Source organism: Triturus cristatus, chromosome 5_2, assembly GCF_964204655.1.
Source record: "Triturus cristatus chromosome 5_2, aTriCri1.1, whole genome shotgun sequence".
Taxonomy (NCBI): Eukaryota; Metazoa; Chordata; class Amphibia; order Caudata; family Salamandridae; genus Triturus; species Triturus cristatus.
In genome coordinates, this window is record NC_140588.1 from 58,436,383 (window position 1) to 58,580,561 (window position 144,179).

Sequence of the window (144,179 nt, forward strand, 5' to 3'; positions counted from 1 at the left end):
ACACACACACCGGGATATTCAAGGTCACATAGGTGATAAGTATCTCTGACACACTGTTCCGATACCCTCACATATCACCCCGCGTTACCTTCGGTAATTGAGCTTGTATCGCGGGCTCTACAATCACCCTGCATGAAACCGAGCGTGGTTTCTGCCAACAGGGTGAAGCTATGCAGCCCAAGCGCCTCTACGGGCACCTACGCTCCCCCGCACGAGACCGTGGTAGCTACCGGTCTCCACCAACAGGGGAGTCTGATGTCACCAGGAGTATCTCTCCGAGTGCCTGGAAATGGCAGTTCTCGAGTTGTGTCTATGACACGCTTACCACCTACGGGATATGCACCAAGAGGCGTCCTGCGGCTTCATGGATCTTGGACGAATAATCGTCCGCGAGGGCCGGCGTCCGGGGTTCTTGTTCCTGTTTCCGGCGCTGACGTTGCCTGACGCACTGCGCGTCCCGCGAAGCGTCCTGGGTAATGTAGTTCAACCCAGGGCCTCGCCGCTGCAGTGCACAGATAGCGTAATTGCCGGCACTCGAACCTGACAGAACATTCCCCTTTCCGGGAACGCTATCTGCCGTCAGGCTTTTCAGGGTGCAAACGGTGAAACCTGGCTACCAGCCTGGGAGCGTGGACCGCCTCCTTCGGCTCCCAGGAGTCCTCCTCTGGTCCATACCCCTTCCAGGACACCAAATACCACAACTTCCCCTGTATTTTCTTGGCATCCAGGATGCTCTGCACCACGTACTCTGGTTCTCCCTGTACCAATACGCACCCTGCCCTGCAGAGGCTTCAGGAGAGACACGTGAAACACAGGATGAATGCACAAATGGGAAGGGAGTTTCAGCCTAACTGCTACAGGGTTTATGTGCTTCACCACCGGATAAGGGCCTATGTCCTTGGGGCTGAACACGCTATACTTCTTAAAACGGATGTTTTTCGTGGATAGCCAAACCCAATCTCCACTCCCATACGTCTGACCTAGTCTACAGTGTTTATCGGCTTGTGTCTTGTATCTTGCTTTGGCTTGAATCAGGATAGTGCGAGCCGCCATAAGTGTTTTGCGCATAAGCTGCAGCCTTGTGTGTACATCAGGGATGCGGGTGTTGGTGCTAGGAAGGATCAAGGGAGTGAACCTAGGATGGAACCCATATGAACAATAGTAGGGAGTAAGCTGTGTGGACGAATGTTTGGCGCTATTGTAAGCGATTTCCGCTAACCACAACTAGTCCACCCATGTGTCCGTATTTGTTTTAACATAGCACCTCAGGAATTGTTTCAGGGTTTGGTTGAGCCTCTCTGTTTGGCCGTCTGTTTGCGGGTGGAAGCTTGTGGAGAGAGAGGTGGTGATCCACAGCTCCGAACACCAAGTTCTCCAAAACCCCGCTGTGAACTGGGCCCCTCGGTCCGATACGATATCCTGGGGAAGCCCGTGGAGTCTAACCACGTGGAATAATAACAGTTTGGCCATCTGATTGGAGGTGGGGGCTTACTTGCAGGCTATGAAGTGTCCCATCTTAGTCAAGAAATCCACTACAACTATGATAGCGGTGTTACCTTGATCCGCAGGTAAACCCACTATGAAGTCTACTGAAATCCATTCCCATGGTGATTGTGGTGTAGGCATGATCTGCAAAAGTCCTCGCGCCTGTTGGTGATCCGTTTTTGATTGGGCAGACGTCCTACACGCTCGTACCCAAGACAACACGTCCGGGCACACTGTGGGCCACCAGAATTGCCTCATCACCTTCTCCAAAGTCTTCGTGCCTCTGAGGTGCCCGGCGCATGGGAGATCGTGACACCAAGTAAACACAATCTTGCGTAGTGTTCGGGTAGGGAGGAGGACTTGTTGCCCTTTTATAGGGATACCGCCTCGCATTCTCCACTCTGGATGGGCCTTAAGCCACGTCTTCCAAGCGAAGCTCTGTATTCCCCTTCGGATTTTGCTTAGAAAGTCATCTGTTTGCATAGCACACAACACCCTACTGGGTTCGATGAGGGAGGCCTCGGCCTGACTACTGCTGAGAGGGGCCGCGTCTTGTCTTGTTAGGGCATCCGCTTTCCTGTTTTGGACTCCGGGCCGGTAGGTGACCACAAAGTGGTATTCCGCAAAGAAGAGCATCCACCGGAGTTGACGAGGAGTGAGAGGGTGCGCGGCCTTCATAAACTGGAGGTTGCGGTGATCGGAATACACCGTGACCTGGTGGGCAGCCCCATTAACCAATGCCTCCATTCCAGAAACGCGTCTCTGATGGCCAACAGCTCCTTCTCCGCTATTGTGTAGTTCTGTTCTGCTGTATTTAATTTCCTGGACATAAATGCGATGGGCTGCAAATGGCCCGTGGTTTCTTGTCGTTGTGAGAGCACTGCTCCGATTACTACTTCGGATGCGTCAACATCTACTACAAACGTCAGCGCTGGGTTGGCGCGTGTAAGAACCGGGGCGGTTGTGAAGGCGTGCTTGAGCTGGTTGAACGCTTTTTGGGTTTCGTCGGTCCATAGGAATGGTGTCTTTTCCCTAGTTAACCTGGTCAAAGGAACCACTATGTCTGAAAACTGCCGAATGAATCTGTGGTAAAAATTAGCGAATCCCAGGAGGCTCTGGACCTCCTTGATGTTATGAGGACAAGGCCATTCGGTGATGGCCTTCACCTTCCTGTCGGCCATGACTTGACCTGAGGGAGTTAGAATGACCCCCAGGAATTCCACGGTGGTTACGTGGAACTCACACTTCGTGATCTTACAGAATAGGTGATGTTCTCTAAGTGCTTGTAACACCAGACGGACGTGGCTGACGAGCTTTTCCTCAGTGGTGGAGTATATAAGGATGTCGTCTATATATACCACGACGAAAGGTCCAAATATGCTCTTAGCACTTCATTGAGAAAGAACTGGAACGCAGCGGGGGCGTTGCACAACCCGAAGGGCATCACAAGATATTCATAGAGTCCATATCTCGTCTTGAATGCGGTCTTCCATTCATCCCCTTCCTTTATCCGGACCAAGTGATAGGCACCCCTCAGGTCCAATTTGGTGTAAACACCTGCTGCACGCACTTGTTCCAATTATACCGGGATCAGCGGTAGTGGGTATCGATTTTTTTATAGTTATTGCGTTCAAGGCTCTGTAGTCGATACAACAGCGCAACTCTCCATTGGCTTTAGGGATGAGGAAAAGGGGAGAGGCTGCTGGTGAGCGAGATGGACGTATAAAACCCAACCCTAGAAGTTTATCCAGGTACTCACGGAGGTAGGTGGTTTCTGGCACCGTAAGAGCGTAGATCCTCCCGCACGGAACCACCGTTCCAGGGATCAGATCAATCCGATAGTCATATTTCCTGTGTGGTGGTAACACCTCTGCCTTGATGTTGCAAAAAACGTCAGCGTAGGACGCATAATAGGGAGGCAATGTTACATCTTTTTCGGCTGCTGTTGCAATATGATGTATAGTAGTTAGGCGACTTGACGGCCGGGGCGCCTCAGCTGTGCAATGGTTTCGGCAATATTCTGATTCAAAACTCAGCGTCTTGTGCGCCCACCGTATCTTAGGGTCATGTTTCTGGAGCCAGGGAAGACCAAGGATAACCCCGTACTGCGGGGTATGGATTATACTGAATGTCAATTTCTCCCTGTGATAGCCTCCATAGAGCAACTCGTACTCCCGGGTGTTGTGTGTGATTGGTCCAAATTCTAGTTCTTTCCCATCCACTGCATATACCTTCTCTGGAACAGCCCTGGTAACCAGATGCAGACCCAAGCGTTCTGCCTCTCTTTTGTCCATGAAGCACCCCATGGCTCCTGAGTCAATCATGGCTTGGATGTCCTTGGTTTCTTGACCGAGGTTGATGGAAAACCTAACAAACATATGATCAGCTTTCGTACCCACATAAGAATCCACCGAAGGGATAATTCGACCGCTTGAGGACTTCCCTTCCTGTTTCCTCAAGCTTTCTCGTTTCCCTCCTCTTTATTGGAGGTAAGGGCTGCCGTCTGCCCGGTTCTATTCTTACCAAATCTGGGTTTAACCGGACATTCACGAAGGAAATGCCCTTTCTTTCCGCAATAAAGACATAGTCCTTGTTTATGGCGGTGATCCCTTTCACTCAACGTGAGTGGTGCTCGTACCGTTCCTATCTCCATTGCCTCGGGTTGGGAGGTTGGTTTGTCAGACAAGGCAGTACGTTCACCGAACATGGTGTGTTTATCTCTCTTTTTGTTTTCTCCTCGACGTTCTCGAAGTCTGTGATCCAGCCGAAGCGTAAGATCGATAAGGGCTGTGCACGTGCATGGCAGAGGATCTGTCTGAGCTAAAACGTCTTTTAGCTCCTCCGAGAGTCCCTGATAAAAGATAGCCGATTGCTTCGCTTCAGGCCAATCCGTTTCTGCCACCAACCTCCTGAAACTATTCAAATAGCTGACTAAATCGGAGTTCCCTTGTCGTAGCTCCAACAGGTCTCGGTCTGCGGAGAAGGTCTCAGCCCGCCTATTGCATGTCTTTTCAAAACTTTCTTGGAATTCGTCCCAATCGTACAGTTTCTGGTCGTCCCTCCGCGCTATGGGAACCGCCCACTGTGCTGCCTCTCCACCCAGGTAGGAAATCAGGAAGGCTACCCTTGCTTGATTGGTGCTGAACATCTTGGGTTTGCAAGTGAAATGAAAGAGCACCTGAGTAAGGAACACCTGTACTTTCTTAATGTCGCCATAAAACCTCTCAGGGGGGGCTAACGGGATCTGTACAGGCATTTCTACCACTACTGCCCCCATATCAAAAGGGTTTCTCTGTAGCCTATCTACTTGTGAATGTAGTGCGGCTGTTTCCTGACGTGAGGCGGCCAGTTCCGCTTGTACAAGCGCTAAGGCCGCGACAACGTCCTCCAGGGTGGCCATACCGGAGCTCAACACACCCAGGAGGAGACTGATTCGTGGGCCGATTATTCTGTCCTGCTCTCTAGTCCTGTATCCTCGGGCCTGTGTCGAGTCCTGTATCCTCGGGCTGTGTCGATGCTCAATTGGGACCCACCTCTGAATTGGCCCAAGTCTGGCTCACTTGGAAACACATAGACTTTTGGGGCAATTAAGCGGGGGGAGGAAAGGGTAGCGACTGCGGGGAGGGAGACCTGTGAGGGAAACAATGAGATACCATCAGAGTCTGCTATACAATCCCTTCTTCTAGTGCTGTTGTCTAGCCACCCTGCACCCCCTCTTTTGTCCCCTTTCCTACCTGCAAAAGAAAAGAAAAGCAACCCAGCACACAGGAGGAGAACGATCAAGACGCCACTAGGCCAATGCTTTGACACACAGTCCTGAGCGATCCGGTTCAGGTCCAGCCTTTTCTATGCCTGTGCTTTCCGTTCTTGACACGCCCTCCTGTGTGCAGTAACAAAAGATGGAAAAGACAAACACAAGCAACAAGGCAAAAAACAGGGTACAGACAATCTTGCTGGAGGTTGCCTATTCCTTATGTCTTGTTAGGTATCAGCGAGAGAGGAATAAATAAGTGCCAAAAAGTTTCCTCTATGTTGGATATGGTTCCTGAACCCAGGATGAGGTGTGTTACACTCTTCACACACACACACACACACACTGCGGAATAGTCTGGTCACTGTCGCACTGGGTTATCTCCACACCTTTGAGTAGCCGGAGAGTACTTGTGGAATATGCTCAAGGATGCCTCTACTGCGGCTCACTCTAGGATCTAAATAATCAATGTCACGTAGGGGTCTTTCCCCTCTGAGTATCATGCATGGTACGTATCTCTGGCACGCTGTTCAGATCCCTTCGTACACACACACACACCGGGATATTCAAGGTCACATAGGTGATAAGTATCTCTGACACACTGTTCCGATACCGTCACATATCACACCGTGTTATCTTCGGTAATTGAGCTTGTATCGCGGGCTCTACAATCACCCTGCATGAAACCGAGCGTGGTTTCTGCCAACAGGGTGAAGCTATGCAGCCCAAGCGCCTCTACGGGCACCTACGCTCCCCCGCACGAGACCATGGTAGCTACCGGTCTCCACCAACAGGGGAGTCTGACGTCACCAGGAGTATCTCTCCGAGTGCCTAGAAATGGTGGTTCTCGAGTTGTGTCTATGACACGCTTACCGCCTACGGGATATGCAACAAGAGGCGTCCTGCGGCTTCATGGATCTTGGATGAATAATCGTCCGCGAGGGCCGGCGTCCGGGGTTCTTGTTCCTGTTTCCGGCGCTGACGTTGCTTGACACACTGCGCGTCCCGCGAAGCGTCCTGGGTAATGTAGTTCAACCCAGGGCCTCGCCTCTGCAGTGCACAGATAGCGTAATTGCCGGCACTCGAACCTGACACAGAGCTGCGTTGCAGAGAGATGTAAAAAGGGGCACGGCCTAGACCACCTCTCTGCAATGCAGCGCAATGGCGCTTACTGGAAGCACCTGGTGGGCTAGTTGGCCCCCAGGGTGCCTCAGGATTGAAGGGGAATTATTTCCCCAACTTAAAACGCGCCACAAGGCTTGTTTGCACACGTTAACTCAGGCCCCGTCCTCTCCCTTCACCACTGTGTAAACACGCCCTGTGGCCGTTTTTAGTTGGGAGATTAAGTTCATTTGAATCCTGAGGGTCCCTACGGTTCAACTAGCCCACTAGGTACCTCCAGTAAGCGCCACAGAGCTGCGTTGCAGAGAGGTGTAAAAAGTGGCATGGCCTGGACCACCTCTCTGCAACGCAGCTCAGTGGTGCTTACTGGAAGCACCTGGTGGGCTAGTTAGCCCCCAGGGGCCCTCAGGATTGAAGGGGAATTATTTCCCCAACTTAAAACGTGCCATAGGGCGTGTTTGCACACGTCACCTCAGGCCCCGTCCCCTCCCTTCCCCACTGTGTAAACACGCCCTATGGCCATTTTTTAAGTTGGGAGATTAAGTCCCCTTGAATCCTGAGGGTCCCTAGGGGCAAAATAGCCCACTAGGTACCTCCAGTAAGCGCCACAGAGCTGCGTTGCATAGAGGTGTAAAAAGGGGCGTGGCCTCAGAACACCTGTCTGCAACGCAGCTCCCTGGCGCATACTGGAGATACCTGTTGGGCTAGTTGGCCCTCAGGGACCCTCAGTATTGAAGGGGAATTAATTCCCCAACTTCAACTGGCCTGGGGGTGCGTTTGCAGAGTGCTGCAAGGAGGGGGTGTGGCCTCCGGCGCGATGCCGGTCTTTTATTTATTTTATTTTTTTAAGAAGGAGGGCTGTGTTTCTAATTTATTGGCCCTGGGGACCCCATCCCCCAGGGCCTGCACCCTAATTTTTTTTGTTGAAAAAAATAAATTTGGCCCTTCCAAGGCCATAATCGGCTCAGGGGACCCCAACTCCCAGGGCATGGCCTTTTTTATTTTTTTATTCTTTAGGAGGGGGGCTGCGTTGCCCCCCTCCTCAGGCCACTTATGGCCCCGGGGACCCCATCCCCCAGGGCCGGCCTTTGTTTTTTATTTTTATTTTTTAAATATATTTATAGAAACACCTAGGACATGCTGGACAAACCGTATGTACCTATCACCATGACGATTTGCGTGAAACTCATTAAAAGGCATACAATGAATCCACGTGGAATGTATTTACACCGCTAGTGAAGCTCTGATGTATCTGAAGCCCTACCGTGCCTAATCCCGGCGCCCATGCCGGTGGGTACTCTCCAAGTAGACACCCTTGTCATTTATTTATACAAACATGGGTAGCTATTGACGGCACATTTAATACACACGCACACCAAGCCATTCAAAGGGGATTCGACAAAAATTCGACCAAACTATGCAAGAAACCCTCCTCACGGTTAATAAAACACACATCCACCGCCGGATGTGTAATACTTTTTATTTTACTCTCTGGAAAGGAGACGAACCTCACTTGAGAGTCACAGCGTGCTCCTGGCTGAGCCCAATGCTGTGTTACACCCGCCAGTGCCCGCCGAGTGCCACATACCTCTGTGTTGTATTCCACCAGCTAGTGCGTATGCTATGACACTCTCTAGCCCATGTGCACTGTAACACCACCCCGTGAATATGTCATGCCACACTTGCCTTCGCACGGGTTATATTGCCCCATCTAACGTGCCTTCCTCGATGCCTATGTTATAACGCACAGCGCTATGCCATACATATTACAATCTGGGATCCATATCTTTGTCACAGTGCATATGCAACGTTACACTCCCCAGCACATATTTTATATTACAACTTTAGAGACTAGTTAGGTAACACAACACTGCCCTGTGAATATTACACTCCAAGGCGCATATCGCATAGCACGCGCTAGTGCCTGTGCTATCTCGCGCTCTCCAATGAATCTGTCATTGCGCACAATGTATTGCATATTATATTTCACAACCCGGTTCATCTTATATCACACTTTTTGGTGCATAGTTTATCCCATATACTATATCTAGTTTTCATTTTCAATCGTGCTCTCAGGACTATGGCCAAGTGAGCCCGGAGTCACAGTCACAAACGTCCCCTTCTTCCTGAATAAAAGTGAGATTATGCTGCATACTTGTTCATATTTTAAGTAGTTTGCACAGACACACATTTTAAAAACAATAAAGTTCCTAATACCCACCTTCTCTGAACAGTTAGCTTGCTGCCCCATCCACCTCCTCCCTATCCTCTGTTGTCTGAATCCATGGACTAGCCTCCTCCCTCCTGCCATGCATGGTCTGATGTGCTGCCACTGCCCTCCATTTAGCATGATGTACCAGTCCACTCCTCCTGCCCTCCATTGCCCAATTCTATGGCCCATCATTGACCTCCTGCTTAGCCTCTGTGCTTAGCTTGCTGCCCCTATTCTCCTCCCCCCTGCCCTCCGATGTCTTTGTGCATGCCCCTGCTCCATCCTTTTTGCCCACCATGTTCCATGGACCTGCCACTCCTATCTACTCTGAGTGTTCTATTGAGCTGCCACTCCCCTCCCACCTGCTTAGCATTGTCAGATGACTGTAACATGTCCCTGCCACCTCCACCCTGCCTGTCCACATGCCATGCCCCTATCCCCTTCCTCCTGTCCTCCATGGTCCATTTTACTGCCACACACTTCTGCCCTCCCTGGTCTGTTGTGCTGCAACTGCTCCTCTTGCCTACCCCGCGCGGTCTGTTGTGAGGCCCCTTCCCCTGAACTCTCTTGTCTGTACCCAGGTCCTGACCCTCCCTTCTATCCTCCATGGTCTTTTGTGCATGCCCCTGCACCCTCCTTCTTGCCCATCAAATCCATTGTGCTGCCACTAACCCTCCCGCTTGCCATGCATGGTCTTCTGTGCTGCCATGGCCCCTCCCACCTTCCCTGTGTGGTCAGCTAGCTGCCCCTGACCCCCTCCCACCTTCCCTCCATGGTCTGTGTGTATGCCATCATAGTCTCCTTGTTGCTCTCCATGGTGTGTCTTGTTTCTAGTGCCCATCCTGCCTAACCTCCATGGTCATCTTGCTGCTCCTGCCCTGCCCCTTTGCCCCCAGCCCTCGGTTTCCATGTGCAGACCCCTATTACCTCCCTCCTCGCTTGTCTGCTCCATTGTAATGAACCTGATCCGTCCCTCCTGCCCTTTATGGTCTGTTATGCTGCAGCTTTCTCTCCTGTCTGTCCATTATGGTCAGCTAGCTACCATTGCCTCTTTCCCCTCTGTTCCCTGTTGTCCATGTGCATGGTCCTGTCCCCTCCCTATTGCTTTCTATGGATTGTTGTGCTACACTCCCATCCCGCATACCCTGTGTTGTGTATTGTGCTGCTGCAAACCCTGATGCCGGCCCTGTAGGGTCAGTTTGGTGCACCTCTCCATGTCCCTCCTGTCCTCTGTTATCCGAGTCCATGTCCCTACCCCAATTCCTCCTGCCTACCATGATCCAATGTACCATACCTGCGAACATTTTAAACTTGGTAAGAGGGAGATTTTGAAAAAAAACTGCGGTATTGATTTTCCTCTTAGAGTTACATTGAAAAAGAGGAGATTGTAGACAGGAGAAAGATCAAATAAAGCCCATTTGAGCTTAAAAACATTGGACGTTTCCTGGCTGAAACGGGTCTGTTGGCATTTATGGTTGTACTACCACTGCCTCTTCCTTCTGCCCACAATGGTCTATTATATTGCCACAGCCTCTCTTGCCAGTCCTGTATTGTTGGTTTGTTGCCCCTGCCCCCCTTTCCACTGCCCTCCATAGTCTGTTGTGCTGCCACTGCCCTTCCTGCCTGCCCAGTGTGGTCAAATTGTTGCCTCTGCACTCTCCTACCTGCCTTCAATTTTCTGAGTCCGTGCCCCTGGCCTCTGCCTCTCAACAGTATCCCAATGAACAACTAGATTGCTAACATTCTATATTTATTACAAAAGTGTGGAACGCCTGACGTCATCTTTATGTAATCAAAACTGTAATACCTAGAGCATTTCCTTTAGAAATTACATATATGAGAGGGTCATAATTATGGTTAGTGCTCTAAAAAACTAAACTGAGGACATATTTTCCGAGTTTTCAAATCGCGACAAAGAACTTTTAAATTATTTGTAATCTTTATGGTTTTTTTTATCCAGTTGACCACTTGATTAAATGTTGCACCTAGGGGAGAGGGTGTGGTGTTACTTTCAGAGCTGCAGACTTTCCAACTGGGGAACCACGTTGGAGTTTCTGCTTCAGCTCAACATTCTGTGATTCTGATCAAATCACTTAATCTCCCCATGTCTACAACCAGAATGAATTTGATCGTGTGTGATGTAACCAATGCTCATGTAAAGCACTCCAGTACCTGACAAGTCTGCACTATATAAAACTGCAAATACACAAAAAATAAGTGCTTTGCACACTTCTGTCATGGGGCTACACATGGGCTATATCTGGGTGATATTGGTGCTGCATTTTGGCTTTTTTGTCTCTGGTGGCCATTTTAGGAGATTTATTTGTTATGAAGTTTCCTAATTTCCTCATTTACTGCAGTTTCCTCAGTAGGAAATGCTTTCAGTTTTTTACTTTGATTCCATCAAGAAGGTATTCAGATATGTCACACATTTGCCATAAATTCCGAATGTTAGCACTCTAGTTGCTCATTAGATCACTGTAGTAAAGCTACTGCTCACCACGGAAGTCTGCTGCTGGTATTAAAAGTGCATGTTTCAGTCTGCATATCAGAATTTTTTAATGAAATAGAAGAGGATTTGAGAAGTCACTCAAAATGTGCCCTAATTTTTCTTTCTTCAGCACTAATCCTAATTTCTATGGCAAAATTAACCCCCTCATTGTGTTCCTTTTTAAATTAAATGTTTTAAGTGTTACCAGTTTATTCCAATCAAGATGGCTTCAGGTTTGCCATACTTTTGTCATAAGTAAGACAGTAAGCGCTCTAGTTGTTCTTAAGAACACTCTGAGACATTCTGTCATTGGGCTATACTTGGGCTACATCTGGGTGATATTTGGGCTACATTTGGGCTCTTTTGTCTCTGGTGTCTATCTTGGGAGATTTATTTGTTATGAAGTTTCCTAATTTCCTCATTTACTGCAGTCTCCTCAGTAGGAAATACTTTCAGTTTTTTATTTTGGTTCCATCAAGAAGGCATTCAGATGTGTCACACATTTGCCATACATTCTGAATGTTAGCACTCTAGTTGCTCATTAGATCACTGTAGTAAAGCTACTGCTCACTATGGAAGTCTGCTCCTGGTATTCAAAGTGCATGTTTCTGTCTGCATGTCAGAATTGTTTTATGAAATAGAAGAGGATTTGAGAAGTCAAAATGTGCCCTAATTTTTCTTTCTGCAGCACTAATCATAATTTCTATGGCAAAATGAACCCCCTCATTTTGTTCCTTTGTAAATTAAATGTTTTAAGTGTTACCACTTTATTCCAATCAAGATGGCTTCAGGTGTGTCATACTTTTGTCATAAGTAAGACTGTTAGCGCTCTAGTTGTTCGTTAGAACACTCTGGGACATTTTGTCATTGGGCTATACTTGGGCTACATCTGGGTGATATTTGGGCTGCATTCGGGCTCTTTTGTCTTTGGTGGCCATTTTGAGAGACTTATTTGTTATGAAGTGTCCTAATTTCCTCATTTACTACAGTCTCCTCAGTAGGAAATACTTTCAGTTTTTTACTTCGATTTCATCAAGAAGGCATTCAGATGTGTCACACATTTGCCATAAATTCAGAATGTTAGCACTCTAGTTGCTTATTAGATCACTGCAGTAAAGCTACTGCTCACCAGGGAAGTCTGCTGCTGGTATTGAAAGTGCATGTTTCAGTCTGGATGTCAGAATTTTTTAATGAAATAGAAGAGGATTTGAGAAGTCACTCAAAATGTGCCCTAATCTTTCTTTCTGCAACACTAATCATACTTTCTATGGCAAAATGAACCCCCTCATTTTGTTCCTTTTTAAATTAACTGTTTTAAGAGTTACCACTTTATTCCAATCAAGATGGCTTCAGGTGTGCCATACATTTATCATAAGTAGGACTGTTAGCGCTCTTTGGAACACTCTGGGAAGCTGCAGTAGAACACAAAGGAATCAACTGACAGTCTCTGCCCTTGTTGGATGTACATGTTTTTACTGAGAATGTCAGACTTCATTCTCACATGACTGAGAAAGATAATGTGAATTCAAAATTTGCGAACATACGTGACAAGAATTTTCAATTCTATTAAGGACAAGGAGGCGAGGATTATGCTTTCTCATTTCTTTATTAGAAATGCTCAGCAGCCAATTAGAAAAACAGTAGATAAAAACGAAACTACAGTACCCATGAACACCAGGGTAACACGTGACCAACCATAGAGACCACAATATAAAAGGTCATGTAGATAGTATTACATCCTCTTTCTTTGGTGAGGAAAACAGTTCAAATTAAAACAGGAAGTCCAATAGAAACGGTGAACATCAGGGATAGGAAGACCATCAGCAACAGCAGTAGTCCACTTTGAAGAACAAAGGACTCGGCATCAGAAGATCACTGGAAACAGAAGACCATCGGAAACAGGATAAACCAGATGGAACAGAAAAACCTCTACTTCGAGTCAGAACCTGAAAAGAGACATACAGCCGTAATACACATCCAGTAAATAGAATGAAGTCATGAATGGGGGGGGTGGGGTAGAGAAAACAAGGAATTGCACTAAACATAAGTCATATGCAGAAAATAACAGTATAAATGCATAATATGTGCAAAAAACAATAACAACGGGTGGGATAATCCTCGCCTCCTTGTCCTTAATAGAATTGAAAATTCTTGTCGCGTATGTTCGCAAATTTTGAATTCTATGTCAGGACAGGAGGCTCCGATTATGCTTGTTCAAAGCTGATCCATCACCACAGAAGCAATATGATCAATTGGTTTGTAATAAAAGGTTTTGAACACTGAATCAGAAGACCAATCTGCGGCCTTCATGATGTCAAATAAAGTAACACCCATAGAGAATGCCTTGGAAGCCATAGCCCCACGTGACGAATGAGCACCAAAAATGGAAACATCAATGCCAGCTTCAGACATGAGCCATCTAACCCAGCGAGCCAATGCAGCTGGGGTAACAGGACGAAAAGGCTTCTGCAAAGCAATCAATAGTTGACCATGCATATCTGAACAAAAAAGGAGCAGTACATACCTCATAATGCTTGACACATTGAACAACGCTAAGGTTGGGATGATTAGGAAAGGAAGGATAGGTAATCGAGGAAGTATTCATTTTGGTACGTTTGGAAAGAAGAAATGTGACACCCTCATGTGTAAAACTGCGACCTGCCAAGTCCAAAGCACGAACATCAGACACCCGCTTGCAAGAAACAAGGCATAACAACATAGTCAGTTTGGCTGACAGTTGCTTACGGGAAAGCAAAGAATGGGAAGGCCAGGCCTCCAAAAACTTCAAAACAATGGATACATCCCATAAAGACACGTATTTAGGACATGGAGGTTTCGCCAGACGAATACCCTTAAGCAATTTGGCAATCAAAGGATGCTCACCCGCAGGTTTACCATCAATATGAAGATGAGCCGCCGAAATGGCAGAACGAAGTTGTTGACAGTGCGATAAGCCAAACCGGAGGAAACGAGAGAGGCTAGAAAATTAATGATCAGGGAGACATACGCTGAAGTGGGATCAACCTCCCGTTGAACACACCAGTCACACCATCGTTTCCAAGACCCTCTGTATCGTTTATGAGTATTGGGAGACCAGGCTTCACTGATAAACTTGGAAGCGTCACGTGAAAGGCCTGGGACCGACCAGCGATCCCCGAAATTCACCACGCTAGCAGAAGGAGATTGCCTGATAGAATCAGGGGATGCGGATTGCCGAGAGGATCCAGCAAGAGATTCCACTTCTGGGGAAGAAGGAGCGGCACTGCACAACACATCTCCAGGAGAACCGGGAACCACGCCTGAGCTCTCCACAGAGGAGCAATCAGAATTAAGTCTGTCTGATAACGTTTCGTGCAAGCCAAGACCCTGGGAATCATCATGAACGGAGGAAAGGCATAGCACAGAACCGACGGCCAAGTCTGTAGAAACGCATCCGTGGCCAGGGCTTTCGGATCCGGCCTCCAGCTGAAAAACAGAGGGAGTTGAGAGTTCAGGCGAGAGGCGAACAGGTCTAAGTGACACTGACCCCAAATCCGGAGGAGAGAACGGAAAATGCGAGGATAAAGCGGCCAGCCGCTGAAGTCCCGAAGGTGGCGAGAATTCCAGTCCGCAATCTGATTGTGACGACCTGGAAGATATTCGGCAATAACAGTGATCTTTTGTTGCAGACAAAAGTGCCAAAAATCTTTGGCGATCTCCGCCAATATCTTGGATTTCGTTCCGCCTAACTTGTTGACATACCAGACCGCCGAAATATTGTCCATGCGGAGAAGAATGCAACTATTGGATCGAAGAGGAGAGAAACACCGGATCGCAAATGACCCCGCCAGGAGTTACAGGCAATTTATATGGAGAGACAACTCCTGGGAGGACCACCGACCCCCGTCGAGATGGGACCGCACCGGGCTCCCCAACCCCACAGACTGGCATCGGACTCTATCACCGGATCCGGAGATGAGCCGAACAGGGCTCGCCCATTCCAGGCATCCATGTGGTCTAACCACCATTGCATCTCCCTCCTCGCTTCCTCTGAAAGAGGAATTAGATCGGAATAGCGAAGACCTTTCTGGAGATGGCGGATCTTCAAACGTTGAAGTGCCCTGTAATGCAGAGGACCCGGGAAAATCGCCTGAATGGAGGACGCCAACAGACCGACAACTCGTGCTAACGATCTCAATGACACAGTCTGTCTGGAAATAACCGAAGACAATTCCCTCTTGATGTACCGAATCTTTTGATTGGGTAAGAGAAGTTGACACGAAAGAGAATTAATCTGGAAGCCCAGAAAATCTATCACCTGCGATGGAATCAAGACTGATTTCTGAGGGTTCACCAGAAATCCCAGAGATTGTAAGAGGTTGATAGACCACTCCAGATGTGACAAGACTTTGAGAGGACAGTCTGCCATGATTAGAATGTCGTCCAGGTATATTATTAAACGAACACCGCGAGCGCGCAAGCATTCCTTGACGGGCCTCAGAAGTTTCGTGAAGCACCAAGGTGCTGACGAGAGGCCGAACGGGAGAACTTTGTACTCGAACCAATTCCTCTGCCAATGGAATTGCAGGAACCGACGATGTGGCTCGAAGATGGGAATCGACAAGTACGCATCTTTGAGGTCGAGGCGAACCATCCAATCCCCTTCGCGAAGAAGATTGAGCAACAGATGAATCCCCTCCATCTTGAATGTCTGTAAACGACCCCTCCGTTGAAGTCCTTCAGATTGAGAACTAGGCGGGAACCGCCCCCTTTCTTCTGCACCAGAAAAACCGTACTGATGAACCCATGGGGATGGCGAACAGTGTGATTGATTGCCCCTTTTTGTAGAAGAGAGTCGATTTCTACTGAAATGAACTCTTGGTCTTGAAGAGAGAAAAAGAGAGGACTGGGAGGGTGGGTTTGATTCAATCTCATTGGATGTGGCAAATAAACATCAAAAGAGGACCAGTTCCTCGGACCAGACACCCTTTACCCTGTGATGTATTCTGGGATTTGGAGTCCGGTAATGTTCGTGGAGGATATCGGATCTTCACTTTCCAACTCCATAGCTCAACTCTGTTGTTCTCCATAAAGCCTCCACATAGGCATATCCCCTAAGTCTTACTTATTCCATCCTTGGGTCCTCTTACAGTCACACCGCAAAAGCGCCGTAAATCTCATCTCCTCTGACGGGCCCCTCGTCCAACCACAAGGCCTCGTTGCACTCGGCGCAGGAGCAGGTCAAATGGCCACAACTCCACCAGTATTGATTACTGTCGATGTCAGTCGGTGGCGGCGCTCTGATCCCTTGATGGCGGTGCAATTGCCTATGTAATCACAGCTCCATTGTTCCACCTTATGGCAATATTCGCACTCTTAAGTTTCAAGTTTCAAGAGTGCATCTGTGATGGACTGCATGGATGGGTGAGTGTGTGTATGGGTATGTTAGTGAGTGAATGTATATCTCAGTGGTACATGTGCGAGTAACTACATATTTAAAAGGCAGTATATATGTGTGTTAGAGTATTAAAATGGCTATAAGTGAGAGTGTGTGATTGTGAGAGTGGCTGTATGGATGAGTGTGTGGTTGTATCAGTGATTGTATGAGCGTAGGACTGTTCTAGTATTTGTATGAGTAAGTGAGCAGGTGTGTGTATAACTATATAGGTGAGTAAATGGGTGTGTGATTATTTATTTGCATAACTGACTAGATGTGTGAGTACCTCTCTAGATGAGTGGTGGTGTGTGAGTGTCTATATAGGTGTGTGAGCGCATATGATAGTCTTGTACTGAGTGACCATAAGTATGAGTGACTGTACGGATGAGTGAGTGGATGTGTGTGTAGACCTAAGAATCAGTGAGTGGGTATGTAGTTATTGGTGTTGGAGTTTCAATGGTTTTGAGAATGGCCGTCTGTAATTTAGAGTTGGTGTATCAAAGGTTATATTAGGGTGTGAGAAGATGCATCAATTTATCACATGGATGATGTCATCAGTGATGTCATCAGTGATGTCATTTGAGATGTCATCGGTGATGTCATCAGTGATGTCACTGACCATGTCATGAGTGATGTAATATGTGACGTCATCAGCAGTGCATTGCGGGGGCGCGAGTTATAGTTAGCTGAACTAACTATAACGGGGGAATTTCATGGGTTTTGTACGAGTGAAAAGTCCAGCTAACTATAACTTTCCCTAAAACCTATGGTTTTTTCTGTGACTTTCTAAGGTTTTTTAAATGCTAATTTCTAACTATAACGTGCCCGAAACCTATGTTTTTTTCAGTGAATTTCAAAGTTTTTAAATGCTAGTTTCTAACTATGCCTACAGAGGTAGGACAAGTGAAGAAAGGAGAAAAAAACACAGAAAGAAGCAAAAGAATTGCCGAAAGAAGCAACAGAAGTCCACAAAGATGAAGAAAAGTGCAGGAAGAAGGAAGACGTGCAGAAAGAACCGACAGAGGAGCAGAAGAGGCCTTGTTGCAAAATGATCCTGTGCCCACAACTTTTTCAGATGGGTACTGGTGGTAACTGACTCTGACTAACCAAGCCTAGAGCCAGTCCTATGCTAAAAGACACTTAGAACACAGTGAAAACACCTACATACACTAGGGAACACTATGCGCTGGGGTACCCCTGTGATTAGCATGACCTCCTCTGTAAGTCCCTAGTACATAATAGGGCAGGGTGATTAAAACTTCCTCTTAAAACGCGCCACGGGGCGCGTTTGCACAGTGATGAAGGGTGGGGGAGCCTGAGGTGACGTGTGCAAACACGCCCTGTAGCCGTTTTAAGTTGGGAGATTAAGTCCCCTTGAATCCTGAGAGTCCCTGGGGTCCAACTAGCCCACCAGGTACCTCCAGTAAGCGCCACAGAGCTGCGTTTCACAGAGGTGTAAAAAGAGGCATGGCCTGGACCACCTCTTTGCAACGAAGCCCTGTGGCGCTTACTGGAGGTACCTGGTGGCCTAGTTGGCCCCAAGGGGCCCTCAGGATTGAAGGAAACTTAATTCCCCAACTTAAAACGCGCCACAGGGCGTGTTTGCACACGTCACCTCTGGCCCTGCCACCTCCCTTTACCACTGTGCACAGGCGCCCTGTGGCACTTTTTAAGTTGTGGGTTTAAGTCCCTTGAATCCTGAGAGTCCCTGGGTCCAACTAGCACACCACGTACCTCCAGTAAGCACCACAGAGCTGCGTTGCAGAGAGGTGTTCAGAGGCCATGCCCCTTATTACACCTCTCTGCAACGCAGCTCTGTGGCGCTTACTGGAGGTACCTGGTGGGCTAGTTGGCCCCCAGGGACCCTCAGGATTGAGGAGGAATTAATTCCCCAACTTCAAATGCACCACAGGGCGTGTTTGCACACATATCACCTCAGGCCCCGCCCCCTCCCTTCAGCACTGTGTAAACGCGCCCCATGGCACGTTTAAAGTTGGGGAATTAAGTCCCCTTGAATCCTGAGGGTCCCTGGGTTCCAACTAGCCCACCAGGTACCTCCAGTAAGCGCCACAGAGCTGCGTTGCAGAGAGGTGTAAAAGGGGCATGGCCTCTGAACACCTCTCTGCAACGCAACATCATGGCGCATACTGGAGGTTCCTGGTGGGCTAGTTGGCCCCCAGGGACCCCCAGTATTCAAGAGGAATTACTTCCCCATCTTACAATGTACCAGGAGGCGAGTTTGCAGAGTGCTGCAGGGAGAGGGCGGGGCCTCCAGCGCGATGTCGGTCTTTTTTTTTCTTCTTTTTTTTAAAGAAGGGTGGCTGTGTGGCCCACCTTCCCTTTCTATTTTATGGGCCCTGGGGACCCCATCCCCCAGGGCCTGACCCCCATTTAAAAAAAGTGATGTCATTTGAGATGTCATCAGTGATGTCATCAGTGATGTCACTGACCATGTCATGAGTGATGTAATATGTGACGTCATCAGCAGTGCATTGTGGGGGCACGAGTTATAGTTAGCTGAACTAACTATAACAGGGGAATTTCTAGGGTTTTGTACGAGGGAAATTGCCAGCTAACTATAACGCCCCTGAAACCTATGTTTTTTTTAGTGAATTTCTAAGGTTTTTTAAATGCCAATTCCTAACTATAACGCCCCTGAAACCTTTGGTTTTTTCAGTGAATTTCAAAGGTTTTTTAAATGCCAATTCCTAACTATAACGTGTATGAAACCTATGGTTTTTTTCAGTGAATTTCAAAGGTTTTTTAAATGCTAATTCCTATCTATAACTTATCTCTAAAGATATCATGTTTAATGATTTTTATTGGATTTCTATATTTGTCAAATTCAGTGTGTCAAATACATTAATTATGTTTTTTTGAAATTCTTTTTTATCACCATTTTTGTAATTTATTTTTTAAATTAATTCTTTTAAAAACTTAAAAAATATTATTTGTTTTTATTGGGTTTTTCAAACATATTTTTTTATATTTTTAAAAATATTTCTTTAACTATATGTTCAAAACGTTATTTTATATATTTTTTTCCCATGTTTTTGGATCAGCGCACCCTATGCGCACCGTTCTCGATCCCTACGCGTTAGCATCCGCGCATGGTATGCATTGGGTACGTGTTTAGTGAGCGATTGCAATGCGACTGGTATGCGACTCCCAGCCTATAAGCGACACGTTCGATGTACGTAACGCGACGTTTACGCGCTTCCGCGATGCGTCATCTGCATCTATGACGCGGTAGATGCGCGGATCCCGTGAAATATTTAACATTTTAAAAAACATATATATATGTATTTCATGTGAATATTAATTGAAGACTAGTCTTAAAACATATATATCTTTACATCTAATCCTATAATTTTTTTTAATTCAATTTCGCGGATGCGCGCTGGGTGCATGCAGCCTATGCGCAGGGTGAGCGGATCCCATGTGACCTGCAAAAAAAGAGATTTGATTGGTTCATTACACTTCCTGTTCTAACTATTGAAAGACCCCACCCAATTCAATCATTCTTCTTTGACCTTCTTTGGAGGAGCAACTCTTTGCAGAGAAGAAGATTTTTTAGACTAAGTTTACACTTAGCTCTAACTTTTTTCAACTAAAAATGGCTTCAGGGCAGCAGGCATCACCTGCATCTCCTCATACATCTGAGGATGAATTTTTGGAGGAGGCACCACGCAAAAAACGTTTTTCTTCAGTGGTGTGGACATTTTTTACTTTTCCCGAGGAGCAGAATAAGACCAATGCCACCTTGGTCACATGCAAGATTTGCAAAAGAGTGCTGTCGCGAGGGGATCCTAACAAGAAATACTCGTACGGCACGGCAAGTATGATGAAACACCTAAGGACCCTTCATCCGAACAATCTTGCACAAGAAGAGTGCAAACGGATGAGAAACACTCCTGCTCCTGCGCCTTTCTGAGTTTCTTTTCTTTTTCTTTTTTTTTCTGGCATGATTTCTCTATTTTTACGTTGAAAAACAGTATCTGTAAAAAAGAATCACAAATAAATGTATATTAATAACTTTCAAATTTATACTATTTCATTACTGTACAAACACATTTTATATAAAACCTGACTAAGAAACTATAGCCCTGAACCACAATTGTGACGATGGTTAAAACACGATATACATAGTGCATACTACTTTGAAGCAGTTCATGCCCTAAAGCCTACCTCACTAAAAGACTACATGCTAACTGACTGAATGATTACAGTACTATAAGGAGACACACTGGGTGAGTGACAGGGTGTTTGCTAGAAGTGTATGAATACTGATTGGAGAATTGAAGGTGTGAAAGACAACTGTGTAGGTGATTAGAGGACTGCATCCATAGTGAAAAGGCATTTGAAGCAGTCTATGTGCTAAGGCATGGCTCACTGTATGAGTACTTGGGTACTGACGGAATAATTAGAGTACAGCAAGGAGAGTGCCTGGGTGAATTTATAAGTGGTTGGCTTTTGACACAGTGAATGGATTAGTACTTGGTACTGAATGGGTCACTAGAGGAGTGCAAAGGGAGTGACAGGATGTTTGATGCACTGTATGGATACTGACTAGGGAATTGAAGGTGTGAAAGACAAGTGTATAGTATGTTAGAAGACTGCATGCATACTGCATAGACATTTGAAGCAGTCTATGTGGTAATGTATGGTTCACAACATGAGTACTTGGAAACTGACTAAATCATCAGACTACTGCCAGGATAGTGCCTGGATAAAACTTTTAAATTTTCAGTTCTGGCACAGTGAAGAGAATAGTACATGGTACTGCACTTTAGTGTCAAACCGTGACTCATTTTATCAATGCATATGCAAAGAATAACTTCTAAAGCTACTAAAACTTGACAACATGACCAGTTTTAAAACAGTTATCTGTCAGCAAATACACGATGTTACCAAATGCTTCTATCACAATCCTTACCCAAATGCACACAGACTCACAGTGTGATTTTAGACAACAACCACTATACCTAGGAGTTTACCAAAAATCATTCACTACTGTGGAAGTGGTAAGGGAACTGAACACAATCTACATATTTCAGGACTGCACTTTTGTGTCAAAGCCTATCTCATTTAATCAACGCTTAAGCAAAGACTGGCTTCTAATGATACTAAAACTTGACAACATGACAGGTTTTAAAAAAGTTATCTGTCAGAAAATACATGATGTTACCAAATACTTCTCTCACAGTGGTTCCCAAATGCACACAGACTCACAGTGTGATTCTAGACAAGCAACACTATCCCTAGCAGCTTACAAAAACTCATTCACTACTGTGCAAGGGGTAAGGAGACTACACACAATCTACATATTAAAGTACAGCACATTAGTGTCAAAGCATGACTTATTTTATCAATGCATAAGCAAAGACTGGCTTCTAATGCTACTAACACTTGACAACATGACAGGTTTTAAAACAGTTATCTGTCAGCAAATACACAATGTTACCAAATGCTTCTCTCACAGTGGTTCCCAAATGCACACAGACTCACAGTGGGATTCTAGACAAGCACAACTATCCCTAGGGGTTTACCAAAACTCATTCACTACAGTGGAAGAAATAAGGGAACTGCACACAATCTACATATTTCAGGACTGCACTTTTGTGTCAAAGCCTGACTCATTTAATCAAAGCATAAGCAAAATCTGCCTTCTAATGCTACGAAAATTTGACAACAAGACAGGTTTTAAAACAGTTATCTGTCAGCAGATACACAATGTTACCAAATACTTCTCTCACAGTGGTTCCCAAATGCACACAGACTCACAGTGTGATTCTAGACAAGCAACACTATCCCTAGCAGCTTACAAAAACTCATTCACTACTGTGCAAGGGGTAAGGAGACTACACACAATCTACATATTAAAGTACAGCACATTAGTGTCAAAGCATGACTTATTTTATCAATGCATAAGCAAAGACTGGCTTCTAATGCTACTAAAACTTGACAACATGACAGGTTTTAAAACAGTTATCTGACAGCAAATACACGATGTTACCAAATGCTTCTCTCACAGTGGTTCCCAAATGCACACATACTCACTGTGTGATTCTACACAAACAACACTATCCCTTGCACTATACCAAAACACATTTCTTCATCTAGAAGGAGTACTACATTTTAGTATAGAAACATAACTCATTTCACAAATTCATAAACAATGACTGGTTTCTAATTCTACCAAAATATAAAAACAGCACAGTTATCTGTCTGCAGACACATGAAAAACACAAATGCTTATCACAGAATGGTTTCTACATGCACACACACTGTCAATAAGATTGTAGAGAAAAAAAGTACTCCCTACACTTTAGCAGGAGAAATACATTAGTCTGATTAAAATCAAAATAGTCTACATACATCCCCTCACAATTAAATAACTCACCTTTCAAGTTGTTTTGTAGATTAAGAAGTATATCAGTCACACACCAGATATCAGTCATACACCAGATTTTCTTATACAGAATCTCTGCACTGTGCACCTCTCAGCAAAAACAAAGAATGGCAAAGTTTCCCTTTCATTTTCCACACATATACATGTAAACATCAAATCACAATCCTACACACATAAATTCAAAAGCAAACACACATTTCTATTGGTTAAACATTTCAACCCTTTCCAAATGAAATACATTTCAACCCTTCCCCCAATCTGCCTTCTGCCTGTTACCATAGAAACAGGTCATGTAACACTGTACTGAGCACACAGGTCACAAGTTCAGCACACAATGTTGCTAAACAAGACAGCAAGTGTGCTTGACTTTTCAACATATCAGCTTATCATATATAATGTTCCTTACAATCAGTTTTTGTTAACCAATAAGAATCATGCGTATAAAAAACAGAAATATACACCCTACCTTTCAGTGAAGAAAGTTGTCATTCAACCAATGATTTCTTGTCTTTTTTCATTTTTTTTTTTCCTTGGATCCGCGCACCCAACGCGAGAGGATCCGTGCACCAAACGCGATAGGTTGTGCGCACCCTGCGCGCATTTCGCCGTTTAAAAAAAAAAAAAAAAAGGGGCCCCAGGGGGTCCTTCTGGGACCCCCTAAGCACCTCTAGAGGGTTAGAGTATTTCCACTCTGCCCCCTTTATATGTTTTACACACTTATTCCCCTTGCTTCTTCAGCCTCGCTTCTACCGAGGCAGAAAATGGCCGCCAACAGTTCCTGGTTTCGAATGTAGACAGACACTCGACAGCCAATTAGCATTCAGCGCGCGATCGGGAGGGTGCGCGCTCGATTCGGGGAGGGTGCGCTTACGGTGCGGGTAGGGTCCGCGGATCCTCCCTGGCCATAGATATCACTAACTTTTTTACCCTAATTTTCTCAGGAACTAATGAACAGATTCACACCATTTATGCAAAAGACACAAGTCTGAACAGAGGACTACCTCTTTGCCAAATTTGGTGTCATTCCGTTCAGCGGTTCGGGCTGTAGCTGCGACAACAGATCCGATGGGAAATTGCATGAGGAAAACGTGTTTTGGGACCCCCCTTTTTTCTAGGCCCCCACTTTACAAATCACCACGAAACTTTCAGGATAGGAGCGGAGCGGAGCTGGCCAAAAGTTTGGAAAATTTTGCGAGGATTCATCAACCGGCGCCAGACTTATTGGGAATAGAATGTTGCGGATTTCCTATGGAAATTAGGTCCTAACTATAACTATCTACTGGCGACCGCCAGTACATAATATATATATAAATATATATATATATATATATATATATATTACCTACTGGCGGTCGCCAGTAGGTAGTTATAGTTAGGACCACGTTTCCATAGGAAAACCTCAACATTCTATTTTGAATAACTTTGGCGCCGGTCGACGAATCCTCGCGAATTTCTCAAAATAGGTGGGGCGCTACGCTCCGCTCCTACCCTGAAAGTCTCGGGGGGATCCGTCAAGCGGGGGCTGAGATAAAAGGGGGGTCCCAAAACGCGTTTTTCCCATGCATTTTTCCATAGGACCTTTAGAACGAGCTACAGCCCGAACGGCTGAACAGAATTACTCAAAATTTGGCAGAGAGGTAGTCCCTAGGTCAAGGAAGTGCCTTTTGTAGGTTTGGTGTAAATCTGTTCAGTAGATTCTGAGAAAATAGCCTTTAAATCAATATATATATCTGAGCCCGCTTACGGTACGCTTACCGTACGCTTACGGTAAGCGTACGGTGGCGTGCGCGAGCGCGATTCTGATTGGCTCTTAGATCTTAGTAAACATTCTAATCGGCCGAAACCAGGAAGCGGCGGCCACCATTTTGTGTATTTCACTCTGAAAAAAAAGAGTGAAAACAAGGAAAGGGGGCAATGAGGAGAGTTACAGACCCCCTAACATTTGTAAGGGGGTCAAAGAAGGACAGAAAAGTACAAAGAAAACATTTATTGATTTTAAAAAAAATCACGGGGTACGCGTACGGTAAGCTTACGGTAAGCGTACGGTAGGAAAAAAAAAAAAAAAAATTGAAAATCAGATTTAAGTGTTTAGATATTAGGGGGCTCTAAAAAGAGCCGTTGTGTTTATGAAATGATTTTTTAGTGGTACCTACAAGTAAGTACCGATGCAGAGTCTAAGGTTCAAGAGGAAGACTCTGTTCCCTTCATCATTGAAGTGCACACCATCTCCTCTATAAATGTCTTGCATGTCATAACGCAAGTTGTTGTGGTAAATGGCACCCATACCATAGTCAAGGAGGAAAGCAGAAACAGATTTGTTGACGTGCTTTCTTGCTTTGTCATCGCACCGCGTGCCCACCGTGCGTGCACGGCACTAACTGCGTAAAGTGGGCGCGCGGTGCGCGAAGCGCACCGCGTGCTCACTGTGCGCGCACGGTGCGCGAAGCGCACCGTGCGCGCACGGAACGAACTGCGTTAAGTGGGCGTGCACGCCACGAATGGCGTAAAGTAACTTAGCATTTAAAAAAACGTACAAATTCACTGAAAAAACCATAGGTTTCACACACGTTATAGTTAGGAATTAGCATTTAAAAAACCTTGCAAATTCACTGAATAAACCATAGGTTTCAGACATGTTATAGTTAGCGGAAATTTTACTGATAAAAAACCAATGAAATTCCCCCGTTATAGTTAGTGCAGGCAACTATAACTCACGCGACCGCAATCTTCTGCTGATGACATATGTGTCTTTATGAAAAAAAAATATTTGTAATATATGTATAGCTAAAAATTTATGGAAGAAGACATGGGCAAATAAGTGTCTAAATACAGTATTAGCATCAGCAGAGGATTGCGGTCGCGTGAGTTATAGTTGCCTGCACTAACTATAACGGGGGAATTTCATTGGTTTTTTATCAGTAAAATTTCCGCTAACTATAACATGTCTGAAACCTATGGTTTTTTCAGTGAATATATATATATATATATATATATATATATATATATATATATATATATATATATATATATATATATATATATATATATATATATATATATATAAATATATATATATAAATATATATATATATATTATATATATATATATATATATATATATATATATATATATATAAATATATATATATATATCCCAAAGAACTGCTCCTCGCTCCAAGAATCTTCAGCAAAGCGGACGCGGACCATCAAATGCGTGTTTTAAGGTGATGCTTTATTGTCGGCCATAACGCGTTTTAGTCCAGCCGGACCTTGATCACATGACATATATATGTATAAAGTGCTTCACGTAAGCAACTACCATAAGCTTCTTGGCTGTTAGTTACCAGTTTGCTCGCTTTCTCATCATTGGCAGCTGTCCTATAAACTAACATCTGGACTAAATCAGAAAGTGCTGCTTGTGTGTATTCCTATCAAATATGTCACACATATCTTAGCCTCCCTAGGTCCTCATAAAGGAAGAAAAACTGTCTTTCTCACTAAAAATCTAAAAATTAGTTATGAGCGGCATCTAGCATGTGTCTTTATTTCATGCCAACACTCATGATTAAAACTAAGTCCCATGTTTAGACCATTTTAATGTAAACGGCCGACATGTTTTATTGCCACAAGACAAGCTACTAGCAATTTCATCAGGGCATGAGGACCATTGATCATCCAGTTATGCACCGGACCTGTATTAAAAAGAAGAGAAGAAGTGAACAGACAACAGAGAATGAGATATATACAAATCAAGCCCCATAGGGGTTAGAAAATACCCTGCGCACACCACATGCTCCAATTACAATGCATTATTATGATACTTGCCATGTGACCCCCGGGTGAACACCTACCAGTAGGCCATAGAAAGAGAGTTTCAGGATCAAAATTGTAGTTGCCTTGAGGGGGAATAATATATTTTTCAGAGGATCCATACAGTCCATGCTTGCAATCAATACATCAAGTCTCAATGGCACTTCAGTACATTTTAACAAATGTCAGGGTGTGTGTCCTTATCTGCCAGCCCCATATTCCATTATAATAGCACTTTTTGCACCATTCAGAAGTGTAATTTAAAGTGCCTAGTGGATCTACATTTGAGATGTCATCTGTGATGTCACTGACCATGTCATATGTGACGTCATCGGCAGTGCATTGCGGGGGTGCGAGTTATAGTTAGGCCAGCTAACTATAATGGCTAAATTTCTCTGGTTTTGTACAAGTAAAATGTCAAGTTATCATAGGAGTCATAGGAGAATGAATCACTTGTCCTGTGTTGTTACCAAGGTCTGGGTTATTAGCTGTCTTAAAAAAACCTCATTCACATCGAAGGTACCGTGGCAGTATATCTTGATTCTCGGCTGGTGCACCTATGTGAAAAGCATCATCATTGGGTCTTTCAGTATGCTTTCCTCCTCCTGGAGTCAAGAGGGGTACAGACATTTGCAAGAGAGGTGCAGAAAGAAGCAAGAGCAGTGCAGAAAGAAGTAACAGAGGTCCAGAAGGAGGCAAAAGAACTGCAGAAAGAGGCAAGAGAGTTGCAGAAACAGGCAAAATAGGTGCAGAATGAGGGAACAGGGGTGCAGACAGAGGCAAGAGAGGTGCAGAAAGAGGGAAGAGGGTTTAGAAAGAGGCAAGAGGGGTGCAGAAATTTGCAACAGAAGTGCTGAAAGAATCAACAGAGGTGCAGAAAAAGGTAAGAGAAGTGCATAAAGAGGCAAGAGAGTTGCAGAAACAGGCAGAAGAGATGCAGAAAGAGGGAACAGGGGTGCCGACAGAGGCAAGAGAGTTGCAGGAAGAGTGAAGAGGGGTGCAGAAGGTTTGTAAGAAAGGTACTGAAAGAAGCAAGAGCAGTGCAGAAAGAACCAACAAAGGTGCAGAAAGAGGCAAGAGGGGTGGAGAAGGAGGCAAGAGAACTGTAGAAAGAGGCAAGATAGTTGCAGAAACAGGCAAAAGAGGTGCAGAAAGAGGGAACAGGGGTGCAGACAGAGGCAATAGAGGTGCAGAAAGAGGCAACAGGAGTCCAGAAAGAAGAAGAAAGGTGTAGAAAGAAGCAGGAAAAATGCAGAAAGAAACAACAGAGGTGCAGAAGGAGGCAAGAGGGGTGCAGAAAGAGGCAAGAGAAGTACAGAAAGAAGCAAAACAGGTGCATAAAGAAGCAAGAAGGGTGCTGAAAGAGGCAAGAGAGGTGCAGAAAGAGGCTAGAGAGGTGCACAGAGGGAAGAAGGCTGCCGTCCAAACCTGGAGTTGAGGAAAAGGGTGGGGGTAGAGGGGTAGCATCCGCAGTCTGTCGCATCTCCCTATACACCAATCAAGCATGTGACTCAGCTCAGCTCGACTCTGGTTCTCTGGAGGCTGGTAGATGACCCTTCGCTGTTTCACCGTGTCTGGGCACTCTGTTTTGCGGGGCATCTGGGAGCAAAGAACCAAGAGGAAAAACAAATCCGTCACTCAGGCATTCCAACCAGCAATGCGACGCTGGGTGAGGAGGGCAGGAGACAATGCCTGGAGCTCCGAGTTAGCCACTCTGCAACCTGGATCTGTCCTCCATGCTACTTCCTTTTTGACCAAGAAGGAGATGGAAAGGTGTTTGCTGATTTTGGGGGAGTAAACAAAATCCATTGTTACCAATACCAGTGGCATGAGCCAACAAATTAGATCCCTAGTGAGAAAATTTGAGGACCTGGAGAATCGGTTCAGCCGTTCCAATGTGCAGGTAGGGGGGTTCCTTGAGGGCTGTGAGTCAATGCAGCCTGGCATGGAAAATGGCTGGAGCAGCTATAAAGGGGTTCAATAGGTTCAGAAATTGCAGAGCTGCCAGCACAAGATTTGTCAACAGCAAGTGCCCATTGGGCCCCGGCAGACATTCCTAAGACTGGTACAAGGCTGCAGATAATTATTACTTACTTTGAGGACTGCTGTATAAAGGAGTTAGTTGTGAGTGTCGCCAGAGCAAGAAAATGTATTTCCTCAGACAAAGGCTTCAGTTTTTCAATCTTCCTGGATTTAGCCTGAGAGACAGCCAGAAGACAGAAAGAATTTAGGACCCTGCTGACAACATTCAAGGTCTTAACCATCCCAACCTCTATTCATGGAGCTACTTTAGGGATTAATTAAAGAGGACAATTCAAAGACTTTTTGGATTCAAATGAAGCCCAAGACTTCCTCTCCCCTTTTAAGACCACTTTGGCAGGAAGAAGGGGTCCTGAATTGTGGGGAGAGGGGCAGAGGTCTCAGTTATTGTGCCTTGGAGATGCTCAAGACACTTACGTTCATATGGTGTTGAGGGGGTAGGCAGATTAGCAGATGGCCACATTAAAGTGATTTAGACATTGGGTATAGTAACAAAACTAAGTTCCTTTCTCTTTTTTCTCTCTCACTCTGTTCTTTGTTTTCATGCTGGTGAGGGTTGGGTGAGGGGAAAGGGTTAGGACGTCACCCATAATCTATCAAGGGCGCAACACATCGCATCCATCTGGGTTGGGTGGGGAGGGTCTGCCTGCAGTTGGGCGGATTAAGAATTTGGTGTGGAGTGGAGAGAAGGGGTGCAGAAGAAAAATGAAAGGGTGATTCTGAGATATTAAACCAAGGGGCAAGAAGGAACACCATATGTGACAGGGGAAGGCTTTTGCTTTAGCTTCGGGTCTGGGTCTGGACTGTGCTGTTTTCAGAAAAAAAGCAAATGTTGACATTAGGTTCCATAGAAGGGATGCAGCACGGCCTAGATGATGGCCAACCTAACAATGGTTGGCTTCAATGCTAACGGTCTGACCAACAAGATTCTTCCCTTAGGAGAGCCACAGGGAAAAATAGACCTGGTGACAAGTATACAGGTGATAGACATGCCAACCATATCTTCAACACTGAACTCCATGCAACAGGGTTATGAGGCCCATCCAATAACGGGAGGGAGGAACCTCAACAACCCCATCATCAATTTATCGGACTATAGACTGTCAGAGAGAGAAATGAGCATTCTAGCCAAGAGCCTTTCTTTTGTACCCACCCTTCCTCCTAATAGTTTCAACATAAAAGTGGAGCTACAACAGTTCTTTAGAAAGATACGCCTGAGACATTATTTTAACAAGATCCCTATGGAAATGAGGCAAAAAGCAGCAACCAACTACAGACCTCCGTCCATCTTCACACCCTCAATACACCTCATGTCACACAAAGTTTTAGCTTTTGAACAGGTGGTACTCAAGGAGGTGATGAATCTGGTCGAGCATAGATACTGCATCAAATACAACATCTCAAAGAAAGAAAGAGAATTCTAGAATCACTAAAAATAACACTGAGATCGTGACTAAGGCAGCTGATAAGGGGGAGCGATTGGGATACAAAATACCAGAGAGTATGCTAGTGAGATCAATACACAGCTGGCTGTACAGAATAGCTATTGTAAGATTAAAGAAATACCCCACTCAAGAAGTGCTTAAATTGATACACAGACTTACAGAGCAGGCTTTGGACAAAGGGTATTTAACAGAACCAGAATATAACGTTTTGAAAAAAAAGTCCAAGAATTCGTACTATTTACACTCTCCCCCTAGGTCCATAAGGACTTTGAAAAACAACCTAGGAGGCCCATTGTTTCGGGTACATCCTTTGTAATGGAGCCCCTCTGTATATCTATAGATGTTTTTCTGAAACTTTTGGTTGATCATACATCAAGGACACCATGGAGGCTATCCGCTTGGTGAAGAAGAAACATTTTGCTTCATTGACACAGATCCTGGTTACCTTAGAAGTGGCATCACTGTACACCACCATACCACAGGATGAGGCACGTGAAGTAGTAAGGGAAGATTAAAACAAAAGATACAATCCGGTATTCATCCCAACTGAGTTTATAGTGGGCCTTCTAGAAATTGTGAGCCAGAACTATTTTGTTTTCCAAAATGATTTGTTTATACAAACCAAGGGTGTAGCCAAGAGAGCTGGGTTATCTCAAGACTTGGCAGATCTATGCATGGATAAGTATGAAGATGCATACATTTACAATCTTAACAATCCCTTTCTGGATAACATCACTATGTGGAAAAGGTATATACACGATGTACTGATAATCTGGACGGGGAACAAACAGATTCTAAACGAGTTCTTGAATTGGCTTAATGAGAGATCTCCTGATATAAAATTCACTATGGTATTCATCCCTGAGGAGACCATTATTTTAGATCTCAGTTTGAAGGTAGATGACAAGAAACTATACACCAGTCTCTATAAGAAACCTAGTGAGCACAACACCCTTCTTAGATATAGTGGTCATCTGCCCAGAAACATAAGGGAAAACCTACACAATGGACAATCCTTGAGACTTCACAGAAATTGTGAACAGAGGGTAGAATTCTTTGAAGAAACAGATACACTTATGAATAGACTTAAAGACAGAGGGCAAGAAAGCCAGCCGGGTACTGCAATAGGGATGCTCTTTTATAAATGCAAGTAAATCCGACCCTGCAGAAAGAAGAATGGTTTGTGTTGCAACCTTTTGTACCTTCTGCAACATGATCAATAAATATTGATATTTGGTGGCAGAGGAAATTGACACAATTGACAAAACCCTATTTGCCTTCAAAAGGGGACCAAATGTAAAGGGCAGTTAGTTCCTTCCCAATGACTCCATGCACCCCTGACCTGAGAACACAACTATGTCTAATTCCCTTGGTGGGCCCCTACAAATGTGGTAACTGCAAGGCTTGTCAGTCCTCAGTGACACTAAAGGACTTCACTCGTTCAGGAGGGAAGTACATTCTACAACACCACACCAACTGCAATAGTTCAGATGTCATGTATTTGATACGGTGTCCATGCAAACTACTTTATATGGGCCAGACAAAGAAAATGATGAAGGCATGCATTCTACAGCGTTGTAGGAGAATTAGGTGCCATGTACCTGGAGCTCCCTTGGTAGAACATTTCCACAGTAAGGGCCATCAGGTTGAAAGTTTAAAACCGTGGGTAGTGGAAAAAAGTGACATATCATCTGCATTGTCCCTAAGGGAATGTAAGTGGATACACACTCTGAACGCAGCCAATCAGGGACTCAAAGAGTTGGAGGAGACACACAGAAAGGCAGTACTGTTGAACGATGGTTAAAATCACTATGTGTACCTTTAGAGGTTGTTGATAAGACACCAATATAACACCAATGTCTGAACATGTAGTATAGGATTAGCACTGACATTTTTCTTTTATTATCTTTAATGTAGTTGCAATGCATTTTGAACTGTCAGAGGCAATTTCGCCATGCAATGTATTGTTTCTCTGAAAATCTTCATGTAAATCATGTCAATATTCACATGGACAAAGGTTGACAGGTATTTAATGTATGTAATATTTCTTGTACACACTTTTCAGTCTGTAAATAGGCAGGCAATAATTAATAATTTTGGCTTTTTCCTACTGGACACACCAATATGAGGCTGTAATACGTATTTAATGCCTGACATATGCTCGAGTGTATGTGGCACATTCTAACGCATTCCCTCGTGGGTTCTTTGAATGCACATTGGGCACTGAGTTTCTTCAGCCTGTTTTTTGGTTCACATTCATTTAATCAATATATTGGTAATTGGATTGTGAATCCCTGTCATGTTCGTAGTGGTGGAGGAACCTTTTTCTGCTAGGCACACTCGGTCAAGTAAACTGACCCAGCCTTCGCGGGCTGTTTACTTTCACCACAGCGTCAGCTCAGGAATTTCTTTCCTGACAGCCTCATGCATTCCTAGATGTGCACGTTGAGGTTATACATTTTTCCTCCCTCAGTGGAAGTCAACACATGTAGATGCGACCAAGCCAGCAGTGGTTCCACTGGGAGGAATCCTTTTTATGGAGAGTCACAGTATTGTAATGTTGATGACATCAGGGCAAGACCACCTCTCCCAGTTTTGTGGAGGAGAGATCAGTTGGGACCTCCTGCACGTAGCCCTGATGGGCTGGACTGTCTTACGCCCTGTCTAGCGTAGGAAAAAGGAGTATCCCCACCCTGCCACTGTTTCCGAGCGGTGGTGCTCTGTTGTCAGCTGCGTGGTGCTGGCAATCCGCTGCAGCGCCCCTTACCAGAGCCGCTTTGGCTGTGCGGCAAAGCAAGTGTGGCCCCAGCATCAGCCTCCACGCGGCGAACTTTCCCTGTGCACCGCCCAGCCTGCTGCTTCAAAGAACACGTTTGGTCCCTATGCGCCTCTACCACCCAGGCTCCTGCCCTGGAGTACTACTGCGAAGGAAGTCCAGTAAGCAGCCCTGTCACCACACAGCCTAAACAAGTGGCCGACCCAGACAGGCACTGCCTGCTCAGTCTGCAGCCAGTCCAGAAGACTCTCACCTCTGCACACCTTGCCAGAGCACCCTTAAAAAGTCATGCAAGAGCAATGCCACAGCACTGCTATGGTACCGCTTCCTGTGAATAAACCCAGAAATGCGGGAACACAGCATTTTGATCGGACAACCACCGACACAACCCACCACTCTCCACCATGACGTCAGTCCCGCCACTCCCCTGTCCTAAGCAGCGTGCTAGAAGGCGTGGGTTGAACGCCTGTAGACCTACTTCGAAGCGGCAGAAATCCCAGCACCGCGTTGACGGCCCATGGCCCTTCACCTGGGGGGAGCAGACATCCACAAGATCTCCAAGACAGCAAGGGAAGCCCGACCTCCGAGAAATGCGTGACGTCATCACCGTGCATTTTTAAACCCTACGCCAACCCTGACTATGATCGGTTTCTCCTTCGCCAAGCTCGGCAGCTACCAGATGAATCTGTCAACGTTTTCTATGGGCATCTGAGAGAGCTTGGGAGCACATGCACCCTCCCAGCTGAAGATGAAGAAATCTGGGAGCAGTTCATCCAAGCGTGCACATCGTCCAAGTTACACAAACGCATCCTGCAGGAGCACAACATGTCCATGAGGGACATCCTGACGCTAGGGCGTTCCAAAGAACTGTCCAAAGTGAGGGCAGCTCACATGGACCCTACCTCCGCAGCACCTATCAAGGAAGAGCCAGTTAATGCTGTACACACGGAGATGCGAGGGACCAGACCGAAGCTCACCAAGCAGGCACCACACCCAGCCAAACAAAGCCCGCAGAGTCGCATGTGTGGGTGGTACGGAGGCCCATACCCTCACAACGAAGCCTGCCAGGCAAGTGGCAAGATCTGCAGTGCGTGTGGGAAACAGAATCACTTCTCCAAAGTCTGCCGCTCATCACAAAGAAGACGGCCCAAAGGTCGTTAGAAGGAAGTGCGTGCTGTTGAACCGCACCCGGATGACTCCCCCAACAGCGACATGGACGAAGAGGACATGGCCACAGTTCATGTAGTAAGGATGCTGTATACGCTCAAAGCCACCCGGCAAACCACACCAATTTGCAAGATTGGAGTGCAAGACCACTCCGTCGCCAAGCTTATTGACACCGGAGCCACCATCAACCTCATGGCTACAGCCTACACAATCCACCAGTGCTCTGCAAAACCAACGTGCAGGTATATACATTCGTCAACCGGTCACCACTAAAGTTGTGCAGCGTCTTCCAGGCTGATCTTTCTTATGACACCACCCATCAACGCGCAAAGGTCTACGTGTCACAGGAAGGGTCAGGATTCCTAATTAGCTGCCGCACTGCTCAAGACCTCAACCTAATCCAGTTCGCATTTGATGTGCATGCAGATGGCCTGGACCATCTACTACAGGACTTCATGCCATCGTTTGAGGGGATTAGGTGCTTGAAACCCCCTACCCGTTTCATGGAGAGTCGCTGTTGGACCATTTAATTATTTATTAATTGCCTTCAGAAAGCAATCATGAGCTGTTGCTTTCTGCTGTAGCATGGGGAATGGTTGCAGGATATAAGGAGACACACTTTCAAAATGAGGCGCGCTGACTGGAGTAAACCGGCCGGCTTTTAATCTACCATGAGTCATCTCTTTCATGGGAATGACGTTATGTTTTTTGGACTTGTACTACTGGATTTCAAGAACCGAGGGACAGTAAATGAAATCCCTATGTAACTATGGTTCATGCAAGACCCGTTTTTTAAAAACATTTATATTTTCAGTTTCTGTAAGCAAACATGAAATGATATACTTAACTTGGGACCATTTTGTCCCTTCTCGTGCACATTGGTGTGGATTATAAGGTGTCATGATTAGAACAGTTTTCTACATGCGAAGCACAGTAGTGAGGCTCATCAAATACTCTTTGTGCGCTTTCATTACAGAATCTGATTGAGGTTTTTTTTATTAAAAAAAGAAATATGCGGTAGGATTTAGCCGGTGATGCATACCCCTACACACTAAGGTGAGCACTTTTTATTTACAGGAGGCCACGTTTGCTGATTATTCTAAAGCTCTTAGAAGGCGTGTTTACAAATTGTCTTCCATATTTTTGTCTTCATAGCGAACCCTGGCTGAGTTCCATAGTAGTTTAAAACTCATATCGATGTTGATACTTGACAGGATACAAACTGTGTGTACCTGACTACACTTTTGAAGGTGAGTGACCACCTATGTGTCCCCCCTTCCCTCTCAATTTTTTAAAACCACTGTACATACTTTGCACAACACTAATGTAAGGTATCATTTCCTTACAGTTTGTCTCTTGGTTTGTTAACATTTTAGCCCTGAGGAAGACCCGGTATGATGCGTGGTCATTAACACATGATCAGTGGGTCAAAACGTCAACAGTATAGTTTTCTGTCCTACGTCAGCTATCCCATGATATAAAACAAAGAAATAAGGATAACCTGCTCTTTAAACTTTGGATATTAGACATTATATGTTTTCATTGTCTAATTTCTTTTATTTTTGTGTGAACACTGGGATTATTTCATTTTCACTATTTATATGTGCTTATGATTTATTGTATGTATTCTATTTGTTATGGGCAGCTGAATATCAAAGAATACAAAAGACATGAATTGTATCATGTAAAGAATGTGTTGGATGTATGACAATGTTTATATTTAACTGAAAACTGCTTGTTTGTTGTGTTTGTGTTTTTTTTTTGTTTGTTAGATTTATCTTTCAGAAATAAGTGATTTTCCCTCAAAGGGATCATTTTGTAATCCTTTGGCATTAATGTTGAGTGGTTAACATTATTCACAATTCTTGGTCATTATATTTAATGATGGAACAAGAACAAGTTCAAGAGGGCAGATGTTTTTGCTTAGTTGAAACAATACAATCCCAGTATTGTTCAGACACAGGAGACTCAGTGGGTGCCAGGAGTGGAGAAGGAGAAAGTGAGGCATCTGGGGGCATAGATTATATTCTTCTCTTCGGCAAGTACAACACAGAACACTAAAGAGAGTTGTTATTTTTGTTACAAAGAAGTCTACAAGCTAAGTACCATAAGGTAATCAAGGCCCATGCGCAGCACTGAGCTATTTTATTCATAGAGGTAGGGGCACACGGAATTAATATAGGGAGCTATTACTGTCCAGTTAGTGATGATCCCAAACATCTTTAGAATTTGGCATGTCACTGTGTCCCCTAACTGGGGATGTTATCCTGGGTGGGGATTATGATTTTTTTGTCAGACCCTGCTATAGATTCCTCTAAAGTAAAACCTACTCAACACAAAAGACAAACAGAGAAAGCCTTTAGAGGTCTGCATACTCATTTAAGTTTATGAAATGTTTGGGGTTACAAATGCAAAGTTATAGTCTTTACCCTGTTATTCTTAATGCTATCAGTCCACTTCTAGGATCAAACTGTTTTTGGCGTCTTAATCCTTGGCTACTTTAGACGTATCGAATGATGTAAGTGGCCTTTCGGACCACTCAGCCATAGTATTTAGCTTTTCAGTTCCACTACAGAGGGCTAGGCCAAGATAGATTATGGTTAAGACCATGCTCTTAGAGACGGGGTGAATGAACCAGGTGAAACTGGAGATCCAAAATTTCTTCACAGAAGGTGATGCCTCAGCAGACACATCCGTAGGCTGGGAGGCACTTTATTGAACTATCAAGGGGGGGGGGGGGGGCATTGTCTCCCTGACAGTATTCAGAATCAAATAAGATAGGGAAATAATTTCTTCTTTGCAATCAGATGCTGGTAATACTTATTAAGTGGCACTACCTGACAGATCCAATAGCTTTCTGCGAGACAGAATGCAGGAGGCAAAGGAGAGGGTCAGAGATTTGTATCTCAAAAAAGCTGATAAATAATCAGACATTTCAGTGTCAGGTGTACTAAGAGGGAGAGTATGCAGGTCAGCTTTTAGCACTGCGGGCTAAAGAGAACAAGAACTGCAACCTGATCCTGCAGGTCAAAGATTCAAGCATGGGCCAGTTTGCGGATAAGGCTGAGGGTATCTGGTAAATTATCCATCAATTTCCCTCTACCCGCGGGTAAGGATAGAAGGAGCAGAGGTGGCCGCGGGGCAGGAATTGGAGGATTTCCTGGCAGGTGTGGACCTGCTGTGCCTGACACCAGAGTCTTCCAAAATATTATTAAATCCAATCATAGAGAAGGAGGCCAGGGAGATAAAAGGACAGCTGGTAAACGGTAATTCACTGGGAAGTCTAGGCCCGGAGTTCTATAACACTTTTTAGCCAGCCTTTTAGGTCCTCTTTTTGCTGTTTAACTATATCATGGGAGGAGGTAAAAATAGGGAAACCAGCAACTGACCCAAGGTTGTATCAACCGTTTATTCTACTAAACACCGACTTAAGATATATGCAAAGATCTTAGCTAACCAGATCAGATTGGTAGCCCCACTATTGGTCTCCCCAGACCAATCAGGATTTATTAGAGATCTTACGCTGTTCGCAAATACACAAATACATGGTCTATTTTATCAACCTGGTTCTAACTGACCCTGTTGCAGTGGTCATTATTCTACTAGACGCAGAGAAGGCATTTGACCTTGTGAGATGGAAGTGCCCTTTTCACATCATGGGAAAATTCAGATTTTCATTCCAACTCACGAGGTCAATTCAGGCCTTATACCAGGGAGCAAGTGCTCAATTGATTATTAACAACAAGCAGGCAGGGGAATTGGTGCTGGAGTGGGGGACTAGGTAGGGTTGCCTCCTCTCTCCATTGTTATTTGCCTTGTGTATTGTCTGTGGCCAAAGCTCTGAGACAGAATAGTGTGATCTCAACACCTGTTTCAGAGGCCCCAGTAATAAAGCTGTTTGCGGATGACGTGGAGCTATATTAACCACCTACAGTAGACAACATAAATAGGGCACTGCATATAATTAGGAGACTTACAGGCCTAGGAGACTATAAGATAAACAAGTCCAAGGCAGAATGTTTACTGTTTAATGCCTCCCCAGAAAAGCTCCCACCCCTCTTGAGAAGAAATTACAAACGGGGTCATGAGAGATATATAGGCATACATTTTTCAGAAAAGCAAGAAGACTCTTCTACAATAATTATAACCCAGTCTTAAGGAGAGTTGACAATCTCCTAAGGCAACTCCCACTTTTGATAACTGGCAAGATCGCCCTAATTAAAATACCGATCCTCCCTTCATTTAATTTCTCTTTCTAGTCGTCTCACACAAATTAGATACATTTCTTTTCTAAGCTAGATCAGTCGGATATTCATTTGTGTGGAAACAGAAGCACCGCAGAGTTGAAATAAGTATGTTGCAGCTGTCTAAGAATAAGGGCAGGCAGGAGCTCCCAGATGTATGGCATTATTAGTCAGCATCCCGGCCACACATGTATGCCGTCTGTCAGTGTAGTCGTCTAACTTAGACAATTTGGTTCTTTTCTAAACACTAAAGGTTTTGATATTCCCTGACCTTCCTTGGTTTGTGAAATTACCGAGGCTCCCAAAAAAGCTAAGACAAAAAGTGATTTTGCAATTGATGTTTTGTAGGAAGAAGATTTTTGTAATGCAAGGTATACCCAATATTAATGTTGATATGCCGTTAGGTTTCTGCAGCCCTTTGTTGAATAACCAAGGAAATCATATGTAAATGGGCTGACTTGGGCATAATTATGGTGGGGGACCTCTTTGAGGATCCTCTGTTTAAATCCCTAAGGTTCATGTTTTTGGTAGAACCCTGTACAGTCAGCAGTATGTTTTTCATGTATGCTCAAATAAGAGCAACACTAGCAAACATTCACGGTGCAGATATAGAATTTTCTAAGGCATAGCAAAGGATCTGTATGGATGGAAGGAGTTAACCTCTCTGTGAGATTTTGGCACCAGGCACTAATCCCAGATTCTACACAGTTAATAGAAGTAGCAAGAAATAAATTGATGCAGCATGCGGGGATTGATATTAGGGATCAAAAATGGGATAGGCATCAGTTTGTGTTTCATTTGTTTCAGGGGCGTGAACTTCCAGTGTATGGCTTTTTCAACAGGTGGATACTTTATTTAACACCTCATGTTCTGAAAAAGATGTTTCCCTCAATCACTGAGAGATGCCCAAGATGCAATCCTAAGGGAGATTGGATCCACATGTTTTGGTCCTGCAGCGCTCTTAAACTTTTCTGGGTCAGAGTATTCAATGCAGTGAGCTGGGCCATTCAAGAAAATATTTCTCCCTCTCTAAAAGTGACCCTTTTCGGTCTGGCAGATGGTATTCTCTTAAAGCACCCGAAGCCAAGAATTTTATTTTCATAGAAACATTGATTGCGTAGTAATTAATTACTACTCACAGGAAGTCCTCCGTAGGGCCCAGCTTCGAGCAATGGGAGACAAAAATGAGGAAGGTTGGTCAATGGGAAGCATGGTATCACACTAGACTGAATAGGTATAGTGTTTATAAAGGCAACAGGAGATGCTGGGCTAGGAAACTATAAGAAAATAAATGGCGAATAGGGGTACAGGAGGAAGAAAGGCAGCCCTTTCCGTCAGGATCAGGTAAGGACCTGCTGGGTTCAGGGCTTCTCCTAAGAGGCGTTGTGTTAAGCACACACAGCACACTAACATTAGTGGGAAGGGTAGACACAGGGTGATGTAGGAGGCTGGAGAGTGTATGGTGTTCAGGGAAGAGAAGAGTTTCTCTCTATTCCTCCATTAAAGATATTGAGGTGTCAGTCTATAGCTTTGTGAGGTCGAGGAGTGCCAGTGTGAGGGAGTGGGGCAGAAGATTTTATGGAAGATATGACCAGGGAGGGGAGTGATCTATTTATTGTAGTAGATAAGTGTTCCATCTGATTCGATTAGATTAGATTTGTCTGGTAGTATGGATTGTTATTGATGCTGAGTATCACATTTTCTAATGAAAATAATAATTTAAAAAAGCCTGTTTTCATAACCTCATTGCCTTTGCAACGGATAGCTCCAATGCATGAATTGGGCCGGAGTAGGTGATGACTCACTGATATCTTGCATCCTACACCTTCATGTCTGTCTTAAAGGCCTTCTTCATCTATGCACTACAGGTACTACTTCTTTTGGCATGCTTTGTTCTTCATTGTCAGCTGAAGTGGCATTAGTTGTAGTGTGCTCTACAAAAGAAGTCAGTGGGAATATAAATTATAGCTTCTTGCTGTTGCGATTCAGTGGGACATGATGTTTCACCCACAACCTCAGTTTAAGGTTCTGTATTATTAGTAGGCTGTTCTGTAGAAAGTTAGATAAATTAAAGTACTTGTTTATCTGTAATATTAATTCTTAAATTGATTGATTTATTTTACAAGAATAATAGTTTTCAACTTCACCATTGATGATTTTTATTTTTTATGCCGTAAAATTAGAAATGTAAATGTCTATTTGTTCTGCAAATAATTGTAATACGACCATCTTGTCTACTTGAGCCACGATGCACAAACGAATGTGTATTTTATAAACAATGATTTGGTAAATTGATTTGACTTATGTAATAATATTCATTTATTACATTAAAATTATTATACCACAATATTTGGCATATATATTTTGCAATGTGTAAGCATGTTATCAAAATGCGTATATATCTTGTAACAACAATATTAAACACCTAACCTTGATTATCTAAGAAGGGACAGAAGTATCAAAAGTAGATACTCCAGAGATGACTTCTGGATGCAAGGTCGATTCTGTAATCTCTTCCATAGGGGCGAGTGGTGGTTCTTTCGACTTACCACCACCAGATAGCTGTCGCCCCCTCCAATTTGTTTGCTAACTTTGCTTTGGTATGGGTGCGACCACATTTTCTAGTGAAATATTTCTCTGTAAGGCATGTGGAACACCCCCAGATTCAACAAAGATATGAGGTGGGCAGTTAAGCATGTATATGCCTCTTTCCATTATTCTGTGATCACTTCTCATAATCGTATTGGAACATGGTGAGTTCCTAATGGCTTCCAATAACAAATTTGAGGATAAAAAAAAAAATCTAACGATTCTTGTTCAGTGTATTAAGCATGGCTAGTTTCTATGGATCAGAATTGCCTGCCATGCAGTAGTTAATCGGGAAACAGCTGTCTGTTATATTTGAAGCACCCTGAAAACTGGGCCTCTGCTTGTAATTACGAGGATTCTCCATTGAAAGGAACTACTTTCCTGAACAGAATAGACCTCTTCTTCTCTTTAACCAACCACTGTTGAGGTAGGCCCAAATTTGGTCTAGCTCATAAAACCAACCTGTTTCATGGGTTTGGAGGGATTTTGGTTTCACTACAAGACCCCAACTTAATTGCTTTCCAACAACTTGAGAATAAGACAATTAATGCAGGGGTGAAACCTCAACATGAGAGAAATGTAACCTCCTTACCACTAGACACAGTGGTTAAGTCTTTAAAGAACTGGTCTTTTGACATTTTTGGAATTTCATGAAATCAGTGTTTCTTTCAAAATACTAATCCTATGACACAGTTTTTGAGCACCCGTTGGAGGTAAAGAGCTCTCATTCTTCCAGAGTAGGTATTTTGAACCTTAAATTGTAATAAACAGAGTTGCACTAGTAAAGATTTATTTTGCTTCACAATAGCCACTTAGAATAGTTTCCAGTATTGGGCACGTTATTATTTAGTGTTATCTTTTACTCAGCGTTGCTTTGATCCTGTGCACTATATAGGCAATCAAATCTATGTCATAGATTTTAGGGAAACTCTTGCCAAAGTTTGTGGCTACTATTATGTATATGTATCCTAATTCTCTTTTATCCAAAATAGTTTATTGTTTGTAGATGTTTAATGTAGATTAGTGTTTAACAAATTTCGGATTCCCATTTTAGGAATTTGTCTTTCACAATATTTCTTGGTGACACGGATTTTAATGTTTTTTAGGTCGAGCCCAGAGTCAGCGTGCATGCACTGCTCTGCGAGACTTGCTGTACTAGAGTATGGATTGGAAGCCCCGCCCACTCCCCGCCCATATTTTTTTTGGCTTCTGTCTTTGTCCTTCATAATTGCTGGCTTCTGATTCAGTAATCGGGTTGTTAGTTCCTCCTTAGTACGGCCTTGTCTTCATTTGTAACCTCCCACGGCTACTGGCCCTTTTACTTCTCTTGTTACATGGTACGTGTTATTTAGTCTGTAAGCACTACTTTCTTTAATGAGTTTTTCCTACTGCAGGCACAACATGTTTCCACTGACAAAATATTTTACTAACTGTCGATAAAAAAAAAGCGGATGATTTTACACCCATTCTTGTTTAAATATACACACTGGAGCCGCAACTCTTATGTTGGCCGAAGGAAGGGAGACTGCTCTAATGGCCCTCCTTGCCAGTGGCCCCCGAGCCTTCCCCGCAGCGGCAGCCATCGCGCTTGGGTTACCAATCCAAGATGGCCGACGCACCTCTGGATCCTCTTGTTCTAACTTTAATGTCCCTGTAGAAATACTTCCAGGTTCACATTGTTCTGACTTTATTATCTGGACAGAAGCATGAAGAGCCTGGAAAAGCCGAGCATGGAGGCTTAGGGGGGACCCAAGGGAAAGCAGGAGAAGAAAATGAGCAAGGTGAGCAGCGCAGTGCGTGTCCCAACGGGCAGCGCCTCGGGGGCCGCCAGGAAGTGCCTGGTTTGAGTGCTTGTGGCCTCTGGGGAGAGCAGCAAGCTGATCTGACAGCCGGTGCCTTTCTGAGGACAGAACGCCTAAGTAGAAGTGCAGTGCCCTTATGATTTTTAATTGGTGTTATTAAGAGCACCAAATTGTAATAAGCACCATGTCTGAGAGCTCCTGGGTGTTCCTAGTCATGTATCTCACCTATTTCAGATTTTCGTATTGCATTCTGGGACTTGTAGTCTTTATGCCACTATAAAACCTAGATGACAAGTCCCAGAATGTAAAGACTATAGCCTGGACTGGCTGACCTACTCGAGCATGGACCTGAGGAAAGTGAGAGCTTTCCATGTTTCAGTCCAGGGCTTGCATCTAACAACAACAATCCTTCTGAGAGTTGCATCCTGGTTCACCTGATACAGTGTGACCAAAGTTGTATTTCGCATATGTTGGTCAAATTATAAACTTCACTGGAATGTGATTACCCTCAAAGAAAGTGCTTTGAGGCCCTTGTATGTTAAGTATGTGTGTGTCTTGTAGTACTGTCCCAACGATATGTAGACACCTCTACCTTCCCTCAGATCCTAGTTCCTGTAATCCATCCACACCATCCTTAACATACACCACACTATTGTATGTATTATACTATTAGTATAGCTTCTCGTAGGCAATAATGCGTCCTGATTTAAGTGTGCTTGTAGGTGCCATGTCAGTGGGCATGGTTGATAGGATATTGACTTTGGGCACATTACACCACCTCTGCTGGTACCACGTGTTACACGTTTAAGATGCAAGTGGACTCCCACACCAAGATAGGCACTATACTATGTATGATTACGTATATATGCATGCCCTATTTCACATTGGTCACAAGTGTTTATACCTCAGGCACAAGAATATTATATATTGAGTACTCGTCTTTAACCACATTTGTAAATGTACTCCCATTTTTAGGTCTCGCCTAGCGTTGCAGCGCATGCGCTGCACGCTTTGCCATGCAGTATACACTATAGTGTGGAAGCTTCGTGGAAGCTCCGCCCTCTCTCCCCCCATCTTTTTGATTGGCTTAGTTCCTAAATGCTGCCTTCTGATTGGTTGTAGGCTTGTTAGTCCCTCCTTATGAACTCCATGTCGTCATTTGTGTCCTTCCATGGCTACTGGCCCCTTTACTGCACAGACTACTTTCTTCCCATGCTCCCTCCTCCTGCAGTCTGATGCCTTCTCACATCTGCCTTCGCGCGCATGGTGTGCTGCAAATTCAAACAAGTAGCTGCCATTGCCGAAACCGGTGTTCCCTTGTCTTGCACTCCTGTTGTTTTTTAGTGGCTGCTTGTTTGTATTTGCAGCGCGCCATGCCACTTTCACTTGAGAAATAGCTGCTGTACCTCACAGCACGCGCGCTGCAAATTCAAACAAGTAGCTGCCATTGCCGAAGCCGGTGTTCCGTTGTCTTGCACTCCTGATGTTTTGGTAGCTGCTTGTTTGTATTAGCAGCGCGCCATTCCACTTTCAGTTGCCGTACCTCACAGCACTCACCTTATAAAGTGAAAGTGCGCATGCCGTGCTGCAAATATAAACAACAAAGAATTGCCAATACTGATATTACATCAAAAATTTACTTCACTAGTGTATAGAAAAAATCTGTAACACCCTTAAGCCATATTTTGCTTATTTTACATTTATTATAGCAATTTTTTATACTTTTCAATTCAAAATTATGACTTTTTTTTTATATACCACAAAACGATATCAAAAATAGACATTTTAATACACCCGGCCATACCATTATTAAATACAAAATGACCACACTCATTACACCATTCCTACTTTCTGCTCACATACCCCATTCAACATGCATTTATAACCCACACTAAACAACAAGCATTCACAAAACCTCAACCTGGCCAACCGGACCTAATTGCATCAATTTGCAATGCCAGGGATAGTAGCCAAACATCAGCCACCTATTTAATACAATAGCCCTTTCCAGAGCACTATAAAAGAGATGACATAACCTTTTTTGAAATATAAATACAATTTACTGTGCACAAAAGCAGCCACAAAAAATAACCAAAGATTATTTGGCACAAAACACGCAAGGTCGACGTGTTTCGAGCCCCACTTCTTGAGGGGCTCTCTTCAGGACCAAAATAACTCAAGTAAGATGAACATCGATCCGCTAATGATTAAAGAAGTTTGAAAAATAGAGTATGGAGAAACGTGTAATCAATATCCGTTTCACTGCAACAGTTCTGAGGGGCCATTTTCAAACGAGAAGCTTAAATACTGTTGATGTCCCATTGTGTTAATTTTAGATGCCGTTCATTCAGCAGGAACGGGAACCGGAGTGTGTTGCCCGGCGCCCACTGCTTCTTCAAGATTGCAGTCTTCTATTGCCAGGGCAGCATGTCTCTTACGCTCGCTCCTTGTAATCGGCCTATAGGTTAGGATAGGTGGACAGTAGAAATGCATGAGCTGACTGTACAGTGGGTAAATGGACAACAGAGAAGAATAGGTGGACAGCATATAGAGATGGGTAGATAGAAGTGAAATCTGGGGAAAGCAAAGAGGGATGAGTGGACAGTGGGGAGAGGTAGATGGACTTTAGCAATGGGTGGGCTAGCTGTACAGAGGAGCGGGTGGAAAATAGTTAGTTATGAGGAGTGAGGAAGCCCACTGAAAGGAGGGGTGGGAAGGAATGACGCAAGAAAGATAAAGAGCATCCCGGTGAACATAACAACAGCATGGGAAAGAAAAACAGCAAGGAGGGGGAGTGAGAATCAACTACAGGAACTCGAAGACAAAAACAGACAGAGAATTCTGGAGGAGGGAAGAGACTGAAACACTAATAGGAGCGATAAATAATAACAGCAGGGAGAGTCATTAGGGCAGAGAGATATAAACAGAAGGGAGAGAGAAAGAGAACAGTGTGGGGGCAGCAGATGGAGGAAGAGTGAAAGATATATTGAACATTAAAGGGTAACACCAGAGGAGAGACAGAGCAGGTGGCGGGCGCAAAAGGAAGAGCAACAGCAGGACAGGGCAAATCAACAGAGAGGATGGGTCGAGAAGCAGCAAAGGGAGGGTGTGAGAAACAGCAGAGCTAGGCGGCGCGGAGGGATGGGACAGCAGGGAAACTACAGTAACAGGAAAGACAGGAACAGCAGTGGAGAAGAGGTCTCGGAATTTATTTACATAGGATAGGGAGGGGCGGTGAAAGAAGAGATAAGGTGAGCGAAGATGTGGCGTAACGACAGAACAGCTGGTTTTGGAACTGGGCATACAGATTTGAGTCTCGGCGTCAGCTCATCAGCCAGTGATTCCGGGCAAATCACTTAATCTCCCCCTTCCTACCAAAAATGAATGTGTCCTTGCGTAATTAAACCTGTGCTTAGGTAAAACGCTCCAATACCATCAAGTTGAGGTCGTGCCACATAAAAACTGCAACAGAAAAAAACGGGGGTGGAGTAGAGGGAAAGGCAGAGGAACAGAAGTGGGGGAGCAAAAGGAGAGACAACAGGGAAAGACAAACAGAAGGGGGGCAGAAACAGCAAGTTGGAGAGCACCGGAAAGGAGAGAGAAAAGCGAAAGCATTGGCCGTAAAAGTAATGCCGCACGGCCATAAAAGCGAAAGTCATCGCGATCGCTCTGAAAGCCAAAGTGATCGCGATCGCGATGACGCGCTAAAGCATGAGTTTTCAAAGTGCTGCTGAAGGCTAGCGGTTCGCGGGTGCACGCTGGCGTGAATGCAAGCGCTAGGCCAGCCAGCAGCACTTTGAAAACTCACCTCCAAAATGTGTCTCCGAGCTAGCGCATGCGCTGGGCTCAGCGAGACCTAAAAACGTTTGCACATTTTCTTTTCCTTTTAGATACTGATTTAAAAAAGTGCGTGTGAGCGTGGGGCGCACACGTAAAAAAATATGCGGGCAGTCGTGGGAAAGGCTTTGTCTTTTTTTTTTTATTTTAGCAGACCTGTACACCAACGCAGATGCTGTGTAGCGTGGCTAAAAACACATTGGTAAACCCAACAGGTCACAAAGGCAAGACATTGGTTTTGCCAATGCTTGTTAGGTTTTGCCTCAATGTTGCTGCATAGTAACAAATTTAACAGGCTTTTTTAGATAAAGAAATCTGGCTAAGTAAAGGATCACAAACATCTCTTTTTCCTTTCTTCACACTATTGACGAGCACCTTCCCTGAGCACCGTCTGATACTATTACAACTCTTTGGTAGCCTTGAGCGCCGATATGTTTGTTTTAAATGTCTATATTTGATATGCATAAATCACCATGCTTTCTAAAATCTCAGCTAAAAAAATTTAACAAAAAATTGTTGAAGTGTTCATGTCTGTATTAATCTGCTTTTTTTCATCCGATTTATTCGGATTGTGATCCATTAATTTTCTGTCACGTGTGCTAATTCATGCAGTGCTAAGAGAAAGTGATACTATCACTTTCTGTTGTTTTTGTTGTGGTTGCTTCTTCCGATCTGACCACTGTTTGTATCGTAGTGACAAATTGAAGCAAAATCTACTGTTAATTCAGAAAGTTACATTGTACAACATGTTACTTACTAAACGAGCTGTTTCTGCACCCTGTAGGCACTTCTTTGTGTGTGCCTATCTGTGTGTGTTTGTATGTGTGCATGCATATCTATGTGTACATGAGTGCATGTCTGTATTTGTATGTTTGCTCCCATGAATGGCTGTGTGCAGGCAAGGAGGGTGTGTTTTGCCATAGGCCTGCCCATAAAATACTGGATCTGGCACAATGGGGGTAATTCTTGGCAGTCTGCTGCCCTGGCACTGTGGTGGTATTTCCAAGCAGCATTCAGGCACTGGCACAATAGTGGTAACTCCTAGGAAAATGCTGCCACAATGGTGGTAATTCTGGTAAAATATAGGCCCTCACACATCAGTGGTAATCCCTTCAACATGCTAGTTTGGCACAACGGTGCTAATTCCTGGTAAAATGCTGGCCCTGGTGCAATGGTGGTAACCTCTGACAACCTGCCTTGATACAATGGTGGTAAACCTGGACAACATGCTGGTCCTGGTACAATAAAGGTAATCAATAGCTAGATGATGCTCCTGCCACAACGGTGGTAGTCCCAGACAAAATTCTGGCACAGTGATGGTAATTCCGGTAAACATTCTGGCCCTGGCACAATGGTGGTAATTCCTGATAATCTCCTGGCACAGGCTAAATTGTAGTACTCTGTGGGAACATACTGGCACAATGATGGTAATTCCTGGTAAAATGCAGGCCTTGACACAATGGTGGTAACCCCTTGAAACGTGCTGGCCCTGGCATAAGGGTGATAATGTGATAAAATGTTGCTCTGGCACAATGATGGTACTCCTTGGCAACATACTGGCCTTATCATATAGGTGGTAATTTGTGGTAAAGTGCTGGCCCTAGCACAATGGTTGCAATCACTGATAACATGCTGATCCTGCACAAATGGTCGTAATTTGTATGAAACATGCTAGCCATGCCATAAAGATGATAATCCATGGCATATTATGGACAGCCATGGTCAAATGCTGTCATCTGCACGCATATAAATAATGTTGAATACATTTAAATTCAGGCAGACTAAGATAAGAAACAGTGCAAGTGTACTTATGCAACAGGCATGTTACAGTATATGCTTAGCTAACCTTTCTAAAACTCAAGACAGATGTATTTGCCATGTGCCCGGGTTGTGGGGAGAGGGTTGGATTAAACTAAAACATTCTGCATTACTTAATTCGTGTGACATCTGGGACAGTATGTGCTTACGTCTACATTATTTCTACTATTTCCACATATGACGGCTAGGCCAAAGTGGTGTCTATTTTCCACAGAAGCTGGGAATTGTAAAGTATTTGTGATTTACTCTGAACGGAACTGCGAAAATAGCCAAAGTATGGCAAAATATTGTTTTGTTTCCATTCCAATGAGTGTGTAAAAAAAATCGTTTTTCGTTTCTAATAAAGGAATCAGCAAAAGATTTGCTAAGCTAAAATCAACATCCTCCCAGCTATTGAAAACATGAAGGAAGGAGAGAGAAAAGCGAAAGCATTGGCCACGCGGCAGTAAAAGTAACGCCGCACGGCCGTAAAAGCGAAAGTCATCGCGATCGCTCTGAAAGCGAAAGTGATCACGATTGTGATGAGTTTTCAAAGTGCTTCTGAAGGCTAGCGGTTCACGCGTGCACGCTCGCGTGAACGCAAGCGCTAGGCCAGCCAGCAGCACTTTGAAAACTCACCTCCAAAATGTCTCTCCGAGCCAGCGCATGTGCTGGGCTCAGCGAGACCTAAAAATGGCACAAGGTATTAGACTCCTTACATATGGTGCCTCAAAATCATGAATAATTTGTTAGGTGTTAGGCAAGGTCTTGGTGTCAAAGCATCTGGTTCAGGGAACTGGTCCTGCTATTGCATGGTCTCCACCTGCTTTGCGTGCTGCTTTCACTGGAGATGCTTGTGCTCTATCTATTCCATGTAACAGCACGCAGCTTAGATAGAGATAGGGTCCGAGAACAGTCTAATACCAGAAACTGACATGCTGGGCAACTGCTACAGCTCGCGCTTCAAACCTGCGCTCCTCTTGCCTTTTAAATGGTCTTACTGTGTTTATAATGTGTTTTTAAAAGTTTTTAAATCTGCCTACCTGCAATCTGCATTGAAGTTGCCATTTGGGGCTAGTGCACTGGGCCGATCACGTGATCTGCGGTGCCCGTCTGTAAGGGCGGGCCCCCCTCAGCAAAGGTCAGCCTGCTAGTGCTTCTCAAGCACAAGGGAGGATAAAAACACTATGTTAACGAGACCGCGCAGCATAGATAGAGATTGAGTCCGGAAACGTTCTAATACTGGAAACTGACACACTGGGCAACTGCTACAGCTCGCGCTTCGAGCCTGCGCTCCTCTTGTCTTTTAAATAGGTTTACTGTGTTTATAATGTGTTTTTAAAAGTTTTTAAATCTGCCTACCTGCACTGGGCCGATCATGTGACCTGCGGTGCCCGTCTGTAAGAGCAGGCCCGCCTCAGCAAAGGTCAGCGTGCTAGTGCTTCTCATGCACAGGGGAGAATAAAAACGCTATGCTAACGTGACCGCGCAGCATAGATAGAGATTGGGTCCGGGAACAGTCTAATACTGGAAACTGACACTCTGGGCAACTGCTACAGCTTGCGCTTCGAGCCTGTACTTCTTTTGCCTTTTAAATGGTTTTACTAAGTTTATAATGTGTTTTTAAATGTTTTTACATCTGCCTACCTGCAATCCGCATTGAAGTCGCCATTTGGGGCTAGTGCACTGAGCCGAACAAGTGACCTGCGGTGCCCGATAAAAACGCTATGCTAAAACAACAGCGCAGCATAGATAGAGATTGCATCCGGGAACAGTCTAATACCGGAAACAGAAACACTGGGCAACTGCTACAGCTCGCGTTTCGAGCCTGCACTCCTCTTGCCTTTTAAATGGTTTTACTGTGTTTATAATGTGTTTTAAAAAGGTTTTTAATCTGCCTCCCTGCAATCCACATTGAAGTCGCCATTTGTGGCTAGTGCACTGGGCCGATCACGTGACTTAAAGCACGAGTTTTCAAAGTGCTGCTGAAGGCTAGCAGTTCGCGCGTGCACGCTCGCGTGAACGCAAGTGCTAGGCCAGCCAGCAGCACTTTGAAAACTTACCTCCAAAATGTCTCTCCGAGCCAGCGCATGCGCTTGGCTCAGCGAGACCTAAAAAAGCGGGGAGCAAAAAAACGGAAAGCGACTTCCGCCCTCAAGTTTGCGCTATATATAATTGCTTTGAAACAAACACATTCCATGATGAAGGGGCGTAGATAAATAAATCTTTTCCGAAGCTTTTAGACAATATGCGCGCAGTGCGGACTGCATGGCGCAGAGCACAGAGAGCGGGATCTGAAGCCTAAATCCCAGACCCGCACTCTGCACTCTCCCTCGGGTCTGCGTCTCCCATTCTTTTCCTGAAAGTACAGAATCATTCTGGTGCTGCTCTCACTTGTGGTCAGAGCTCGGTACAGGCCTGTCTGTCAGCAGCTGTTGTCCGGGCAATGTAGTATGGATGAATTATATATCCAAATAAAAGCCAATGCAGAAAAGGTAAAATCGAAGATTTAATCCGAGAAAGGACCCACGATCCTCTTCTCCAGTTTCCAAGTCAGTTCTGCCCACCGTCAAGCACAAACATTCCCACAATAACTGTCAGGAATCTAGTGAACGTCATTTCTGTAATGAAGAATCAAGTTTGGAAACGTAGGGTTATTGTGAAACCCTCTAGTTGCAATTGCTGGGTTAATGTTTAAGGCAGTGATTGACTCTTTTAAGATGGCCGCCCTATTTGCCAGCTCCCCTGATGTACTAGTACTAGAAGGAGTAGATCTTGCGTGACTCGAGATTTCTTCCTCAGCGCGTGCGCGTTCTACTGCGCACTTCAATTTGAATCCTGACTAGAAAAGAAGTTGTTTCCTGTGTCGTGCTACAGTTCACCAAAACTTGGTAGCGCCCCTCGTAGTTTTCCCAAGCTAACATTCCGTAGCGTTGGGAATTTATTTGAACTAGAAATATTTAATCACAGTTCCAGAGTTCGGCAGAATAGAGAAGAGCATTGTCTACATCTAGAGCTGCCGCTTCAGCAAGTGAATTCAGAAGGCTAATCACTTTGTAGTAATCCTCAGAGGCAACCCGCCGTTTCACCGCTCCGGTAGGCTTACCGTTGAGCCCAAGGTGGGCGAGTGGGTTATACCTTAGACGACTACAGACAAGTAAGCGCAAAGACTATTTACTAAGACTTCATTGTGAAGTAAAGTATTTACAAGGCAACGTGGACCATTCATGCTCAGCCTCCTCTACCCTTCCTTCCATGCGTGCTACCCTATTCTGTCCTCCCACCTTTTCTCCTTACCTGGTTTCCTTTTTGCGCGTAAATCCTAAGGAGCTGAGCATAAGGAGTATCTCTTCAAACTTGAACTAATCCTGAGATTAGAAAACCTTCGATGAACAAGAGAACAGTTGGTTTACTGTCGCCAAGAAGTCAAACCCAATTGCTGACTACTTTATAAACATTCATTTCTTTTTGGAAAGACTCAGTGCAATTAAATTGTATGAAGACAGACCCATTGAAGTAGTAGAGTAGAAGGTTAGGAAGGGAGTTTTAACTGCCACTTTTCTTTCCTATGTGCATTAGGAAGTAGCAGTCGCTCAATCCAAGCTGCTATCACCATAATACCAGAAGAGAAGCAGTTACTCACGCCGAACCTGGTAGGAATGAGAAGGGAGTGAGTTCGAAAAGGAAGAAGAAGGTAGAAGCTGGTTCAAGTGTTTAGAACTGAAGTGTTGTCTCCCTCTGTGCATTAGGTGCTCCAGTTACCATCTAAGAAAGGTGAAGAAGGAGTTCAGGTCCAGCACGAGTGTCTCTTCTCTGTCCACTCCCCTTTCCCCCGGCCTGGAGAAGCTGCTTTATGCAGTGAGCTCTGGGATGAGGGCATTGGGAAACAGCGACATTCTGCCTCTGTGGAGAATCCAATGCACCCTTGACAATAAAATTCTAACACTAACATTCCTTAAAGCTACATTCCTGAAACTTACGTTCTACATTCTTACTTCCTGTAATGAAATAAATAAATACATTTCCACATATTACGCATCCCCCTTTCCATAAATTAAATAAAATAAATAGATAAAAGAACAAACATATACATACATATATACAATTTCATCAATAATATACATAGTCTCTAGAATGGATAGGAGCAGATCTTATTCTCGCACTACTCCTGATAGAATTGTCTCCACTTCCTCCTGGAATAGAATCAGATGGTAAAGGTGTAGCAGCTGTATTTTCGAAATCCACAACAAAATCACCTCTGTTTAAATTATGATTACTCAAATGAATCTTACCAGAAGGTAATGAGGTTTGTAAATCCCCACTAAGATCGGCATGTGTATGGGCATCTAAGTCAAACCAATCCTGCTTTGCATTACCTACATTTGCATTTACTCTTTGTTAAATGATCCTAGCTTGCTCACGAGTTACCTTAACTAGAGCATTGCAATTCCACCATCCTCTATTGTGTAATAAAACTGCTGTCCTATTGATTCTTACAACTTTTACAGGTTCTGAGAATTTTGACTGACCCTTGCTGACTCTATTTGGTTTTTTAATTAGAACCCAATCACCAATATTCAAAGTTCCTTCCTTCACATGCATTCTGGAATCATAATTCCTTTTATAACAATTTTGTTTTTCCAGGACATGTTCTCTGAGACCTTGCAAATCTATTTTGTGATAACGTTCAACTTTGTCCAATAACCACGTTGCACTAATAGGTTTACTCCCTCATAACAAAACAAAAGGAGCTACATCAGTGGTACTCTGAGGAGTGATATTGTAATTCCAGACCTTAAAATGTAAATAATCTTTCACATCAAGGTTGTTAGCAACTGCTGTTTGAACCCCTTCTTTAATCAACCTATTAGCTCTTTCAACTAAACCGTTAGAAGCTGGACTATATAACGGTACTCTTATGTGTTTCACATCATTTTTATCAAGAACATTGATGAACTGCTCAGAGAAAAAATGGGAACCATTATCAGTAACAATTTCCTTAACTCTGCCTTCAATATAAAATAGATGTTTCAAAAATGATATTACAGAAGAAGAATCTGCACAACTCACAAAAGAAAAATACAACCACTTCGAATAGTAATCTATTGCCACTATCAAAAATCTTTTATCGCAACCAACAATATTAATGGGACCAGAGAAGTCTAACCCAATCTTTTCCCAAGCATTGTTAGGTAAACTAACTGGACATAATGGAGCAGTTGAGGTCTTCCAATGTTTGTCCGAGCACAAACATTCAGCGCAAGAGTCCACATCAGTGACGGCCCATGTAGGGCGTTTTACCGGGGCGGTGACGTGGCGCAGAGGAGGGGCAGGGTGGGGGGTTGCAAAATGCGCCAAATGCGATGCAGCGCGCGCAACGAAATTCATTTTATTAATTTGTTTCGTAACTTACCTGAAATCGGCCGTTTGCCGCATTTTGCAACCCCCCCACCCTGCCCCTCCTCTGCGCCACGTCACCGCCCCGGTAAAACGCCCTACACGGGCCGTCATTGGTCCACATATCTTTTAACCTGACCATCAATACCTGGCCACCAATAGATCTGTTTAATTTTCTTTGCAGTAGCAGAAATTCCTAAATGTCCCTCATGTGCTAAGGTAATGATTTTAGGCCGCAGATTACTAGGAGGAACAAATAAATCTTGTCTAACTAAGATATCATTAACTAAAGACAACTCTGAAGCAACTTGATGAAAGCACCTTACATCCATGGACATACACCTATCACCTGGCCATCCACTAACTAGAAATGTCTTCACTTGGACCATGCATTCATCCTTATCAGAATGTTCTAACCATTCTTTCTCTGAAATCTTAAACTGTTCATTTATATAACAAATTGTGAAAACATACTCCACATCTTCCCATTTTTTTTTGTTGTCGTCCTCAACACTATCACCTTCAACTGGTAAGCATGATAAGCAATCAGCTCTAACATTTTTTCCTCCAGGAATGTATTTTATGTCAAAGTTAGATTCCTGTAACCTTGCCAACAATCTTATTAATCTAGATGAGGCTAACATGTATATTAGGGGTTTATGATCAGTATGTACTTCGAATTTTGTTCCCCAAATATACATTTTAAACTTCTCTGAAGCCCATGAACAGGCTAGTGCTTCACGTTCAATTGTACTATAGTTTTTCTCTGCCATATTCAATGTACGTGAAGCAAAAGCAATAGTCCACTCTTGACCTGCAATTATTTGGCTGAGGACTGCCCCAAACCCTTGGCACTAGCATCTACAGTAATTATGCATTTCGCACCATATGTAAAGGGCTTAATGGCAGGGGCAGAAGTGATTAAATGTTTTATCGATTCGAAAGCTTCCTGACAATCCATGGACCATATAAACTTCTCATTTTTCTTTAAAAGGTTCCTTAACCCCTTCGCTGCCAGGCCTTTTCCCCCTCCTGTGCCAAGCCTTTTTTTGGCTATTTGGGGTAGTGCGCGCTTAGGCCCCTGTAACTTTTTGACCACATTAGGTATCCACGCCAAATTTGCGTCCTTTTCTTCCAACATCATGGGGATTCTAAAGGTACTCAGGGTTTGTGGATTCCCCTGGAGGGGTCACAGAAATTAGCCAAAATACAGCAAAATTTTGTTTTTTTTGTGGAAAAATTGGAAAAACGGGCTGCAAATGAAAGCATCTGGGATTTTCCCTGCAAATGTTATCAAAAAAGGGTTTATGGGGTTGAAATCACCATTTTCCCAGCTTTTCGGGGATACCAGACTTTTGTCAGAAACCCAACATTTTTTACACAGTTTTGGCATTTTGCTGGGACATAGCCTATTTTTGCTATTTTTTGTGCTTTTGACCTCCTTCCAGTTAATGGCAGAAATGGGTACAAAAGCAATAATGGATCCTGGAAAGCTATACAATTCCGAGAAGAAGACAAAATTCTGAATTCAGCAAGGGGTCATTTGTGTAGATCCATCAAGGTTTTTTTATAGAAACAAACAGTTAAATATAGGATAAATTGAAAATTAGTTGAAAAAGACAGCCTTTTGTGTCAACGTTTTCACCTGTAACTTCTTCTAATTATGACAGCTCTTTGAAAGCAATATACCGCTGCATCCGCTGGACATTACTGGTTGTGGGGATATATAGGACTTGTAGGTTCACCAAGAACCCGACGAACCCAGAGCCAAAAACTGACTTGCAATGTTTTTTTATTATGTACCGGGTATATAGTAATTATTCTGTAAAAATGTGTACATGGATAAATCGGTATGAAAGACACCAATGTATTTCTGAAATGGGAACAAAATATAGAGTTTAGAAACAGTAGATATTTGCACATTTCTGAAATTGGGAATACTCATACTAGCATGAGAATTATCAGTCATTTTTTAGAATGTCTTATTTTTTACACAATGTCTTTCATTTGGAAGGCAGAAATGCATCGAAAGTCAATAGATAATAACAGTTCCTTTACAAATCTGAATTACCCTAAGTCTCCCGATAAAAATGGTACCTCACTTGTGTGGGTAGGCATAGTGCCCGCGACAGGAAACGGCGCAAAACGCAACGTGGTCACAACTCAATATCGCAGTGAAAATTTACCCTTTTTTGGCAAAGTGCCTAGCTCTGGTTTTTTAACCCTAGCTCTGCGGGCACCTTGGGAAACCTAGCAAACCTATACATTTTTGAAAACTAGACACCCAGGGGAATCCAGGATGGGGTGACTTGACTTCCTCCCACCAGGGTCTGTTACCCAGAATCCCTTGCAAACCTAAAAAATTGTCAAAAAAAACACATTTTCCCCACATTTCTGTCGTGGAAAGTTCCGGAATCTGCGTGGATCCACAAATTTCCACCCACCCCGTGTTCCCCAAAGTCTTACGAGAAAAACGGTACCTCACTTGTGTGGGTCGGCCTAGTGCCCGCGACAGGAAACGGCACAAAACGCAACGTGGTCACACCTCAATTTCGCAGTGAAAAATGACCCTTTTTTGGCAAAATGTCTAGCTGTAGTTTTTGAACCCTAGCTCTGCGGGCACCTTGGGAAACCTAGCAAACCTATACATTTTTGAAAACTAGACACCCAGGGGAATCCAAGATGGGGTGACTTGACTGCCTCCCACCAGGGTCTGTTACCCAGGATCCCTTGCAAACCTAAAAAATTGTCAAAAAAAACACATTTTCCCCACATTTCTGTCGTGGAAAGTTCCGGAATCTGCGTGGATCCACAAATTTCCACCGACCCCGCTTTTCCCAAAGTCTTACGAGAAAAACGGTACCTCACTTGTGTGGGTCGGCCTAGTGCCCGCGACAGGAAACGGCACAAAACGCAACGTGGTCACACCTCAATTTCGCAGTGAAAAATGACCCTTTTTTGGCAAAACGACTAGCTGTAGTTTTTGAACCCTAGCTCTGTGGGCACCTTGGGAAACCTAGCAAACCTATACATTTTTGAAAACGAGACACCCAGGGGAATCCAGGATGGGGTGACTTGACTGCCTCCCACCAGGGTGTGTTACCCAGAATACCTTGCAAACCTAAATTTTTTTTTTTTAAAAACACATTTTCCCCACATTTCTGTGGTGGAAAGTTCCGGAATCTGCGTGGATCCACAAATTTCCACCGACCCCGCTTTTCCCAAAGTCTTACGAGAAAAACGGTACCTCACTTGTGTGGGTCGGACTAGTGCCCGCGACAGGAAACGGCGCAAAACGCAACGTGGTCACACCTCAATTTCGCAGTGAAAAATGACCCTTTTTTGGCAAAACGACTAGCTGTAGTTTTTGAACCCTAGCTCTGTGGGCACCTTGGGAAACCTAGCAAACCTATACATTTTTGAAAACGAGACACCCAGGGGAATCCAGGATGGGGTGACTTGACTGCCTCCCACCAGGGTCTGTTACCCAGAATCCCTTGCAAACCTAAAATAGTTTTTAAAAAAAACACATTTTCCCCACATTTCTGTGGTGGAAAGTTCCGGAATCTGCATGGATCCACAAATTTCCACCCACCCCGCGTTCCCCAAAGTCTTACGAGAAAAACGGTACCTCACTTGTGTGGGTCGGCCTAGTGCCCGCGACAGGAAACGTCGCAAAACACAACGTGGTCACATCTCAATTTCGCAGTGAAAAATTTCCCTTTTTTGGCAAAATGACTAGCTGTAGTTTTTGAACCCTAGCTTTGCGGGCACCTTGGGAAACCTAGCAAACCTATACATTTTTGAAAACTAGACACCCAGGGGAATCCAGGATGGGGTGACTTGACTGCCTCCCACCAGGGTCTGTTACCCAGAATCCATTGCAAACCTAAAAAATTGTCAAAAAAGCCCATTTTCCCCATATTTCTGTGGTGGAAAGTTCCGGGATCTGCGTGGATCCACAAATTTCCACCCACCCCGCGTTCCCCAAAGTCTTACGAGAAAAATGGTACCTCACTTGTGTGGGTTGGTCTAGTGCCCGCGACAGGAAACGGCGCAAAACGTAGTGAGGTAACATCAAAATTGCCTATCTCAAAACCACCTGGTTTTGCAAGGGGGGGTCACTTGGGTTTTTGGCCCGGTGCTCGGCGGCCATCTAGGGAAACCTACCAAACCCATACATTTCTGAAAACTAGACACCCGGGGGGCTTCCAGGGAGGTATGGCTTGCGTGGATCCCCCAACGTTTCCTTACCCAGAATCCGCTGCAAACCTCAATTTTAGCTGAAAAAATCACTTTTTTCACACATTTTTGTGTGGGAAAGTTGTGGCATCACCGGGCTCACTCAAATTTCCCATCTCCCAGCGTTCCCCTGGGTCTCCCGGTAAAAATGGTGCCTCACTTGTGTGGGAGGCCCAAGTACCCGCGACAGGCAAGGGCCCAAAACGTAGTGAGGTGACTTCAAATTTGCCTATCTCAAAACCACCTGGTTTTGCAAGGGGGGTCACCTGGGATTTTGGCCCGGTGTTCGGCGGCCATCTAGGGAAACCTACCAAACCCATACATTTCTGAAAACTAGACACCCAGGGGCTTCCAGGGAGGTATGGCTTGCTCTAGACCATCACGTACTGCGCACATTTTTTTACTTTATCCTCCCACTTTCAAGAAGGAAAGATCAATGGCCCAATCCTTTACAAGCAACGCGGCGAGAATCTGGAACTCAGCCTCAGCTCCGGACCACCCCCTCCCTCTTCCCAGTCCTTCAAAACAGACCTCAAAGTTCTCCTCCTGCAAAGACACTTCCAAACTTAATTCACACCCTCTCTATTGTCTGAAGGAAGTCTTTACATTATAGGAAATTCTGTTCTCCATGTCCGTACAAGTGCCTTCCCAGTGTGTTCTTGTGTTTTGAGTGTCTGCCACTTATTGCACTTTTATACCTCTACTTGTACTTTGTACTCTTTTGTAACTTGCACACATGTCACTTTTCCTCTTGTAACGTATTGTTTGCTACCTCTTGTATTTTGTTTGCTTTTGATACATGAACAATTACCACCATTGCCTCATGTAACGTAACGTTTGCTCTTGTTTTCAGAGTGTCTGCCATTTATTGCAGTATTTTACCTCATGTGACATCCATCAGAGAGCTGCGTGAATAATTACCTGGTAATGCCCTCAGCACAAAGCAAACATGCACATACATGACACTGTTCAGGGATCTATCATCTACAGCTGACATTAAATGACCATTCATCATGGTCCCCCCATTAAAGCAGTGCACTTTGTGATCTGCATGGTACATGTTCTTTGCAGCAGGCACATTAACCCTCTGTGCTACCTTTCCAGGAGTCAACCCTTCCACTACACAAAACTCCATCTCTCTCTCTAGGAAGAACATTAATCACCAAAGTTATCATGACATTTTAATTGTTTCTAAAAATTGCTGGAGGCCAGGAAGGAGGCAGCAAGTTAATATACTTGCAAACACTACGCACCCACCCGAAATAGGTACCCAGTGAGGTCACACCGTTCGCATCGCCCTAACCTGCTCAAGGTTCATGTCACCTCAGTGACAGAGTCACAGCGACTGGATCACTGTTGCTCTAGGGTGTGCTGTTTCGTAGGCCTGCCCGCAAGACTGGAGATGAACTTCAGTATGGATTGTGGTGGACAGGCCTTCAAGGTTAACCCACAATTGACACCACTAGGGTACACCTGCTTGTGCTAAGACATCAAGCCTTCTAAGGTCTAGTGGGGCCTTCTACGGTCTAGCATGGGAATGTGCTCCCTCAGTACAGTGGTGTGGTGGACTGGTCATGAATGCGGAACCCGGTTCCCCAGTTCCAAATTCCACAGCTCTGGCCATAGTGCCACATCCCCACTGAACACCATACTTGCCCACTGAGAGAAACTGGCACTGCCTTCAGCTATAACCTAATTGTGCCCGCTATAAACACTTGGATGTGGCTCAATTCAAATTATGCACTTGATAAGAGTAATATGCTAAACACAAAAAGCGGAAACTGGGGGTCTAGTGACAAAACAGCACGAAAGTGATGAGCGGAAAGGAACCCAGGTGCACTAAACCAAAACTAAGCACGAGCAGAGCATGGATTACCATCAATCATACTCGACGGATAGAGCAAATAGTGAGAGAAAAGTAGCTCTCATGATCATTAATATCATTTGGCGATCCAACTTTTGGCAGAGATATGTCCCTTGATCATGGGGACTGTCTCGCAAGATAGAAGCTCTATTGCTCAAACTGGCTAGTGAATTTTAACCAGCAACACACCAAGTGTAAAGGATAAGGAAAAAAAATCCTATAAAGTGCAGTGCAGTGCAAGGAAAAGAATTAGTGAGAGCTAAAAAAGGTTATGTAGAAGGGATAATTCTCAATATTCCAAGTAATCTACACACCTTGATTAAAAGGGTGTAACAAGGTTATAGCAGTGCTTGCAAGTGACTGCTATGTAGAGGTCAACATGTTTCAGCCAGCAGGGTTTTCCTACCCACGGCTTTCGTCAGGACCTATGTTGCACAAACTATGCTATTGCAAAAGACACATTTCTAAGTGTGAAAAGTGACTACCCTTATCTACCATATGTAAGGTTGAATAAAATTGAGATAAATACAACCTTCAATAATCTAAATCCTCTAGATCACAGGGTGTAGTCATCACCTAGAAAATAAAACAATGAATGCACCATGTACATCCATCCAAATCAATCAAAAACGTGCTGGTATTTAAGGCAAGAGTCATACTTTGCATTAATAATAAGGCATGTAAACATTGCTTACCCCACGTAATCTGGGATTGTACCTCACCTACCCAGGAACCGTGCTCGGGTGTAGGAGGCCCCGCTCTATATCGTGGGTAACAAAAAAATCAAAACGAAAGCAACATTTTTACTTATTTTTTCACTTTTATACTGTTTGTTATGATTTTAAATGTTTATAATTTTTCTGTTATTTTAAAAGAAATTTTTGAAATATTTTTGAGTATTTTTAATTCGAGAGAGATCTTCTCGTATATCATGATGTAATTCTTGCTTAACATCCAGAATAAAGTTACATAACTTCCCTCTGTCATTCGAGACTGATCCCCCTACAACCACTTCAATGCGCCCGACTCTCCTCAATCATTAATTCAAGATCTTGGTGTCAAAGCAACGATACCGGCCATGCTTGAGTATCAATCGCCTAACTCTGGCTACAATACTGTAACGAGCCCATGGAGCACGTTATTGTAAGATCTATGCTGGCCCAGACACGTGTCAGCATAACCCAAAATAGGCGTGCATTCATAAGTTAAATCCGACCAAAACAGGAGCGCTTACCTGTCCGCCGTTGCCCCAAGGCTAAGCGAGCTGGATGGGAGGCAGCGACGGAAGCGGAGCGGGCGCTTAAAACGTATCATCTGCCTCAGCTGAAACCCATCAACAGTGTAAGACACGCCCATCAAGATCACCCGCCGCTACGTTCACGTAGCGTCTGCTAGAAACTACAAGATGATGTCATCCTCCCTGGGAAATGTAGTTGCATCGATGTCGACATGTGTAAAAAGTGTATATATATATATATATGAATCGCTAAGTATATAACAACGCGGCATTTATTGGGCAAGTAGAAGGTCATAACTGCAGTGCTCTGTATCATATTGCCATCCAAAAGCACTCAGATCACCCAGGGCTCCCTTCACGTGTTGTCTACTAAGAACTACAGGATGATGTCATCATACCTGGGGAGTGTAGTTTCGTCGATGTCGAGGTGTGCAGAATGGTGTAAATCAAACAAAGCGATGTTAGCTATTCATCTGTAAAGTGCTCTATGTAATAGACTATGGTTCATCCACTAGGGTAGAGCCAGACTAAAACCACTTAGATCACCCAACGCTCCCTGCACGCATTTGTCTGCTTGGAACTACAGGATGGTGTCATAATACCTGGGAAGTGTAGTTTCATCGGCGTCACAGTGTCTCAAACAAAACGGTGTTTTATGTAGAGTTGTAGTTTCAAAGGGGATCATGGTTAGATGGTTAGAGTCACATGCCACATTTACATTAAGCTTTCTTATTCAGCTACACATGCATATGATGTATCTTGAGCCTCTGGGAACCATAACCCTACAAGATATTCATGTAAAAGGGACAGGATGAGTCTCTGTGGGGGTGCGTCTGCCCACAAACTATTGCAGATGTTGTAATAGACCGTACCTACTGCAAAGAGGTAATTATACTAGTAGTAGGAGGCTTCCCTATGTAAATTACAGACACAATTAGTAGTCTATCAGTAGAGTGGTCTGTAAATCGTGTTCATTATATTGTCTCTAGACACTCAAGTACACAAACAGTCATCTGGGATAGAATATTATGTCTCCAGACAACAACTGGTTCAGTCAAGGAGGAAACCCTTTATGGTAATGTTCATAGGTCCCCTAGTTATTATTGTGAACCGAATGTCTACAAATTGGTCCAGGGTATGTCATCATTTAGACCAAGTTCTTTGATAAACAAGTATCTAGAAATGTCACTCGTATGCAAAGGTATAGTAGGTTTCTCTAGTACTGTCCAATAAAAGTCTTCTGCAGCATGATTGGCCTCTGCGAAGTGTCTGGTGAGTCTAGTTGTGAGTTTTTTGCACCTGAACGTGCTCTTATGTTCAAGCATGCGTGCCCTCACTTTCCGAGTTGTCATCCCTACGTATCGAGTTTGGCATGGGCATGTGAGAAGATAGATTAGGTTGCTGCTATTGCAATTGGTAAACTGCGTTTGAATCCAAGGCCTGTTGGAACCTATGTCAATTGTTGTAGTGTGAGTGGTTTGTGGGCAAACAGAGCAGGCCCCACAAGGATGATGTCCAGTAACTGGCGGTAAATCCCAAAGTGTCCCCACTGGCCTTACAAGGCCCGCCTGGGGGCGTGTGTGTACCAATCTGTCTCTCAGGTTGCCTGATCTTTTAAAGGCGAACAGCGGCAGAGCAATTTTATCATCACAACTGTTTAGGATCCGCCAGTGTTTCTTGATACTCTTCTTAATTTTATTAGATAGAGTGCTGAATGTGTTGACAAACGTCAACCGTTCAAGTGGTGGTTTGGGTACAGGTGGGTCTAACAAGGCTTCACGGTTATTATTAGAAGCTCTCTTATAAGAACGTCTGACCAGTTTGTGTGGATAGAGTCTCTCTTTTAGTTGTTCTGTCAAGTGGTTAGAGTGTTTTACAAACCCCTCTGTAGTGGAGCAGTTCCTTCGAACCCTCAAAAACTGACCATAAGGCAAATTATCCCTGAGAGCTTTCGGATGCTGGCTGTCATATCGTAAGAGCGAATTGCGCGCCATGGGTTTCCGGTACAGTTCTCTCGCAAGACCCTGTGATGTCACAAAGATGGATAAATCCAAAAAAGACAGGCGCATCTTATCACTCTCTACTGTGAATTTCAAATAGTCATTGTGTTAAATGGTAGCGGCACCTTCAGTTGATAACTTTCAAGTATTGCCCGGCGGTAATCGCCTCTTATACCATTCGATAATTAACCAACAAAAGAGGCAGGCGCCGGAGACTGGAAGGCAGGAAACAAAGTTTTTATTCCGTCGGAGCAGAACACATCAGATCAGACAGCAAGGTATCGTCACGAGGTGCTCTAACCATATCTCTGAGGCCGGGCCTCTTATACACAGGTTTATTGCTTTATTACATGTTACACATTCTTGTTGAGACTTTGATGTATGGAAAGACATCCTTGGAATCCCCACTTCAGGCTCGTTCCCACACATATCTACAGTGGAAGTCCCCACCCCACCCACAGTAGGAGATGGCTATCACACAGCTGGACATTCCGCCAATTCCCGGGGGGTGAGTGCGACTGGTTGGGTCTCAGGGGGTGGGGGGCCTTGATCTACTGTAATCCCTTTGATGCGGGGTGTTTCCCTTACAGTAGGGGCAATAAACTGCATCCGCAGGGCTAGGTGATGGCCTGGGATCGGTTCGGACAATCGGGCGCAGAGGAAGGGGGTTATCAAAGGGATGTATGACCATGTATGGGATGAAAGGAGGTGTCGGTCAGGCGTGGGATGTGGTTCCATGGCAGGGTCGCGCAGAAGGAGAGGGTTTATGGCCCACGTATAAGAGAGCGGGGGTGGTCAGTGCGCGGGGGGGATGTTCGCAGCGCCAGAGGGACGCGCTGGCGATCGGCAATGAGGTCATGGTGCCTAAAATGGCCGTCGCGCGTTTTCTGCGTGTGGCGCTTGGGGAGAGACAAGATGGCGCAGATAATGTTCAGTTACAAGCTACATTTCCACAGTCCTCCCTTTTAACATATCTCGCCAGCTTGTTTAGTTCGGATCTATCCCCATAATGCCACGTACTTCTGCCTCGTACAGAGCTTTCATTCTTTCTGCTTCGAAGTTCAGAGTCTTAGGGCAGATGCAGTTTATGAAAAGTGAACATAAGGGTGGCAAACACTGAATCCCCAGGCAACATCCACATAGAATCACAATCGGTATTAGGATAAACGTAAACAACCTCCACCCCCAGTTCTTTATCGAGTCCCAGAACCAATTCCCAAGCGACCATCCTTCTTGTTCCTGATGCACCTCTGAGGAAAGTCTGTGGAGGTGTTCGATCGCCTTGTAGACTGAGGGTGAGTTGTCGGGTACGTAGGTACAGCAGCTGGACCCAATGATGCGGCATGCTCCTCCACGATCAGCCAGAACCACATATAGAACGAGGCGGTTCTGAACAGCCACCAGGTGGACGGCCTGAAGCTCGGCGGTGTTGTTGGTGAGGATGCCAGCCGTAATGTTCATTGTTGTTTCGACTGCCTGGGTTAAGTGCCGTATGGCACAGCTGTTTGCCATCGGACCCCAAAGTGGAACAAGTCCTTTTACTGCGTCCATGAACTGTGCTCCGGTGGAGTCGGCTTGCACAATGTCCTTGGCACGTTTCTGCCGGTGATGGTTTGCTGGAGCCACATATGTTGGAGGAAGGATAAAGGCGATGTAACATGTGCCTCCCCAGTCCTTCGGAAGCCAGGTGTAGGCCTTAGTACCACAGACGAAGTACATATTTGGGGAGGTAACAAAGGAGGGTGGGTCAACTGAGTCCAATGTTCGGGTGATGAGACAGGAACTGTGGCCCACCAGCTGCGTTCCCCGACCTTCGAGGCACACAAGACCTGTGATGTTGACGACAGATAGGGCCACTGTTAGGGTGGCGGCCGTTCGTTTCCGGAGGTAAGAGAAGGTGGGTCTGGCTGGGTTGTTGAACACCTGCATTTCGACTCGCTCTTTGGCAGGGATGTCCATATGAAAGGAAGTGTTTGATCTCAGAGGACAGAAGGGAGCAGAAGTTTTTCCAGTTTTGTTCAGCCAGAACCCATGGTAGAAGTGTGACACAGTTTTGCCGGAAGTGGCATTGTCCTTGTAGCTTTCTTGCAGGAGGATTAGCCAAGCGAGGCAGGAGCCATGGACAGAGAAGGGCGAAGGGATGAAAGGGATAGAATGTCCAGTGGCATGTGGCAGCAATCCACAGATCCAGCAGTTAGTGGCATTGGCGGCAAGATTGTGTTGGTGGAGCAACTGCACAAAAGAGTTATTCCAGAACTCCTTACGCCTTTCTCGGAGTTGGGGTGAAAGTGAGATCAGATGGTGTTCTTTCATGGTGGTAGGTTGGACAGTGGTCAACAATGTCTCATGAGCGGGTGCACTCTCTTCCATGATCCAGAAGGTGATCATGAGGAGAAGGCAAAAGAGAAGGGTAATCAAAAGTGCGATAGTCTTTGAGCTGTGCATCTTGTCAGTCTTTGGGTTTTGATAGTGGATCTTCGGACGTCCGGTTGCTTCCATCACCTTCAAGGGACTCGGTAGCGGGCAGAACCACAGACTTTGTTTAGTTTCTCTCCTGGAGGCCTTGAGGTAATTAGGCTACCGATCTGAGATTTCAACTCAGTTCGTGGTCTGCTTAGCCGAAGTTCCCTCCTTTCGTCGCAGGTTATACCCTTCCTTGGATGGCACGGTGGGATCGGGATATTTCGTTAACTCAAGTGTCTCTGTATTCGGATCCAGGAGTTTTTCTTGGCCGGTGATGTTGTCGGTTGTCGTCAGGGTCGGTGATACCCTTTTGCAGTGATGTGTGTGCAGCCAGTTGCGCTTCCCCTCCACTCGAAGAGCTGTTCGGGTGGTGATCAGGACTTGCAGGGGGCCCGTCCACCGGGGCTCCAGACTCCTTGCACTCTGGAAATTGCGCACTAGGACGTAATCTCCGGGTTGGATATCGTGTCCGGGGCCCCTGGAAGCATCGGGAATGGCTTGCAGCACCTGCTGATGGATAACAGACAACGTTTTAGTTAGGTTGTACAAATAATCAGACATGAGGACGTCCGGGACGTCGTGGATGGACGTCGGTTTCGGTGCAGTCCAGAGGTTCATGGGTCGTCCGAAGACGACCTCGTAGGGGGTTAAGTGGTGTTTGGTGGGAGTGGAACGCATTGATAGCAATGCTAGCGGGAGGGCGTCTGGCCATTTTAGTCCTGTGGTGGCAACTATTTTGGCTATTTTGAGCTTCAATGTGGCATTATGTCGCTCAACCAAGCCTGCGGATTGGGGGTGGAAGATCGCGTGGAATTTTTGTTTTACACCCAACCCCTTCAAGATGAGTTGGATAACTTCGGCTACGAAGTGGGGGCCGTTGTCGCTCCACAGAATTCGACAAAGGCCGTAACGGGGGAAGAATTCCTTTAGTAGTACCTTGGCGGTAGTCATAGCAGTGTTGTCGCGGGTTGGGTAGGCTTCCACCCACTTGCTGAAGGCACACACAACGACAAGTACGTATTTCAGGCCTTGGCACCTTTCTAATTGGATGTAGTCCATTTGTAGGACCTCAAAGGGATGATTAGGAACCCCAAACCCTCCCCGGGTACAGCAGTTCCTTTCCCAGGGTTGTGTTGAAGGCATACCAGGCATTGTTGGACTAGGCGTCTAGCCGAGTCTGGGATCTTGTCGTTGTGCCAGACTTTGGAGATGAGCTCGATCATGGGGGCAGACCCTATGTGTGCGGGAGAGTGTGTCGTGGTCAGCATGGGGATCAGGTATGAGTCAGGTAGCAACCATTTGTTCGTGTCTTTAGTTCGCCAGCAGCCTTCATCATCTTTCAATCCCACCCGTGCCCATTCAGTCAATTCGTGTGGTGAGCTGGCTAACTGGATGTCCCTAATCGTTTCCCTAGCATCCCTCCATTTCTCGGTTTGTGACCTGGTCACGTACATGCGTGTCGTGGACCTATTCTCGGCTGTGGTTCGGGCAGTGATGTCAGCCAGTGCATTTCCCTGTCCTATAATGTCTGTCACCTTCTTGTGTGCCTGGAATTTGATCACAGCCAGCCGTGTGGGGAGGAGGACTGCTTCGGTCAGAGCGGAGACTAGATCTCCATGTAGGATGGGCGTGCCATGGGAAGTCAGAAATCCCCTCTCCTTCCATAGGAGTCCAAAGTGGTGAACCACCCCGAAGGCGTACTGGCTGTCTGTGTAAATGTTTGCGGTTGTCCCCGCTGCTAGGATGCATGCTCGTGTGAGGGCGATCAGCTCAGCCGCCTGTGCGGATCGCTGTGTGATGCGGGCTGTCTCAACAACTGTTCGGGCCGTGGTGACTGCATAGGCAGCTGAGGTGGTGCCGTCGGGGAGCTTGATGCATGAGCCATCTACCCACAGTTCTCCGTCAGGGTCAGGGAAGGCAGTATCTCGGAGGTTGACCCTACTCTTGGTTTGTTCGTCAGTGAGGGTCACACAGTCATGTATAGGGGACGCATTGGGGTCTGTGTCAGGGAGAGGTAGCAGTGTGGCTGGATTCAGAGTGGTGCATCGTTTCAACGTGATATGGGGCGCAAGCAGAGTCAGTTCATAACCCGTCAGTCGTGCACTAGTCAGGTGCTGAGTCTTGGTCTGGTTCAGGAGAGTGTCGACGGCATGGGGCACTAGCACAGTGAGGGGGTTCGAGAGCACGATCCCCTCGCTTTGTCGGATAGAGACAGCAGCAGCAGCCACTGCTCGAAGGCAGGCGGGCAAAGCTCTGGCTACAGGGTCAAGAGTGGCAGAGAAGTAGGCACAAGGGCGTTGTTTGGGACCTATGGGTTGGGTTAGAACAGACAACGCACATCCCTCCCTTTCGTGGGTGAAGAGGGAGAAAGGTTTGGTGTAGTCTGGGGTTCCTAGAACTGGTGCTGAGCAAAGGGCATCTCGCAACTCTTTGAAGGAGGACTGGCATTCGGGTGTCCAGGGGAGGGGGATGGTGACGTCTTTAGCTAGCAGGGAACGTAGAGGTTTTACAATAAGACTGAAGTTTGGCAACCACTGTCGACAGAAGGAGGTGAGGCCTACCAGAGACCGCACTTGCTTCTGAGTTTTGGGAACAGGGGTTTCTAGGATGGTCTGAATTCGGTCAGGTGTGAGCTTCCTCCCCTCTTTGGATAGGAGGTGGCCTAGATATGTCACTTGGGGTTGGCAGAATTGCAACTTCTTGCTGGAGACCTTGTGACCGTTCTCCGCGAGGAAGTGGAGGAGGTGGATGGTGGCCGTGACTGCAAGTGGAGCGGTGTCGGCTGCCAAAAGAATGTCGTCGACGTACTGTATTAACACCACTCCATCTGGCAGTTGGACCGCATCCAGTTGTCTTTTGAGGGCTTGGATATAAATGCTGGGGCTCTCAGTGTAGCCTTGGGGTGCCCTGCAAAATCTATACGAACGGGCTTTTAAGGTGAAGCCAAAGAGGTAGCGGCTGTCTGGGTGGATGGGGATAGAAAAGAATGCGTTCTTGAGATCAATAACAGTGAAGGTAGTGGCAGTGGACGGAATCAGGGTGAGGATGGTGGTGATGTCTGAGACCACGGGGTACTGAGGTACGACTACTTTGTTAACCTCTCGTAAGTCAACAATGAAGCGGTATGCTTTCTCATCTCCCTCGCCTTGCTTCTTTACAATGGGTAGGATAGGGCTGTTGCAAACATTACTAACTACTTCTTCTACCACTCCTGCATCGACTAGGGACTGGATGATTTCCACCAATGCCTTCTCGCCTTCGGGCGATATCCGATACTGTGGAAGCTTTGGGAGCACTGCGTCCGGTCGGACAGTTATGTGTACAGGGTCGATCACCATGCGTCCTACATCTGAGTCGGTTTTAGCCCATAGGTGTGAGGGCAACGTGTCGAGCAGAGACAAGTCAGCATCGGTTATAGAGAACATACGTCGTGTGAGACAAGGCTTGAACAGATCTGGATTATCGTGCAATATGACTCGAACTCCGTTTGGGGAACATCTGATGGTGGCTCGGAAATGTTTTAGCAAATCGAGACCCATAATGGCATCAGGGGTGTTGGAGGAGAGCAAAAAGGTCGTGTCAGTGGTGTTATCTTCTAGATCAAAGGAGATTGGTGCGGACAAGGGGTTAGTGGAGGGCGTGCCATCAAAGCCTATTGAGGTTACGTGTGAGCCAGACAAGGGTGCCCTTGGAATCAGTCGTTTAGATAGCGCACTACCTGTCGCTCCAGTATCTACCAAAAATGGAGACTTTGTGCCCAAGACCTTAGCAGTGACGTAAGGACCTTGCTGGTCAACACGGAGTTCGACTGGATCCCTCCCTTGCCCCTGGCGGTCCTATGCAAAGTTATGGGTATCTTCATAGTCGGACTGCTGGCACTGGTTCTGTCGGGGGCGGTCAAAGGCGTTTGGTCTGCTTGGCCTGTCGTTAGTGGCGTCGTTCGTGTACCCTCGTCCCTGTCCTCTACTTCTGGGGCCATATGCTACGTCCCTGGTGTCTCTATTTTTGTTCATTTCCAGAAGGACCGGGCACTGGGATTTCCAGTGTCCGAACCCTCTACAGAACGCACACTGATTCTCGTCTAAGTCCCTGCGTCCAGCGTAGGGTGTGGGTGCATGGTCTCTAGGGGGTGGTTTTCTAGGAACAGCCGGTTGATAATTTCCCTTGGGAGGTTCCCTTCCTATGGTCACCCCCTGCAACTGTGCGATCATTACCCTTTCCTTCAGTTCCTTTTTCTTTCTCTCGGACGCCCTATCATTCTCATTCTTTTGGTGTTCGTAGTATTGGGCCATCTGGAGGATAGCCGCGGGTTTGGAGGCTGCCCAACTACTCTCGCTGGTCTGCAGCTTCTGGGAGACTTCCTGGGACAGACCCTTCACATAATTCTGGACAAAGAGGTGATGCCCGGTTGCAGTGGTCATGTCCTGGCCACTATAATCGGAAAACACTGTCTCGAATCGGGAGAAGTATTCGGACACATCCTCCTGGGGTTTCTGGCGGCAAGCCGTCACTATCGACCAGTCTACCTTTCTTTCTGGGATTAGAGTCTTCAATTTCTGTACAATTTTGTCTGGGAGTTCCAATATGGCTTTTAGGGGTTTTTGTCCAGGCTCTCGCTGCTTATCTATGGTATCGAGTTGTACCCAGGTATATCCGAACGGCTCAGCGTGGTCGACTTTCCGGATTTGCTTCCACACATCAGCCGGCAGACATAGCCCGAAGAACAAGTCGAAATCCGCCAAGGTCATTATAGTTGAACCCAAAGCCGTACCTAGTTCGGTGTAGAAGGCAGTCGGGTTCTTTCGTAAGTCGGGTAGGGTTTTTCTAAAGGTCAAGATGTCTTGCCGGTCCCATGGCTGATAGACCCAGTTATATACAACCCTTCCCTTCGCATCTTGGTGGTTGATGTCATCGAGTGTTCCCTGACCTCGTGGGGGGACCCAGTAGGGGGCGGCCTCCTTGATGGGCATCATGGTATCAGCCTTTCCTGCCTGGGGTTCAGTCGCTATGTGGGTCTCTGTCTTGGTTGTCTGTCGGTGTTCTTTAAGACTTTGAGTGTACGAGTGAAGAGGTTCGTCATATCGCCCTCTCCCCCCTCCCCAATGTCTACCTTCCTATACAAGGTCGCTAAGCCTTCGGGACCTCTATCTTGGTACCTATCCTCATAGGCATTCAGGGTGTGGTAACAAAGTCGTACGACAAAGTGTCGTCTGTGGTTGTCGGCATGGGAGTTATACAGGTCTGTTACGTATTCCTCACTTTCTTTTCGTTCTACTAGTGTCCTTACTACCTTATCGATTCCGGCTCGTTCATCCTTTGTTAGTCGATTCATTCTGGCGGAATATTTCTTTCTCATCTCAGGGTCATCTAACGTTATTGCTAACGTTGTGTTCAGTACAAGAGGCTCGGCCGGCGCGGAGGCCGTGAGGACCGAGGCCCTGGTACTGCTTTCACTTGCGTTTGGGGGTTGTGGGTGCTGTACTATAGGTTGGGAGGGAGCATATGGAGGGGGCATGTAGATGATCGGGGGACCTAATAGCAGTTCGTCATTCGCTCGTTGCTTGGAAGGTAACTCAGGGTAGAGCGTAGAGGGGGTCCTAACAGGGCACTGGCCTGATGTTTCAGACTCTGGTTTTAGTTTAGCTTCCTTTCTCTCCTTTATCTCTTCCTCTAATTTTCTAGCGGCAAGGTGAGCTGCCTTTCGTAACTCCTTTTCTGCTTTTACTTCTTCTCTCTTTTTTCGTTGTGTTGCTCCTTTGTGCCACATGCCGATGCTGTCGAGCATAGTAGGCGTCGTTTTATTACTACGTAGAGCTATTTCTAGCGTTTCTATTTTATGATCATCAAAGGATCCCATCAGTGGCCACTGACTCTCGGGGTCCTTCTTTGTATATTTATGCCATAGCTTGCTATAAGCTACAGCGACTAGTCCATATTTAGTGAACATGTCCTTATTAGGGGTGCCTTCCAGTGGAGCCGGATGGTTCACCTCCAATAAGCGGTCCGGGCAGAACCAACTACCAATCAGTGGGGAGAAGATAGGCATGACGGGTTACAACGGGGACAAAAGTCTGCACTACCTATCTTTTCACTGCTTGCAAAGACTAGACAGAATATCTCTATTCCACGTTATTTGCAAGCAGAGAATACCTCCAAAGAACCAATATCGAACAACTAGTGTTCGGACAATCAATCAATCAATGGTGAGAAAGAGATAGGCACGACGGGTTACAACGGGGGACAAAAGTCCGCGTTACCTATCCTTCACTATCTGCAAAGACTAGACAGAATATTTCTATTCTACGTTATTTGCAAACAGAGAATATCTCAAGAAGTACTATTCTTCAAAACAATCAATATTCGGACAATCAATCAGTGGGGAGGAAAATAGGCACGACAGATTACAATGGGGGACAAAAGTCCGCGTTACCTACCCTTCACTATCTGCAAAGGGAGAGAGAGTATTTCTACTCTTCCCCGTTTGTAGGCAGCGAATACCTCAAAAAGAACAATCAATAAGCAATACTAGTATTTTCAATCAATCAATCAATCGTTTCACAATTTGTCGTGTTATACGACCTTACCCGGACCGCATGGACAGTTTCTCGTCTTCCGCCTCCAGCGCCCGATCGTCCTCTACTCTCCGTATTTGCCGAGGCACTCCTGATGGTTCCCAGTCAGGACCGTAGATCACTCGAGAGAGATCTGCTCGGAACCAGTGAAGTTCGGATGATCGGCTGCCAGACGAGGGTCTATCGGGCAGGAGCTCTTCCCGATCGTTGCAGTCGTTCACTCTGTCGTTGGGACCTCTCTCACTGGATCCACGTGTCGCTGATGGGCCCCACGCTTGGGACGCCAATTGTTAAATGGTAGCGGCACCTTCAGTTGATAACCTTCAAGTATTGCCCGGAGGTAATCGCCTCTTATACCATTCGATAATTAACCAACAAAAGAGGCAGGCGCCGGAGACTGGAAGGCAGGAAACAAAGTTTTTATTCCGTCGGAGCAGAACACATCAGATCAGACAGCAAGGTATCGTCACGAGGTGCTCTAACCATATCTCTGAGGCCGGGCCTCTTATACACAGGTTTATTGCTTTATTACATGTTACACATTCTTGTTGAGACTTTGATGTATGGAAAGACATCCTTGGAATCCCCACTTCAGGCTCGTTCCCACACATATCTACAGTGGAAGTCCCCACCCCACCCACAGTAGGAGATGGCTATCACACAGCTGGACATTCTGCCAATTCCTGGGGGGTGAGTGCGACTGGTTGGGTCTCAGGGGGTGGGGGGCCTTGATCTACTGTAATCCCTTTGATGCGGGGTGTTTCCCTTACAGTAGGGGCAATAAACTGCATCCGCAGGGCTAGGTGATGGCCTGGGATCGGTTTGGACAATCGGGCGCAGAGGAAGGGGGTTATCAAAGGGATGTATGACCATGTATGCGATGAAAGAACGTGTCGGTCAGGCGTGGGATGTGGTTCCATGGCAGGGTCGCGCAGAAGGAGAGGGTTTATGGCCCACGTATGAGAGAGCGGGGGTGGTCAGCGCGCGGGGGGGATGTTCGCAGCGCCAGAGGGACGCGCTGGCGATCGACAATGAGGTCATGGTGCCTAAAATGGCCGTCGCGCGTTTTCTGCGTGTGGCGCTTGGGGAGAGACAAGATGGCGCAGATAATGTTCAGTTACAAGCTACATTTCCACAATTGCGTCTATTTAACCATTGGTGAAATAAGCCAATTGAATCTTGGTCCCCCCGCCACACCACCAGAACATCGTCAATATAGCGCTTCCATAAGCGAATAGATGCAAGGAAGGGGTTAGTGGGGGCCAATACATGTTCCTGCTCAAAAGAATGGACATATATGTTCGCTAAGCTGGGCGCGAAGACGCTGCCCATGCTGGTACCTGAGATCTGCAAGTAGATAGTACTCTCAAACTTAAAAAAGTTTTCTTTCATCGCTATTCGAGCCAAAGACATGATGAAATGTACAGGTGTAATGGATTGCAACTCTGTAGCTTCCAAGATAGAACATACTGTATCCAATGTCTCGTTTTGGGGAATAGATGTATACAAAGTCTCGACGTCAAAGGAGACTAAGAAATCTGTCTCGGCGTCGAACTCAATTTGTGGAAGCAGTCTCAGGACATCTTTGGTGTCCTGTAGGTACGTTGGCATCTTTTGGACGATTGGTCTTAGAAAGAAATCCACAAAAGTAGATAATGGTTCCAAAAGGGAACCTTGGCCTGAGATGATTGGTCTCCCTGGGGGTGGTCTAGTGGGCTTATGCACTTTGGGTAAGACGTAAAAGTAGGGGATAACAGGAAACTTGGTTTGTAAGAACTGTGCTTCTCGTGTAGTTATCCAACCTTCCATCAGTGCCTCATCGATGTGTTGCCCAATGATACGTTGTAATCGTTCAGTGGGATCCTGAGTCATCACTGTGTAAGAGTTCTGGTCACTCAACTGTCGAAGGCATTCTGCCCTGTAGTCGGTGGTATCCAAAATGACAATGGAACCACCCTTATCAGCAGGTTTGATGGTAATCTCATTGTCTTTAGCCAAGGTGGTAAGTGCCAGTTGCTCACAGCGTGGTAGGTTGTTGAACCTAGGTTGCTTCTGTTTGAACATGGCAGTGACCTCACTGACCACGGCTTTCTCAAAGGTCAAAACCTGGGGTGGGACCAGGTGCATCGGAGGCTCATATTCAGGAGTATCCATAAGGGGTTTATCCCTAAAAAAATTATGGAGCCTTAGTTTCCTGAAAAACTGTGCTAGTTCGCATTGGATGCGAAAAGGGTCACCTCCGGAGGTGGTGACAAAACCAAGACCCCTGTTGAGAACGGACTGTTCCGCCTGGGTTAGAGTCCGTTTACTCAAATTGACTACTAGGTCTAGCTTGGGTTGTTCTCCGACGGAGCCGAGTTTTTCCTTGTATTGCTCCGAGTCCCTGAGTGTGGGCCTGACGCTGGATCCCAGTGAACCTGGGCCTGCGCATTTCTTCTTCTGCCTCTGGGTCTTGAAGGGCCATACCCTAAAAAAGACTGATTGTCATATTCAGGTTGGAAGTGTGTCATCGGGGGCTGGTATGGTTGAGGTGGAAAGCCCCATGGAGTGGGAGGCCACCACTGTTGAAATGGCGGTGCACTGTAACCCCTTTGATTATAGGGTCTAGGGTATCTCCCTCTACCTCTAAACCTGGGTTTCTGGACATTAGGTCCATCGGTGTCACTAGAGGTATCCTCAGAACTCGAGCCTGAATAGGTTGAACCGTATCTCTTACCATTCCTCCTAAACTCAGGAGGTGAATATTTATCGCTTGTGTATGGATACACCTTCTCATGCTTAAACTTTGCCAGGTCTTTCTTAAACTTTTCGATTTTGGCAAGTAAGATGGAGTCTTTAAACTCCTTGTTGTTTTTATTGGATTCATCCAAGTTCTTCTTGAACAAGGTGGCAGTGATGGTAACCTTAATTTGTGCTTCCAATGTCTGGATCTCTACCAAGATGGAATCTGCGACTCTCTTTGCTGTACTGATAATTAGAATCAGCCAGTCGCGTGTGCAGCGCCAGGCTATGAGGGACCAGTCTTTCAAAAATACCCTATCTTCTAAAAAAAGCCTGGGGGCATTAGTTACTATCAGACCTGGAGGAGCGCAATTGGCTCTTAAATACTCGGCCATAATGGCACCATGGATGGAGGATCGTGAATGTGATTTTTTCAAAACTAGAACTCGGCCCCACTCATTACCTGTATCTATCAGGGGGGCACTGGGTCCCTCGAGAATACTCGGGGTATTATCTAGAATCGATTGGTATATTGTGTCGTCGTATGCTAGGCCGCTAAATTCAGCCATGATGGATTTATAGGAGTGTCTGGCAATGAATGTGTACAGGGAGAAAAAGAAAGGAAAGAAACAGAGGGAGAGATTGTTTTGTGGTTAAAGAAATCCACAATCTAGCCAATACTAGCCTACCCACAAATAGGTGTAGTCTTAATCGCGACCCGCAGCTAAAAGCTGCTCAAGAACATCAATAAATCTGGTGAGAAGTGGGTCTAAGGGAAATAAATATTTATAGACCTGCCCAAGTTCCAATCCCCTAATACTGAACTAAACACAAAAAGCGGAAACTGGGGGTCTAGTGACAAAACAGCACGAAAGTGATGAGCGGAAAGGAACCCAGGTGCACTAAACCAAAACTAACCACGAGCAGAGCATGGATTACCATCAATCATACTCGACGGATAGAGCAAATAGTGAGAGAAAAGTAGCTCTCATGATCATTAATATCATTTGGTGATCCAACTTTTGGCAGAGATATGTCCCTTGATCATGGGGACTGTCTCGCAAGATAGAAGCTCTATTGCTCAAACTGGCTAGTGAATTTTAACCAGCAACACACCAAGTGTAAAGGATAAGGAAAAAAAAATCCTATAAAGTGCAGTGCAGTGCAAGGAAAAGAATTAGTGAGAGCTAAAAAAGGTTATGTAGAAGGGATAATTCTCAATATTCCAAGTAATCTACACACCTTGATTAAAAGGGTGTAACAAGGTTATAGCAGTGCTTGCAAGTGACTGCTATGTAGAGGTCAACATGTTTCAGCCAGCAGGGTTTTCCTACCCACGGCTTTCGTCAGGACCTATGTTGCACAAACACATGCTACTGCAAAAGACACATTTCTAAGTGTGAAAAGTGACTACCCTTATCTACCATATGTAAGGTTGAATAAAATTGAGATAAATACAACCTTCAATAATCTAAATCCTCTAGATCACAGGGTGTAGTCATCACCTAGAAAATAAAACAATGAATGCACCATGTACATCCATCCAAATCAATCAAAAACGTGCTGTTATTTAAGGCAAGAGTCATACTTTGCATTAATAATAAGGCATGTAAACATTGCTTACTCCACGTAATCTGGGATTGTACCTCACCTACCCAGGAACCGTGCTCGGGTGTAGGAGGCCCCGCTCTATATCGTGGGTAACAAAAAAATCAAAACGAAAGCAACATTTTTACTAATTTTTTTCACTTTTATACTGTTTGTTATGATTTTAAATGTTTATAATTTTTCTGTTATTTTAAAAGAAATTTTTGAAATATTTTTGAGTATTTTTAATTCGAGAGAGATCTTCTCGTATATCATGATGTAATTCTTGCTTAACATCCAGAATAAAGTTACATAACTTCCCTCTGTCATTCGAGACTGATCCCCCTACAACCACTTCAATGCGCCCGACTCTCCTCAATCATTAATTCAAGATCTTGGTGTCAAAGCAACGATACCGGCCATGCTCGAGTATCAATCGCCTAACTCTGGCTACAATACTGTAACGAGCCCATGGAGCACGTTATTGTAAGATCTATGCTGGCCCAGACACGTGTCAGCATAACCCAAAATAGGCGTGCATTCATAAGTTAAATCCGACCAAAATAGGAGCGCTTACCTGTCCGTCGTTTTTAGGGATAAACCCCTTATGGATACTCCTGAATATGAGCCTCCCATGCACCTGGTCCCACCCCAGGTTTTGACCTTTGAGAAAGCCGTGGTCAGTGAGGTCACTGCCATGTTCAAACAGAAGCAACCTAGGTTTAACAACCTACCACGCTGTGAGCAACTGGCAACTTTTTTAAGTTTGAGAGTACCATCTACTTGCAGATCTCAGGTACCAGCATGGGCAGCGTCTTCGCGCCCAGCTTAGCGAACCTATATGTCCATTCTTTTGAGCGGGAACATGTATTGGCCCCCACTAACCCCTTCCTTGCATCTATTCGCTTATGGAAGCGCTATATTGACGATGTTCTGGTGGTGTGGCGGGGGGACCAAGATTCAATTGGCTTATTTCACCAATGGTTAAATAGACGCAATGACTATTTGAAATTCACAGTAGAGAGTGATAAGATGCGCCTGTCTTTTTTGGATTTATCCATCTTTGTGACATCACAGGGTCTTGCGAGCGAACTGTACCGGAAACCCATGGCGCGCAATTCGCTCTTACGATATGACAGCCAGCATCCGAAAGCTCTCAGGGATAATTTGCCTTATGGTCAGTTTTTGAGGGTTCGAAGGAACTGCTCCGCTACAGAGGGGTTTGTAAAACACTCTAACCACTTGACAGAACAACTAAAAGAGAGACTCTATCCACACAAACTGGTCAGACGTTCTTATAAGAGAGCTTCTAATAATAACCGTGAAGCCTTGTTAGACCCACCTGTACCCAAACCACCACTTGAACGGTTGATGTTTGTCAACACATTCAGCACTCTATCTAATAAAATTAAGAAGAGTATCAAGAAACACTGGCGGATCCTAAACAGTTGTGATGATAAAATTGCTCTGCCGCTGTTCGCCTTTAAAAGATCAGGCAACCTCAGAGACAGATTGGTACACACACGCCCCCAGGCGGGCCTTGTAAGGCCAGTGGGGACACTTTGGGATTTACCGCGAGTTACTGGACATCATCCTTGTGGGGCCTGCTCTGTTTGCCCACAAACCACTCACACTACAACAATTGACATAGGTTCCAACAGGCCTTGGATTCAAACGCAGTTTACCAATTGCAATAGCAGCAACCTAATCTATCTTCTCACATGCCCATGCCAAACTCGATACGTAGGGATGACAACTCGGAAAGTGAGGGCACGCATGCTTGAACATAAGAGCACGTTCAGGTGCAAAAAACTCACAACTAGACTCACCAAACACTTCGCAGAGGCCAATCATGCTGCAGAAGACTTTTATTGGACAGTACTAGAGAAACCTACTATACCTTTGCATACGAGTGACATTTCTAGATACTTGTTTATCAAAGAACAGAAATGGGTACACAAGCTCCAAAGTGATACTCTTGGTCTAAATGATGACATACCCTGGACCAATTTGTAGACATTTGGTTCACAATAATAACTAGGGGACCTATGAACATTACCATAAAGGGTTTCCTCCTTGACTGAACCAGTTGTTGTCTGGAGACATAATATTCTATCCCAGATGACTGTTTGTGTACTTGAGTGTCTAGAGACAATATAATGAACACGATTTACAGACCACTCTACTGATAGACTACTAATTGTGTCTGTAATTTACATAGGGAAGCCTCTTACTACTTACTTTGCAGTAGGTACGGTCTATTACAACATGAATATCTTGTAGGGTTATGGTTCCCAGAGGCTCAAGATACATCATATGCATGTGTAGCTGAATAAGACAGCTTAATGTAAATGTGGCATGTGACTCTAACCATCTAACCACGATCCCCTTTGAAACTACAACTCTACATAAAACACCGTTTTGTTTGAGACACTGTGACGCCGATGAAACTACACTTCCCAGGTATTATGACACCATCCTGTAGTTCCAAGCAGACAAATGCGTGCAGGGAGCGTTGGGTGATCTAAGTGGTTTTAGTCTGGCTCTACCCTAGTGGATGAACCATAGTCTATTACATAGAGCACTTTACAGATGAATAGCTAACATCGCTTTGTTTGATTTACACCATTCTGCACACCTCGACATCGACGAAACTACACTCCCCAGGTATGATGACATCATCCTGTAGTTCTTAGTAGACAACACGTGAAGGGAGCCCTGGGTGATCTGAGTGCTTTTTGATGGCAATATGATACAGAGCACTGCAGTTATGACCTTCTACTTGCCCAATAAATGCCGCGTTGTTATATACTTAGCGATTCATATATATATATACTTTTTACACATGTCGACATCGATGCAACTACATTTCCCAGGGAGGATGACATCATCTTGTAGTTTCTAGCAGACGCTACGTGAACGTAGCGGCGGGTGATCTTGATGGGCGTGTCTTACACTGTTGATGGGTTTCAGCTGAGGCAGATGATACGTTTTAAGCGCCCGCTCCGCTTCCGTCGCTGCCTCCCATCCAGCTCGCTTAGCCTTGGGGCAACGACGGACAGGTAAGCGCTCCTGTTTTGGTCGGATTTAACTTATGAATGCACGCCTATTTTGGCTTATGCTGACACGTGTCTGGGCCAGCATAGATCTTACAATAACGTGCTCCATGGGCTCGTTACAGTATTGTAGCCAGAGTTAGGCGATTGATACTCGAGCATGGCCGGTATCGTTGCTTTGACACCAAGATCTTGAATTAATGATTGAGGAGAGTCGGGCGCATTGAAGTGGTTGTAGGGGGATCAGTCTCGAATGACAGAGGGAAGTTATGTAACTTTATTCTGGATGTTAAGCAAGAATTACATCATGATATACGAGAAGATCTCTCTCGAATTAAAAATACTCAAAAATATTTCAAAAATTTCTTTTAAAATAACAGAAAAATTATAAACATTTAAAATCATAACAAACAGTATAAAAGTGAAAAAATAAGTAAAAATGTTGCTTTCATTTTGATTTTTTTGTTACCCACGATATAGAGCGGGGCCTCCTACACCCGAGCACGGTTCCTGGGTAGGTGAGGTACAATCCCAGATTACGTGGGGTAAGCAATGTTTACATGCCTTATTATTAATGCAAAGTATGACTCTTGCCTTAAATAACAGCACGTTTTTGATTGATTTGGATGGATGTACATGGTGCATTAATTGTTTTATTTTCTAGGTGATGACTACACCCTGTGATCTAGAGGATTTAGATTATTGAAGGTTGTATTTATCTCAATTTTATTCAACCTTACATATGGTAGATAAGGGTAGTCACTTTTCACACTTAGAAATGTGTCTTTTGCAGTAGCATGTGTTTGTGCAACATAGGTCCTGACGAAAGCCGTGGGTAGGAAAACCCTGCTGGCTGAAACATGTTGACCTCTACATAGCAGTCACTTGCAAGCACTGCTATAACCTTGTTACACCCTTTTAATCAAGGTGTGTAGATTACTTGGAATATTGAGAATTATCCCTTCTACATAACCTTTTTTAGCTCTCACTAATTCTTTTCCTTGCACTGCACTGCACTTTATAGGATTTTTTTTCCTTATCCTTTACACTTGGTGTGTTGCTGGTTAAAATTCACTAGCCAGTTTGAGCAATAGAGCTTCTATCTTGCGAGACAGTCCCCATGATCAAGGGACATATCTCTGCCAAAAGTTGGATCACCAAATGATATTAATGATCATGAGAGCTACTTTTCTCTCACTATTTGCTCTATCCGTCGAGTATGATTGATGGTAATCCATGCTCTGCTCGTGGTTAGTTTTGGTTTAGTGCACCTGGGTTCCTTTCCGCTCATCACTTTCGTGCTGTTTTGTCACTAGACCCCCAGTTTCCGCTTTTTGTGTTTAGTTCAGTATTAGGGGATTGGAACTTGGGCAGGTCTATAAATATTTATTTCCCTTAGACCCACTTCTCACCAGATTTATTGAAGAGTAATATGCTGCCTAAAAAAAAAAAAAGCAACCACTCATAGGGAATGCAAAGCATGTGAAATGTAAGCAGAAACAACATGGTTACCTAAATGATCTCTCACTAACTATTCAGAAATCAGCGAGTGGTTTCACCTGAAAAGTTATGGACATGACTAGAGGGCCCTGAAGGGAACCGTTTCACTGTCCATTGCTTACATCCTTACAAACCGTAAGCAGTATGGTATAAAAAGACCACATCCATAAACACAGAGCCATGGTACACATTGTGTTTTCCAATCCACCCATCAACCAGGTATTGCAGTACGTCCAGGAACGGTACACTCTCCCAACCTGGAAACAACAATGCTTTTCAAAGAAAGACGAGAAAATGAAAGTAGCACTTCACTGGCAAACTCTGTAAAGTGATGCTGGTGTATTTGGATGTAAAAAAAACCAATCTGGCCACTTTGCAACCCCTCTGTCTTGCTATTAGTTAGGTATTTAATTCTCATAAGAAATTCTATTTCTCTACATGCTGCTGCACTTTGGATTTGAAAAATTAAAAAGAAGGGCATTTCTCGGCATTTTTGGATCCATTTCACAGGGAAGCAACTAGAAAGACAAGCGTTTTTCAAATTTGGATCAATTTCACAGGGAAGCAACAACAGGCACACAGGAACGAAGCCGAACCTCGTGGCATGCCTGGGCATACCAAAGTGCCCCCACCCTAACCCAAACCCACCGATGCAAAAATCATGCTGCTGCACTTTGGATTTGAAAAATTAAAAAGAAGGGCATTTCTCGGCATTTTTGGATCCATTTCACAGGGAAGCAACTAGAAAGACGAGCGTTTTTCAAATTTGGATCCATTTCACAGGGAAGCAACAACAGGCACACACGAACGAAGCCGAGCCTCGTGGCATGCCTGGGCACACCAAAGTGCCCCCACCCTAACCCAAACCCACCGATGCAAAAAAAACCCCTCCCCAGCCCCAAAACTCACCTTTGCTCTCCGACGCGCAGGAAGCAAATGGCTTCCTGCGCCTCGGAGAGCAAAGGGGAAACCTCCAATGACGTCAGCGCGCGAGACGCGCTGACGTCATTGATGACGCGGAGGGGTGGGGGGAGGCAGGGAAAGGTCTTCCCCTGCCTTCCCAGTAAAAAAAAAAAAAGATCGACCACTCACGGGGGGAGCGCCAGCGCTTCCCCCGTGGGTGGGTGCCATGACGAGCTGGACTCGTCATGGGCACAGCGCGACTGTGCTCCATGACGAGTCCAGCTCGTCATGGGCACAGAAGGGGTTAAAGGTTGCACAATAACAGCATAACCCTGAACAAAACGTGCATAGTATTCACATTAAGCCCAAAAAAACCCTAAGAGAATCTTTGTCATTTAGAATGGCTGCTTCATTAATAGCCTTTAGTAAGGATTCTTTAGGTTTAATGCCATCCCCTGAAATATTGTGTCCTAAATAGTTGACTTGTTGTGATATAAATTTACATTTCTCAAAATTGACTGTCATACCCCAAGTACCTAACTTGCTGATGACCTCTTCCAACAGTGCAATGTGTTCATCTAAACTCTCAGTGTGAACTAAGATGTCATCTTGAAAGGCTTGTACGCCCTCAAGGCCCCCAAAAATTTGATCCATCAAACGTTGAAATACACTGGCAGCGGATGCCAATCCAAATGGCATACGCTTGTACATATATACACCAAAAGGCGTTACAAAAGTAGTCAGATGTTGTGAATCTTTAGATAACGGTATCTGATGGTACGCAGAGCGTAAATCAATTGTTGAAAAATACTTGCTACCACCCAATCTGGCTAGCATTTCATGAATACGTGGGAGAGGATGACAATCAACCAGAATATTTCTATTGAGAACTCTCAGGTCAGCACATAGGTGTATATCCCCATTAATTTTTCGTGCGACGACCGCCACAGAAACCCATTCTGATGACTCAACTTGTTTGATAATACCCTGAGAACACATGTCATCAAGTAATTTCTTAAGATCGTTTCTGGCTGAAAGAGGAACTGGTCTGACAGGGATAGCATTGCTCTTCAATACAATATTATGTTCAAAATTCTTAATGACCCCAACCTCGTTAGAAAATACCTGAGGAAATTTAACTTGTAACCTCTTAGTAAAATTATCACAGATGTTCGTCTCTTGAATTGCTAAAATGGGCATAGCACCAAGTGTAACTGGTTCATCATGACCTGGCCTTAAAATAATACCAAGCTTAGCTTATTCCTGCCAACCCAGAATGTCGCGTCCATTAACAGCTACATACATTTTTGTGAAAATATTTCTCCCTTTAAACAAAACGCTATCCTCAAAATATCCTCTCATTATGATGTCATACTCCCCAAAAGCTTTGGGATTAATGGTTGTAGATTTCAATAGCTTCCCTGACCAGAACTTATAAAATGTGTTCTCAGCCGAAATTGTAATTGGAGATCCTGAATCCGCCATTACATCTAAATCAATTACACCAATTTTCACATCACATATGGGACCTTTACACCGTTTCTCATGATCACTCAGTGCACTAATCTCCACTGATGATACCGAAACATTGCTAATAGCATCTGACAATATATCATTTTCCACATCAAGCTGACTTACCCTGACCCTTGTTTTGTTAGCATGACAAACATTATAAAAATGTCCAAGTTTTTTGCAATTGTTAAACCTCTTGCCTTGAGCAGGACAATTCTGAAAATTACCTAAATGGAATTTCGAACCACATCTGTAACAAGCCCCACTCACTCTCTTGTCACTGTTCCTTTTTCCTATATTCTTTTGTGATACCAAATGTATGTTTGTATCATTACAACCTGATGTGACTTCTACAGCAGAGACCTTAGAAATGTCTGAAGATACATTAATACAAGATTCAGACAATATTTTTGACGAAACCACAGAACGTTCTATACTCCTAGCTGTATCCATAACCTCATCTAGTGATGGATTCTTACATGTCAATATGCGTTCTTGAATTTTTTTGTTAAAGCAATTAAAAACCAACTGATCACGTAGAGCAGTGTCCAAATAATTGTCAAAAACACATTTAGATGCTAAAACACGCGATACAGCTAAATAGTCTTTAATAGATTCCTCTGCAGACTGTTTACGTTTAAAGAATTTGTGTCTTTCAACCATTACTGAAGGTTCGTCAACATACTGTTTTCAAATGCGTGCTAACGCTTCTTTGTAGACATCCCATGAATCATTTCCAGAAGGTGCAGGAACCATAGGTAAGTTATCGAAAACTTCCTGCCCAGAGTTGCCCAAATGGTTAAACAAAATTGCTTTTTTACGAGCTGCTGAATATTTGATACCGTCTATGGCTTCAAGATAGTTTTCAAAGATTCTTAACCATTTGTGCCATGATTTTGCTGGTTTTCCAGGTAGTTCAAGAAATGGAGGCGGTTGCATAACATTTGAGCTGTTACTAGAGGCCATTATCTAACAATTTGTTAATTAAGTAAAATAACAAAATAAATTATAATAGCTTAGCAACAAATTAAAATGTGAGAGATTAGTGTAAATGAATTACTTAAATACCGCTGCTCAAAGTTATTTCACATCGAAACAGATAATAAACGCTTCTAAAATATGTTCTTCGCGTTAAAACGCGCTTTGTATGGTTGCTAGGCAACTGATGCTGACTCTTGACGCAGCGTAGTCTTGCGCGATGACGATCGAAATGTTACGGACAGAAAGCGCATCAGCTGTAGAATAGAACTTCACGTTCGTTTGTTCTGTTTCGCGGCACGGGAAGGGAATGCCGCTCCGTTTTTGTAAGATGCCGACAAACGACTTCACACTCCGCTTGAATAACTCGGAAGTTAATTGAAGTACGAATGATGCCACACGAGACACACAAGTCATAAGTAATCTTTCACGGAATCAAAGTAATTAACAGATCGATTGCATAAACAGCGCAAACTGTCTGTGCGAGTGTGATCACAAAACCATCAGCCCAACGGCTCACTTCAAAGAACGCGCTAGGTTAAGTTATACACTGTGCATAACAATCGAAACAGTACGTTACCAAATGCTTTCTCCGTGTGTTTCCTCCAAGTCCTTTGAAGAATTCAAATTCTGTTATCCTGTTTTCAATAGTAACTGTTGAAATCAACAAGGTTAAATCCTTGTCGGTGGGTCCATGAAAGTAATCGTCGCCAATAAATGTAGTATGGATGAATTATATGTCCAAATAAAAGCCAATGCAGAAAAGGTAAAATCGAAGATTTAATCCGAGAAAGGACCCACGACCCTCTTCTCCAGTTTCCAAGTCAGTTCTGCCCACCGTCAAGCACAAACATCCCCACAATAACATTCTAACACTAACATTCCTTAAAGCTACATTCCTGAAACTTACGTTCTACATTCTTACTTCCTGTCATGAAATAAATAAATACATTTCCACATATTACAGGCAATCACTCATTTCATGTTAATCTGCTTGGGGATGTCAGGGGGTTATGGAATATTTGTTGAGTTTCTGTCAGGTCTGGATAACCAATCGCTGGCAACTGCTGGATACGTATTGACGTTAATGGTATTGCTGAATTAAACTAGGTGTTCGCCAAATTCGCTGAAGGACGGTAATGAAACCTTGCACTGTTCCCACACATCACAGAATTCCTGCTCTTCCTTTTTACCTCGGCTATGTAAGAAGCCCATCAAAAGGACGAGAACAGCTTGGTTTGGCTTCCAAGATGCATGGACTGTTTAGAGACTAGAGACTCGAGACTGGAGCATCCCTCACCTTCCCGTTCCCTTTGCACACCGAGCATGTCAAGTGTACAGCACATTACTGTATTGGTTAAACTTCAAGGACTAGTCAAGGTAGCGGAGGCTTTGGGCAAGGAAGTTCAAATGCAATCTTTCAGGTGCCACCCTCCTCCCTATACACCCACCGTTCATCTTGCTCGGCTTCTCCCACTCCCCCCACCCAATTCCATCACAGGTCAGAAAGTCTGAGAGTGGTCAGAACACTCTTCAGAGCTGGCTTGGTTTACAGAATCGCCCTGCTTGCCCTATTGACACATTCATTTCATGCTGGGCAAATAACTTAATCTTCCCGCGCCTACCAAAAAATGAATGTGTCCTTGTGTAATGTAACTGGCGCTCATGTACAGCGCTCCAATACTTTCGGGTCGAGTTTGAGCTTTATAAAGCTACAAAAAAATATTGTGGACATTCTAGTACTCTCTTTTCCAAATAAAAGAATAGCAGATAGTTAATGACAGACAGCGTTTGACCTTTTCCAATATAAATTGCACAGCTGGCTTGGTTACTCATTGAATAATACATCCACAGCAGATGTCTGTCTGTGTTTAAATTGTGTGGATCCAAGTTCATAAACTGGCAGGTTCCTTCAGCTTTTCATCCTTCTGACTTATATAAAAGGAGCCCTGTTAAGGACTTCGTTACAAGGATCCTGGTAATCCTGTTTTCAGACTGCAAGGGGACTTTCTGACTGAATTTCGATAACAGATACTATAGATTGGATGCACTCCTGAGCCTTTTTCCTGAGCACATTTTGTGAGGAAAAATCGTGAAATGTGCATGTGGTAATCTGAGGTGAAAACTGTGATACTCAGTGTTTCTTATTCAGACTCCCTAGCTTCCAATCAGTCTGTAATAATGACTCCTGGAATTACTTCATCCTGCGGTTTTTCTATTTCCCACAATGATATGTATATGAATAATACCATGGAGTTCGAAATGGGGAACTAATTTAGGTAACAATAACTAATCTAACTATGAACAACCACTTTATAAATGTAGCTATTAAAAAACTATCAGTTTCAAATTTCAGTAAACATACATGGATTACATCACAGTACAATGGCATAGTGGTTCAGACAGCAGACCTATCCATCAGTTTTCGCCGTGGCTTTCTAACGTAGATCCAGAGGTGCCAGATCCATACTACATTTCCTGGATATCTATATATAATATATATGTACATACAATTATTCTAAACAGAACTCATTTACGTACTGAGGCGCTCTGGAAATCTAGTACAGATCTGGCCCTCCTGTACCTGTATTTCACAATCCTAGTTACCGGAGGTTAGACAGACGGGGCACTTGGAGAGCAAAGTTCCTATTGGCCCGTGCTTTGACCAGCACAGCTAAGTTCAGCACCCAGGCTAATGTGCTGCATAGCTAAATACATACAAGGTGCCAAAGGCGAGACCGATTTCATTGCAAATGCTTGTTTGGATTGAGTCTAATTAACTAAAACTGTTAGCACAGAAGACTCTTGGTGCTATCAGTTCTAACGTTTTGCTACCCTGATACCATTTGGAAAGACACCACCTTTCACAAAGTGTTATTGAGTCTTTAAGAAGGTTTTTTTTAAAGAACGAAACATATGCTGTAAGGATGTTTTATGGTCACATTACAACGCGAGGAATAAAGCCAATCTATCCTATACACTCCCACTTTAAGAACTCTCTCTTCACTATATGAAGCTAGCTAGCAATGGGGGAGCCGACCTAAAGACAGCATTATACCAAACGATATACCTTGTAAACCAAGGGTGACGAACCCGACAGACAAATGTTTTTGTATGTCTTGTATGTTTATAAAAAATGCCTGAATAAAAATAAAATATAAAAAAAAAATAATAATAATGTGTAACCATTGATGTGCTACTGCACTGGATTGACACAGGGTTGAATAACAGGTATTTTGTTTATTGGATCAGCCTGTTAGTGACAAGACAGCAATTTTCTAGCATCCAAGAATGTGTCATTATTGTGAAACATGGGGGTGAGGTTAGTAGTTTTGTATTGTTAGAGTCACTGTCATTAGTTCCATATATTTTCTTTGTTTTTTATCTTATCAATGTCAGCTGCAGTGTGGTCTATATTGGCAATATTTCTCTCCCTGTGTTCCCATACCTTGCGTGTTCCACAGTTTGTTGCTCACCTTCCCTCCATGTTAAAGAACAATGGATGTTTCAGCACCCAGGCTAATGTGCAGCATAGCTAAATACATATAAGGTCCCAAAGGCGAGACGATCGCATTGCAAATGATTGTCTTCCTTCTAGTAACTGCTGCTGTTCAGGGATTTGGGCTTTATGTCCAACTACACTTCTTATTCACCCTCGAATTATTGTACATATCAGTGTGTCAGTGTACCTACGGAGACATGGTCATATCTGTGCACTAAACAGCGTGGTGCAAGTTCTAATTTAAGGCATTTTGCAAAAACAGAACGTAATGGTTTATTGGCATCGTTCACGCCTGTCATCATTTATGTGGCACTCTTTGCTTTAATTAGAAATGTTAATGTTATGCCATATTTGCAGAGAGGCATTTAGAATTCCCTGCTCTCTGCCAACGTAAAACTCACAAAAGAGCCCCTTTGACATGTGTTGATGCAATTTACATGATGTGCTTCTGGCATCAAGCCACATTTAATGTTAGACTCTGATTACACCGCAGTGTTTTACTCCATGAGCTGAGGCACACACATATTCTCGAATGTCCCAAAGTTATGAACTGCACGTCTACAAAATACTTTAACTCACCTCCATTGGACAGTGCATTTTAGACTAGTTTCTAGTTGTCTATTCATCGGTGTAGGTTTGTATGGGATCTAAAGCAGAATTAATTAATGCTCTACTATGCAGCAACTCAGCTTTCCAATCTTTATAAGTTGCATTATTGATCAAGTTTGCGTTGGGTAATGGTAATACCATGCATTACAGTGCTTAGAAGCAGGGGTTGCTGGGGTGAGGTGGTTACTTCTTGAAAGGCCGTGGATACGTTTCCCTGACTTCTGCAGACCCAGAGCCGATGGAGAGATGCGCTCTTTGATCGGCCGCCCCCTTCCACAGCCTGTGTGTGACTGGGTGACCCTCACATACCTTCCCTGGTGGCATCTGGCAGGCTGGCGAGGTGCCCCAGAGTCCCCTCCCATGGTGAGTTCCACAGACTACAATTCGTTAGTTACTGCTGCTCAGAATGCACACTGATAGAGACAACAGTTTCCGCACTACCACACCCACTCTCTCCACTGACAATACTATCTCCATAACTGGTTAGCAGCCTTGTGCTGACCTTTTTTTGGGGCGGCTGTCTTTTGGGCTCTACGCTCTAGTACTCGGGCACCCACCCGTCCAATCTAATATCACGTGGGCACCCTTCTTTATACGCGAGGATGCCTCTCCTATCAATTCAGGACTGGCCTCTCCTTGTTGTGTTCATGAATGTTGACACACTGTTCACTTTTGTTAAATGTAAAAAAGATCCTTACGACACCATAATACTGATGTGGCCTTATTGCGGGAATTACATTTGCCTACAGGTGAGGAGGAAAAGTTATGCAGGGACTAGGTGGGACGGGTGGTGGGGAGTAGCCACATTATAGCTCTGGAGTCTAGTTCACCTACCCGCCAGGCCTCTTCTGCTCATGTAGAAAATGTGGGGTTGCTGTCTTGCTACATAAGTCGCTCCCCCATACGCTGTTGAAAATTTGGGCTGATCCTGTGGGCATGTAAGTCTTTGTGAAATTGAAACTGGAATCGCAAATTGTTGTTTTGGGTTCGGTATATTCACCCGTGGGCAGTAAAGCACCTAATTTAACCTGAACAGACTCATTACGGAGTTTGGCAGGGCAGGACGGATAGTGGGGTGACTGGAAAGTGGCACCTGATGCAGTTCTCGACCGTACTGGTCCACCTGATCGTCACAACACCTTGGACAGGGCTCGTGTTGCAAAGGATACTGGATGCAGAATTTAGCAGAAATCCTTTAATGAAATTGAGGAGCTACTGGCAGCATGACCACAGCTCTTGGTAACAAGAAGTAACTATCCCACACTTGAAACAATACATTCTTAATGACATACAATAGTTCCAAATGACATGTAGAAATTCTAACCATAGTTAACATTACTAGAATACTAATAGAGAATAAGAACACAACACATCCCCCTCTCTTCGGAATAGAAAACCCCCCAAAAAGACTAAGAAAAAAGGTAAAACAAAAAGCAATACATCAGATGATATAGACTTCCAAAAATTACCTATTACTGACAATATAATCTTTCAACCACAAACGGAACCATCCTCTTCCTCAAGGAATGACGAGAAACATTCTCCACAAGAGTGGATGAAGAAGAAGATGGCTCTTGCGATGGTTTTAAATTGTCAGCAACTTCACCACCAGAAAAAGTGGTAGTGACATCAATTACAGCATCATCAGTGTTACTACCACTGGAAGAAGCAGTACAATCAAAATTAACATTACTGTCATTGGTGTTACTACTACTGGAAGGGGTAGCTGAGTCAGGATTAACATTACTGTCCTCAGAACCCTTCTCACAAGGAACAAAACCACTGAAGTCATCAGATAACAAATCATAATCAACAGTTCGTTCATAAGGAACATAGTTGCTTCTAGCAATTCTGTTTAGATTCCAAACCTTACCATCACTTACTCTAACTGCATTTAATAAAACTTCACTTACTTGAATAGGTTCAGAAAAACGTTTTTCACACTTAGAAACCCAACCAGGTTTTTTGATATGTACCCAGTCTCCGATACTTATCACAGGAAGTTTAGTACCATGCTTAGTATCATAGTATGCTTTGCTTTTATTATGCATTAATTCCATGCTAGCACGCACCTCATCTTTGGGCCAGGACTGGACGTCACAAGAGAATAACCGAGAAGGAGAGAACTTTGACCGAGGATTACGACCTCTCATCAGTACAAAAGGAGAAAATCCCGTGGTATCATTACATGTGACACGATATGCCCAAACAGTTTTCCCTAATTGAGTGGACCAATCTAAATTACTGTTGGACGCTAATTGAATAGTGTTTTTTAGAACTCTATTAAACCTTTCCACCATTCCATTACCACTCGGGTTATAGAGGGAAGTGGTTTTATGAATGATACCCAGCTTCTTAAAATAAGATTTGGCTTTGAGAGAAAACAATTGTACACCGTTATCACTGAGAATGCATGAAGGAATACCTTCAGCGACAAAAGTTTCATCAACAAACAGTAAAACAGATTCAGTATCTGCATTGTTGACAACTTTAAACACAGGCCACCTAGAGAATAAATCAATGAGGGCAATGAGGTAGCAATGATATTCACCAATTGGTCCCATAATGTCAACAGCAACAACTTCCCAAATGTTTTTTGGTAATAATCCATTGGCCATAGGAGGGCGTAAGGTTTTTATGGACTTATCAGAAGTGGAACAAGGAATGCATTCTCTTACAAATTTTTCAACTTGAGAGTCCATTCCTGCCCACCAAAACAACCCCTTTATAATTGATTAAGTTCTAACAATGCCCGGGTGACCCTCATGACAAAGTTCAACAATGCATTTTCGAAAATTTCCAGGAGGAATAATCCTTTCACCTCTTAACAAAGTATTATCCACTATAGTTAACTCAGACCTTATTTCCCAAAAAGGTCTGTCAGAAGAGCTTAAAAATTCTCTTTTTTTAGGCCAACCCTGAATGACATAGGAAATTACTGATTGAAGGATACCATCTTTCTTGTACTCGATATTCCATTCTTCTTTGTCGATGGCAGCCAATCCATTGTCATGAATGAGAGCGACCTGTAAATCATTCCATTCACTATCTTCACATTTTTCAAGCATAACTGGCATTCTAGAAAGGAAATCTGCGACCACATTGTTTTTGCCAGGTACATAAATTATTTTATAAATAAAATTTTGCATTCTCGTTAGGAGATTCTAGTAAGTCTAGCCGATGCAGTGATTGCCCCATCAGTAGTTAACATTTTTACTAATGGTTTATGGTCACAACGAAGTGTGCAAGCCTAACCCCAAATAAAAGATTTAAAATGCTCCAACGCCCAAGCGCACGCCAAGGCCTCCCTTTCAATGATGGGGTACTTCTCCTCACAAGGCGACAGGGATCTTGAAGCATAAGCAATGATACTCTCCTTCCCATGCTTGTCTAACTGTGATAACACCGCACCAAGACCCTTATTGCTTGCGTCAGTGGTAACAACACTGTCCATCAAAGGGTTAAAACTGAAAAGTGCAGAGGATTTGGCAATGGCTTGTTTAATGGATACAAAATCACTGTCACAAGCAGCTGACCAAACAAAGGTAGAGTTTTTTTAAAGAAGTTGCCAAATGTTGAGTGTTTTTTCTGAAACATTTGGGACATATTTTGAACATAAAACAGCCGTACCTAGAAAAGAGCGTACATCATCTTTACTAGTGGGTACAGGAGCTCCTGAGATGGCAGAAACAAGGGTGGGTTTAGTTTTGACACCATGTTCATCAATAATATGACCCAAATATGTGACACTTCTTTGCGCAAACCTGCACTTCGCATGTTCAACTGTGAGTCCTTTCTCTTGTAGAATGCTAAACACTCTTTTTAATCTATTTAAATGCTCTTTCTCAGTAGCTCCAAAAACAAGGATATCATCTTGAAAAAAGTGACTCCATGTTCTTTATTAAAGAGATTCCCCAAAACTTCACTAAACACTTTAGGAAATTGTGCTAAAATTTGAGTGCCTACAGTACTGGCGTTATCAACTACAAGGACTTGTTATTTACTGTTGGGTTCAAGGATGATATGCAATTGTTTCTGATCAAACCATCCTAAAACAGGTGGACCAGTTTTTGCACTGTATAATTTCCCTCTGCACTCTCTCCCCTTAAACTTGAAAGTGAACCAACAGAAACCAAGAAGATCTATGGGTTCACCTCCATATCCTTCAGGATGTATATCAGGCTCTAATAATTGGCTTCCTACCTTTTTCACAAAAGATGAATTCCAAAGTTCACTATTGATAATAGTATAAGGAGATACTGAATCAGCATAAATTTCGACTTACACACCGCCGATTTCCATTAGGCACACAGGTTTGTTCTTACAAGATTCATCACAAATATTTAGTACTAAGTTATCTTGTATGTTCATTACTAAACCATCAACATCCCCAGAGACTTCCTCTGTCTCATTATTAGTAAGGTACTCATTTTCAGTTTCCTCCATATTAGATACAAACTTTACATTAGTTCTTCTTCTATTACAAACCTTAGCAAAATGCCCTTTGATACCACAATTGGTACATTTGGACTTGATGGCAGGACAATTTTTACTATGCGCTAAATGTTCTAAACTTCCGCATCTATAACATTTAGGTTGAATTTTAGGCTTTGGTTTATCTTTACCATAAGTAAAAACTTTCTTTCTTTCATTTGGAACAGATACTTTACTAACCACCTCACTCGTATTATGATCCTGTTTGAGAACATTGGCACATCTACCAGAAATTTCTGCTTTACGAACAATGGCAAGAACATCATCCAAAGGGGCATCGCCATTTACTCATAGTCTGTCTTGTATCACAGGGTTGCTTGTATGCTTGACTACTTGGTCTCTTATCAAGTTGTCCTGTATAACACCAAACTTACAATCAAGTGCTAACCTTTTCAAATCAGATACATATTGATCAACTGTCTCATTCTTATTCTGTTTCCTTGAGAAAAACGTATATCTTGTTATGCCAATACAAACCTTTGGTGTAAAGTAAGTGTCCAAATGAAGGAGGGCTAAAGCATATATATTTAGATCACCTGGAAAGCAAGGTTTAGTCATATCATTATATGCTTTTAAACCAATTGGACCCAAAGAATGCAAGAATAATCTTTTCTTCTGTGCCGCAGACATTTTGCCATCCTCATCCAAAGCTTCAATGTAATTATTGAAGTAAGCCTTCCATTCCAACCACTTTAAAGTTGGCTCAACACCAGAAATCCAAAAAGGCTGGGGAGGGTTAATGTTATAGCTTTGATGGCTCACAGTGTGTGGACTTTACAGTGTCCGCACTTCACCTAAAGGACTAGTTCTCTGTACTCCACACACTGAGCAATACAAAATAAATATTATTCTCACCCCCGATGAGCAATAACAGTGGACATTAAAAATGAAGTAAAATGCCGTTTGAAATGTAGATAAATGCCGTAGAATTTTGAAAGTGAAAATGTTATTCTCACCCCCAATGAGCATTAACAGTGTACTTTAAAAATGAAGTAAAATAAACGACGGGTGGCTATTAGATGGGGTAGTAAAAGGCCGCCCAGGTTAAAGGACTGGCTCACGGACATGTCATATTGTAGGGAAACCATGGAGACGTATTCGGAAGAACTACCTCTTTTGTCAAGACCTCGAGATTTTTGGGAGCCACTGAAACAATATCTTCTAAACATGCAGGTAAACACTGTAGATATATAAATAGATGACACGATATAGACACAAATGACATTTGGATGTGGCTTCTTCTTCTCTCTGTTTGCCCGGGGGGGACGGCTGTCCACAACCCAGGTGTCAAACATTTTATTATCCTATTTTAAAATGGTACGCTGATGAAACTGGAGTTGAGACTGTGGATGTCATGCAATGTAGAAATGGTAGTTCCGTGGGCAGCTGGGAATTGTATATCTTTGTCAAATGTATTATTAACGCACACTGACAGTTTTTTGTCTCTGATTTGCACTGCTGGAAAAATAATACAAATTAGTAACATGGTATGTATGATGTGTAACTGTCTTTCGGACTGAATAAAGAAAATGAAAAAAAAAAAAAATGAAGTAAAATGCCTTTGAAATGTAGATAAATACCGTGGAAATGCTGTTAACAAAATAATTGCAGAACAATCGTAGGAACAGCATCTCCGAAAAACAAACTATCTCCGATTCAGCTTGTCAAAATGCTGAAACGCGATCTCCGATGCAGATTAATTAGAAATGGCCGCTGCTTGGGGTCACAAACGTGACCTGCGTCATAATTCGTCACAACGCTTCACAAAGTTTCCAGGAGAAGAACGTCAGAAACAGAATGGCTTCCAGAAACTTGCGATGCTGGAATTCCGGAGTGCAGGTCGTGATGCTATACAAGCACGAGCAGGAGCGCACGGGCAGCGGCAGTTGAGGCAGTAAGAAACGCCTCCGTAGCACTAAGTTAAATTACGCCAAAATCAGCAAATTGGCTCTACTCACTTAAGTGCAGACCGCAACCGCCTACTCACTCCTGGGTATTCTGCCTCAGCATCGTCGTGTAGAAAGGAATGAAACTCGAATCCAATAAAGATTCTCAATTGTAGAAGAAAAATCAAAATATTTGCCGCATGTAGGTTCAAAACTCCTCAATAACTCGTCGCCAGTGTTGCAAAGGATACTGGATGCAGAATTTAGTAGAATCCTTTAATGAATTGAGGAGCTACTGGCAGCATGACCACAGCTCTTGGTAACAAGAAGTAACTGTCCCACACTTGAAACAATACATTCTTAATGACATACAATAGTTCCAAATGACATATAGAAATTCTAACCATAGTTAACATTACTAGAATACTAATAGAGCAGTGTTTCCCAAACTGGGGTCCGAGGACCCCCAGGGGTCCGTGGCTCATTCCCAGGGGGTCCCCAGGCAGCAGTTTTAAAAGCACTGCAAAGTTCCTTGTAAAATTAGCAGTTTTTCGAGCAACTATAAAAGAGTCAAGAAAATGCCAGTGATTAATTTACCTGCTGGAGAGAGATCACTGTTTTGTCCAGTGGCAGCCTCGACTTATTTTATGCGACACAGAGGGTTAATATGCCTACTGCAAAGAACGAGTACAATGCATTTTAAAAAACAGTATTTTATGTGCATAGGTCAGTGGGTTACTGATTTTGTCACAGATATTCTTTTGTCACTGTGCAATTCATAATGGACAATCGTAATCTAGCAGTGTCCTATAAACTGTCATCAAAGAGCCGCTTGCAAACTGCATGGTAAAAGTTAGCAACATATGTTTATTCCCAGTCTATCATTATCCTGATGCTGCTATGTTCCCACTTCCTGCACATGAACTATTTTGTAATGCCGTTTTGTCACTTCTATGTGTGCTGCCTAATGCAGCACACATGGAAGTTACAAAACGTCATTCTTTATTAAAGATTGTTTATGTGCAGGAAGGGCCACCTTCCTGAACATAAACAATCAAAGGTGTTTTACTTTTTCTGTTGGAAAAAGCAAAAACGAGGAGAAATAAGGCATTTCTCCTCATTTTGCAAAGTTAAGACCAGGTTTTTCATGGTCTTAATTTCGGTGCTGTCTCCTATTTAAGCTGACCTTGTAAATAGAGGGCAGCGTCAAAATCAATGGTTGTTGGAGTGAAACGCCCACTGCCCACCTTTTTCATGCTAAGCATTGCACGAAAGGGGGCCTTATTTACAAGGCAGCGTTAAGCCACAATAAGTGGCTTAACGCAGCCTTGTAAATAAGGATAAGCCCCTATTGCCACAGGAACATCGCAAAAAGTGACTTTCCCATGGCAATAGAAACTTGTAAATATGCCCCTAAAATCCTTAGTAATTTGAGTATTTGTTTTGTGTGCACACGTGTTTATTTTTTTCAAATTACTGTTTTAATGTTTGAAATTTAAATCCTACAAATTGCTTGGGGGTCCCCGGCTTTCAGTGGTGACTCAATGGGGGTCCTCAGGAGTCAAAAGTTTGGGAACCACTGTAATAGAGAATAAGAACACAAGGGCTCGGCTCACGGATCAACTGGCTGATCACGGCCTCCTGGATGTTTGGTATCATAGTCACCCCTCCGGTTAAGACTACACTTATACTTCGGCGGTTCATAATACTTCCTCTCAGCTTAATTATTTCCCAATGAACCACTCACTTCTCTTCCTCCGGTTCCACTCTGACATTTTATCGGCGGCCTCTCAGATAATTGCCAAGTTTTATTGAAGGTGAGGTTGTGGATTAGACTTCTAGATTTTGGCGTATGCAGGCCTCCAGCTATAGCCGCCCAGAGGACAAGGCAATGCTAAATGCTCATGTTCGGGCCCACGGATCGGAGAATGAGCACTCGGTTGCCTTGCCCCAAGTGGGCCGGAGGGCCAGGAAGGCCACCTTAAGTGGCCTCTTGATGCAGGATAGTACACTGACAAAGCGCTGCTGAAAGAATCCACTTGGAAACGCTAGTGTCCTCCCTTACGGCGTCCTACAACTAGACTCCCTCACTTGCTAATCGTGATAGGCTGGAGTGTGCTAAGTTTGAATATAATGCACTCTACTGCTCTGCCGCTGAAACGGCGCTCACTTAACTCAAATGCAGACAATATGAGGGGGGCAAAAAGGCAAGCCGTGTTTTAGCCTTTTTTAACTACACAAACGAGAGGCCCAGCTCTCCGTTCCAGCCATCCGCGATGCTACCAGCCGACTTCTTACACACCCTACAGATATTGCAGAGGCATTCACCTCCTCCTATGAACACCTCTATGACCCTGACAGTGGTGAACTTACATCTGCTGAGGACCAGTTCATTGCAGGTGCTGTCAGAAGAAGGCAGGGCTCTTTTGGTGGGGGACATTACCTTCAACAAAGTCGAGCAAGCTCTAGCTCAAGCTCTTGCCAAGGTACCAACATGCAAGTCGCCGATCGAGGATGGCTTCCATAGGGAGTTTTATAAGACCTGTGCACCGCAAGTGGCACAGATGTTACACCAAGCCTTACATCGTCTCATTTCTCTGTTAGATGTTGACATAAAAAATCTAGCCAAGATCCTTGCTACCAGGCTGCGAAAGGTTATATCATCTTTGATCCATGTGTCACAAGTGGGCTTCGTGCCGGGCAGTTCTTCTCGGAATCATATGCTACATTGGTCCATCTCCTCTGGGATTTGTACTATGTTGAGACAAAAGGTATCGCTGGATGCAGAGAAGGCATTCGACCGAGTTCAATGGACTTACCTGTTCTGGATTATGGAGCGCTTCAGTATCGGTTGAGACCTTATTTCTAAAGTTAAGTGGCTCTAGAACAAGCCCACGTCACAGATCAACTGCGGATGTCACCTTACCTGGCCAATTTGTATCAAGAGAGACACCAGGGAGGGTTATCTGCTCTCATCTTTACTCTTTCTCTTGGCTCTTGAGCCCTTGGCAGTTACCATGAGAACCTCACCCCTATACTTTGCATACCAACTGCAGCAGGACCCATTAATTCTTTCCTATATGCTGACAACATCCTGATGCCGGTCTACCAACCATGGACGTCCATACCAGCTCTCCTGTCTTTATTAGATTTATTTTACCGCGTGAAGTGGGGTAAATGTTAGGTGATGCCGATGTCAATAATCATAGCCCAAGATTGGATCCAGTGGTTGTGGGAAGGATGGATACCGAAAGTCCTGAAATATTTGGACATTCATATCTCCAGGGGACTGCACCATCTATTGTACGACAGCCAATCTCCTCTGCAGCGTCCACTCATCTTGACTTTGCAAAATGGTCACAACTGCATTTATCCCTGTGGGGCTGAATGCAGGCCGTCAAGATGTTAACGGCCCCATGGTTCAACCACGTATTGAGGATGCTACCGAGTCATGTTCCCAGCTCCCTCTTGGCCCCCACGGATTCTCTGATTTAAGGTTTCATTTGGGGGACTGATAACCTCCGGCTTTGAATTCCCAAGCTCTTTGCTCATATGGAAAAGGGGGCGGGGTAACATCTTCCCCACATTGGTTCATACTATATGGCCAGTCATCTGTTACAACTGGCCAGCAGAATGGGGATGAATGCGGACTGGCTGATCTGGTATAAAATCGAGAGAGGCCTAACGTCTCGATGCCCTTTATACTGCACTGCCGGAGAATTGATGGATTGACAACTCCAATTATTATACACATGTTCTGTATCTGGAAGCAGGCAAATGAGTGTTTGAAGGAAAATCCGTGGATACATTCAGCTGTTCCATATGGAACAATGCTCGGATACATGTCGGTGGTCATACGATAAACTGGACGGTATGGAGGGAGTGTAACATTCTTATGCTTGACCATTTGCTTGCTGATTCCTCCTTTAAGACCTTTGAGAATCTTTCCTAGGAGTATGGTTTCCCGCTGGCAATTTCTCCAGCTCCACCATAGCCTCTAAGAAGTACTTTTTTTTGTAGTTTTATAGAGCGCAAACTAGACTCGAATCGTGTATCAGAGTGCTTTACATGGCACCAGTTTCGTTACAGAAGGACACATTAATTTTATTAAGTGATTATCCCAGAATCACAGGATGTTAAGAGTCATTGCCGAGACTTGAACCCGGTTCCCCAGCCTCGAGGTCGACCGCTCTAGCCGTAAGGCTACATTTGGTAAGGATCACATCCTTTTGGACACCTCGCCATCTGTGTGTATGTTACTTTATGGGGACCTGCTCCAGGGGTGATAGCCGGACTTCATAGTCTCCTTGTTAATGTCATTTGTTTCCCAACCTACACTGGACATGTCTCGGCTCTTCTTGTAGGTTGCTGGGGCACATGTATTGCACCTGAGGGTCTGTGTCTTACTCCTTGAGACCCATGATTCTTTTCTCTGGGAAGCTCAGTTCAAATTCTCCTTCTTTAAACTGCTGTATAGTTGGTACCGGTCTCTGGTACAATTGCACCGGGCAGACCGGTTAACAGCATCACACCTGTTGGTATTGTGAGCATTGGTGATGTGACATGGTACAGATCCTGTGGTCCTGTCTGGCACTTGGTTCCTACTGGTCTGAGGTCTGGGAAACCCTAAGTGGCTCAGGACCGATCCGACTGCTACCCACACCCCAATTAGCCCTCCTCCATGGGGCTGGCCACTGCCAAACTCTATTTTACGCCACTGGAGGAAACCATTGGTGACCTCAGGTGCTGACTGGTTCTCGGAACTGGCTAAAGTGGCAGAATGTGAATAAATCATATACAAGAGGAATGACCACATGGATGCCTAGGCACAAATTTGGGAGCTATTCCTCTGAACAACAGCCAAGCAGGTCCACCCGATGGGGTCTCCTCCGACTGTTACACCTTAACCCATGGGAAGTGAGCCGAGTGCCCCGGGCCCAATACTTGACTGATGCGTAGCTCTTGTTTCTTGAAGCCCTGGTGGGTGATGATTAGGGATCCCTGTAGGAATACTAATACACATACTCTGATTTACACGCCTCCAATCTACTATCCCTCACAATGGGTGAGAGTCCAGAGCGGTCCAAACTCAGTCTGCATGCCAGTTTCTGGCATAACGTATGCCTGCTACTGATTGGGCAGTAGAGGCCAACATTGCTCACAGGTGGGGGGGCGGGCCTATGGGATCGCAGGGGGGATTCACGGAGGGTGTCGCGGGGTGGGACCGCGGGAAAAAAAAAATTAAAGTAAACTTAACTTTCTGCCCCACCGAGACCCGCGGCTTCTCGGCTCCTGCTCTCCTGCCTCCAACAGGAAGCAGGCAGCCAGGCTCCCTCCCGTAAGCCAATAACAATGCTGCAAGGAGAGTTGTGATTGGTCGGGACGCCGCCCAGCCAGGGGCTAATGGGGTGGCCATGTTCTCCATGCAGACTGCTATGGCCCCTGTATGGAGAAGGGCAGAGTGCGCATGACAGGTTTGGGTGGGCTGAGAGGGCTGACCAAACAGTCTTTGCGCATTCAGGAGTGGGCAAACCTTTCCTTGCCAGCCCTGCTCCAAGGGCAAAGCATCCCCGCCCACCCACTCGCCACACGCAAAGAAAACATAAAATGGTTATAACTTTTTGTTATTACCATTTTATGTTTTGGCTTTCTCGCACTGCGAGAATGCAGTGGGGCGACGCTCCTCCTCCCTAGTGGAGGAGCCACCTATGTGATAGGGACTCTCTGGATTGAGTGTGTGATGCTGCATTTTATACTCCGGCTCAATGTGCGCTCTGCAAGGTTTTCTTATTTTTTGTTTTCCCTTCTTTTGTCGTTTTCTAGTTTATTGATTTCCTGCTTAGCGCACTTTATGAAAGGCACTGGAGTCACTGCACTGCTGTTGACATGTCAATAAAAAAGGCTGAATCAAAAAAAACCTATTGATCTAGTAAACTGAGATAAATTACACTACAGTAGACTAAATGTGACAAATGGCATACCACTTGCTGAGGCATGCATGGGTCAAGGGATAAAAGGCAGTATTTTCATTAGCATTTGAATCTGTAGAAAAGCAATGGACAAAACCTTTTGGATATGTGGAGTGATTGACAGATCTTGTTTGACCCAGAAGTCCAAGTACTTGGCGGACACAACTGGTATTGGCAGGAGACCTAATTGTGTTCACCATGTATTGAAAAACTAGATTGGAGAAGTTTTCTCTCCTGATTACAAATAATTCTGTTTTGTCTCCATTTAATTAAATACATTTGGAGGACATCCATGACTAAAAGACAAGCCTTAGCTGACCGATGGAGTTGGCTGATTTTTGGCCAACTTTGGGTCTGATTCGCAAAGTTAAACTTACACTTTTGTCTAAGTTTACTATTTGTTTGGTATTCACAAACTAAATAGAATTTTGCGAATAGTAATTTTATGAGGACAGAGACTCCGTGCTCGTAGCAAAGACTTCGCACCTAAAAAGTATCCACAGTCATAAAATTACTACCAGTAGAGAGCATTCTGGCCAACTGGCCAACTGTACCTGATTCCTGCACTTGTTTCCTGCAGCCCGTTGACCCGCGAGCCGTGTCTGTAAGTTCCCCGCTGCCGCAGCCTTTCTCCATCCCGGCGGAGCAGCGAGGACTACAGCTCCCAGGTGCCTTGGGGCAGGAGCCAATTAGTGAGGGCGCGTCAGGAGGCGTTTAAAAGGCAGCCAGCCCTGCTGACAAGTGGGAGAGCATTCTGGCCAACTGGCCAACTGTACCTGATTCCTGCACTTGTTTCCTGCAGCCCGTTGACCCGCGAGCCGTGTCTGTAAGTTCCCCGCTGCCGCTGCCTTTCTCCATCCCGGCGGAGCAGCGAGGACTACAGCTCCCAGGTGCCTTGGGGCAGGAGCCAATTAGTGAGGGCGCGCCAGGAGGCATTTAAAAGGCACCCAGCCCTGCTGACGAGTGGGAGAGCATTCTGGCCAACTGGCCAACTGTACCTGATTCCTGCACTTGTTTCCTGCAGCCCGTTGACCCGCGAGCCGTGTCTGTAAGTTCCCCGCTGCCGCTGCCTTTCTCCATACCGGCGGAGCAGCGAGGACTACAGCTCCCAGGTGCCTTGGGGCAGGAGCCAATTAGTGAGGGCGCGCCAGGAGGCGTTTAAAAGGCAGCCAGCCCTGCTGACGAGTGGGAGAGCATTCTGGCCAACTGGCCAACTGTACCTGATTCCTGCACTTGTTTCCTGCAGCCCGTTGACCCGCGAGCCGTGTCTGTAAGTTCCCCGCTGCCTTTCTCCATCCCGGCGGAGCAGCGAGGACTACAGCTCCCAGGTGCCTTGGGGCAGGAGCCAATTAGTGAGGGCGCGCCAGGAGGCGTTTAAAAGGCAGCCAGCCCTACCGCCTCGCGGGACGCACGCGGGCGGCGCCGGGCTGAGCCCGGGCAGAGGGCGGGCCGTCTGTGGCCGTCCGGGGTCGACCAGGGTCGGGTCGGCCTACCCTCTGACATCGCTACCACGGAAATCTAAGGTACTTTGTGTATTGTTGAATAAATCTCTGAGCTATGGGCAAAAGGAAACACCCGGAGGGCGAGTCTGATCTTACTAGCTCATTACCTGTCAAGCCCAAAATGAGGATGACTAAATCTAAGAAAGATCGCCACCATGCGGGTGGTAACTGTGTAATGGATCGCATTGATGACATTATTGATGAATGCGGGGAGTTGCTCAATGTCCCCCCAACGCCTGATGTAGGTGGGAGGAGGGAGGTTACTAGAGGTTCTGTTACGGTCCCTGACATGTTTCTTTTGAAAAAGGGTGGAGAGGAACAGACAAATGGGGTGAGGGGCAACATTTCCGTTTTTAGTGCTCCTGTTGTATTATCGGATGAGGGGCAAGCTTTTCCTCATAAGACTCTACCTGTCTCCAATCTATCACCTGACATTGTCTGCAGTAATAGGTTTTCTCTTTTGGGTGAAATTGATACTGATACTTGTAGTTCTGCCCTCCCTTCCTCTGTACCTTTGGACTCCATTTCGGGTACCTCTCTACTTGAAGGTAGTTCTACCACTAATCTTTCTGAGGGTCTTACTGCTGTTGAATCAAGTAATCCTGATATGAAATCTCTATTGGTGGTAGTGAAAAATCTTTGCTCCTTGATTGAGTCTATGCAAACCAAGATCGAAATCCTAACGGTTACTGTCAGGAAACTCGAAGAATCTAAGTTGGGTTCTGGCACCTATTCTAAAACCGACTCCCCTACGCCTAGGGGGGTTTCGACCAAGGCCCCTTTAAATGTGGCAGTTAGGCACACCGCGCTTTCCAATATTTGTGGAAAGACTCCACCACAAGACTCTTATCCCCCGAGTAATCAATCTAGTTTCTTAGTCTCATCAAGGGTTGATCAATCCTCTCATTGTACCCCGACCACTGTTGGACGTTCTATTAGAGCCCCACCTGGTATTTGTCAGGCTATTAAGCGCGCTGGAGGTCCTCTTTCTGTAAACGAGAGATCTAGTATTAACCCTAGAGGTAACCCTTATCACCAAGTCCAAACCTATGGATCACACACTTGCACTCCTCACTCACAAAAAATTTATATGGTGAATGTCCCTAGTTTGCCTTTTGGGTCCGACCATGAAAGCAGTGAATCCTTGATTAACAAGGTTATTCACTGGATTAGACACGTGAGGGGCTGCCGATCAGTAATTAGAGATGATATAGCTGGAGCATGCAGGATTTCTCAGGCTGGTAGTGCGGTGGATTATATAGAGGTTATTTTTATTGACCCTACCATTGCAGGGAACTTAATTAATCTCGAGTTCAGAAGCTGTTCCCCGGATTGTTCTGCTATCCAAATGAGGTCCACTCCTACTCGGTTATCTCGCCCAGATGATCTTTCCAGCCCGTCTGTGGGAGAGTCATGTCTAGAACAAAATGACTGACTGTCTAAAGAACCCACTTTACCTGTTCCCCCAGCTTGTTCTTCATTATTTAACAAAACCCAAAATACTGAGTTGGGTACTTCGGCCAGTGCAGAAATTCATGGTCTTACAGTAGATTTGGCAAGGATAAACCAAATGAGTAGCATCTCGGAGGCCCATCAGGTAGATAGTGTAACCTATCCAGAGTTTGGGACGCTCTTGTCCTGGAACATTGCAGGTTTAAAATCTAAGCTGAAGGATCCATACTGGGCATTGTTTATTAATTCTTATGACGTCTGCTTATTCCAGGAGACCTGGCTACTTGAGGCCCAGTGTCTTCCAGGATTTTTAAACTTCAATGTTCTGGCAGTTAAGGGCAAAAAAGGGCGCCCTTCTGGCGGTCTTACTATTTGGATCAGACAGGACCTTGGCATTGTTGTTAAAGAGCTTCCTACTTCGCATCTAGACATCCAGCTCCTCAACCTCAAGTTTTAAAATGGAAAATCACTGGACATCTATAATGTTTATGCTAGAAGTACCGGTGGAAAAAAGTCTGACACAATAGCTCGCCTGGATGAACTTATGCTTCTTTATTCCCAGCACTCCCATGTCATTTTAGGTGGAGATCTTAATACTACCTTTGAACCCCTACTTGGTGTTGATTGGAGCATTTCGGAGGTTGAGGATAGTCTATGGGGTGTTCCAAAACTAGATCTCGAACCTGTTACTCGTTGGTCTGAACTGGCAATCCAGATCAACGCCCTCTGTTTGAATAAAGGGCTTCGTGCAACAAATGGCAGGTCTGAGCAAGATAAATTAGGGTCCAATACTTTTAAGAGTGGCTCACGTGCTAGCAGAATTGATTATATCCTGCTATCACTAGATCTATGGGATGTCCTGAGGGGTATGGTGGTTATAGATAGATTGGAGAGTGATCATAATCCTCTCTCTCTGTCTACCTTGTTTTGGGTGAACCCCATTGCCCCTAATGATCTCTCTCCTCAGTATCACCAAGATGTAGTTGTCGCAAATGATATGCGACACGTGAAATGGGCCAAGGTAGCTCAAAGTCAAGAATGTCTTACCCGCATTTTTAATAGTTTAAAGCTTGCCACTAAGGATTTAGGGGTCTTGTACAACCAATGTCCATTGGAACCATCCTGCATACCTGGAATATCGATCCATGACTCCTTCTTTTTAGAACTTAAAGATATCTTTGTAAGGCCCTGCAAACCATCTACGCCTAAGTCTGACCCCTCGCCACGATGGTATACTGTCGAGTGTAGGGATGCTCGCGCAAACCTGGGTATCGCCCTGAAAACTGGCGATAGTATAAAAGTTCGCTCTGCTAGACATGCTTATAAGCAAGCAATCTTAAAATCTAAGCGAGCGTGGGACTACCAAAGATGGCAGGATCTCAGGGAAGCAGGTGCCCAAAAGGACATGAGACGTTTCTGGTCCGTCCTAAAGTGGGGGAATGGGGGTAACCCTGATAAACCCCAAAATTGGGTTTCGCAAGACGCATGGGTCAAGCACTTTGAGTCACTCTATGCTGTTGGAGAGGATTTGTCCGCTTCCCCCAAGTATTAATTTACCTTTTATAAGGAAGATCCTTTCACCTTGGGTGACGTTGCTAACGCCCTCAAACTTTTGGTTCCAGGAAGGGCCCCTGGGATGGATGGAGTCCCCGCAGATATTTTTCTGTGTAACAGCGAATTTTGGGGAAACTATATCCTAATCTTAGCTAATCTGATTGCCAGAGGTGCCCCGATTCCCACTTCCTGGAAAGGCGCCGAAATTATTCCGGTGTTCAAGAAAGGGGATAAGTCCCTCCCTGCAAATTATCGACCAATCAGCCTGATTGATACCATGCAAAAAATCCTAGGCAGGCTGATCTTGAACAAAGTGCTGGATTGGGCTTCTGAAAATGCAATTCTCTCCCATTTACAAGCAGGTTTTAGAGCCAGAATAAGCACCATTGATCAGGTGTTGCATTTTGCTATGCTGTACTGGAAGGTGGTTTACTTGGGGGGAGGCAGTCTATATGCTGCCTTTATTGATCTTAGGGCAGCCTTCGATCTTGTCCCCCGGGCATCTCTATGGGCTGTCTTAGATAAGATGGGTATGCCACCTGTGCTAATTTCCCTTATCGCTAGACTTCATGTAGATAATTTTGCACAGATTAGGTGGGGTGGTGTAGGTCAAGTGACTAGCCAGTTCCCTATCCAGAAAGGGGTTAGGCAAGGCTGTGTTCTTGCTCCTACCTTATTCTCCTTGTATATTAATGACGTGGCCAAATTACTAATTGATGCAAACGTAGACGCCCCCACATTGGCAGGTGCTAAAATCCCTATTTTAATGTTTGCCGACGATTGTCTCATTATTGCCAAAACCCCGAGTGGTCTACAGAACTCCTTAGGTATTTTCGAGGACTTCTGTTTAGCCCGCGGGCTTGAAATAAATGTTTTAAAATCAAAATTTATGACCTTCAACCAGTCCAAATCTTTCAAAGGCAAAATATTTATGAACAATCTGCCATTGGACCAGGTTCAAGATTTTATTTACCTAGGTATTTGTATCCAACATGATTTGGGATGGAAAAAGCAAGTAGATTTGGCAACTCTTAACCCCTTCAGTGCCCATGACGAGCTGGACTCGTCATGGGCTGCGGTGGCGCTGTGCCCATGACGAGTCCAGCTCGTCATGAACTCCGCCCGCTAATACAAAGCGCGGCACTGGGCGGGGAAAGGGGCGGGCATGCAAGGGGTTAAACACTCACAACTCTCCGGTACACTGAGTAAAGAACACATCCAATCCTTGACCAAACCTATTGATCCTGCACTTCGTGTGTATGATGGCAAAGTGGTTGGTGCTGTGCTCTACGGAGTTGAGTTATGGGGATTTGATAATTTACACAAACTGTCTACCTCTGAAAATAGATTTCTACGAAACCTTACTAAACTACCTCAGAGTACTCCCCTGTGCCCTCTGTTTTATGACCTAGGAATGAGACCAATAGCTTTAATTGCCTCGTTTCGCCCCATATTGTATTGGCGGCGCTTATGGGTCACTCCAGAACTTAGGCTCTTTGCTCTTGGTCTTATGGATATTATTAGATTGGACACCTTCCATAAGGTTAAGTGGCTCCGTAGGATATATGAGTCGCTTAAGGACCTGGGCCTAACAACCTTGTGGGAGGATCCACTTAATGCTAGCTTTCCGCCTAAGCAAGTTTTGAAGGCTTTGTATTGGGAAATGGTGGCTACTCGAGTTTACAGAAGTACAGCCCCGCTCTCTTTGACTGGTGTATTCTTTGATTTCAAGGATACGACCTCATTGGCAACCTTTTGGGATGACATTACAAATCCTCTGGATAGGAAGCTTTATTTTCAATTCAGAGTAGGCAGTCTCCCAGTAAGAGAGTTTTCATCTAGATGGGCCTTGTCTAATGTGCTCAATTGTCCTGGCTGTACTGCATCTGTTGAATCTGTCAACCACTTCTTGTTTCAATGTCCATCCTATGCAATTCCGCGCCGGACCTGGTTAAAATCAATGTGCCGGCAGTTGGGCACGAGAAATGCCAAAGTGGCAGTGCGAATTATGCGTTCTGCTGAAATCCCACTGGTTTATATTTCTGTCGCTAAGTTCCTTGGAAGGGCCTGGGTGATTAGGAGTAAAATGTTGGTTGGGTAAATCATCCTAGACCCTGAAATGTTAATCTTTCTGCAAATACCTTTATTTATTGTTTTAAACCATTTTAATATGTTCTGACTATTTTGTACATATATAAATTTTTGTACGCTTTTATGACAATTGTCGAATAAAGCTTTCTTGACTTGACTACTACCAGTAAAGTTAAACTTGCAGTTTATTATTACCAAAAAAGAAATAGCAAACCTGCACAAACGTGTACGTTTACCTGTGTGAATTTGGCCCCTTTATGTGTGAGTGTTCCATAGGAAAGACGTCATCAGCTCATCAAGTAGTTGGAATACAGGTGAAACAATATTTGAGAAAGAGCAGGGAACGCTCACCTCTCGAAAAAGGGCGGCTGGACACGATTCTCCAAAACAAGAGGAAACCATTGTAACGCTGGATCATCGAGACCTGCTAAGATGATCTACGAGTATGGCATTTGACTGCATAAAACAAGGCTATCAAGTACTAGCTGGCCAGCTAATCTCACTCGTCCTGCCAAGCCTGAAGCTCTTTACGGAGAGCCTCTAGTACCGATCCAGTACTATGTATTGGCTAAAATCTTGTTTGACCTTCATCCAGGAGATGAAGTGAGTCAAGATGATTGGCCTCCATAGTCTTCCGTAGTTCCTTGGGCGCGGTGATTCGGGATTATTTTGCCCATAATGTTTCTACCACAGGGTCTCTGACACTGGAATGAGAGGCCTTTAAGGGGTACACTATCTAGGCCTAACATGGATTATCCGTAAACAGCTAGAAACCTCCCTTGGAGAAATTGAACCTAAACTCCTTCGTTACGAAACCACTTCGGTCACACACCCCAAGGCCAAGGCCCAATTAGACTCGCTACGGAGTGACCACATCGAACTATTAGAAAGATTATGTTGCCACAATTACTTAGCTAACTCAGCACATACGCAAACCACATCGGATAGGGCGGGTAAACTACTCGCTTATCTAGTCCGACAAGAACACCTTCGCCGACAAATTCAAGCAATACACGATGACCTAGGACACATGCGCTACACGCAACATGACATTCAGGCTGCCATGAACAGCCACTACTCTAATCTTTATAAATCCACTGCACATGGTGACCGCCTGCAGATTGGCACCTTCTTGAACTTGATAGAATTACCCACATTATCCCTAGATCAACAGCTGGTGTTAGACTCTCCTATAACAATTGATGAAGTATGTGAGGCATTATCGACCTTGGCGGTGGGGAAGACTCCAAGGCCAGATGGACTTCCTACTGAGTTCCTCAAAATGTATTCTGATACACTTATCCCACATCAGCACACCCTCTGTATCTCTGCGATAGAAAACTCCTCACTCCCACCCTCATTATGCACGGCCAGTGTGGTCTCCTTATTGAAACTGGGCGAAGATCCCATGGCCTTGGGTTCTTACAGACCCCTAGCGATCTTAAACACTGATTACAAAATACTGACGAACGTTCTTGCTAATCGGCTTGCACAGCACATCCCTGATTTGTGCCTTCTCGCAGCACTTCCCTCAATCTTCGCGGTTTCTTCAGAGTTGCAGAGTATGCACCGCTTTTTTGGCCTCGCTTGGGGTGCCGGGTTCTGAATCTCGAGAGGGTCTTCGTTTCCCTGTGGTGGGATTACCTGTTTGCAGTACTATCTAAACTTGGATTTGGGGTCACAGCCATTGGCATGGTCTGGCTACTCTACACACATCCAACTATTTGCGTTAAGACATACCCTTACATATCCAATCCAATTGCAGTAGGTTGTGGTACACGGCAGGGTCGCCCCTTCTCTCCTCTTCTTTTCTCCTTGGCTGTAGAGCAACTAGCTGAATGTATCGGTACTCGGGTTGATGTAGGTTAACCCTTGGGTATGCAACACACAGAATTTCACTATACGCAGACGATGTTCTGCTGTACGTAAGATATCTTCATGCTATTCCCTCCTCACTGGCTTCTACTCTGTTATCGTTTGCCACGGTATCGGGTTTGCGTGCCAAAACATTGAAATCCTCCCTCTGCCTCTTCTCTGAGACCACCCCAGACCCGTGGTACTCGGTTATTGGGGACCTAGTATTATGGTGTGCCGATTCCTTTTATTATTTAGGCATTCGCATTTATTGGAGAAAAACTGATCTTTTTGATGGTAACATCGGTAGAGCTATAACTGCCATTCATTCTCAGCTAGCTTTTTGGGGGACTCTACTGTTGTCGGTCACAGGCAGGATTACCCTCAGCAAAATGGTGGCCGAACTACACAACTGGGGGACAGCCGGCATACACAACATTGGGGATTTCTTCCGAGATGGTACCCTCATCCCATATACCGAGCTTATCTCGGAGGAGGGACTCCATCCTGGTCACTTTATACTGCACCGTTCCCTTATTGCGACGCTAACGGCCCGATGGGGCAGTTTGTCCACAGAACCTCCCATGCATCACACGATTCAATTCAATTCAAATGATCTTTATTCGGGTATTAAAAATATCCATAAAAGATACATGTCATAAAACAGTCCTACTTCCGTTAAAAATTTGGATCAATATACACATTACACATAAATACAGTGATAATAAAAACCCCTAAATACATACAGATTAAAACGGGACAATCGTGTGCAATATTCAACTCATTCGACCATATAGGGGTTCCCCGATAACATGAAAGGAGAGACCCTGTGTAATACACCTTTCTCTCAGTAGGTATTACAAGCCAAATCTAAATAAAAATCTTTAAATCCTAAAAAATTCAATAAAACCAACACAGTTAGTTCTCTCCTCTAGTGTTTCTTAGTTTAACAGCCAATCGCAAAAAGTGTACTGTGCTAAATAAAACAAAGGGGTCAGGGAAAAGTTTAAGAAATAAAAGAGCCACTTTAGCCTGTCTAATTTTGGAGCGTCTTAGGATGGTTTTTAAAAACAGAGACCTTGGATGTGCATAGAAGGGGCAAATTAGGACGAAGTGAAGGGTATCTTGCGGAGATCTTAGATCGCAGCCGCAACGCCCTTTTATACTTGCATCGCTTACAAAACCAGCTGGGACTGACAGGATATCGTGCAAGAGGTTTAACCTGAATCTGGTCATCAGAAATCTGTCCTGTCTATTGTACATATTGGAGAGATAAAATTCCATGCCCAAGCATGATTTTGTGAGCTGATATTGTCTTACTGTACTTTTCCGCCCTTTTCTATCCTCTCTGACCCTGGCTGAATACCGCAGAAAATCTGCCTTTATAACACCCTTGTCTCTGCTGACTAATGTAAAAGGATCATTAAAAAAGTTTACGTGGCCCAATCTGCTTAAGACGTCCCTTACGTGTTTGAGCCAGGGTATTTGAGACCCCTTATCCCCCCTCATACAGTCCTCCAGAATTTGTCTGCTTAGACTTGCCTCTGGATTTGTCCAGATTTTAATCCAACAAAAAATGGGTTTAAGGCAAGCCCTCTCGCCAAAATAGGTGATGCCCAACTCCTCATGGACAATAAAGGAAGGGGTACATTGAGGCACTTGCAGGAGTCTTCTCAAAAACTTATTTTCCTCCAATTGGATTTTTTCTCCGTCTGTAAAACCCCACACCTCACTCCCATACAGAGTCTTAGCGCAACATATCGAGCTGTATAGTTGCGCTATTTCATTAGGTGACCAGCAGCCGAGTCTGGTCGCGTAATTCATAATCGACCCCACCGCGCTGGGGTGTTGGCTACATTTGTGTCTTACTAGAGGTTTAGTTAAGGTCCTTATCGAATAAAATCCCCAGATAGTTAAAAAAATTTACCTTTTCAAGTTTGTGTGCTCCTATAGTGAAGCTACAGTTCTTAGAAGGCGTTTTACCCACTTCCATGATATATGACTTTGAGAGGTTGGGCACTAAATCCAAATCTGCCATGAATGTAACAAATCCACTAATGTGAGCCTGCAGACTCCTTCCTGTACGCGCCATGAGGACCGCATCATCTGCATATAAGAGGACGGGTATACTTCTCATCCCAATGCAGGGACAGTCTGCCTCCAAGGCTCCAAGCGCCTTATCTAGCCCGTTTATGTAAAGCGTAAACAGGAAAGGCGCGAGGATACATCCTTGTCTCACCCCACCACGACACCGAAAGTCTTCCGTGAGGTCCCCCTCATCAATAAATCTGACCCGTGCCGTGGTGTTTTGATGGAGCATTCGTAAAACATGGATCAATCCTGGGTCCACACCCATGGCTCCCAAGATTTCCCACAGCTTTCTTCTATTAACGCAGTCGAATGCTGCTAAAAGATCCATGAATGCCAGGTAAACAGTGCCTTCCCTGGCCATGGTATACTTTGCCACCAAGTGATAGAGGTTGAGACATTGGTCAGTCGTAGAACGCCCATTTCGGAACCCATACTGAACATCTGTGATAATGTGGTTTTCATCCGCCCAGACCATTAAACGGTTTAAAATGACTCTCCCCAAGACTTTCGCCGTGACATCTATAAGGGATATTGGGCGATAGCATTGTGGTTCATTTCTATTACCCTTTTTGAATATTGGCACAATAACGGCCGTGGACCAAGATCTGGGCATGCCTACTTCAATGGCTGTATTAAATACCCTAGTCAGTATGGGAACCCAAAGGTCTGCCTGGCTTTTGAATAGATCGGGGGGAATCCCATCAGGCCCTGGCGCCTTTCTCATTACCAGGCCATCTATTCCTAATTTGACCTCGGCTACCGTGATAAGCATCCAGTCACAGACAGGGAGTCCTGTGACTAGAGTTGGCTGCTCCTCTAGTTCACCTCGATTATATAAGCTTATAAAATGCGCCGCCCATGCTTCTGGCAAAATGTGAGACGCCACTTGAGGTTTGTTTGGGGGTTGGAAGCACGGGTCATTTATTACCCTCCAGAAGCTATTCATATCACGACGCTCTGCAGCCTCTCTCAATGACTCCCAAGCCTCGAATTGTAAGGAAATTTTCCGCGACTTGGTGGTCTTTTTATACCGAGTCCTGCAGGCAACGATCTTTCCTCTATCCTTTGGGACTGTTTTAAGTGCCAACTTCAGGTCCCTATGGGCCCTTGAGCAATCCTTATCAAACCATTTGGGACAAAAATCGGCCTGCATCTTTGATTTGCTCCTTAGAAGGCTATCTATATGCTGAGCGGTGCCCTCAAACGCTGCGATCAAATCATTCCCCTCTACAGTGGGGTCTAGGCACCTCCAGGTATGGTTGTCAGTATTGGCGAGGAGCACTCTATGGAGTTCTACCCCGTCAATATTACTCCATCTGATTCTCCTACCCTGGTCCTTTGCCTTATATTTACCCACAGTAGTCCTTTTATCCACTTTAGTGGTAAAGTTAGTATCCATCAGTGACAGTGCCAGGGGATTATGGTCACTAAACACACTGGGCAATATCTTGAAATGGCTAACCCTGCCTTTTAGTACGTTAGATATAAAGATGTAATCAATAATTGAGTCGCTTCCCCTTCCCTTAAAGGAGGAAGTTAATGTATTGGGCAACCCACAATCGATCAAATCCATCGTGTGGGTTAAGGCAAACTTGCCCAGAATTGTACTTAATGCCATGCCCTCTCTGGAATGCTCAGGGTGCCATCCCTTGGTAGAGGGACATGCATCCCAGGTACCTCCTTCCCATTTCAAATAAGGGCACTGATGGCAGTTAAAATCCCCCATAAGAATCAACTGGGTACCTAAATCCCCTGTGTCATGTAAGCTGGCCAATCTCTCCTCCAGCTCGGCCAAATTTAACAGAGATTGTCCCGCATTATAAAAATTTATATAAATGAGCTTTAAGCCCTTCTTAGAGTATCTTATACCCTGGAGACAGCCTGAATCCCACCCCAGGTCTTGCCAACTCCCTTGCGACGTCAATGCCACATACATAATTAAGCCACCCTTAGCACGGCCCATTGATTATTTCCGGGCCGGGACAAAGAACATTTTATATCCCTCCAGAAATGACACGTTGTTAATTTCCCATGTTTCCTGGAGGCAAATGACATGGTGTTTTTTAATAAAATCTAGCCGTTCTATGTTTTGAATCTTGGCTGCAAGTCCTGCAATGTTCCAGGAGGTCATCCTCAACTCCTTGGGGGTTAAGTCAAGGCCACTAGTCATCTTTCTTGAGGGGGGGCGCGTTTCTGAGCAAATTACTGTCGGTAACATGACTTCCACATCCCTCACGTGCCCTACTAAGGTGCCGGCTGCTAATTCCAAATCGTGTGCCTCTAATGGGCTTATATCTCCAGGGTTACAGTGGGTATCTTATTCTTTCTCAGTCTCCCCGCTCCCTATTCTCATCAGTCAGTCTTGTTCGTCCAGGGCAGAAATACTAGAGAGAGGGGCAAATCTATTCCTTTCATGGCCAGGGGCATCCTCCCTCCATTTCTTAGTAACCCGAGGCCCCTGCCATCTCTGCCCGAACTCTGGGGCGCTATCCCTGTAAAAGAAATACAGGGGTAACATCCTTATGCAGGACCCACTTGCACCCTTCCCATGGCAGTTATCAAGCAGGTCTCTTACTAACTCGGTATGCCTAAAGTTTACAATGACACAGTCGCCTGCAAATTTTTTCTCACTACTCCCAATCCAAGCCACCCTCCTGGCCATAAGGATGTGCCTGTGCTGGAGTCTCCTTGCAGATGTGTTATTGAGTAGCCAATGCGAGGCCTTATTTATCAGTGTGCTGGTCAATTCTTCACTGTCTTTATTAAGACCAGGCACGCCTACTAGCACTACTGAGTAGGGGCAGGATGCAGGGGGTAAATCCAAAGTCTGAAGACCTGGGGGTCTCTGGGCACAGTCAGTGCTATTGTTCTTAAAAGCCTTCTCAGGCTCCTTTAGTCCCAGGCAATTATCCTTAGGGTCAAAAAGAGTCCGCGTATTACCCGGGACCTTACTGCGCGGATTCCTGTTACTAGTATTTACTGGCTCCAAGATTGTCTCTCTGTGCTCTCTAGGCTCGGGATCAATATAAATAACGTCCTTTTTCCCGCAATCAACCACTGCTGACCCCTCCTCCCTCCTCTGTAGGGTGTTCCCGGGTGGCTGTCCCCTATCAGGGTCTACCAGACTACTTATTTTCCCTTCCAGATTGGAAATTGCTGTCATTACTTGACCTAGGTATTGGAGTAAAAGCTGTTCCATTTTTTTCTCAAGTGCTGAGGTGATTTCGTGAAGCCCTTCCGCCCCGCTTGCAATATGACAGGCTGGACATGCTATGCTCTCAGAATTCTTGCTAGGTCCTTTGTTAGACTTTGTCGGCCCTCTACGACTAGGCTTACTGGCACGAGTTGATGGGTGCAACCCACCTGGATCTGAAGGCCCCGCCAACATTAGGGATCTTTTAGAGCGTGTGACTACTTCCCTAATGGGGGTCCGTGTGGGATCTACGTCCATCACTGCTAGTTGAGCACTAGGCACCCCCCTCGAGTCTTCCCCTTCCGATGTTTTATATTGAGTGCCCAGCTGGGTGTCAACAGTGCTGGGCATTCGCTTTGATGTGTTTTGATTGGTAGAGACCAGTCCGGTTGAGCCAACTATCTCTAGGTCCCCCTGTGAGCTAGACTCGGCCGACATTAATACGTCAGTGGGGTCAGGCTGGGTTGAATGGACTTGATTAGCTTGAGTTAAATGGACTCCTCCACAGGGCGTGGGACAGAGAGCTATATTGCCCAGGGAAGACCGTTTCTTAGCTATTAGGGAGTCCAGTGAAAGTCTCTGCTCAGTCAGCTGAATCTCATATGCTAGCAACGACTCAGCTCGTATGATAAAGGCATCAAGGGTACCCTTTACCCCTCCCTCCGCCCTAAGCTGAGAATTGTTTGACTTAACCATGATCGGGGTGTGCGGTACTACCCCACCCTTTTGTATTAAATCAAGGGTGAAGAATTAGGATGCCTGATAGTCAAAATGTCCACACAAGTACCGCTTTTGGTCACATCAACCCCAGTAAAGAATACTTTAAGCAGTGGGAATCATACGTGCAACTTATTATAGTATAGCCTGAGTAGCGGGACGGGACGCAAGAGTCTTGATGTCCATGTGTATGCCCAGGGATCCTTCCACAATGGCAAAACTCCAGCGACAATGAAAGGGACGTGGCCCAGCCCGGCCTCCTTTGGCCCCTGACGGCCACAGACGGCCCGCCCTTTGCCCGGGCTTAGCCCGGCACCGCCCGCGCGCATCCCGCGAGGCGGGATTCCAGGCTCCAAAATATACTCCTCGTGATTCGGGGGAGTGGCCGCAACTGAAGCTTGTGCCCCGCAGAGTCCTGGGGCTTGGAGTCCGTGCTCACAATCAGGCTGGCAAACAAGTGATCGGCAAAATCCTCTAGCGATGCGTCTCTTAATTTTCGTTAAAAAAACTACAAATTCACTTCCATGGTGCGGCTGGTGCTCAGCAGGGTTCCCTGTCCGGGGAGCGGCGTTGTCACCTATTGGTATTTGTGGCTTTCTGCATCCAGTTCTCCGTCCCATGGTCTGTGTACCCTGGACAAGAATTGTTTGCGTGGCAGCAGTTGCGGCACACGATTCAATACTTCTACATGCTGGGCAACGGTGGCCATCTGACTCGGCGGTTCGTCTCCTCTCTCCAGCAGCATGCTGTGATTGCACTAGACTCCTTAAGTATTCATTGGGAATGGAGATTTGGCACGCCCTTTCTCGGACCCAGAATTGGCTGCTGCCCTAGAGAGCCCCACCCGAACACCGCAATCAGCGCTTCTGCCAGATCCAATACTTTATTTTACACCGAGCATACCTTACTCCAGCAAAAATTACCGAGTATTTCCATCGAACTGACTCTAACTGTCCCAGATGCCACATAGCTGTCGGTGACCTCCTACACATGCTGTGAATCTGCTCCTCTCTCACAGGGTACTGGACTGCTGTAGCTGCCCCCCTGGCCCGCTGAGTTCAACATCACGTTCCAATGAGAGGTCTATCTCGTACATGAATTCAGTAGAGGCAAAAAGCATAGGGTCACCTCTCGCTTTTTAGATTTGGGCATGGCAATTACTAAGTGATAAAAATCTCCTGTAGCCCCCCACTTTGTAGCTTGGCACCGCTCATTACTGAACAGGGCAAAAGCAGAGAGCATTGCCCTACATAGAGAGGACTTGTTAGGTCTTGGCAAACTTCTGCTGGCAGTCAGTTGGGATGCTATTCTGGCTGACCTACAGAGAATAGACACTCCTGAAGAAGGGGAACGGACCGATGTGATGTAATGAGCGGGAGCACCTCTTTTACCCTGCATATATTAGGTATACCTTAGTAGACTTCTCTCTTATATGATCAGCGAGTTCATACTTGCGCAAGCGTCACTTCCTTGCCTTATAACCATGTGCAGGCACTGCACAGGCTGGGTGGCACTGGGTGGGGGCTTCACAGCAACTCATCACTAGTAGTTACTTTCCCTCCCATCGATTAATTAATTGGTCCTACTTCTGTTGGACCCTAGTCCCCTGTTCTACATCTGTTTTACAATACCCTTCCATTGCATGCGTTTTCATGGGTTCTGAGGTGGCACTTCCACCATAGTTGCTGTCAACATCCAGTTTGCATATATGATTACATTGTTTACTCTACATACCGTACCTTTTTGTAGATCCGGACTGCCTCTTAAAGCGGGGGTCACTTATGTGGTTCCAGCAGGCATGCAAAGGCTTGATTCTTGCTTTCCTTGGTGTACAACAATGTACAGTTTATCGTAGAATGACATAGCTCTTACCATAGATCTTGCCAGATGATGTATGTTCTGCGTTACCCAATGTAATATTATTACATATTGTTTCTCATTTTAAACCTATGATATATGCTCCGCATCTCCAGTTTATTTGATTCTACATAACCGGCATGCGCTACACACGTGCTAATGCATTTAGCAAATAATTAATGGTGCTGCATTGTTGCTGATATGATGCCTTGTATACAGTCTATTTGACAAAATGTTAATAAACAGATTCAAACAAAAAGATGATTGGCCATTCATAAACCCAGTTTTTTTTCTAATGTGGCTACGACTGGAAACAGAGCAATAGGGCAAAAGCTTTTAGAAGTGGTGAATCAAGGTACAGCTTTTTGATCACTGGTGTTATGATACATCTTTTTACAAACATCAGGCACCGGACGAGAAGAGGAGACATTTATAAACCAGAAGTTTATTGGAAATGAACTGCTTAGGGCCTTGTAGAACAGGTAACGGGCATGGGACTTAAAAGGAGCTAGATTTCAGAGATAGTAGAGTCTGATAAACCTCAGCTACCTCCATCACAAGGAGAACAGAGACTGTGGCAAAATGCTGGCTTTGCTATTGAGTACAGACTAGTGTCTCCCCAAGTTTCAATATAATTCCCTCATACACTGTAACAAACTTAGAGCGGAAATAGCGGGCCTATAGTCACAAAAGTCTGGGAAGGATTGCCAATAGCCTAGGAGCTCTCAGACTGGTGGATGGTGCTGACCACTGCATATGAATCTGCCACCTTACTACACATTATTTTTCCCCGTATGCAATTACAAAGCGGTTGTTACAATGACTGCATTATATAACAACGCATACCATTACTCCGCAAGTCGTAACAACGACTTGCGCTAGGGGGGGCGCTGGATGTTTGAATAGTATAATTTACTATTCCAACTCCAGTATGTGCAACAGTAGGGAAGGTGTTGGATTTAAAATCTGACCCCTCTGCAAGTCGTTGTTCCGACTTGTGGAGTAATGGTATGCATTGTTACAATGTGGTCGTTGTAACGACTACGTTACAATGCCTGCAGGGGAAAGGATTCATGGTAAATGATGTTTACCCTACATATAGGTCTCAAGAAGGGTTGAAGGAATACTCAGTACTAGTACTCAATCTCTGTTTTTGAAAATGTTAAACATAATAAATAGGTGTCAAACACAATGAATTATTTTTTTACATAGCTGTGGAGCACCTCAGTATGGGCCCTCATCCGGTGCAACAGGTCTTAATACTTTGCATCATAGGTGACACCGTGTTACCCTATAATATCATAGTGTCTGTGTCCACAACCCTTCCCTTTTTAGGTCTTGGCTACAGACAGCTTAGTTATCTGTTGGAAAGACATACACTAAGAGTGGGCTTTGAGTCAGCCCAATCTTGTCATTGAATAGCTCTGTTGTCAGTCTCAGGTGAGTGCTTTTGAATCAGTGGCTTGCCTCCTTTTTCTTGTCTTTGTTCACCAAGGAGCATTTTCGTCTCCCAGTGTTCTGATGGGATTAGTTGTATCCTTCCACTGCTGACTTGATAAGACTCTTTGCAGGGTCTAGCTAGAAGTCTCTGATGTTGCCAATGCACAAAAATCACCACATAACAAACAGTAGTGCCTTTATTGAGACTGAAGCCCCACCAGCCCATGTTGAGGTTCCTCTACTTGACCCAAAAACTGAGAGCACAGGATGGAGCCATCTCCCTCCATCAGCAGATGTATGGAGCCCTCCCATCCCTTCCACAGCCTGACATTACCCCTGTCACATGATGGTACCTGCCCTCAATCCATACAGCACACAGCAAGGGTGTAGCGATCCACGTAGCAGTCAGGAGTGATGTAATATGTGGGGTAATTAGCAGTGCATGGCGAGGGTGTGAGCTATAGTTCTGTTAGAGCACAAGTTAAAGTTACTTGGGATAACTATAACTATAACTGGTGAATTTCTGTGTTTTTCGGAGTTTAAAGCATTACATTGTCACTGAACATTTAACCTAACTATAACGTTACTTTAACAGTTGCTTGTTTCAGTGTATTTTTAGTTTTTTTTTAAAAATATAAAGTAATATTTAATTACCATAAGTAAATCCAACCCCCTGCCACCACCTTGCTGCGTGCTGACTTCACCCCAGGGCAGGGGAGAGGGCCTCATGCATAAATAATATCTGCATCATTCCTCATAGGTGCCCACATGGGAGAAATCTCCGGTGGAGTCCCTGGAGCTTCCCCTGCGCCTCCCGAGGATGATGACCCGTTGACATCCTTCGCACTGCAAAGATAGTGCTGAGGATACCAACTGGTCATACTCTGCCTTCATAGGGTTACGAGAGAAAATGTGAGGTTGTGGGGGGGTATGCACCATGTTATGAATCGAGGAAGTTAGTATAGTAGTGTCAGGATCTCTGAACACCTTACCACAGGTTTTCCCCAGACACAGCCAGGATGTGTTTCCAATATTTCACTGGGGCATTTCACTCTCCTTTCACCCTCGCTCACAATTGTCAAATGTGTCACTGTCACCAAGCGGCTAGTTCTCTAGAAGAGACAGGAAGAGGAGAAGGTAAAGTAGTTCGAGAAGGAGAATTTGAGATTACCTCACCAGGAATAAGAGTAAACGAAGTGGCAGAGAAAGCAAGAATGGACCCGTGAGCAAAGAATGAGCAACGGAGAGGGAAAAGGAAAGACAGGAAAAAGAAAGAATTGGAGAGAGAGAGGATAGCATTAGAGAAGGAAAATCTCAGTAGGGCAGCAGAGCAACTACATCTGGGAAAGGGAATTCCAACTCCTCATGTGGACCTGCAAAGGTTAAAAAAGCTTGTGCATGCATGTGTAGAAGGCCAGAATATTTTGGAATGGTTTGTGGGCGATGAGTACACTTGTAGAGGGCAAACTTTCAATGATATTTCGAAGGCAGCCATTTTAAGGAATAATCAGTGGCTGATAAAATTAATTTTGTGGATGAAGGAAGCATTGTTCAGATGGTGTGGGTTGAAGCCAGATCAGTACCTTCAGAATTTCAGAGAAAGCAAGAGAGCAGATGGTGTTCCACTTGAAACTTGGATTCATAGTATATCGTGTGATTGGAATGACTGGGAAAGAGAGGCGGAGGCCAAGGAATATTATATCCTTAACCAGTTAATGGTGGCAGATGACTCTACTCCACCTAGGCCATACCTGCCAGACTTAACAGAGAAGGAACCTGAGAAGCTTGCATTGTTGTCTGAAAGGTAATTAGCTAACAGGGTTAATAAAGGGTTGTAGCACCATGCCTTTAGGTAAAAGGGAGAGAGGGGCTCTTGAACAGACTGGTTTCAAACAAGTAGCTAAGAGCCATAGTAAATCCAGTGGGTGCAAGTGAGGACCCAACGATAAACAGAATTAAGTTCCATGTCAAGAAAGCAAGGAGGAGTGGGAATAGTAATGTTCTTATAAACCCAAGGTTATTACTTGTTATAAGTGTCAAAAGGAGGGGCAATTCAAAAGAGATTGTCAGGTGAAAGAACATCATAGTATGTGTGTTCATAATGGATGAAGTGTCCTGTGAGAGATATCATTTGTACTCATCTTGGTACAAATAGATATTTTGAGAGAGTGGCCCAAATTCATTTACGCACATCCATCCATGGGGTTTGTGAAGGCAGGATTACGATTACAGGACTATTGTTGAAAGGAATTATTTCAAAGCAAAAAAAATCTTCTCTGGTGTCAATGGCACAGACTTGTCTGGCAGTGGATTACCTGATTTGACCAGAGTACCAGAAATCAGTTGGCCAGGGGTGAGAGAGAAGCAAGGTTCTGGATGTCACTTGGGAAATGATTTGATAGCCCCAGGCTTAGTACCAGACACAGAAGCCTATATAGCTTGAACAATGTTATCTGCACGTCAGTCTCAAGAAGATATTGGGACCATCCCAGATTTAAAAAAACCATAGAACTTGTGTGAGCAGATCAGGGCAGACTCTGAGAAGGCCTAAGCAATGGCACCCATTGACCCCCGCTCCAGGGGGACAGGAGGAGGAGGCACCTGAAGAGGTTGAGGTGTTAGAGTCTAGGTCACCGCCTGAGCTCCAAGGTTTGTTAGCTGCTGGAAAGTTCTTCTAGGCAAAAGTTAAGTGCACCAAAATTGTGGAACTTCGGAAGTGAACCCAAGAACAGGTCAACAAAGAGTGGTTAGAAGAACTTATTTTGGCTGAGAGGAAGGACTTCCTTATATCCTATGATAAAAACTAGCAAAAGGCTTGTGGTTTGCCTAGTAGACAGGACTTTCCTATTGTCAATGGTACATGAAATGTCCTTAGCAGGACAATTGGGCATAGGAAACACCCAGTATAGTTTGAATGTCTTGTTCTTTCTTTGGTGGCCACAGATGCACAGAGAAGTTCTGGAGAACCTGCCATACTTCCCAACTGATTGGTAAGTCAGGAGGTAAAACAAAGGCATTATTAGTGCCAATGTTAGTTGTAGGTATTCCATTTGGGTGCATGTGAAATTACGTTTTTGGTCCACTTGACCCCTCCGCAGCATCAGGCAACAAATAGTTGAGGTGGACTAGGCCACCAGGAATCCACAGGCGGTACCTCTGAAGAGCACAACTGTAGTGGCTGTAGCTATGGAACTCTGGGGATCATTTCAAGAGGTAGATTTCCTAAGACTGTGATTGAGAGACAGGGGAACAAATGTCATCTCCTCATATATGAGAGAGATGTGGGAGCCAACTAGTGTGTCTTAGCACTTTTCCTCGACATATCATACACCAATGGGTTGGCGGAAAAATAATTAAGAACATGATGGAAATTCTGTCAGGGAATGCAGGAGGAAATGGGATGTTCTCCTGACATTTAACAGATCCCCAGCACACGACAAACAATAAATTTCAGATAAAATAAGTGCATGTCATTAAGCATAAAATATCTTCAAATATATGTAGATTTTCTCTTGTTTTTTTATTCTTGTATGTCTTCAGACTGAAAGACTTCTTCAGACAAACGCAGCCGACACGTGTTTCGTCGCCAAAGGGACAATATTCCGCGACTTTTTCAAGGCTGTAATGTACAAAACAAACCAATGTATCTCCTTACAGACATAGGAGAGCCAATCTAAAATTGGTTTGACATAACATGTAATTACATAAGAGAGACCAACATGCACAAGATGTCAGTCCAGAGGAGACAAAATAAATAAGATTATCCCAAAGGGGACAAAAACCATGAGTAGAGAAGGAGACTCAGTGAAGAGAAAATCAGCAAAAATTGTGTAAACGCATCACAAATGGAGAGAGTGAATTTATATCCTGACTTGAATAATTCAGTCTGGGTTGCTAAAGTGAGCGACACCCGTGAGAGGAAAAGGCATCCAGGTGTTTCAAGACAAACCCTGAGCACAAAAAAGTGGCACACTGTCACTGCCCCCGGAGGTCAGCCCTCTAGAGGACCAAAAGGGGTTCCCATGGAACCCCAGACTTCCTGCTGCAGACAGGGAACAGTCACTCACTGCACCTGCCTGCAAGAGGATCTCTCTCCCCATTTCAAAGTGCAGGTGGGTTGCCGCTTGCTCAGAAAAATACAGAGCGGCTTTGAAGCACTGTGAGAAGTTGGCCTGGTATATGCTGTCCACTATTTAAAGTGGGCACCCAGTACCAGTCCAAACAACCCTTATGGTGATTTAAGAGGTCAAAGATAACCTTAGAAAGCTATCCAAGTGGTAGCTGTGGAGAGCAGCCTTCAGGCTTAGTCTTGAAGGAATGTTAAGCAGCTTGTTTTACCAGAATGCTACCTTATTGTATTGGTTAAATGAAAGGAGAACCACACAGTAGTTATAAAAATATGTGTTTATTATTATAACACACTCTAAATACCTCACAGTATCTGCTACACACAGATAAACACAAAGCACACAATACTGTAGCACAGAACAATCGTAAGTAGCACTAATACACAGTGGGCTCCAGGGGTAGGTCAAACCATATGCTAAAATAGTGGTTTAAGAACCACAACTCGAGTCAAGACAGTGTCTAGAGAATATAGGATCGCTGGGACCCCAAAGAACCACCCAAGGTGAGCAAGTAGGGACCCCACGGAGGACGGGTGCAGTGTGGGACACCACAGCGTGTGCCGTACAATTCTATGGGAGAGTCGTGGTTGCAGCTTAAAGTTTAAGGACCCGTCCCAGTGAATTACGAGGAAGCCCTCTGGATCATAGGAGGTTGAAGAGCCACCCTACCTATGGATACCATAGTACCAGAGTTTCCTATCCCAGGGACGCCGGGTGCCGACGGCTGAATTGGTGTCGGTAACTGCCATCAATCTCAATGGAGAACTTCAAGGAAATGCCACTGCAGGAAGGAAGAAAAGTGTCCGATGGAATTCAAAGGTGGATTCTTGGTGAAGAGTACCAGAAAGCAGAGGGGACAGAGTCTGGGTCACTCTGGAGTGACCAGGACCTCGGTAGACAAATACCCACCAATGTCGGGTGCTTCAGGTGCGTTGAGGGGGTTCTTGACTCTGCAGCCACCAGGACCAGGAGATGTCGAGGATGACCAGAAGCCGGATACAAGCTGTCCCACAAAGGATGTTGAGTGCTGAAGGGTCGGTGTCCGGCTGGAGCACCAACAAGCCTTAGCAGCGGCAGCCCACGAAGATGGTCAAGAAAGGTTACGGTTCAGACCAGCAAGGTCCAGGAGACTCCCCAAACACAGGGGAGTCAGGGCAAGCCTTGAGCAACCAGGGGAGCCCAAGAAAAGGAGTGTTGACCCTCAAGTGGACCCACAGGCCGGATGCACAGGAGGCATAGGGGGACCTCAAGCAGATTTACAAAGCAACGGCCGACGGAGCACTCGGTGCTTGGAGGCCGGAGTTCTTTGGTGGAAATGGTGTCAGGGGTCAGGGCTACTCGGAGCCCAGTGCACTTGTTTTGGGAATGCCAACAAGCATATGCACTTGAAAAAGTACGCAGTGCACAGGGGTACAGGTAATGCAGCCCCCAAGACGGATTCTGGCCTCAAACGTGGTGAGAGGGCAGCTTGGACCTCGACAGACGTGGAACCCACCTCCTGTGTTGCTGGAGCCTTCGGAGTCCGCAGGAGCTTAGGATCAGCAGACTGGTCAGTTGGGTTACGGTGCCTGCGAATGTAGGGGAGTGACTCCTTCACTCCAAGAGAGATATCTTCGGTTGTCCTTGATGCTCCACAGGTCCTGCACAGAGCCTGTATGGTGCATGGGCACAGACGATGCTTCAGACTGAGAGTGAGACGAAGTTGGGCCCAAACGAAGTCCAGCAAAGTCCAGAGTGTCCAGACGGTCGAAGTTCAGTAGTTCCTTGATCAGAATCTTGTCCACGTCGCATCTAGGGTCCTACAGTCAGGTAAGCCCTTTTGTGCCCACGGGAGAGGGTAGGACAGATTCAGGGGACCCTCCTAGGGGAGGGTCTCGACATAGGGGAGGTTGCTCCCATGTCCTAATACACTAAATCCTCTCTCCCTGTGACAGGATGCCTAATTTTCTGCCTTACCCTGCTCGAGCTTGGCTCAGCAGCAGGAGGGAAGAAATGTGTCTCTGGTCGGCAGCAACCATTTTGGGCTGGCCGGGACTAGAAGGCTGGTACCGGGAACACCAGAGACCTCACAAAGCTCGTTTCTGAGGGGTTGAATCACACCGGTTACCGGTGTGGGGGTATGATCCCACAATGTTTGACACCAAACACGATAGGGTTACTTTCAGCCATTTTAGAGTTGGTCATCAGGCGGTCGCGTAATGCTGCTCCATATGTTGTAAATGGCTGTAGCACTAACAACCCGGGAAAATGGACTCCATAGGCTGCAGGGGTGTCTGGCTTATGCAGTGGCACCCTCTCACTTAGAACCAAGCACCCTGCCTTCAGGATTGTCAAGGCCTGCTATAGGGGTGACTTATAGGTTTTAGGTGTAGTGACTCTTAGATATAGTAAACCTATCTTAAGTAAGTGGTGCATGCACCAACTTACACAGGCTACAATGGCAGGCCTGTGGATCCATTATGCATGACCTCTCATGGGTGGCATAATAGATGCTTCAGCCCTTGGGAGGCCTCTCTCTGGGGTACCTATGCCCTGGGTACATGGGTACCATATACTAGGGACTAACAAGGGTACCCCAGTATCCAATCTGGAGTGTACCTAAGTACTTGACATAACAGTTTAGGGAGAAAGCAGATATACTGGGGTCCTGATTAGCAGGATTCCAGTCAGACTAGTCAAAAACAGTGTAACATGAAGCAAAAAAGTGGGGGTAACCATAAGAAGCAGATCCTACTTTCATACACAACCCCCCCCCCCTCCCCAACCCAAGGAGATGAGACTAACCTTGCCCAGTTGAGTCTTCATTTTCTAAGTGGAAATATCTGGAGAGTCCCTCTGCATTGGCATGGTTACTCCATGGTCTATGTTCCACTGTATAGTCCATCCCCTGTAGGGAAACAGACCACCTCAAAAGTTTGGGGTTTTCACCCTTCATCTGTTTTAGCCATATGAGTGGCTTATGGTCTGTCTGAACAATGAAGTGAATGCCAAATAAGTATGGCCTCAGCTTCTTCAGAGCCCAGACCAAAGCAAAGGCTTCCCTCTATATAGCTGGTCAACGTTTCTCTCTGGGGGTCAACCTTCTGCTGATAAAAGCTACTGGTTGATCCTGACCCTCTGCATTAAGTTGTGACTACACAGCCCCTACCCACAACTCAGATGCATCTGTTTGGATAATAAATTGTTGGAGTAGTCTGGACCTTGCAGAATGGGAGCAGTGCACATGGCCTGCTTGAAATCATCAAATGCCTTTTGACAGCTAACTGTACACTGAACCTTCTTGGGCATTTCCTTTGATGCGAGATCATTCTAGGGAGTTACTAAAGACCCATATCCTTAAACAATTCTCCTGTAATACTAAGTCAGGCACAAGAAAGCTCTGACCTGAGTCAGGGTAGTTGGAGCAACCCAGTCTATGATGGTCTGAATTTTGCTCTGTAATGGTTAAAACTGGCCTCCACCCACAAGGTGGCCCAGGTACACAACCTTGCTCTGCCCTATCTGGCACTTAGTAGCCTTGATAGTGAGGCCTGCCTTTTGCAGAGCCTCCAAAACATTCTTCAGGTGGACCAGGTGATCCTCCCAGGTGGAGCTAAAGACAGCAATATCATCAAGATATGCTGCACTATAGGCTCCAGACCTGTAATGACTTTATTCACCAGCCTTTGCAATGTTGCAGGTACATTCTTCAAACCAAAGGGCATCCCAATAAAATGATAATGCCCACTAGGGGTTGGACATGCTGTTTTTGGTTTGGCATCCTCAGCTAGTCTGATTTGCCAATAGCCAGCAGTTAGGTCAAATGTGCTCAGGAACTTGGCTGAGGCCAAAGTGTCAATAAACTCATCTGCCCTAGGAATTGGATGAGCATCAGTCCTAGTGACTGCAGTGAGTCCCCTGCAGTCAACACAAAACCTAATCTCTCTTTTACCACCCTGGGTGTGAGAGTTTGGTACCAAGACCACTGGATGAAATGAAAAGGAGACTTATAGAGCGCAAAACATTCACCCAAAGGTATCATGGTGCTGGCTCCGCACTAAACAGAAAAGGGCGATAGAGCCAGCTCAAAGGTTGAACAGCCACGTCTTTAAAGCTTTCCTGAAAGACAGCAGTTGATTTTCTTTCTTAATCTGCAGTGGTAATGTATTCCAGAGTTGGGTCGTACTGACCAGAAAGTTCCTTCCCCCCCAAGCACACTTTTTGAACCTGGGAACAACCAGGTTGTGGGAGTGTGCTGAGCGGAGCTGGCGGGCAGGAACATAAGTCTGGAAGTTCTTTTTTACAATTACAAATACTGGCCCCACATCGTGAGTGGCCTTAAACGCAATACAGAGCCCCTTAAATTCTATCTGCCTTTCCACTGGCAGCCAGTGTAGCTTTTTGAGCGCTGTGGAGACTGATTTGTTTTAAGGGATATTTAGCAGAAGCCGCGCTGCGGTGTTTTGCACAATCTGCAGTTTCTTGAGGCAATGTTTGCGGAGGTTCATAAAGAGTCTATTACAATAGTCAGCTCTGAACAATATAAGCCCTGAGACCACCAATTTCTTCAATTCCACTGGAATAAATGGCAGGATCCTTCTTAATATTTTTAACATATAGAAGGAGGCTTAGCCCAAGGGCTATCTGAGGGCTCAATTACTCCCACCCAACTCTAGCATCTTTTGGACCTCAGTCCGGAAGCAGTCTCTGACATGGTCAGTCTGTCCGTAAATCTTATTTTTAACAGGTAGACTTTCACCTGTGTCCACTTCATGGGTGAACCAGGTGGTCTGACTATGGGTCAGAAAAAACATGTGTCTGTATTGATTGAGGACCTTCCTACAATCAAGTTGTTGCTGGTCAGTGAGGCTGTCTGCCAAAGCTACACCATCAACTGACCCATCATCAGGGTTCTGTGAGAGGAGGTCAGGGAGTGGATGATGCTTCAGACTGAGAGGGAGATGAAGTTGGGCCCAAACAAAGTCCAGCGAAGTCCAGAGTGTCCAGACGGTTGAAGTTCAGTGGTTTCTTGATCAGAATCTTGTCCACGTCTAATCTAGGGTCCTACAGTCAGGTCAGCCCTTTTGTACCCACGGTAGAGGGTTGGACAGATTTAGGTGACCCTCTCAGGGGAGGGCCTGGACAGTGGGGAGGTTGCACCTATGTCCTTTGTCCAGTTTCGCGCATGATTCCACAATGTTTGACACCAAACACAATAGGGTTACTTTCAGCCATTTTAGAGTTGGTCATCACGCGGTCGCGTAATGCCACTGCTCATGCAGTGGCACCCTCTCACTTAGAACCAAGCACCCTGCCTTCCAGATTGTCAAGGCCTGCTAAAGGGGGGACTTATAGGTTTTAAGTGTAGTGACCCTATTGTAAAAGTAAGTTGTGCATGCACCTACTAACACAGGCTGCAATGGCAGGCCTGTAGATCCATTTTGCATGGCTTCTCTTGGGTGGCCTAATACATGCTTCAGTCCATGGAAGGCCTCTGGGGTACCTATGCCCTGTGTACATGGGTACCATACACTAGGGACTGACAAGGGTACCCCAGTATCCAATCTGGAGTGTACCTAAGTACATGACATAACAGTTTAGGGAGAAAGCAGATAGACTGGGGTCCTGATTGGCAGGATCCCAGTAAGACTAGTCAAAAACAGTGTAACATGAATGAAAACAGTGGGGGTAACCATAAGAAGTAGATCATACTTTCCGAAAAGCACCCACTCCATATTTCACTGAATGCATTGCCCTCAGGCTAGCGCATTGATCATAATATGGCTCACTGTCCCTGTTTCTGCCCTGCACACCTGGTTAAAGGTGCACCATTGCAGAAATAGGTGCACCCTATTTGTAATACAGGCCAAGGTGCGCAATTGGGAGATCATCTCTTGGATGCCATGATCCAGTCTGTGTTAGATTGGGACATTCAGAAATGTTGTAATCAACTGTGGGACTATAAAAAACACACAAGTTTGGCAGTGTAGCCCGTAAAGGCCTAGCACCTGACCCACTATCCCTAATTATTGTAATAGGATTTCTCCATTAGTTATGTGTGCAAACTGTTAACACACCCACTGCCACGGTGCAATCCAAGACAGGAATATAGCAAGCAAACTAAATCGCAAAGGTGCACCACTTAATAACAAGAAGCAATAGACACATCCCAAAACATCAAGTCCGTTTCCATAGTTTTTTTCATATATTATCTTCTTTTATACTTAAAATATTCTTGATAAAAGACCATAGCCAACGCGTTTTGTCCAGTAACGGACTTCTTCAGGGCTGTAAATTTAACAAACATATATTTATACATACATATATATATATACAAAGACATCACAAACATCGATATACACAATCACATTCAAAAAATATATATGTACATATTATGTACAAAGGATGTAACCTTGAAGACAGGACAGCTATATACAAAAATCACATTAATATTATATTATACTTTACACATAACAGTTTCACAGCACATAATTATTTAACAAACTTCTATTTTCTCAACAACCACCTAGTTTAACATATTATATACAACATTTAAACAACTATACGTCACATACTATTGACATAAAAAGCCATATGCAAAGCAACATGGTAAAAAATAAATTTAAATGAATAACACTCGCAGAGAGGTTTGTGAAGAGTATCTGAGAAAAAGTGTATAGGATGTCATAATATCTCCTCCTGTGTAGACAACCAGTAGTATGAGGAAACCAATATAAGAATAACAGCTTGATATTTGAGCGATGGTCTAAGCATTTCCCTCACTTTGTCTTCTGGGTACCGTTTGCCCTTTCCCTCTTCTCCGGCCTACCCTCTTGGCTATCAATCTCAGGCTACACATGACTACTGGTATTCTTATATTGGTTTCCTCATACTACTGTTTGTCTACACAGGAGGAGATATTATGACATCTTATACACTTTTTCTCAGATACTCTTCACAAACCTCTCTGCGAGTGTTATTCATTTAAATGTATTTTTTACCATGCAACTGTGGGACTATAGTTGCATATTTGAAAGCCCTGACATCCAAGAGACAGTCCATAAAGATGGTCTGGACTGTGGAATGTCAGAAGACCTGATGAGAGAACTATAAGATGCACCTGTGTTGAAAGCACCCAGCTTTGGTCAGCCCTTCCTTGTACAGACTGATATGTCAGATAAAGGAGTTGGGGCACTACTGGCTCAACTTGACAACAAGGGTAGAGACCATCCAGTAGCCTTTATCAGCCACATACTATTTCCTTTGGAACAGAACTGGGCACCCATTGAGAAATAATGCTTTGCCACAATGTGAGCTTTGAGGTTCTTCTGCCCTTACCTGTTTGGTATCAAGTTTATGGTTCTGAAGATCACAAGCTACTCAAGTTTATGATGGAGATAAAGGGTTAGATTCCTGAGTTGCTGAAATGATTTATCTCATTACAAGGCATAGATTTCACAGAGGAGTACAAATCTTGAATGACTCATATAGATGGACTTTCCCACTGGTTTTGCCAATCTGACAAACCTCAACTGTGAATAGCCAGATGTGGAAGAAGTGTCTACTGGGATGGGAATGTTCCTTGCATCATATACATGCATGTAAATCTGCCCTGAGAGCCTGATTTCTGTTGTATCAGGCATGACTTTTTTTTGCTGCCCTGCAGTCACGCTAATATAGTGAGTGTGCAGAGGCCTAAGGCTATCGATGACATTGTGAGTTCAATGACCTGCCATGCCACTTGGAGAGGTGCACAACCCATGCCTTTATAGTGGACAGAGGACTATCACCCCTATCCTGTAGTGAACACATAAAGCACTGGTGGAAGCATTCCATGTTTTGTGATATTATAGTTGACCAGACCTTTTTAGCTGTGTCAGTGAGAGTGTAACCTCCTGTCCCTGCTCGTGCAAAGTCCTGCTATTATGTGCTATTCTGCATTCTTGAGGCTGGATAGTGGCAATCCACTGTGGAGTATGGAGTCAGGGTTACCTTTAGAAAACCTCTAAAGACTTTCTTAGTGAGGGGGCTACTGGTTAGTACTTGTTAAGCACTGCCATTCAATTGATGATAGATATGATGGGTGGGACAGCAGTATCAGTTGTTCAAGGTGAGCAGGTGTTTAAGTTAGGCCTATCCTTTTTTCTGTCCCTGATTACTGCTTCAGTGAAGCTGATGATAGCCAGGTGTGGAGACCTCACACTTGATTGTGCCCATGTTGTGGGTGTTCCAGCCTGAAAACAGCCTCTGTGCTAGCTACTGGGAGAAGCATCACTTGACACAAAGGCTGTCTATGGGGAGAAGTCTGAGAATGGCATTTGAAAGTGATAAGAGCTGGTGTCTGCCTGGCAGCTAGTTTCCCAGTGATAAGGGAATGTTACCTGAAGTCTGTATGTTCCACTGGGATGCCTAGTGCATAGAAGCCTGCCTACCTATTCAGATATAGTAGGAGTCTGTCTGACCCTAGAGGAGTAAAGACTGACTAGGATGAGAAGCCCAGTGTGTTGCTAGCCTGACGAACAGCCAGAGAAAATTGATTGCCTAGGCGAGTGAAGACAGAGGAAACCAATGCTGCTGTGGGTCTACCAGTCTCTATCCACAGTTTCAGATGAGGACTACACATCAAAGGCTGCATACATCTCCCTGCATGGACCCAAGGGTGGTTGCAACTGCCTTGTCATGTGCATCAACCCAAGGTGGGCTCCAACTACCTTGCTGTGTGAGCTGGCCCAAGGTGGACAACAACTACCTTGCTTTGTGCATCAGCTGGAGGTGGGTTACAATTGCGTCACCGTGTGAACTGACCAAAGGTGGGCACAACTGCCTTGCCAGTGGATCCCGCCTGTAGTGCGCTGCAACTGCTTTGCAGCACGGTGTGTCTGCACCTGACCAGAAGTGGGCTGCAACTGTCCAATATGCAATGATTGTCACACCAGGGTCAGCTAAGCACAATTGTGTGTTTCAGGAAGGCCATACACTAAGAAGACATGAGCTGCACTGACCTCGGCTACACCCGCTGCACGGACAGATCGAGACTGCTGCAGGCCTCTAGCTGCACTCGGGACCAAACCACTGCAGCACTCTGATGTGAGTTTGAGGACTTGAGACTGTGTTCTGCCCACTAAAACAACAGAAGTAAGAAAGAAGCAAACTGGTTAAGCATTTGAACTTGTGGGTGAATGTGTATTATCTGCACCTAAGCTTAATTCATACTACTGCCAAAGCTTACTGGGAGACTAAAATTAACATGGTGTTGCCTAGGGTAGGAGAGAGCATGGAGAGTAAAATAGGTATCATGATCAGGAGTATTACCTAACACTAGCAAATCGACCTGTGTAGTATTTTACGTTGATGGGTGATAAGTAGTATACGCTCTTTTAAAAAAAAAAAAAACAAGCACTGGGCTCAACATCAAATTATTGTATCTGTTGGCAGATTGTTGAGTTCTGAGCTTGTGCCTCCTGACACTAACTCCCTGAAATGCCTGTGGCTAATCTGAGAGTCAATTATGTAAAGGGCTGTCCTTGACCCAGTTTGTAGACCCATAGTAGGGCAGACGCGAAGGCATCAATAGCAAGGCCATCACCCACAACAGTTGGTGCCAAATTGCCTTGTGGCGCCCCCGAACGGGGTCTGCCAGTGTCTAGCCCCACACGTCAGATGAATCCTGTGTATCAGGAGAAGGCTTGATGTTCTTCTTATGGTGCTGCACACTGTGAACATGAGCCTTGCAGAGGTGCCTGCGATGAGCAATTGTCTGTTTCCCAGGTAATTTAGACGGAGGAGCTGCAGCACAACAGGTGGCCAGCAAAGCAGAGCTTCAGAAACATGTCCCTGCCTTTAGATATGCTGATATAAGAAATTCTGAACAACTAGGTGAAGGGGTGATAATCCTGTGGGGCACTGATTACAAACCCTGAAGAGAGCCGGCCCATTTAGCAATAGTCAGATTGAGTTATTCCACCCCTGCTGTAACCAGGCCTTGTGACCCATAAGGGGGTGACTAGGGCTTTGGCTAGGTTTGCAAGGTATTAAAGCTTACTGCAGTTCTCTTTAAGTAGGGGACTGCACTGCCGTTTACAATGAAAATAAAATCAACGCACTATGGATGTGTGGCAGCTTTACACGGCTTGCCTTTAATAAGAGTACATTACTATAATCAGAAACAATTTCAGAACTTAGAGGCTCTGCCAAGATTCATAACAACCCAGACAGGTTAATTAATAATGCTTGTTGGTTGGTGGCGGTCTGTGCATAAAAGTTTGCTCTTCGGTCCAAAGCAGGGAAGACTCCACATTGTTAATAACATTCTCCACATTGCTTCTGATGTGATAGCAAAGTAATTGCTTTTACTGGAACGGTGAGGAAAACTATTAGTTGTCTGGAGTGCTGGGCTCCCTCACCGAGAATCCTTTGAAGCAAAACTGCAATATAGCAGCATATAGATTTAATATTAAACTATTTCTGCCTGCACAGGAAGGAACACAAACGCCCTCAGGTCTGTTTTGATTTAAAACATTCATGCCAAGTAAACACAATATTACAGTAATGCCACTTTGCGTGCAGTAAAATCTTGTCCGAAAACGCAAGCAATGAATGTTTTATTTCACAAAAACGGAGCAGGTTTGAGAGCTGTCAAAACTATTATTGCAGTTAGTGGTCTATAAAAAAATGGCCGCATATAGTGAGCGGATTTTTATTGCACGTTTAACCATATGCCTTTAAAGTACCATAAACATTTAAATTTTGGAAGATGCAAGTCGTATTCTCTCGTCAAGGTTTCTGCTGTGTGCCAGTGTGTGTGCCTCGGGAGTAAGACTTGCGGACACCTCACATTGGAGATTATTTCAGCAGTCACCTGCTGTGAAGGCTAGAAAGAAGTGTATGACATCTAACCACACCATCTTTTTTCTCCATTATTAGGACTGGCAATAGCACTAGCCAGACTGACCGCTGCCCACCTCTCCCCCAAATAAAAACACACAAAAAACCTTTAAAAAATACATAGGTCCATACATATACAGAGGGAACTTTCTGTCAGGCCTCTACATCAGTTTGGTCTGGTGTAGTGTCATTCACATTTTTAATTCTGCCAGCTACAGCATACTTACGTACATGGAGCAATGGGTCTGCCCAGTGCAAGCACTGTGAGTGACTGCATTTTGTCCCATTACATACGTCTCTGTGTCAGAAGGTTATGTGTGACTAGGTTTGGCCCTTACCTACAACAACCTTGGGCCTTACAACATTTTTGTTTTGTGTATACAATATGTGTCACAAGGGGCAGCAATCCAATGAGTCCGCTTTAATATATATGGCTTTCCAATCGGCAGCGCCCTGTTGCTCGAGCATTCGCAAATTCCCAACTTTTCACAATATATTGTACTTGCCCGTGTCACCTGCCCGCCATGTAGACAAAGCTAGTGATGAAATTAACCTAGTCCTCTCTTAGTAAAAACACATACATTCAGTCCAAAAGCCCTCCACCTAACTGCTTAATAATGCGGGGCCTCTGACATCACATACTGTATTATTTAAAGTTTTCACATTTTCCTACTGTAGAAAGAAAACTTGAATGTACATGCATAACGTGTACTTCTCCCCAAAGTATGTCTGCCATGACTGCAAGTATAGTCCTTCTTCTGTGTCTTACGTTGGGTGTTGTGGGGAGGGGAGTTACTGTGGTAGTTCTGTTTCAACGTCTTCAGAAAAACCGTTTGTGATTCAGACGGTTCAGGGAATAAGCCTAGTTCCTATATACTGCGCAAATAGGGGGATTAGGGAAGACAGTGGGAGACTGGAAGCTTACTACTAGTTTGAAGTTTTCATCGTGACTTGTAATTGTGTTTGTACTCATGAATTTACTAAATATGCTAATTTATGTCTGTGATTCCAGCATGATCATCACAGTATAGGTTAATCAAACATGCCGACCTTTGAGAAAGCAATGTGGGAGATTAAAAAAAAAAAGAATGATCGGTAGAATGTATTTCTCCCAGTTACTTCTGTTTAAGAAGATGCAATGTAGGTTGGAGACAGCTGAAATAAAGCTATATTTGGCTTAAAAAATCGGGAGTCTTCCCCGAATCGGGGCAATCAGTATGATTGTTTGCAGTTTCGAAAACAAGTTTACTGTTATTTATTTTGGTTGCTGTTTTATAATTCGGGAGACCATTGGGGGCTTGACCTTTAAAATATTTACTTTGTAAAAAATAAACAAATCCCTGGCATGCTAAAGTTGAGACACGTGCAGGGTCTAACAGTAAAAGAAAGGCAGCAAGAGGTGGATTGGCCCTGGGTATTTTTCGTCCTCATTGGTTCTTTCAATGATGATCGAAAACAAGCTCACTGGGATTTTTTTAGTTACTGTTTTATAATTTGGGAGACCACTGGGGGCTTGCCCTATAAAATATTTACTTTGTAAGAAATAAAACAAATCTCTGGCATGCGAAAGTTGAGACACGTGTGCAGATTCTAAAAGTAAAAGAGAGGCGCCAAGGGGTGGAATGGGCTTTAGGGACCGGGTATTTTTCGTTCTCTTTGTGTTTTTCCAAAGATGTTCTTCAGGGATACCTTTCCTTACTAAAAAGTTCAAACACTTGTGTGCCGGAGAGGAATTGTTTTTGTTATCGTCAATCTAAGCTTCTGCTGCACACTAAAACGTTAGATTAAAGACACAAATGAACTGATAATAAAAATATTGCTGATCCCTTGAATTGTCTGTGCAAAATATAATTTTTCATAATTAATTGTTCCCCTTTGTGAGACTGCACAACCTTACTGAAACATGAGGGTATTTTTATAAGTGGTATATAGGCAACACGTTCTTGTAACACTACTATTGTCCATTGTTATTACGCAATTTTCCTGATAATTATCACTAATGCATCTGCAGTTATACAAAACGATGGCACTGAGTGCTTGTTAGGATTAGGTAACGCCTAGTGGTGGAATCTCTCCCACAGGCATTTGATGTGATTATTAGAGCAATGAGGCAAGATGCAGATCTGTGCCTAGCATTTTGTGCATTTGTCGAACAATAAGCTTTCTATAAGGTGTTTAGACCCATATCAAGGCCACTGGAATTATTTGGCCGCGGAGAACCGAATTATGCAGCAGGGTTGACTAAATTGCGCAGTAAGAAATGGCAATTTATGCGGCATAACGTGGCACATTTTGTTGTAGTATTACTTCATTTTTTTGTCATTTGTACACCCAGGTTAACACTCTGGGGAAAGGTTTCATCTCAGAATTACCTGTTTAACACTTAATACAACAATAACCAACAGAAAGGGGACCAGTCAACCGTTGCAAAGGGCCTTCGATTGCGAGGCAACACATGTTTTAGTAACATGTGTTAGAAACTATAAGCCTGATTTAGATCTTGGCGGATGGGATACCTCATCATAAACATAACAAATATCCTGCCTGGCGTATTTCAAGTGCATTATATCCTATGATACTTGCACCACAACTTCTTCTGGATAGACTCCATTGGTCAATTAAGCTGATTCTTTGTAACCAGGGCATCCTCATGAGTCTCCCAGGGAGACCCTATAACACTATACTTATGCTGCTTGTAACTAAATGCACTCCCTTTGGGCTGCCCCTCAGTAGCTCTGGGTTAAAGAGCTTTTATTCTGTGCTTGCCTGGGGATTATTTCTCATCCGGGAATCGGAAGGCAGCGTCAGCACAAGTTGTGAGAAACTGCTGCAACCGCAGCGGTTTGCACCTCCGACCGCCGATGAAGCCCAAATTAGGACTTACAAGGTACTTTGACCTTCTGATTAGAGACATTGTCTCTGAACAACACTTGTGATTGGACAATACCCATTTCCATTATCACTCATAGGTCCTAACGAAAGCCTCCGACCCCTATGGGCACACGAAGGGGCTGAAACATGTCAACCCTCTATCTGGACTAACCAGTGCGTTGGACTCCTTGAACGTCCTACTATGCACAACACTGTTTTTATCTTTCCCCACACTCCAAACTGAATAAAGTTACAGTGTAAGTGGCATGAGGACATTTTTAAATAACACTACACGAGCACCCGCACTTTTTCTTGATTTTTGATCACTACTGTAAAACCCGTGGTTCCCTCCATGCAGAGGAAGCATGAAAGAAACCCAATGATGATGCTGTCACGTATCTAACCAAGGCGGAGAATCAAGATATACCGCCTACCGACCTGTCTACGTGAATGAGGGTTTTTTAAGCAATGATGGATAGAACCTGAACCCTGGTAGCAGGTACAAGTGATCCATTCTCCCTTGATTTTGAGAGAGATTATTTCTCATCACCATTGGATGAACTTTTGAGATCATTTATCATGGTGGCTGTACCTCATCTAAGTCTGGGACTCAATTATATAGCGCATCTGCTGTGGATGCCTGCATGCTGTTCATGCCATTGACTGCTCTTATGTCTTTTCAGACTGCCTCCATATACAAATGTGATAATGGATGTACATGTGTGTCCAAGATTGCCAGAGCACGCACAAGTTACAGGGACATTTATTGCATAGTTTCCAATCAAGTATACATTGGTCAGGATATACATAGATTTAGCAAGCAGCATTCTTGTCGTCTATAGGCAGTATTTTGATCCTGTTGTCCCTCCCCCATTAAGCTGTGTAGCTGTATTGAACGTTATCAAAACTAGACTTGTTTTGTTTATTTTCTTTGTTTTTATTCATCACTATCCTCAACCACCCAAGTGGAACCAAGATTTGTGTTGAAACACTACATCTCCCCTTTTGAGGTTGAAGTCTCTGAAAGGAGTATCAATTTTCCGAACAATAATCACTCATACATATGCTCTCATTCCATTGGAGCGCAGTGCATCAGTTGCTTCATGATTCACCCTACTGAATGTAAATTCCTTATTGACAATTATCAGGATCATCCTGGTCTAATATTTCACTTTAGTTCATATTATCTTCGTTTCTGAGACTTGTTTCACCCCAGAATAATTTTACCAATAAAAATTCCCTTTGATTATGCCTTGACAATCTTATACAACAAAAAGGACATCCGTCGTTTTTTCAAGCTCTTTGTGTTTATAAATGTAGTTTGGTAAATAATTTGCAAAATCCACTCAGTACAAACCTACTCACCTATCTTTATTAATGTTTTTATGTGTTATTGTCTGTCAGAATGTATCATAAGCAATAAAGATGCATACTTTTGCCTTTATCTTTTTTTACCCTTTACACCAAATACCTAAAAGGTACCATGGGTATAGGGCAACATGGAGTTGATTGACTGATGCGCCTATCACTTTGGTCTTTGCATAGAGATGTTGTCACCTGTCTCCTTTTTGTCCACTTCCAAATTCTTGGAGAGAAGCATAGGTGCCAAGTGCCCTTAGTTTATTACTACCTCTTGAGTCTGTCATTCCATTTTTAGGTATGGCCTAGAGGCAGCTTTTGCTTTCTTGCCAACTGATTTTTTCCGAAAATGAAATAAAAATACAGACATAAAATTGTACATAAAGGTGCTTTGGGTCAGCCCTCCTCATCCATCAGTCTGTTTAAGTGTCATTCACATTTAGCTCTCTTCCACCATATGTAATCCAACTTCAGCTAATGCTTGTCTTTACTCTGAGTGTTATGTTATAGATGTTAATAAGCAATCTAATGCTTATACAGAACTGATCAAGCCAACCTGCTGGAAAAGACAACTACTGCCCATAATATCAGGTCGTTAACACCTTCCTAAAATGCAAAAGATCATGCGTTTTTCACACATTTATTGGGAGAGCCTTCGTCAGTTTGAAGGCTGCCACCAACAAGGCCCTACCTCCAAAGCGAGCCTGCTTGAATCTCGGTATTGTTAGTAGAAAGCCATCTGAAGAACAGTGCCGGGGACATTTGGGATTAACTTTTTCCTCAAATAGATAGGCCCAGTGTAATGCACATTTTGTTCCTGCACATGTGCACATCTGCCTAGAAAATATTCCACTTTATTTCCAGGGCTGGTAGGCAATTCTCTGCTTTCATTTCTACTGTCATTTTAAGTTTTTCTAAATGTATATTTGCAATATATCAATTTTTATTTACTTTTCGGTGCTACTTTTAAAAAGCAGCAGTTTTACTTTATATTTAGACTTTTAATTTCTAATGCACATGTTCGTAAAAAAGACATAGACAAAAAAATCACAGGGCAGCCAAGGTCAGACCTATTGACTTTGCCAGTGCTTGTTTTTCTATTTTCTTACTTTTAGCTATCTGTGCAAATAGCACCGACGTGTCTGATTTTTGATGACCAGACATAAGAAGTCTATAATAGTAAGCGGATAACTGCAAAAGTGATACCACCAATTGGAAATTATATTGAAATCAAAAATAAATTGCCAGTAAAGCTCTTCATGGGCATAGAGCTATGTGCAGTTTGGCATAAGAAATGCGGCCTCATGGCCAGAGATTACAAATTTGGAACTGGGGAACCAAGTTTGAGTTCAGGTGTTGGCTCAATATCCTATGATGCTAGGCAAAAAACACTTTAGCTCTGTGTGCCCAACTAAAAAAAAAATCTGACCCTGTGTCATGTAACCTGATGCTCATGTAAAAGTGCTCAATTACCATTGGGCCTAATTCCTGATATGTAAAACTGCAAAAACAGATAATAGAATGATAATGGTCAATTGACATTGTGAACCAGGGAACTGTGGCAGTTATTTCACATTTGAACTATACAAGTGCATAAATATTAGTTGTTCTACATATGAATTCACACATATGTATTAACATGGAACTATTGCAGTGAAAAAAAATCATTATGATACGTTTTAAGGTGTTTTTCTGGTTTAGACTAAATCAGGGCAAAGATAGGCCTCAACTCAACTCTATCTTTCTTAAATGGCTGCAGTATCATGATGATCATTGTGTGTTCATATTTCTCATTTGACACAACATGCAGCAAGATGTGCACAGTTTATTTTGAGTGACATCCTATTCTCGGAGAAACTAACGTAGGAATCCTTTTGCTACTTTCTAAAGCTCTACCTGCAAGCACATTGTATTGCGTGATTTAATTATTATTTTCTGTTGTTTATATAACTAGTTTATTCCTACACCTCCAGATGACATTAGGTCGGAAGGGGTAAGTCAGTATTCATGTGGTGGGTTAGTGCTAAAAAGGTAAGGTTATGTGACGTTATAGAAATATGAAATGCATTTTGTTACAGCAATGTTCACACCAAGCTCCCTTGGCAGTTTTAATGATTTCCTATGTTGAAAATAGCCATATAAACCCCTGAATTTGGTTTTGAGCCAGGCTCTTTCCTGAACCTCTAGAGATGTTGCCCAATTTTCTATTGATTTGCTTCCCATTTGAGACTTGGTCTGTTTTAAAGGAGTTTGTTCATTTTTGTACTTATTTCTATAACTGATGCCCTTCATCACAATTCATTTATATGTATTTCACTGATGAAATTAGACTACTGCTGCATTTGCCTTTTTCTAATTACAATATTGCTAATTAAATTGTAATAACCTTCACGGTTTTTCTGATTTCTGAATCACTGTCTCCCTTTTTGAGCCTATGCCTTCTTAATGGCTGTATTTAAATGCTGTTTAAATCTTGTCTTTAAGGACACATTGCCTCAGAATCTTGGAGGTTAACACCGCCTAATCTCGCAAATTGGGCATCACTATAATACAGAATATCCTTGTTATTGTGGATCATAAGCACCATTGGCATAATGCAGGCCCATATGGTGCATGTTTGGGCGCACCCTTTGGGGTGCTCAGATTTAGTCTAAAGCCTATGAATAGTGGTGAGATGTTGTTGTGTCGGAGGACTCGTCTCCTTTTGCAGAATGGGTCCCATTATTTTGTGTTACGTGTCTGACAACCACAGCACAAAACAATTTCATACATAAAGCAATAGTTAAGCACCTCACCTTCTTTGATGCTGGATACCTCCCTCTTTGACCATGACTGTGATATCACAAATACTCACTCCCAGCCTGCTCAGTCCAAGGGAACTACCCTCAATCTAATTCTCCTACCTTCATTGCCTCCTCCCAAGGGCTACCGACCTAGATCCTCTACTCCAATTACTAGACTGAAGTTTAGAGTCAAATTGATCCAAATCTAGTTCTTCAATCTTTACCTGCCCCTGGCTTATCTATTAGAGGATCATTCAGTTTGTTGCTTTTGCCCTTTCTACAAATTCAGCCACTACTCACTCTGAGGTTTTGATAATCCATTTGACTTGTGAAATTATGACAGAAGAATGCTAACCTGCATAAACGTGATACATTTTTCTATGTCCAGCTAACCCTATGTGATATTTCCCTCATCACATCTACCTGTGCTCTTGACCATTACATATCCTTTTACCTCCAAAGCCGCCTCTTCCCTCCTCACCCTCTCCTATTTACTCTCTAGAACTAGTAAGTCATCCTATTCCAACCAGTGCGGGATAGTGATCTATCAAAACGGTGAACTGAAAATCACAGCAACTAAATTGCACAAAAGTGATTGAATTGAGAAAGCCAAACTCACAAACAGTAACTCAGGGAGTTATGTCAAGAACTTGTCATAGAGAAGTTTGGAATACTGAGACCAAAGGGTGCATTTCCAGCTTGATACTCTTTTAAAAAAAATGTATTAAGATGCAGCATTGACCTAACTGTATCATTAAACTTCAACCTTGATTAGTACAATGCATAACTAATGTATTGTGTAGCACTTAAAGTTGCTATAAAGGATATCACTAGAAACCAAAATTTGACTCAAAATATCACATCATACTTATATACTTAAATGCAGCCACAACAAAAAATAAATAAGAATGCATCCAAAAAACACAGGTGCTCAGTCTTACATGGTGATGAAACAAGAAAGTGATCACAATAAAAGTGTATAAAAACGATGGAGGGAACTCAGGGTGTTATGCCCAAGGGGAGTGCAGAGTTCATAGTCCACAAGGTATCAAAATATTGCCCTAAGGAAAACACTATACTGTAGAAATTGTCTGTTGATGAAAGTCCTTCTCAGCTGTGTAATGTTGATGTTTGGACCCATGCCACGTCTAAGAGTCATCATCAGGACAATCCCATGTGTAATTGAGCACAATAAGTGTGGGGGCATTAACAGGAAAGGCCTCAAAATAAATAATAGAAGGGTACATCATAATAACTGAAGTAGTAAAATGTTCATATCCAGTACCTGATAATGTGGATCGCCAGTACCTAAAATTAGCAAGCAAAATTGGTAAATTCTATGATTTAATGTACTCTTTGCCAAGCCTCCACTTTTGTACAAAAGAGGTCACAACCTCAAGGACCATATGGTCCAGGCCATGACACCGGATCCTAAGGACAATATTGGTAGCCCAACTATCGCTACCACTTGGGGATAGCCACCAGTAGTAGGACATTTTCAGGTGCCAAAAGTGCTCTGTATGTTTTCAAACCACTAACATAAAACATTTGAAACATGACAAAAGAACACATACACCAAATAGTTCACTAACTGTAACTCTACAAATATTATGTATGTGATTAGGTGTCCTTGTGAAATTCTTTACATAGGACAGACAACACAAAACATGAAATCATGGGTCATGCAGCACAAAAGCAGAATACGGTGTAAAACGGAGAATTCTCCTTTGGTGTCCAATTTCGTTTCACTTAATCACAACAAAAATGATTTCCCATGGCAGGTTATAGAACAACTCCATTTAGCACTGCTTGGGGTTAATATATATATATTTTTTAAATTGTTATTTATACGTTTTCAAATATAATCATCAATGTAACAGTACATCATGGTCACATTTGTACAGAATACATGGCAGCAATTAATAAAGCAGTACAGAGGTACAAGGTATTATTAGAACAGATATTCATCTAAAAGCAGACAAGATATAATTTATCCACATATTGGTTGTCATCAGTCAGCAGTACAAGTTTGCATATAGGCAGTAAATGGACCCCAAATGTCTTGTGGGCTGGACGCACTTGGCAGCTCCTCCGCGTAACAGGTGAGTTGATCACGACAGTAGGCCACATCTTGTAACCAGTGTGCCAACTTGGGCACCTGCCTACCGTCCCAATTAAGTGAAACCCTACGTTTAGCCAGCTGTTTTGCTATTGCCACAAATTTCCGATTGGTAGGCTTGAACCCCAGTACAGTACTCAGTAAACAAACTTTCACAGCACATTCGATTGCCTCACCCACCATTTTCGTTAAAGCCATCACAACTCTTCCCCAGAAATCTGCCACTTTTGGACAAGCCCACGCTAAGTGTAGAAAATCGGCATTATCCGCACCGCATCTCCCACAACAGTGCGAGTCTCTCAGGCCATACCTGTAGAGTTGTGCTGGCATGTAGTACATTTGATGAACATATTTATAGTGTATAAGCTTGAGATTGCCGTTGGCGGCAAATTGACCCGTTAATTTACAACACACCTCCCACTCCTCTTCCATTAGTGGCTGAGGCAAAATGACATTCCATTTGTCTTTAGGGCCTGTTGCACTATTTACTTTGTCCCACTGTGAGGCGGTGTACAATCGTGCGTGAAACTAATTTGCTTCTAGTTTGTGTGGTGTAGATAAGTTGTAGAGCCCCCAAGATTGACGGCTCATCAGGAAAACGGGGGTACAAGGCCCGCATCGCAGCTCTCAGCCTGCTATAAATGAATGTTAACATAGCAGCATTCTCCCCTTCACATATAAAATCCTGCAGCCTTTTGAACTTCCCATTAGGATATACGTCACCCATAGTCTGCGCCCCAACACTATGCAGTACCTTAGGGGAACCCGTCTCGCCTGTTACAGATAGAGCTATATGATGTAGTAACGGCATCGCCGGCGCATGTAGCGGGAGTCACTGAGCACGCCCCCTTAAGCCCTGCCATGCTCGAGACGTACACCGCACCGTGTCAATTTCGTCCCGCTCAAAAAGAGTATGTGTGTTGACAGTCATCACCTTTAATGGTATTGGGTGTACCGTCCCTGCCTCAACCGCACCATGCGGCGTGAATGGTGGTGCGTTTTGCCAATAAAAGGCATACTGTGCTGGTGTACATAAGTAATACAATTGCATATCGGGCACTGTGAAGCCTCCCGTCTCATACGGTCGTGTTAAAGTCTCCCACTTTACCCTCGGTTTTTTACCTCCCCAGGTTGGTGTAATCAGTAAGGACCACAGTGTAGTGAAAAAGTGTTGAGTGAGATGAATAGGAACATTGACAAATAAATACAAAAAGTTCAGCAGTACCACCATTTTAATCAGTGCCACCCTGTCAGCAAATGTCAGTTGCAATCTAATCCACTGGCAGACCTGTTCCTCAAGCTTGGAGATCGCCGTACCATAATTGGAACGTATGACAACCTGTGGATCTCTGTGAACCCAGACACCCAGATATTTTACTGGTTCTGCAGTCCATTCTAGGGGGTAACCCAGTTCAATT